This window comes from Anopheles cruzii, chromosome 2 (assembly GCF_943734635.1).
Source record: "Anopheles cruzii chromosome 2, idAnoCruzAS_RS32_06, whole genome shotgun sequence".
NCBI lineage: Eukaryota > Metazoa > Arthropoda > Insecta > Diptera > Culicidae > Anopheles > Anopheles cruzii.
The window spans coordinates 17,317,703-17,458,785 of NC_069144.1; the positions used below are offsets into that span (position 1 = coordinate 17,317,703).

The 141,083-nt window shown below is 49.6% G+C and overlaps 10 protein-coding genes and 1 non-coding gene across 13 annotated transcripts; 6 read left to right on the plus strand and 5 right to left on the minus strand.

The window, feature by feature from the left end:
* The first annotated feature begins 20,871 nt into the window (after positions 1-20,871).
* Positions 20,872-49,865, plus strand: LOC128269103 (potassium voltage-gated channel subfamily KQT member 1-like). The gene is made up of 8 exons (XM_053006464.1): positions 20,872-22,031; positions 28,526-28,743; positions 37,926-38,101; positions 38,175-38,426; positions 38,506-38,754; positions 46,093-46,378; positions 49,024-49,165; positions 49,268-49,865. The coding sequence occupies exons 1-8, from the start codon at positions 20,872-20,874 to the stop codon at positions 49,863-49,865; spliced, it is 3,081 nt and encodes a 1,026-aa protein (XP_052862424.1).
* Positions 49,866-55,735: 5,870 nt separating this feature from the next.
* On the minus strand, positions 55,736-58,333 carry LOC128278559 (keratin-associated protein 5-4-like). The gene is made up of 4 exons (XM_053017289.1): positions 58,280-58,333; positions 57,862-57,966; positions 57,528-57,789; positions 55,736-55,749 (listed from the first exon to the last, which is right to left on the minus strand). The coding sequence occupies exons 1-4, from the start codon at positions 58,331-58,333 to the stop codon at positions 55,736-55,738; spliced, it is 435 nt and encodes a 144-aa protein (XP_052873249.1).
* Positions 58,334-59,026: 693 nt separating this feature from the next.
* Positions 59,027-60,861, minus strand: LOC128278561 (m7GpppN-mRNA hydrolase). Its single transcript, XM_053017290.1, has 3 exons — positions 60,566-60,861; positions 59,492-60,493; positions 59,027-59,377 (listed from the first exon to the last, which is right to left on the minus strand). Exons 1-3 carry the CDS (start codon positions 60,854-60,856, stop codon positions 59,027-59,029), a joined length of 1,644 nt encoding a protein of 547 aa, XP_052873250.1. The 5' UTR covers positions 60,857-60,861.
* An 801-nt stretch (positions 60,862-61,662) lies between these two features.
* Positions 61,663-64,963, plus strand: LOC128277676 (BSD domain-containing protein 1-A-like). Its single transcript, XM_053016171.1, has 5 exons — positions 61,663-62,085; positions 62,158-62,290; positions 62,494-62,972; positions 63,086-63,243; positions 63,317-64,963. The coding sequence occupies exons 1-5, from the start codon at positions 62,069-62,071 to the stop codon at positions 63,928-63,930; spliced, it is 1,401 nt and encodes a 466-aa protein (XP_052872131.1). The 5' UTR covers positions 61,663-62,068; the 3' UTR covers positions 63,931-64,963.
* A 7-nt stretch (positions 64,964-64,970) lies between these two features.
* Positions 64,971-65,663, minus strand: LOC128278562 (putative protein TPRXL). Its single transcript, XM_053017291.1, has one exon. It carries the CDS (start codon positions 65,661-65,663, stop codon positions 64,971-64,973), a length of 693 nt encoding a protein of 230 aa, XP_052873251.1.
* A 1,554-nt stretch (positions 65,664-67,217) lies between these two features.
* Positions 67,218-70,133, plus strand: LOC128267998 (vesicular inhibitory amino acid transporter). 2 transcript variants are annotated; one of them, XM_053004983.1, is made up of 4 exons: positions 67,218-67,450; positions 67,532-67,708; positions 67,771-67,894; positions 68,949-70,133. In XM_053004983.1, the coding sequence occupies exons 1-4, from the start codon at positions 67,218-67,220 to the stop codon at positions 70,131-70,133; spliced, it is 1,719 nt and encodes a 572-aa protein (XP_052860943.1). The 2 variants fall into 2 exon arrangements, with proteins under 2 accessions (XP_052860943.1, XP_052860942.1); XM_053004982.1 differs by having other exon boundaries at positions 67,218-67,446; positions 67,525-67,708.
* Positions 70,134-73,856: 3,723 nt separating this feature from the next.
* LOC128268400 (failed axon connections) lies at positions 73,857-114,168 on the minus strand. Of its 2 annotated transcripts, none has more exons than XM_053005476.1 (6): positions 114,036-114,168; positions 112,253-112,802; positions 77,103-77,441; positions 76,533-76,670; positions 76,238-76,434; positions 73,857-76,151 (listed from the first exon to the last, which is right to left on the minus strand). In XM_053005476.1, the coding sequence occupies exons 2-6, from the start codon at positions 112,682-112,684 to the stop codon at positions 75,974-75,976; spliced, it is 1,284 nt and encodes a 427-aa protein (XP_052861436.1). In that variant the 5' UTR covers positions 112,685-112,802; positions 114,036-114,168; the 3' UTR covers positions 73,857-75,973. The 2 variants fall into 2 exon arrangements, with proteins under 2 accessions (XP_052861436.1, XP_052861435.1); XM_053005475.1 differs by having other exon boundaries at positions 76,533-76,679.
* A 4,119-nt stretch (positions 114,169-118,287) lies between these two features.
* On the minus strand, positions 118,288-126,303 carry LOC128277424 (sterol regulatory element-binding protein cleavage-activating protein). Its single transcript, XM_053015878.1, has 8 exons — positions 125,906-126,303; positions 122,880-123,230; positions 122,611-122,785; positions 119,778-122,537; positions 119,532-119,700; positions 119,101-119,445; positions 118,814-119,020; positions 118,288-118,735 (listed from the first exon to the last, which is right to left on the minus strand). Exons 1-8 carry the CDS (start codon positions 126,301-126,303, stop codon positions 118,554-118,556), a joined length of 4,587 nt encoding a protein of 1,528 aa, XP_052871838.1. The 3' UTR covers positions 118,288-118,553.
* Positions 126,304-128,596: 2,293 nt separating this feature from the next.
* LOC128277820 (golgin subfamily A member 2) lies at positions 128,597-132,119 on the plus strand. The gene is made up of 4 exons (XM_053016349.1): positions 128,597-128,655; positions 128,849-130,405; positions 130,471-130,707; positions 130,777-132,119. The coding sequence occupies exons 1-4, from the start codon at positions 128,614-128,616 to the stop codon at positions 131,935-131,937; spliced, it is 2,997 nt and encodes a 998-aa protein (XP_052872309.1). The 5' UTR covers positions 128,597-128,613; the 3' UTR covers positions 131,938-132,119.
* A 244-nt stretch (positions 132,120-132,363) lies between these two features.
* LOC128278235 (GDP-fucose protein O-fucosyltransferase 1) lies at positions 132,364-134,216 on the plus strand. The gene is made up of 2 exons (XM_053016915.1): positions 132,364-132,544; positions 132,894-134,216. Exons 1-2 carry the CDS (start codon positions 132,439-132,441, stop codon positions 133,997-133,999), a joined length of 1,212 nt encoding a protein of 403 aa, XP_052872875.1. The 5' UTR covers positions 132,364-132,438; the 3' UTR covers positions 134,000-134,216.
* Trnae-uuc (transfer RNA glutamic acid (anticodon UUC)) lies at positions 132,760-132,831 on the plus strand. The gene has a single exon. It is a non-coding gene; the product is annotated as a tRNA-Glu (tRNA).
* Positions 134,217-141,083: the final 6,867 nt, after the last annotated feature.

Sequence of the window (141,083 nt, forward strand, 5' to 3'; positions counted from 1 at the left end):
GACAGTTCCTGCCGATCCTTCTTAAACCCGCACACACACACACAGACACGTAAACGGTCCGATTGAGTGGGAAAGTGCATCGTGTAGTGCCGACGGGAGGAAATCGGAAAAGGTTATCTGCAGCCCGTAAGCCCGTGATTTGCGCCGTCCCTCGACTCTTGGCTTCCCGCCGGAGGCAGGATCTCGTGGAGCGTGACTCACTCGTCTACTCGTCTTCCTTGGACTAGTACTATTTTTAGACCCCGGTCCCGGAATGGCAAATAGCTGGGACTTTTCACCGAGCGAAGTCATCGACGACGATCTCTGATCTGCTCTCTCTCTCGCTCGCTCCGTTCCGTGAACTGAACTGGAACAGGATACCCCGGGACTTTCGAGTCGAGTCGATTTTACACACCACGTCAACCGTGAAGTGGTCGATGATGTCGACTGATGTGACCGTGTGTCTGCCATCGTTTGGCCAATCGCCCCTTCCCGGGTTTTCCTTTTCTTCCATGGCCTTCTCTAGGACTCTGCAACCGAAACCCGTTCGCCGCTTGGTGTTTGTTTGTGTGAGTGACACGGTACTACACGGTATGCAAAATAACGAGCGACTCAGTAAAGCGCCGTGCGACGACAACGATGGCGACCCCGCGTTTATTTACCGACTGAAGTCGACAAATATTTATCTTTCCGTTCTTTTTTTTTTTGGTTTTGCCTATCCCCAGTCACCGGGAACTTACGAAGCGGGTCGGCCAACTCCCATTGGGTGGGACCACCGTCCCGTCTCGGCTGCCAAGGGTCGAGATTTTGATACGGCAGCTAGGCAAGAGTTTCCAGCAACCGGTGGTCGGTTTGGGTTCGGTTCGGGGTTTGGGCTTTCGGGAAAGTTGGCTCGTTTTTGGGGAAGCTCGCCCGCCTCAAGGGATGCATACGGAATTTAGCACTAACACCGTCACCATCACCATCAAGACCAAGAGTGTTGTGGGCAAGGGAGCGAACACGCCTAAGGTCGAGCCCCGAGTTGGTCATAAAATCATTAACTAGCTCATTTGGATGCTGAAAGAAAATGCTGAAGAGTTGTGTAATGTTTATTCAGTCACACCCGGGTCCCGGGACCTCTAAAAGAGTGGGCCGTGTAGGAGCACGCAGCAGGGATCCTGCCGCACTGCCTGCGCAGGTGTGAAAAAGAAAGTCCAGCTAACGGAACGGCGCTCCGGAAGCGGCTAAGGCTTTCGACTAATTTATGTCTTTGCTGAGCAAACATCAGCACCTCCGGTGTGTTTTCTGGCGGGGCGCGCTAACGCCAAACCGGGTGAGTGATCCGGGTACCTTTGGAGGAATTATCTTTCGTCCTGAATAAAAGTGTTTACATGTTCTGGTGTTTCATCTCCGGTGGACGCTCGAGGACGCTCTGGGCAAATGAGGAATGAAGTCCATTCTGGTCCGAATTGCCGAGTGTGCTTGTGCACCGTGATGGGCGGACTGGAGGTAACCATAGTAACGGGTTTGTTGAGAAAAAAAGCAAGAAAAACCTTCGAACGAGGGCGTCCTACCGAATGATAGGTCTTTGATCCGTACTTAAAAGATGTTTAACATCACCTTTATTTCACGTGTTGCGCCCAGAGCCCAGCCAAAACGAAGCAGGTCTAACCCCAAAAACATAAAACAGGCTTTCCAACGCAGAAGCGATCCTTCGTCGAAAAAGAAGGGATTCGGATCCGTGTCCTGGCCAGCCCGGTGTGGCCCGGGAAATTCGATGCGTGTATGCCGGTGGGCCGGTGTGCTATGCTGGGTGATAAACACCATCTGTCCGTCCGCCTGGACTATAGGCGGACGTTTAAATAATTAATTGAATTACTCACATAATAAGAAGTAATGTTATGATTATGACCAACGGACACCCGGACCGTCTCCTGCGGGCCCGACAATGGCCCCTCCTCCGTAGGCTAGGCGGTACCAACCGCAGGCCTTTTTAGTTTCGGCTTCCCGGGTTTTTCTGGGTTGGGGGATGAGTCTCCCGCCATCGGATCGTGTCGCCATCGACTGTCGCCACGTGTTCCGGAACTGGAAAGCCACCGGGCACCGGTTCGACTAGCTAAATGTTTACACGGTTCCAGAGGTTCAGGAGGACAGAACGACAGAGTGAATTGCAAATGAAGCAACATCGCCAGGCTGCATTCAGTGGCCCCGAAAATTCCGGAAAAGGTGGCATTTAACCTTTCTCCCGGGGCTAGCAATTCGATGTCCCGGACCAGTAACAATAGAAACACAAGGGTGCAATCTTCAATTTGTATGGTAATTTTTGGCTACCGTCCCTGGATCGTAGGAACACGACAGCACAATTTGCACCGGAACACGCGATCTTGCTCGGATAAAACTGGCTCGCGCCTAAGGGTATGCAATTTGCTTTGCGTGACCACCGTGGTTTTCGCAGTTTTGGAGTGGAGTTGCAACACTTTAATTAGCAAATCTTTTCTGCAACACAAAACACCATCAAGCAGCTGGTTTGCCTCTTGTTTTTGGGGGGTGACAAAAGCTCCTAACCACGGAGTGTGGACCACCAGCTAATTTACAAAATAACGACAAAGAAAAACCTCGATCTTCGGTGGAACGGAGTGCCATAATTCACGAGAAGTGTCGTTCTATGAGCTCGTTAACCAACAGACAGCTGACATAATTGTTGCTGTGAGCGGCAGCATTAAGTTTCATCTCAAATAACTGCGGACGAGACGGGACCGAGAATACAATTATTTGCATATGGCAGGCCTTTTGAGCTGGCTTGATTGATTGTTATGGCGCGTGTCGGGTTTTATTTGGGTAGAACCCGGGCAGGCCGTGGCGGATATATAATACACGCGGCGCCACACGAATGGAGAATTTTTTTTTTGGTATTTTGAAAGGAATGCAAAATTATGTAACGCGATCTTCCCTTGGAAGTAACCAGACACTACGTTGCTTAGTGAAGTTTGCAATTGTTTGGGATGTTCCTTAATCTATTTACAGTTTCAATATGGTTCTTTTTACAAATTCAACGATACCATTCTACGCTTTAAGGCGAGGTCCTTAATATCTTAAAAAGCTCACAAATATTCTGGTAAGTTACACTACCCCAAGAAAGAGAATCCACATTCGGAAAAGACCAGAATCGTTGTCGGCGAGCTTTGACATCGATCAAAACCCCTAAAACCAACCCTGGCCATCAGCGCACCAGGTTTCTGACGAGCAATACGTAAACATGGGCCGAAAACATTCCCGAGACGTTATAAACATTCCATTCTCGATGAATCTGCATATAAAACGCTTAACCTGGACGACACGGTGGGGCGGTGAGTTTGGTTGCTCGGGTCTAAGGTATCAATTTTTATGTACCATACCACCGGCCCGATACGATGAGTCCCCCGAGGGCCGTCGGCCGATCTGTCTCGCTCGTTCACGGGCGAATGGAGGCGCGCAGGAATAGAAACAAAAAAAACGGACGCCTGTAGGGCCTGCAGGCCGAGCACGACCAGACAGACGATGGCGCCCTTTTCCGACCGAATGACAAATACGATGACGACGACGATGTATCCCGCAAGCAAACCCATGTTCTTCGACTCCGACCGGTACAGGTTAGGCCCTCCAGCAGCACAGACGCGGGTACTCGCAGTGCTCTGCATGTGCGACGATGAAATAACTATTTGCCCAAGAACCGCCAGAAGGACAAACTGAGCCCCTGCTCTGCGTCCTGTGATCCTGGTCGTGAACGGTGAACCCTAGGCCCAAGAACCAAAGGCAAAGCCGACTCGCAGAAATCAATAAACCACTTCCCGGGCACGAGTATTTCCGGTGTTCGAGAAGGAGATTTCGTTGAAACTTTAAGGATTATTCTGGCATCCTGTGGCTATGTTTAGACAAATAGAAACCCTTTCCGTTCCTTGGTGGGAGGAAATATCCATTTCTTCTCACTTTCGGTATTTTTATGAACGTTGCGTCCGCCCTTAACAATACTGCCTACTGGAACTTCCGGTTCCACCGGGCGGTCACCGACGGGAGCCAGCAACATGAAAGTGATTCGCTGCCCTCGGGCAATATTTTCTTAGCCAGGTTGGTGCGACCTGGAACCGGAAATGAGTTCCTTTGATTTGCCACCGTGCGATGCCAGAGTATACAGGACATCGGCGACCATTTTATGCTGGCATCCCGCCCGCGGGCTGATCTGTTTCGATAGTTTCGGTCGTGTGTAGGCCAACAGAAGCACGATCGCGACGTCCGCCGCGTGAAGTAGAGCGTATGCAAAGCGCTTCAGCTCCGGTATCCAGTCTCCACACACCGGAAACGACCGGAAAAACCGGCACACCGTATCGTAATCGAAACCAAACGATACGTTTCGACCGGACAGGACTGTGAGACACGCGTTAGTGTGGATTCCAGTCCACCGAACCCCCGAAGGATTCATTTCGAGACGTCGATTTAAGTGGAACGACAGATCGAACAAGTCGTTAAGGAAATGTCGCGTGAAAAGGACCGATCCTGAACCCGGGGATCCGGTGGTGGGCCGTTATCGTACCGACGGGAAATGGAAACTTTCTTCTGCCTGTCGAACTTTCTTACCAAACCCGGAAGCGGCTCCGTCGATTGGAAGTCCGGAAAGTCATGTGGTGGTGGCGCCGAATGGCGAACATTGCAAGTTTTGTAAGAACCCAGTGCCCAGTGGGTTGGGAGCAAGACTGGCAAAGACAATGGCCCTAGCAAGTGGGTTAATGTGTGCCCGCATACACCCCACACGCTTCGGGCGAGCGATAAAGACGACGTGCCTTGTGAATGGTTCCTCGTTCTAAACCGGTGCAGGTTTTATGCTGGCGGTCGGGTCGGTTCGGGTTAAGCGATTATGCTTTGCGATGCGCTTTTGCTTCGGATGGCTTCTTTCGGATCGGAGAAAGTATCTGACGCCGGTTGCACTACTTTGCAATCGCTTATTACCGATGACATTTGTTGGCAGAAGCAATTGGTTCGCACAAATTGAATGTCGACGATCTATTCCATATTTGTGGTACCGACCGGTGCTGATTCACAGCTCGTGGATGTTTTCCGAGGCTGTGGGGTTGTGGCATCAGCAGAACTCTTTCATTGCAGCTCGTTTAACTCGCCAGTTGGCCATTGTAAAAGTTGGTTCGTTCGTTGGTTCGGTTACGCGTTACGTGTTGGCGTTTTGAACTGTTTTTTCGAAGTGAAATCGTGTGCAATCGCTGTCATCGGCGGTACATGTAGTGTGCTCTAATGTTAATTCAATCATGAACCGTTCAAAAATGATGTTACATTTTTACATAATTGTTTTTACATTTTTACATAATTTTTAATATTTTAACCTCGCGATGGAAACTATGAATACGAGGCAGTCCAAGGCACAATTGCCCAAACAAAAGCCATCAAATTATGTTATGTTGGGCCTCCGCAACTCGGTGTTGGATTGATCGGATTGAGGCTATGCAACGGATCGGATTGAGGCCATACATTGCAGTTAGTAACGCATAGTGCTTTTTTTCATGCCGTCAGTAATAGTTCTTTTATGTCTTCATAGTAAGTTAGACGAGTGGGTTGTCAGTCATGCTACGAAGCCCGAAAAAACGAAAAGTTTGAAAGAAAAGTTGAAAAGTTTCGTTCGTTTTATTGAACAGTGTAATTGAAGCACGTATTTATCAAGCAAACAATGGTGGTACCTAGGGAGGTCCCAATTCAGCCCTAATTAATAAATTCACGTTAAAAACAAAACCAAATTGCAAATACGAACATTCCCATAACGGTTTCGGAGGCCTTCCGCCATTCAACCGTTTAAATCGATCGATTTTAATGATAAGCTTAGTTTGGTATTCCGACGAACGAACGAATCGCGTTAATCAACGATTCAAGCGAGAACCGTCATTAATCATCGAACCAGTCTCCTCCCCAAATGCGAGCTCCAATAAATCCAACCGAATCGATAAACTTATGGAGACCAACGCAACAAGTGTTGCAAAATATAAACTACCCTTCTCGCTCCAAACCCGCACGAGGCGGTATTAATTTGGCGCAACCCCACTCTCGAACCCCACCATTCCGGGGTGCCAGGTTACCGTCCACCGGGATTCCAGTTACCAGACCGCGGGAGTCTTTCTTTTTCCGCTTCGGGACCTCACGGTGAAGAAACGGGCAGACATTGTATGCGTTGCGCGCTGCATGAATTTTTAAACTTTCAATCAAAGCCCACGGGAAAAGTTGTGGGCAAATTTGTACTTCCATTCGCAAAAAAAAAAACAAAAGAAAAATGAAAAACCAAAAATATGAAACACACACAAATAACCCGAACTGAGACAGGGCCCGAGCCGGTGCTAGGTTTCGGGCGCGCGGTCGGTCAGTTCGAATGAAAAGCCTTTCTATTCGATGTTTGCCTTAAACCGAAAAACATTTTCCCGATTTTTGGCGGCCCAGAGGCAAAGAAAGTGGTCCTTGCAGAGGCCAACAAAATCCGGGATCCGAAAATAGAACGTAGGAAAAAAAAACGGAGCAGGACCGCGCTTGTTTGCTGTTTGTTTATGTAATACACCGCGCGCAGCATAGCATTTCCGACAAACACACACACACAGCTCGGTACATTTGTGAAGCTGGCGAGCTTTCAATGGCACCTTTCCGGTTGAAACTGTTAATATTTTATTCATCCCATACCCATAGCCCCAGGAGTGAATGGATTTGCGGGGAAGAAAAAAAGGACGAACTGAAACCGAAACGGCAAAAGTGGCGAGACCCTGTTTCGGACGTGGAGTTTTGTTGTTGTTGGGGTCCCATGCGATGCAGGAAACGAGCAATCGGGCCCGGTGATGCGCACCGGGACTGCAGGGAATGGATCAATGGATTACCGATCCGGCGCGAAGACGCTTTGGAATCGACTTTACACTTAAGCTAATTTCCCTAGCGCCCCACTGGCCACTAGCGCACTAGCAGGGAAGGTTAGGACCTCTCCGTTGGTCCTTTGGTCCGCCACCGGTACGGTTGTTGGATCGATAACCGAGTCCCGCCGGCTTACCCGGACGTCACCAGCCATACTTCTAGCTAATGGGACCGGCGAGCCCTCAGATCTCTCCAGATACTTTCCAGGCCCCACCGGCACCGTTGTGCCGTCTGTTTGCGTTTCCCATCAATGACGCTGCTCTGCTCCATTGGCAGATTCTGTGTTTTCCTTGCCACCACACAGGCGTGTAAGCCTTCGACATCGGCGAACGCATCAAAGGATGTCACTGGCCGTTACCTAGGAGAGTGAACTCGATGTGTCAGAAGCCTCACGGCTGCTGGTAAGCGGATAAACATATCACCCAACCATACAAGGATCCCATTCGGTGGGCGCATCGGTGAGGGCAGCTTATATGAGCCACTTACAGGCTCTCGCTCTCTCTCTCCCCCAGACTCTGCGCTCTGCCTTTCTGCTTTTCGTTGCGTCTGTCAGCTTGGGTTGTGTTTAATGCTTCGCCAATGTGCAGTGACACCGGTGGCTCTGTGAAGGCCCAAGAAGCCCTAGAGTGGTGGCCGTGCAGAAGCCGGCAGCAGGACGGCAGGCAGGACAATATTTGTTTCTTCCGTGTTTTACACACCGGGACCGGGGACCACTTATCGTGGTCCATTGCCCGGAACGTGGCTCGCACAGGAAGCCTACTTATTGGGAAGTTTGAAGAAAGGAACGCAAGCCTGTTAAAGGACGATTACATCTTAATGGAGGGCAAAAGAAAGCGTACCGAACCGAGTAGGAACAAGGGAAAGAAGTCAAGAAATACGAAGCACAGAATATGTTCGTAGACATGAAAGGAATGAATTCTGAATGGCCGCTGTTGCTGCTCAACGTTTTACGTTTCATGAACCACACCGAGAATTGTCCAGTTATTTGACGTTTCCAAAACAAACCCAAACAAATTGGCAAACATGCTTACGCTGAAAGTGGCGGTGACCAATCGAAATGATCGAACACACGGAGGGAAAACAAAATTGGGGCCCAGGGCCCGTTACATGTCAAATGCATTAAAATGGTTGAAAGTGTTTCATATTTGTTTTGATCCTTTTTCGTCCTTTGGTCGGAAAATGACCACTGAACCGTTCGGGCTTTTAGCACTCGGAGCTTCAAGACGGGGGCCCCACACCGGTGAATGTGTCGGTGACATTTATGACCATAGAGCCATAAAGTGCGACCCAGGATCGAACCCAGCGAATCGAGAGGAACTGCACGCTGCGAACTTTTTCGATTCAAAAACTTTTGCTCCGCTCCGGATCAAGCTGATCATGTGTCAGTGCGTGTGTGTGTGTGTGTGTGTGTGTTCAAAGGATTCGTTCCGCCTCTGAGGCCAGGAATTCGTGATGATTTTTCCATGTACGGTTTATAATTTGCAACTTCACGAACATGCGCGTCCCGGCTCCCACCGGGTTGAAGCAGGGATTCCGAGGGGCGCACAAAAGAAATGGGACCTGCTAATGGGCGCTCCCGTTGCAGGCAAATGATGGCGCATGATGGCGCATGATGGGCTTACGATTGAGCTCATTACAGGGCCAGACCTGAATCGGATCGGATACGTCGTGCGAACTCGTACGCCGTGCTGGAGCTTTTACCGGATATTCTGTTTTGTGTCGAAAGCAGACACCCCGTTTTTTGGAGTTTGGAGCCACCGTGGCCCCTATTGTTATTATTTTTGGGTTTTTGGTTCGCTGACAAAAAAAAGAGGATGTGTCGGCTCGGGAAGGATCGCGTAGGCCGCTCACGGCAAAAATCTCCGGTGTCGGATTCGCAATGATTGGCGCGCCTTTAGTTCACCTTCAACGGTTAGCTCACCGAACGCCGTCGAAACGGCCCGGCCCGGGATAGATGGGTGGGGTGTGCATCGACCGGGGCTTGCTTCGGTTGGCCCACCGAAGTCGTCATAAATGGAGGACATGATAGCCATCATTAGCGTAACCGCACGCTTGTGTAGGACCCAAATCCCATTCCCAACTGTGGCCAACTAATAAATCATTTCCGTTTAAGGTGGGGTGTAAAATGAGGCAACCGCCACCGACATCGGCGTGCTTTCCCGGTGCCTGTTCCTTGTGACATTCGGGATAAATTGGTAGTTTTGATCGAAAACCAAGCCAAGCCCTTAACGCCCTCCTTGACGCGTCTTGTTCCGTTCGGCATCGACTATGCTGCCGTTCGGACTTTAATGTTGCCCTTTTCACAACACGATTCCATGGGCCCCCGGAACCCGGCGGAAAACAAGGAACAATAATCGATTTTCCATGCCCTCTTGCCAACGGAAAACGGTCCCCCAGCGGCAAGATGGATCACTGGAGTGGACATGAAATCGCTCTCTCTCTCTCTCTCTCCCGGTGACTTTAAGGGCACGCCTGGTCCCGGCACGCCACGCCGATTGCAATTGGTTAGCATAATTTTCCCCCATTTTTCTTTTTCCACGCGCTTTGGCCCTTACCCTGGCCCGACCCGGCACCGGCAAGGCACACGCCACCTGACGTTGAGTAATAGTTCGTCCGGCATGTGGCATTTCGTTTCCGCCCGGATCCGCTGATTGAAATATAAAACTTTTCACCCACGCCTTCTGGGACCACGCGAGGCCAGAAGAAGGGCCGAAAAAGGAAGTTATTATGCTGGACGCTGGACTTCCTTGGGTCCGACCTCAATAAAAGCAGGAAAAGCCATTTGAGAAACAGGATTAAAACACAATCACGCCCGGGAAAAGTTTCCGGATTTCCTTCAAGAGCCGAACGACCTCTCAGAACGGAATCGGTCTGGAATCGGTAATCCAACTCACTCTCTCCCGCTCGCTGGGTGGTTCTATCGATTGGGTTCCCTTTCGCATAGACTTGGGAACCCCCTTTTCGGTGATGGTGATCCTCATGTCGGAAGTTTCCATTTCAACAGCCCATGTTGGCCTTATTGGCCTTCACCGGCTTATGGTGAAAAATGGGCCACCACAGCCTGGGTTGACATTCAAGACGATTTGATCTTGGGCGAGCTGCACTTAACCCATGCAAACGAATCCACCCGGAGGTTCCCAAACGTTCCTGCAGCAAGTGATATGAAAATGGGCATTTTAAAGCCCTCTAACTCGACGTTACTTCATCCACCTCCGAATGCATTTAATATAACGCTTTCGCACAACCTCACAACCGGAAGCACCCGAAGGTGCTACAGCATAAACGGCTGAAGCCAAAAACAATAAACATCCCGCTGAGCACCGGGAACCACTCACCGGGACCGGGCCGGAAACCATGGCTCAAACGGCGAACGCTTGTAGGACGCAAATCGGTTCCGATTTCCTCGAAGTTCACAACGAACCACCCCACCCCCCGGCGGGTCATGTTTTTCGTGTCACTAGCTTCTTGGAAACGATTTATTTCCCTACGCCATGCCATGCCACAAAACCGATTACCGCGCTTCCCGGGGCTTCTTTCTTCTTCGCCGCACGAGGTCGAAATCGAAGGAACGGAAAAAGAGTTCAAGCGGATCCTGTGCCGCCAAAGGACCGACTGTCGGTCCGGAGTTTCCGCGACAAACGAGCTTTTCGCGTACTTCGAGTACAACGCTCGCGACGAACCGACTGCCCCACCGAGACACACAGCACCGGGGCTCCTGCCCCGGTGCTTTCTTATTCAATTTGAAACGATATACAAATCGTCGGGCGAACCCCCGCCTCGCTGGAACGCGGCACCCTGCCCGGTCCCGGTTCGACGGTCCTCGTCTAGGACGAAACGAAAAGGATGAAAGGAATATGAGCACGCGACACGAGTGACGGCCGTCGCCGGTGGTGGCCTTCCGCCGGCACCGAACCGTTTCCGGTGCTTGAAGTTTAATTTAAAACTGTCGGCTAAATATAGGAACAGCGCGCCGCGGTGCAGACGACGATCGGGTTTGCTGACGACGATGATCCACTTGCACTCATGCACGCCATTCCGTTTGTTTGCGCCCTTCACGATTGGGTGGTCAAGGGGGGGAGTGAACCGATAGAATAGAGGCAATTTTGCCGACTTTCATGTTGCCGGTTCGGGTAATTAGTGTGCCGAAAACTGGTGATCGCACGCTCGCCACTCGGCTACGGAGCCGGCCAGGTCCGGGAAATTAGATTAATTTCTCGTGATCATCGCGTGTCACGTGTGACATACTCGGTGTCCCGGGTGCCTGAAGTTCCTGCAATTCGGACCCGGACCCGGTAAAGGAACCGGTTCGTACTGGTGCCGACCGAATAGGAAAGCCTGGCCCCCGTCTGAACCCCCACAGCGGAAAACTCGTGTGTACGAAAATGCCAAGTCAATTAGCCGCTCGTGACGGACTGGAAATTGGCTAAATTTTTCCCGAAGGTCAACACCAAATTTATGCTCCGCACGCGAACGATCCTCCGTGTTCCGTGTTTTTGCGTTCCCCGGCAGCCGGCAGCTTAACGATAAAACAACGCCAAACCGGAAGTCGTTGTCCGTCGATTTGGCTCGCAGGTTTTGGGTGTTTTTTTGTTTTGTTTTCGGGTGCCATAACTTTAATTGCCAAGCACTTTGCTTCCCGCGGCGTGACAAGAAGTCATGTCATAAATCGTCGATTCACGACGAGAATCCTTTTTCGGTCCGTTCGGTTCGGTACCAACGGCGAGCCGAACACGCGGCCAGCTGGAGCTTCGGGGATGGAAATGTTTAATTAATTACCTTCGGCTTTTGAACCGGGGTGGGCGCCCGGAAACCGAACATCGATAAATTACTGTAATCAAGCCACCGGCGAGCGTCGGACTTTCGGATGAGTCGCTCCGCTCCGTTGTGTGCGCCGGCAAAATATGCTCCCCATCTCGGTGCGGTCTGAAGAAAATTGATTACAGCTGCCGTGCTGTTGTGGCAACTGCGGCTCATGATAGAAACTCGTGCGATGCTGTGGCACTCTCCACGGCATTAAGGGCACCCGCAAAAACGTGGCCTCACCGGGGTCCGAGAGTCTTCCGACGACACCGCTAAGAGCTGCTGTCGACGCTTTTTAAGAGGGTAAATTGTTTCAGCATCTCACGGCCCGGACTTCCGGCCGTACGACGCGGCCGGTGGTCCCGATCCCGAGTGTTTTTTCGCTTTCGTCGCCTTAAGCGAAGCCTTGCTTAGGTGCTACCGGGGTGTGTAGCTCTCCGACCGCTCTGGAAGATGCTTCCTGGTGGAAATGGCGTTTGCAGAAATTGATTTACCACCAAACAAGTTTTTAATCCTATTTGGGCAATTAGTTTGGATCGTTTGCAGCAAGGTGGCTTTCCAAGGAAGGTGTGCCGTGGAAGGATGTGGATGGCGCTTCACGCTGACGGTGGCCGGACCGGACGAGACCGAGTGCCACTTGACGACAGTCAGTAATTCTTTATTTCAAATAGTTTGCTCCTCAATTGTACTACGCCTGACACTGGGAAGGCAAACATGTTGAAGCTCTAGCGTTGGGACCGAAAAGTAATCCTCTCACCCAAATGTTTCCACCATCTCAGTGTAATGTAAATTCGCTGTGGTCTCCACTTTCTGCACGAATGTCGTTTGCTTCGTAGCGCTCAAAAAAAGAACTGCTTCAATGTCACGATAAGACGAGCTAGAAGCTCCGATGGCCGGGCATAAAGATGGACGCTCGTTTAAGAAATGGCTGTGCCCTGGAAACTGGTGACATTCTGCGGGTCGTGTCTCCGGCAGTGCATGTGGCGCGCACGGCCCCAAAGCCCCAGTGCTGATGGCTGCAAAATAATCGATATTTTTAATTAAATCTCTATCCAGACCCCAATCTGTGAGCCCCGATCGGCCCCGATTGTCGTTTCGGGGCGCCGCGTCCTGCGGCCACGGGCACGGGTTCGCTTCCTTCCGGTACGTTGCGATAGGCGATAGTGCAAACCGAACCCCGATGGCAATGTCTTTTACGGGTTGATGTCACCGAATAATTTCGTCGGCATGGTACACGCTATTTTTAGGCACGCTCCCGGTTCGTCCGGAGGACACTGAGGCCCTGTTCCGCCGGGAGTTCGGAATAGAATTTAAATAAGAAATATTAAATATGGAAAAAGGTTTTTTTGAGAAATTGACATTTCATTGATAAATCATTCAGCAAGAAGTGGCACTCACGTTCAGCACTTTTTCAATTCTTTCCTCCCCAATTGGAAGATGTATTGGAGGTCAATATTAGGTTTAAAAAGTTATTAAAGATAGTTTTTATGCTTCGTAAATCACAGAAGCGTGACCAATTTGGTCGAAAAGCATAAAAGAAACATCGCTCACGATTGTTCCGTATCAGCAGCCCGCCGAGAGGGCCAAATCTTGCTTTGGCGGCCACGGTGCACGATGGGGAATTTGTAGTGGTGCACGCGGACATTTATGGCTTAAGGACGATCAAATTCAAAATTATATCTCTACGAACGCGTGTGTCAGGAATACTAAATTAGTTATTTTCGATATTATAAGGCATTTTAACGCCCCAAGTTATACAATCGGCATGACACAGGCTCGGATAGCATTCGTAGCAATAACTTTTTAACGTCATCTACCTAAATTAGGATGAAAATCTTATAAAAATCTAAAAATCATCCTATCACGCATAACGTGTAAACATTCACAGCAATATTTATTAATTGATTTCTTCACTTATACCGATATTATCTACTTCCTAACAAGTTAACGTCCTAAGCGTCCCAATAAGTTAGGCCCATTTGCACATTGCAAAAGTGACAAGACAGCAAACAACAAGTGGTACTTCAAAAATTTAGTAACTCAGTTCCGCAAACTTTGAATTCGCCTAATGTCCACCCATTTTCCCCACAGTGCGGTGGTGGTCCCGGTCACTGTTACCCGTTATCTAATAACACTGCAGCGGCCCCCGAGCTCGGCTGGCAATAAAAGTCAATTACGAGGCAACTACCCGAATCGTGGTGCCAAGTGGACAAAGGGAAATAGGTACGTACGGCAGGCGCGCCCAAAAGAAAAGCCGAGCGGAGGCTAAGCGAAGCGAAAAAGGCTGGCCGGCCCCTTCTGCGTGACCGGCGCCGGTGCCCTCGGTTCGCCCGCCCGAAAAGGATGCGCCCGCCGGTGCTAATTATACCTTGCCGAGCCGGGGCAACCTTGCCGGTGTGGCGTGTGTAATGGTCGAAAAATGGACCATGGACCGGAGCAAAGGCACCACCGCCGGCAGACGTTCGGAGACCTTCGCATCCCCTTTGGAAGGACTTTGCGGCCGGTCAAAAAATTTGTACAAAAAAGAAAACGGACCCTGCAGCCGTCCGGGACCTTCCGGTACCCGGACCTTGACTGGGCAAGATTTATTAGCATAACCCGGTAACGAAGGTTAGACACCGGACCAAACCGCGGACCGCCGACCAGCGCACCGCAGCGCCACGGTGGTTACGGTGTCCCTTTTGCCAGCTCCTTCACGGGCCGCCGAAAATGGTGGGCCAAACACAGAGGAACTAATGATCGGGTTCGTGGCCGTGGGGCCGTGCGTTTTCTTCATTTCCCTGTGCGGTGGCCACCGGCGGGTTGCGAAATCGCGGGACCCTCACGAGGAATGGCTTGATGGATGACTTTCAGTGCTTACTTTCGATGCGGATAGGTTGCCAACTTTGATTTAAAAATGGTGTATTCACGCCTCGGCCAAACTCGGGCCCCTCGAATGGCCCGGGGTTCGAAGTCGTTGTGCCGAAGTCGGGCATCCTCAAGCACATCCAATTAGCTTGCCGACGACAACGACGATGTGGGTTCTAAAAATAGCATTCCGATTTCGAAACCAACAAGGAACGCGAAGCTCGACGATGCTGCGGCGTGATAAAACCAACCAGTCCAAGGCAACGCTTTCGCCCAGCTCCGCCGCTTATCCGGCGCCGGAGCAATTGAAGTTTGGCGAGAAAGTTTTACATTAAATCGCTCGCTCGTGGCACGCCACTTGCTCCATCTTCGATCCTGCCCGGACAGCAGAATCCCCGCCACTTGCGAGGATATACAGTTTACATACCAGAAGCCGGACGAAGCACTCCACTGCGCGGAATCGGCCCCAGCTTCCCAGTGTTCTGTGTGCACCGGTTTTCTTCAATCTCCTATCTTTTAATCCATCACAGGGAAAGCCGTTGAAGGGCGAGAACAGCAATCAGCTGCAGCATCTTAACGCACAATGTGTGTGTGTGTGTGTGTGCGGTGCCTTCTCGCAGATCCTGTTGCCTTGTTCTTGGGCACGCAAAATAATACGGTGGCGTCACGGCGCCAGCAGAGCGCTGACTGACAGTAACGAGGGACCACCATCGAGAGATGGGTGTCGGGCGATGGCGATGAAGTCAACTGTCCGCTGCTCGTTAGCCACCGACAGGGAGACTTCACGGCTACGCTAATAAGATTCGAAGTGTGTCATCGTCAGTCACTCTCGTCCGTCCGTCGTCAGTCAGTCAGTCAGTCAGGACGATTGTTAGAAGGTCGAAGGCGAACAACAACAACAACACCAAATCATGAGGCTCCTTGTGAATGCTGGAGCCAGCCACCGAGTAATCGTAAACCGGCTCGCCCGGTTCGCTATTGTTTTCTGACGAACCAACCGCACCGCCTGACAGCTGCCAGTAAGGCACTGCACCGAAGCCGTGCGCTGTGTCAGCCGCGTGCCGTGCCGAAGACGTGTGGAAAATAATTAAGGATATACCCCTCTCCCGGAATCGGCGGCTGTTATCGATGAGACAAGCACGCAGGCGCTCCCAAATATCCCCTTTAAACCCAACTGAGAGGATGTCCTTTCAAGGGTAAGGCGGTTGGTATTGTGGTAATCCGGCAGCCACCGTTGCTTCAACCGGTTCACCGACAGTGGCAAAGCTTTTAAGCCGGCAGCGCAGATTATGAATGATGAAAGTAAATTGAATAATAAATTAGTGTACCGCTCGTTTGGGGACCCACCGTCAGAGGGCGCTGCCAGACAATCGGCGAGCGATGAAGGCGGTCCCTTTTCGGTTAATCCGTCCCACATCCCACAATCGGAACGAATGACAAATAATGATAAATTTAAGAACCATCCTCGGAGCGACTGGAACCCCGGCAGTTATCCCGGCTGGGACGCCCGATGGGCAATTACACCCACAGCAGGCCGGCCCACCTGGCCTGGCCGGGCCCTGGGTGAAAAGGATTGAAATTTATGAGCATTATCTGCGAGCTTTATAATTTGTCGGATCACAATTTATTACTACGGGACCCGGACGGCAACGGTACATCACGTTTCTAACCCGATTTCGGTTGCTGGGAAAACAAGGACCACCCCCTGCGGGGGATGGTTTGCCTTCGACGTCTCGTATGAAAGCCGCCCTTGAGCCGTTGGTTCTCTACTTACCACTCACGGTGCGTGTTCGTGTGTGGCCTCAAAATGGAATCATAATTGGCCCATGAAACGTTTCGACGTTTTATGATGAATTCGAGCGAGCTGTGTGTCGCTAAACATGACACACTTTGGGTTCGCGTAACATGAAAAACCTTTTTAAAGCCCCCCTCAGAGTCACGACACGGCACGTGTTTGGTGTAAAAAACAAACGAAGGACTCACAGGACAAACGAAGGACTCACTATCTGCTTTGCAAGCCACGTGGCAGCAGTCGACCCTCTAATCGGCCAGTGGCACGGAAGACGAACAATTGATATATCAAATACGTAAATCTCTCACTCGTTGCACCCACCGGTGCATGTGCACCGGTCGGCTCTTATCGAGCGCTCGCGCTCAATGGCGGGCAATTAACTTCCGGTGTCGGTTGGTTACTGATCAGGATTGCGTGGATTTTGTGTGGCGCCGGTTTTGATCCGGGTGTTGATTGATGAAAGGCCGAGAAGCGGTTGAGCCGTCCAGATTAGCCCAACTTTAATGAAGCATGGCGGCGATAGACTGGGATTTTGTCTCATTATCACCATTATTATGCGCTAATCGGTGTATGCCAGGCTCCGGTGGGCTGGTCATGTTATGAGAATGGCGGACGACGAACCAGCCCGTAAAGTCCACTTAGGCCGTCCGGAGGGACAGAGGGGGCGTGGTAGGCCCCGTGTGAGATGGAGAGATTGCGTCGACCGGGACGCGATATCGGCCGGTATTGATATGTGGTGGACGAAGGCTCTCGACCGCGAGCGGTGGAAAAATTCCTTAATATTAATACTCTTTTCTTGAACCCAGGGAGCGATAGCTGCCTTCATGTCTTTGTCCGAGCTGTAACGATTTTCTCTGTTGCTTCAAGGAAAAAGTCCGTTTCGAAAAAGTGACAGTTTCCCAGCCGCCGTTTCGTAGCGCGTGTCCGTGAAGGATTACAATAGAAGAAGAGCACAAAAAGACCATATTTGAGGTTCTAACGATTAAAGGGTCTTTGTTTAAATGAGATCTATCGGAGTAATGAGGAGTAATAATTTTAATAAAGAACAGTAGAGATATGAAATTTATTATTTTGTTTCGTTTTCATATCCATGCTTCTGTTGTTCTGTTGTTAAGGGAAAACAAAGAACGTTAATTCTTTGTTTCCCAGCCAACCAGCAAAAGAATAAACATGAATTAAACCCCAAAACAAAATACGGTAAAATGGAAACGAGTCACACATCGTTCCGTGGCGGTCTTGTTTGGCCGCTGGCCAGAAAGAAACATACCATATGCTGGCAGTTGCGGAGTTGCTATTTGTGGGCTGCAGTTTTTTCCAGTTTACAATTTCAACACAACCCTCTGGCCAGAACACCCAAATCGAACCTCCCATTGAGCGGACGACGAGTTTTGAAAGCCTCCCAAATAACGTCAACCGCGGTCGAGCCAGGTCGCCTTAGGTTCTCGGTAGCGGTGGGAAATATTTATTCAGCTCGAAAACAACAACAACCGCACGCCACAGCAAACACCCCGCGGTGAGAGCGAAAGCGTGGAAAGTTAACCAAAGCAAAATAAAGCGATAAAAACGCAAACTCCCCGGACCGGAGTTGGAGTTTGGCAATGGTGAATACGATGCAAAATTAATTGACCACACGGTTTTCGCTTTTTAAATTCATACGATCTTGAAACATAATTGACGGTGTTGGGACATTTATTACGCCCATGAACGGTTTTCCCGGACGCTGCGATGTAAGCATCCATTTTTAATGAGACATCACTTTTCACGATGACGATTTTGAGCAGCAACAAAGCGGAGCTCCTGTTTAGCCATTAAACAAAACCATCGGACTGTTCGGGCTGAAGGGTGCCGTGGGTTCGTAAGTCGTTTCGAAAGTATTCTGGGGGCCTTTTTAACTTTTGGCCCCAGGCCCTATTCACCTTCCCCCGCTTGCTACAAACTTTTGGCCAGGAAAAAAGCAAAGAAAAGACTTTCAATAGGCCCATCAATTATGGACGGCCGATACTGACGCTCGGCGGTGGTGGACTTGAACTTTCACCACCACGAAATGCCCGCACAGATATTCCGTATCATGCACACAGCACTTTTGACGCAGCGGAGGCCAAGCGGTGGTTCAGGAAAAAAAAGGTGGCCAAGGGAGGACCAGAGTGCGGGAAGTTAAACTTACACCTTGAATAAATCATCCTACCGACCGAAGCGCATCGATTGACGCGAAAAGTGAAAAATGAAAAGTGTGAGTGAAAAACCACCCCACGAAGCGCGCCCACCAATGAAAGGATCGAACTTTTTCCCGTTTTCGTTTTGGTCCAGCAACCAGTGCGGGCCACGGGGGAAAAGTTGTAATGTCCCTGATTTCCCGAGTTTTCCCTCCCCCGGACGATGGGTGGCCGATAAGGACCCGAATCGAGCCAGGATCGACGTGTTCGACGAGAGTGTTGTTGTTCCGCGAGGAGGAGGAAAAGTTGTCCGGAGTCGGCCCCGGCCCCAGGTTTAATGTTCACGCGATGGAGCACGCGATCGTGAGCAGGGCGGTGGCAGTAGTTGGTAATTTCTGCCATGATTTACGGCCATCAACGGTTTACGCTCGATTTTCACACGGTCACCAGGGAGTTGCGTGCCGTGCCGGGCGCTGCAGTGGCGATACATTATGGATGAGGCAGACCGCCAGCACCCGCACCCCGCAGGCTCTGCGCTCACAGGGGTCACATCGTCCGTGACCATCACCCGAGCGAGTGCTCGAAACGGCACCCGAAATCTAATTGAGAGCGAAATTTCGCTCTCAACATTAAATCGACCACCTCTGTGGTTTGCCGCTTGGGTCGCCGATGCGATGGAAACGATCAATCTACACGGACCGTTGAAAGCAATAAAATGTTGCAAAATTCTCTTCATCCGTCCGGCTGGCGTGAAAGGCTGCTCGATCCAGGGTGTCTGCTGTTATTTAAAGACTGAAAAATGGGCCACCAATTGATGATGATCTACAGCGGCGGGCGTGGCTGTGAGCGGTACACCCTCCTCCCACCATCCGTTGACCATCGTTAAGCATCCAATTTCGGCTGATCATAAATCAGCGTCAGGCTTGGCGAAAGCTAGTATTATCGTCGATATTTCTTATTTATTGGAGCTAAATCGTAAATGTGAGTATCAGCACACTGCCTCTGAGAGGAGGTTTTTTCTATGCTGAATTTATGCAAACTCGCTAGATACGTTGTTAGTAGCGACGATAGTAATACGTGATACGATTGGAGTCAGTCATGAAATAATAGCCTTTTATTAAAATATGAAATATAATTTGTTTCGTATTAGTTCTGCTGGAACTCAACCCATGTTAATATTATAAAATAATCTCGGAGGTTGTATAAAGACAATGGAGATTGAAAAGATCCCCTATCTTATCAACTTCTATCGCTTTTACTCTTCTAGAGGTCCTTCAGAAACAATTTGTTAGTTACGGGCAACTCAACTGTCAAATTTGCCACTCAAATGTCCAAACTGGTAGGCGTAACGAAGCCAAATTTGAAAGTTTTAGTCAGTCAGTTTGCTTGCAATTAACCAGCAGCAATGTTTCGTGTTTTTACTTACTTTTACTTAATTTATTTAACAAAAAAATTAAATTTATATCAATATCAATTGAGTTAATTTAATTGTTCTATGCCGAGTACAGTGATAAATAAAGTAAAATTTCTGAACGGTTATTTCTCGTCAATTGTTCAATTGTGAAAACATGGCATTGTGAAACAATTGTCTGAAGAAATTGTGCCACAATTCGGAGCGACACATCCCAATTCTCGTAATCGAATTCCCTCGAATGGTACGTTCCATTAATGCACATTTTGGCGCAGATCGCGGTCGAAGCAAACATCGGAGTCGGAAAAACGGAAACACTCCTGTCCGTGTGTGCGTGTGTGTGCGTGTGCGCGGTAAAACCTAATCTGTGTTCGCCCGGTGGCCCCGTAATCCTTAACGACCAGCGCAGTCGATAGTAACACAATTTACCACAATAATTATTTCCCTCACAGATCCGAAGCCTGTAGCTTAAGGACACAACACAGCAAGAAGCGAGTGACCACAAATTAATAGCGGAAGTGCAAATAGTAATCAAACCGACGGCCGGAAGTGAAAGTAGAATAGCAGAAAAACACAACGACGGCAGTAGGTAGTGAGGGGCGGACGCTGCGTAACGTTGAGTAACGCGCGTAACGGGTGTGCGTGAAATGAGCCCTCCTGGCCCGGTGTGTGCGTGAAACGGTGGTCAAGCCAATCGAAGCGTGGTCATAAAATGTTGACGGTGGTCCTACCGTTCCGCGTGGCCCGTGTAGTGAAACAGGACCCCGCAGCAGCAGTAGCAGCAGGAACAACAGAGAAGGTGGCCCTCCAACGAAGAGGCCAGCAACCGGAAGTGATAGTGTTCAGGAGCTTGGATCTGCGACTTGCGACAGGGCAGCGACCGGAGGGGCGAAGCCACGTTGCCGAGCACCAGCCAGGAACGCCCGCCGTCGCCCGCCGCCGGTAGGACACCCGGATGTCCCGCCCGGCCCAGGACGTGATACTGCCAAATGTTGTCGGTCGTGCTGAGCGCTAGCGCCACCACCACCACCACGATAACGATGAACAGAGGCGAGCAGGAGCATCTCTACCGCCAGTCACGCAATCTACGGCTGCAGCAGCAGGAAGCGAAGGCCCAACAGCAGCAGCAACCAGCATTCGCCGGTGGAGCTCGCCACCAGCAGCGCCACTACTCCTACGGTAACATCCAGCAGTACATAAGTGGCAGCGGCGGCGGCACGGCCGGAAGTGGCTCGCTGATGATCGCCCGCGGTCTGGGATCGTTCACGTTGGAGGCCGACCAGGGCGGACTGGGTGGCCCCGGGGCGTCGGCCTGTGACGATCTGGTGCTGAGCGTGCTCAAGTCACCGGTGAAGGAGACGACGAACCTGCTGCCGGCGGCGGCCAGCAACAGCAACAGTCGCAACATTTCTGCCAGCCCCAGCGCCGGCAGCAATGGGCTCGGGTTGGGCGGTGGGTCGTCCACCCAAACGCCCAGCCCCGGAGGTGGTGCCTGCGGGGCGGGCGGATCGTCCGGCGGCATGATTAGCTACCGGGCGCTCCAAGGATCGGAGGACGATCTGGTGGACGACATCGAGTCGGCGATCGAGACGACGGAACTGAACGCGAACGACTCGTACCGATCGCTGCAACCCCTTCAACCCGGAGGCGGAAGCGGTGGAGGTTCCTCTTCGCCCCGGGCCCTTAAGTTTCTGAGGCGCTTCCGGCCGGGCAAACCGGCGCGGACCTTCGAGCCGCACCATCGGCGGGTGCCGACGCCGGTCAGGCGGAAGAACCGGAGCCGCTCCCGGTCTCGGTCCACCGACATTCTGGACGGTGTGGGGTCCGTGCAGGGGGACCTCGACGATGATGTCGACCTGGACGTCGATGAAGTCAACGGGCTGGGAACGCCGGTCGGGGATCCGCTCCGTCCCGGAGGAGCAATCGGTGCTGGTGCCGGTGGCGGAACGGCCACCGGAAATGGCAACGGCACTGGCGGTAAGAACCTGGGCGTCCCGAACCCCTACTACCCGATCGCCCTCCCCATCGACCAGGCGTTCAAGGCCAAGTACGTGTTCCACCATCGGCGTGGCAAAACGGTCCAGGAGCGGTTCTACGTGTTCCTCGAGCATCCCGTCGGTTGGCTGTGTTTTGTGTACCACTTTTCTGTGTAAGTAGCCCCGGGGCCAGGCGGTAGGTGGTAGGTGGTCATCGGTGGGGTGGGGCGGGGGAGTCTCTCTTTGCAAGGCAAATGATGAAGTGCGAAAGCGAGAATCGTACCAACCAGTGATTTGCAAGCATCCTCCAGGAATGCTCTCAGCAGAAACAGAACTAAGAAAACATAAGCACAGAATCAAGAAATGTCAAAAAGGAACAAATATTACAAATTAATAGCCGCTCCAAGGACACTATTGTTTAGTATTATATATTAAAAAAAAGTATCTAAACTAAAGAAAATACCAAAGATTGAAAAGAAACCCAAGTATAACGTTAACAAATATCCAACTTACAAAACCTAAACCTAAACTCGTATAAACACACATTATTCAAAAAGGGCTATGTTCAATAAGTTTTCCAAAACACCATTCGGACCATTCTCCTAATGATTCCTCGTGTAAACAGTTTCGGAAAACGGAACAGAAAATAATCTCTTAAATCTACTTTTCGGTAGCCGTCGGCTTGGAATTTAATCCATTTATCAAATCTTTTAAGGCACTTTACTCTGAGGCCCACTCGGTGGCGTTACTATGTCCCAAAGGTAGACAAATGCTCCCAATCGCACTGCTCAGATCATGAACGACTCGTTAAAAACTTTCATTCCGAGATAGAGGCCCAGGATAAGCAGGCTTCGTGACAGGTTTTGATGAAACGAAACGGAAATTCCATTCGCTCTCTCTCTCTCTTTCTTTCTTTCCCTCCTTCTCTCTAATGATCCTCATAAATCTCATCGAAACGAGCACGGCAGGCTGAGTAGGCTGGCGAACGTGGGCAGCATTATTGATTGCCTGTCAAACACTTACCAGCCGAGCCGAGCCCGAAGTGTCGGAGCTCGCAACATCCGACAAGGCTTAAGCAGTACCCGCCAGGGTACCGTCGCAAGTTCATCCCTGGGGTTCGCCAACTTCGAACGGTGGCAGATAGCTTGTCTGTTTAATTAATAAACCACGTAACGACATAATTTTGTGTACTTCGCGCAAACTTTCTACCCGAGGCCCGGAGAGAGTAAAATCAGTGCAAATAATGCCACTGAGACCACCGGCAGGGAAGGAAGATAAACGACCAACGACGGCGGCACAGCAAGCGCTCCCTTCTCTATAATGTGACAATAACACGTAGAACACGAGCCGGTTGCCAGCAAGGTGTTCTAGTCAGATCCCCGGGCCCCAGTAATCTGCTTTCCAATCACAACCCGCGTAAGACGCCATCTTGGCGACTCTCGGAGGGTTCTTGGAAAATGCCCGGTCTCGTAGAGGTCATGCGTCCTATCGCAAACACACGCGCTCTGGCGTGGCATTAATTAATGGCAGCTCCTGGCAGCTCAGCATGGCCCGGGTAAAGCATTTCACGGCAACGGAACGAATGTATTTTTAATTGCATTCGTATCTGCCCGACTTCTGTGGGTGTGTGTTTGTTTGTAGCGCATAAAATGAAGGTATCCCGCAGCAAACGCAGTCTCGCGGCGCAGAGAACCATTCCAAAAACATCATTCACGATGTGCTTCAAAGGCAACTTCTCATCGTACGGCGATACGTCTTTTCTCACGATCCACACTGTCCCGGATTCGGTGCTGCAGGTTGGTGATGGGGCAAACTTTATACCATAAGCATAAACCATGACCCTGCGGGTCTTATGCTGCTGCGTATTTGTTATGCCAAGTTCAGGTTGAAACCCACATGGATGCACCAGGAGGGTGCTCAAGCGACAGGTTGTTATATGCCCATTCGAGGGTTCTCACTGCTGTGTAGTCTCCTAGGAATGCGTAATGAAGTACCAGAAACGGTGCTTTATGTGGTTTTCAGCACTACTCTGTTCTAAGACCAAGTTCCGAAAAGAAGGTAACTAGAAGTTCTGCTAAACCATGAAAAACAAAAAATAATTATTTTCAACAACACAAAGCACTAGGGGTGGCATTTAATCTTGAGAACGGCTTTGAAGTTTCTACAACTGTTATCTCAACAAAAGTGGCTTCACTAAGCAAACCCGCAAATGTTGGCCATGAAAAAGCACACAATTGGCTCAAAGCTTTCGGTGTCCACAAATGGGGGGCCCGGGCCATATCAGGCACCGCCGACTTGCGCTGGTGCGTTGCCTCCAGCAAAGTTTGTTGCAGCAACTTGTTGAGCCGCCCTTTGGCGAAAAACTTTTCACGCACGCACACGCCCCTCTCGGTCTGTCGGTGTCGACCACGTCGACCACGAACCTCCAAATCCAAGTTAAATCCTCGGGGTGTGTCTTGGCGGCCAAGAAACTTGCCGCGCAGCAGACGCGACTTGGCGTTGGTGTCGAGTTTGGGTTCGAGGTAGCCCAAGTGAATGTCTTGAACAGAAAATTGACTCTAATCTAGGGCTTAAAGTTATGCTTTTCTGGGTTTGACAACCCAATGGCGCCCGGGAGCCGCGTTTTTTTTTGGAACAACCTGGCACCGGGTGTTCAAGCTAATTCAGTGATTGCTGCACAGGCCTCAGATCTGCACTCATATTGAGGGCCACTGTTTCTAAGAAATGAAATTGCTAAAATCCTTCGTTCGCAGTACATTAGCCGGGCAGTTAAAATTGGCGAAGTACGCTAAATATAGCATCCTTTTAAGAGGATTTGTCTCGCATCGTTGATGAATGACGATTTCGGCGAAATATGGCGATCGACCTGTAGCACCGAACTCCGTAAGCCCAAGTCCATTAAAGGTGTAGGCCCTCGGCGGAAAACTCCGTGCCATTGTGCCGTCCATTTGTGCCTGCGTTACATTCTTCAAATAATTGGCACGGTATTTCTCGTTGCCAGCGGCGAATTCGAATTTTGTCCTTTCGGGTGATGTTTGCAAAAATCAATTCCAATTCATTTCGGGTGCGTTTCAGTAGAACTGCGCGGAATTTCATAAATTTTACACCAAAAATACTGTTCCCAGCCAGCGAGAGAGTGAGAGAGAGAGTGGGAGATGGAATGGAATTCCTCGTCGGTTCGGTTACGGCGGGAAAGCAATTTCAGGTATTTAATTTTCCTCCGGCAGGCAGGCAGACACCGAAGAAGCCATATATTTTTGCTTGAAGCCGCCAGTTTTCGGTGTTGACGTCGACGGGGTACCCAAAATCGATCGGACCGCCTGTGAAGCTTACGTTATTATTTGAGCCAGGCCAACGTCAGGATACGACCGAGGTGGAAACTGGAGCCCTTTTTGGAAGTGGATCCGCCGCAACGGGCGGACGCGGAGAGAAGACGAATCTAAATCCTTTCATCAATCCTTTCCATAATCTGCTCGCCAAAATGGTGCGATGATCTCGGCCTCGTCCCTCCCAAAAACCCATCCGATCGATCGAAAGCTCCTTGAATGGGTCGAGATGCACATCATGCCCCGTTCGAGGTGCTCGCTTCGTTCAACGTCTAGCTTTAGATAAGGATTTTCGAGGATGCTTCCCCGGTGGGACTGATGCCTTTTTCCGGCCGAACGGGGTTTCGTTGCCCGAGAAGCTGTAACCCTTCGTGGCTTGCAGTGTTCGCAGTACTTCTAGACGTCCGCCTCACAACGGCCGGAACGCACACTGGACGTGTTGACACTACTTTGCACAAATCAGAATTATCAGTACTGCAGCTCGTGACGCACTCGACTCCAGGTTAAGGAGTATTAGTTTTTGGAATGGATCCAACGATTCAACGGCAATGAGCCAGTTCATTTGTCTCGGTGCTATGCTCGGTATTTCATGTATTGACGCATCTAGGCAATTTTCTTGAAGCACCTCGATGGCGTTAAATAAACAATTCCGCACATTGGAGGCTCTTGTGTCGAGAAAAATCAAACCAAATCAAGTATCGAACGGATGGAGGCGCCTAGCCCTTGGTAACATTTCTGTACGTTGCAGTGGTTTTCTTTGCACTAAACGGTTCAAACGTAGCCTGTCTTCGTATGACCATTCATTAAGTGTGCTGTATTATCACTTGAAACCGGTTTAATGCCAACCGGCCCCATGTTTATGTCCATCCGACAGCACGGTCGACTCACTGTGCAGTCGCACCCATCGGACGGCAGTCGATTGATTTTGTGTGTGCACCAAACGGAAGCGATCCTTCCCGAGCCAGACGTGGCAGCATCCCCTGCAGCTGCTGCCGGAACTTCCGACAGCGCGCGCGCTGGAAATCGAAGCACCGTTCCATTACATTAATCTAAAATTAATGTGTACTTTCTTTTCGGCTTCGCGTCGGCGGATGATGGATCACGTTACAACCGTGCCCTGTGAACCGATTTCGCGCGAATCGATAAGAGCTTAATATACATTGGCATTACCGTCCGCCGGCCACGCATCGAAGAGGTGCAACTCGCATTTCGCGCCACTCGAAAGTGCAGCCCTGAACGTGCGAAGCAAAAACATAAAATCAATTGAGACCAACGGCTCAACGGTCGAGTACCGGAAAAACGGAACGAAATGGAAAATAGCGCCAACAGATTGAAATGTCATTCGCATGGTACCGTGCATCACATATTCACATTTCGGTAACAAATGGGTTTTCAATCACACGGCCCACCAGAAGTCGGAATGGGTTAATGGTTTTATCGATCCATTCCGGCCCCCGCTCGGTGTGCGTGTGTGTGCGTGAATGAGGCTTAATTTTCGTGTCACTTTTGCGTTTGACTATTATTAGCCCAACCGCCAGACCGGTCTGGCGTCATCCGAATGTGCAGCGTTTAATGAATGGATGGGATTTAGGGGACCAAACCCATTTCGAGTTGTTGACGAAAATGGTCATGGTCACACGCGGTGCTGGCTACCTCTGAAGCTGTCGATAAAACTAATGAAGTATAAAATTCGTGACCATTATTTGGAGTCAAGCTTCAGAGCTTCGGAACATTTCCCATCCGCTCGCACCGCGGAGCCCCGGGTGGCCGAGTTTGGCGCTTTTGGCCGGAGAAGTTCGTCAGCGACATTCGGTGACAGCTTCTGTCAGCAGCACTCGAAGCGCTCGGGGCACGGCCGCTGCTGCCGCTCATCACCGTCACCGTCAGCGTCACCGGCGGCGCCCCGTCAGCAGTCGTGATCCTTTCGGACGAGACAATTCACCCGAAACGGTGGCTCGCGGTGGTGGGTCGATTGCACAACTCACCTCGGCCGATTGTGCACTTCCTGGAACGTGCGCCGCCGGCGGTCACGAGCCCCCTTCCAAACCCCGCCGAACGGATAAGCTGTGGACAGCTTATCCGACAGCGTAGACGAGCGTGGGATAAGCACCAGCACCATTCAGCAGCGAGTTAGTCGGCCGGCCAGGTGTTGGTTGGTGGTTGCCGTCGGAGCATAAACTGAGTTTTTTTTTTCTTCTCTTTCACTGGTTACCATTCGAAATTGTGGCATATTTTGTGGGTTAAATATTCAAACCCGCAGCGAGAAGATAGCACGAAGTTTTCCCGTGGCGCGCCGGCTCGCGATATTAACTTCCCGGAAAACGACGGCAAACGGAGCCCGGGTCGGGCGGACCTGCAGTTGGCAACCGACACATACACGCGGGCGCCCGCGTATGTGCCCCCGGACTCAACCGGATTATCCCGGGAGATTGTTTTTGGCGTCAACAAGCGTGGCCGTCCGTGGCGTACGTGTTCGCTGTTCTAAATTCCATTTTCCGACGTGTGATACATTTTCCATCAAACCGGATGGCACGATTATGGGGTGGCACGACGTTTATGGTGTATGTTTTTTGCTCGCTTGCTTGCGTTGCGTCGTGCGACCGACAAAAAGGAGCGCCCGGCGAATGTATGAATAAAAAATGGAGCCAAAGTTTGGCGATGCGAACAAAGAACCGATCAGACTCTGTCGCACTCGCTCCGGATCCGGTTAGGTTGTGTTACTCGGGGATGAAAAAAAACACAGTGGATGTCCTGTCGCTTTGCTGTCTGTTCGTGTAACCCATAAACCTACATTCGGACCCACCGACTGAGCACCGTCGACGTGCAATCTGCGACCGAAATGGAGACCGTCCGTCTGTACGTCCGTGAAGCTAATTTCGAAGACGATCGTAAAGATGATGACCTCAAGATCTCATGGCAAGCAGCATCCGACCATCATAAAGCATCGGCAGCAGTGTCCGCGTGCTCCGCACCCGCGTCATCGGGAACATCAATTTCGCAAAGTGCAACCAAAGCGCCCGGTGCGCCGGAATGCACCGGAATCGGTTTAACGGTGATTCATTTGCCGCTTTTTATTGCAAAACGAAAACCGTTAAAAAGTCAGACTCTAATTGCGCGTCTCGCTTTTAAAACCCCTCGGCCCCCTTTTTCTTTGCAGTCGTATCGAGCAAGACAGTTTCGTTCAATCAATTGTCGTAGGAAATAAAATAATCCTCCCGAAAGAAAAAAAAAAGGCTTGCCACTCGAACGTCGTCTTCGAAACGTCAAACAATCGGTCGTTAATTCTTTGCCACTTTCGTTACTAATTCTGCGCCTTCTTTCTTCTGCTCGTTTCCCCTTAGGTTTCTGCTCGTGCTGGTGTGTCTGATATTTAGCGTACTGTCGACGATAGACGAGTACAGTAAGTTCGCGAACGAGACCTTGTTCTGGATGGAAATCTGCCTGGTGGTGTTCTTCGGCGTCGAGTACCTGGTCCGGCTCTGGTCGGCCGGCTGCCGCTCGAAGTACATGGGCTTCTGCGGCCGGCTACGCTTCATCCGGAAGCCAATCTGTATCATAGGTAAGTGGAGTGGACTGGAGTCAAACGCAGTGTACCGGGCAGAAATAACGGAATGGCGCAATGTGAACCGGTTGTCGATTTGTTTAATGGAAAGGCCACTCAAAGGCCTCGGTGTCTTTGGCTGAGCTCCTTGCGGACAGCAGCAATCGATGCTGCTGCTGCTTAACATTCGCACTAGAAGGCTAGGACGGGTTGGAATCCTGGTTCGTACGGTTGGTGCCCTACACCTTGCTATTCAACTCGGACCGGGGCAGAAACCAGGCATTGCCAGTCATGCACACTGCCGACTGAAACTATTGACCCACGGCCTTCGTTTGACGTCGAACTGTTTTCTGGGTTTACTTTGTAAAGAATTATATTCGCAAAAAAAGAAGGTAATGTTCAGTTTAATCTTATGCACTCTTGGCAATGCTTCGTTTGAGTAGCGGAACTGAAGGAAATGCACGGAACTGCAAACGAAACTGCTTCAATGCTATTTGCGCTCATGCGATTGTAAATAGCGAACCTCTCGGAAAAGCACTAACGCTGCAAGAGGTTCGCCCACATAGAAAGTTCCATTAAGCTAAGAACCAATTTATTCTGAATCGATAACTTTAACTCGGTACTAGGAGTGTGACACTTCCTTAACGTGGCACCAAGATATACGATGTCCCGACAGGAAGGAAGGTTCATAAAAACGTGCTAGAAATGTGTGTGAAGTTTGAAACCATTTTCCAATCAACAGCAAAGGTGCAGGATCCTTCTCCGAGGCGCCCACTCTCTTCTGCGTGTGTGTATGTGTGTGTGTGTGTGTCTCGGAGTGTGTCACCTTTGCGGTAGCTAATTTCGAATTCATTAGAAAACTAAATTAAAACACGACACTTCGATTCGAAATGCATACACTCGTACATATTTAACTTCCGAGGCACTCAAGAGGGAGTCGCCACGAGTGTGTCGCCTCGAGTGTGCATTCGCAGGAGTTCAGGAGCCTTCCCCGAGCAAGCAGGACTCCCGATCAACGGGCTAACGGGCGGGGCCGGGTGAGGAAGACATGTTTAATGCAGCTCCGGGTGCGGGTTCCTTTTCTTTTTCCGTTGGGCCGTTGAGTCCTTTCAACACCGGGACCGGGCTCCGGGTGGGTTTATGCTCTGCGTCAATTCCGGTCACGGTCTTGCTCCACACGGATCTTCCGTGTGCCCCCGTGGCGTTTCTATGTTTTTATGCCTTCACTTTATCGAGGTGTTCTTGAGGTGAATTTCAGCTCCTGCTCCTGGCTCCGGTGGTGGTGCTTCGGTGCTAATGTACTGTTCGGTGCGCTCGATTTTTCTTGCCCGTCGCGGTCGCTGCCGGTGGCCAACAAATGAGCAGCCATTTGCGGGGACACCACCCCAGGACCCACAGCCTGTGCATAAATAATGGCGCCAACCAACTTGCTTTCGGCTCATCATTTAACCGCTTCTTTGCCCACGCCCGAGCCCACTATTGTCCACGGCCAACACATTTTTGGGCCAACTCACCGCATTCGCCGAATATTTGCCGCCTTTCAAACGAGAGTCGTTAGTGGTCCTACTTTCACCGGCCCCCTCTCTCGCTCTCTCTCGTGTTCTCTCGGGTGTAGTTTGTCAACCTGGAACCTTCCGAGTGGCACCCGAGGTCTCTCGGCAATGGGGGGTTCCGCGTGGCGGGCCCAAACTATTAGGCAGGTGGTCAGCGCGTATGAATTATTCATGAGACCAGCAGCAGCAGCAGCATTGGAATGTTCTTGCCGACCACGGCAAGGACCTGTCGGTGTGACCGTAGCATATGTTTCGCGCTGCACTCGTTGCGAACTCCGGTCCGGTGCCAAAAGTGAAACAACTCGCGATGGACCCCAGAAAGACGCACTCCCCACCCGGCGAGCTGCGATTTTCTTCCCATTGTCTCGTCCTTGCACTTGGGCGGGACACCACTCTGTCGGTTACCTCTCTCATTAGCATTTCGAAATTTTAGCTCACTCCCCCCACAGCCGTGTTTCGCCAAAGCTGCGCCGATTGTTGCGTGGTTGCTGGCCGTCAATTTCTTTCCACTTTCTGGCGGCGATGGCCTTGCGGCTCCAATTCCTATCTCAGGTACCCTTTGTCGGGCCCGCGGCACGGCACTGCGGCATGCCCTATCGGGAGCCGTTTTCTTCACTCACAGAAAAAAACGGAATCCTTCTGTGCAGAAGGAATATAGTGGTCTTCTAGCGTCGAAAAATGGAGCGATTTTGGCGAAGAATTAATTGAAGCACACAACTCCGGCGTCCGGATCCACCCACCGGACCGGTCGGGTCACCGGAAAATGAATTCAAATGGTAATAGCTTGCCTCCGCTAGCGCAGGAGCCCTGTCCTGTCCGGTTCAAATATTATAATCGACACGCCAAGGATTATGAATTTCGGTCACTACGACACACCCGCAACCGGCAGGAGGTGCCAGCTACTTTGTGGTACCTTGTCCTGCGGGTGTGTCTGGCCACCGTTGGACCTAATGCTTGTGAGAAGGTCAACGCAAGCAGCTCGTGGGAAGTGCCACTAATTCCGTTCCGTTGTTGTACATTTCCCAGGGCCGGACAGGTTTGCTCGGTGAAACAGAATTAGCCCGACTGACGGTATGATTAATTTTGATGACTAAATAAAATTCCTGTCCAACCATTCGTGGTTCTGGGGTGGTGCACCGTCGAAAGCTCGGCATAACCCGGGAGGTTGAGTGAACCCCGAACCCGACCGAACATGGGACAACCCAATTACAACCTAATTTTATGTTGCCAATTAAAAATTGGTAAAACATTGGTTCCTGACCAGGGAATACATGGTTGCATGGAAAGCGATTAATAAAAGTTGTCCAAAGGCAAAACTAAAACTTGTTGGGCGAGGAAATGGTGTCCACCGAAAGTTCCTGGAAACAATTATTACTTGTCCTAGGGATGGGTACCCGAGTTGCGGCCAAACTTTGGAATGCACATTAATTATCTCTACGCCCTCCGCCGACATTCGCCGAGAAGGCCAATCAGAGGGCCAAACCTAAGAGTGCCCTGCAGCCCCTGAGAGGGAATCCTCTCTCGGAGCTCCGAAAACTCCGACGGATAGGAGCCACCGTGCTCCCCGGGATGCATTTATTTCGCAGAATTTCAGATGAACATGTTTGTGGAAACCAATTCCATTTACTTTCCGAGATTTTGGGTTATGAATTCATCATTATGCTGCGCTGGCGTCCACACAGTAACAACCGTTTGGATGGCAATGCCGCCAGTGACTTCATTCCAACTCGAAACAAAACTCAAACAATGATACAGTTCTCTACGCAACCTCAACAAGTGCCTGAAGAAAACAAAAGCTCCAAACGGGCAAGGACTTCAACCGAAATGTAGGTGAAATCCCGAGCAAACGATAGACTTCTTAAGACGCGTTTAATCCAAACCCAACGGTGAGAGAAGTTTGCAGCATAACTTGTTCGACATAAAGCTTCGTTCCCGTTCTCTTGTTCCGTTCCGTCCAAGAGCATTGGGAATCTTTTTCCACAGCACACACATACTTGTGCACGTGCCGGAGCAGTTTTCCTTTGATTTTCCGTCGAACTTTGAACATCTGTTGAAACCGGTTCCGGTCGAGCGTTGGTTGTTGTTATTTCTTGCTTCTCTTGTTCCGTTTCGCGCAAAAAAGGCGTCGTGCTTTAATGGCCCAGCCTTGGTGTGAAGGGAAAAAATCAAAGCGAGTGCCACGGTGATGTGAAACTTCCCGAAAGCCACCTTCCCGTTGTGTGGCACGGCCATACATATTTCCTTTCTCCACACAAAGGGGCACAGAAACTTTGCAGTGAAAAAGTACTCGCTGGCAAAGCTAGCCAAATGGACGCTCCCTAATGGGTAAGATTTTCTTATGGTTGTTAAAGCTTTTGTGCTACTGCTTCTTAGTTTATGGTTGTGCTGAAAGCAAAGCTCGCCATCGATCCGTTAGTGGCCTCGCATACCGTTTACTTTTGCAGCGAAGCGCAGGGTTTGAAAATCTGTACCAACGTATAGCTTACTTCATTTTAATACTTTACTTTAATTTGAGACCTCCATATCCTTGTGTGTAGCGTTTCAGAGGATCGGATTTCCTGGTGACGTATCCGATCGGCTTCCCTTCTCGCTTCCCGTTGGAAACATGCGTAAAGTGAGAAGTGGTTTCAAACGTTCACCAGAACTTTTTCTCTTTCCCAAAAACTACCACCTGCCGAATTTGGTTCGATTTGCTCGAAAACTACTGAACAAAATCTGACAAAATTTAAAATTCTATTTTCTGAGTTATAAAAATGGCAGCTAAACGTAATTTTGTCTATAGTTACTGGGATCAATTGTCGTGGGACCAAATAGCGGAGGCTAATTGATCTCACCGTTAGTCCGTGTCAAATGCCTTTTTGTTATACCACGTTTTATAGTGACTTCACGGAAACGCGGCCAGACGGGATAAAAAGGCGGTTCGGTCCTGCCGTTCTTGAGTTATAAATAGTGTAACTAACACGACTTTGCCGCATGCGCAGATGATAAATTGTTCACGGAATGTGATCATCAGTTTCGCCGGCCCCGGACGTGGCCCGGTCTCTATGGTGCACAGACAGTAATTGCACCCAGTGGCCGCAGAGCAATTTTTACCCTATGCCCTTTCTTACCCTTTTGCAATCATTCTCAAATCAACTTTTCGTGAACGCGCCCGGCCGGGAACCGGAAATGGCACTGTGCAGATGTGACCACACACACGCGGATAGCGATCTGTGTGCAGTTTATTTCGAAATAACGCCCCATAAAATGCTGCACCATCAGCACTGGCACGTAATTTCATCAAAGTTTTATCAGCACGAACATTATTGAATGTTATTACGGCCGGTCGGTAGTGCCATTGTCGAGCAAGGAGCGGTTATGATGCGGCAGCCAGCGACGGAAGCACTAGTTTTCGGGAGCCGAACTAGTTTCGAGAGCGGACAACGGAAAATTAATGTGCACAGTCATCAAAAGAACCCGGCCCGGAGTTATTGGTGCAATTTCGACCGCGGGCTGATGTTTTGAACCTGTTTTCCGTTCGCCCGTCCGTTGAGTTGCTTATGTTTGCCCGGTGACCCGTTTGTTTGTCATCCGCGTTTGTCACGTGCATAATGTTTGGAATAATTTAGCTAATTTGTGCGCCGAATTGAGGTGCAGGATCAAGAGCCTAAGCCTAATCGCCAACCTGCGGCTGTCACGGCAGGTAGTCATCCACTTAAGTGAGTTAAGTGGGCTGATTCGGACCGAATTGCAACACTCACTGTCAAGTTCGTTTTGGCTAGCGAATGTAAACGAGATAAAAGAGGTCTTCTAATTTACCCCAAATATAGTTTCTTGTTCGCTACTAATTAGTCCCAATGAGGGATGGACACTGCAACAATGATCAAAAGTATATTGACACCTCTATCCTTGTCGGAAAAGTTTGGCAAAAAACAAGTAAGTCGCCAAAAAGATGAAGATGTACCAGTCTTACTTAATAAAACATAAATGAATGAAAAATGAAGATATCAGGAGCGCGAACGTGGCAATTAGGCAGCAAATAATTTATTAAAGCAAAAGCAAATAAATTTTTTGGTTGGCTGTTTCTAAGAAGAGTATCCATAAAAGCCCAAAAACCCCCCTTAATTAATCAATAAGTAAAACTTAAAGAGCGCCTACAAATACGGTTGCTGTATTTTATTTCAAAACAGACCCTTTATGGGCATTTGCTATTGTGGAAAGGTGCCTCAGAAGTGGTAGGCTTCTGGGTACCACCAATATTGTGCCGAAAGATTGCAATCCTCTTGGAACCTCGCCCGATGGAAAGATGTTCGACCGTCGGTAAGCGAAACCTCAGAAAATTCTGTTTATGACTCTTTTGGGAACCGCATATGTTAGCTATTCTGATTGTCATCATCTTTGGCCCTTTTCTTTACCTCCCTTTGCCCTGGTTTGGCGGTTTGACGCGATAAGTGAACATTATTCTCGTATTTGCAAGAGCATTTGGCACACTTACCGTGGCGTTGTATTTTTAGGACTACCTTCCCATTCGCATTTGGGTCTAGGTTTCGGTAATGATGTTTGCCCGACACGGTTATGTACAGAAGAACGGAACGATTTTGTAAATTAACACAGGTTGGTGTGCTATTTTGAGCCCATTCTACATTCACTTTTCACCCGAAACCCGAAGACCTGAAAACCCGAAAACCGAGCCCCGGACCGCAGACAATTAACGAGTAAATATTTGTCAATCACCATCACCGTCCTGCAGCAGTCTCTTTGCGGTTTTGCGGGGCTCAACATCTTTGTCGGTGCCTTTTGCTAATTTGGTAGCGAATAAAAAAAACGGGGCCCGTCCCCAGGTCGGGGCACGCGTCCTTTTCTCATGTTTGAAGTCGCATAATTGGCTTCAAGCAACTTCTTCACCGGTGTCGGTGAAGGGTGTCTCTCTATCTCGTGCCGTTTGGGCCCAAATTGGGTCAGTAATCAAGCTTCTTTTTCGTCCATGTTTTCGTGAAGTTGACGCTTTAATTGGTCCACGCTGTGGTCGGGAAGTAGTTTAATTCGAGCTGGCCCAAAACGATTAACGGGTAGTGGTCGGGCTACCGGGCGTCTCCTTTTGAGGTTTTCCTTGTTCCTTTGAGCCGCTCGCTTTGTCGAAGCTGTCGGAGCGTGCTGGTTGACGGGCGACGGGCCGGGCAAACAGGCAGTCACCGTGCCCTACTTTCGGCCATTTGCCGCTGAAGCCGACATTAGAAAGGAGCGGAGTCCGGTGACCAAAGTTATGGATTGTTTTCGCCCCGACCGTGGCTTCCGTTTGTCGTGCGGTGTGTTTTACTATTTTATAATGAGCCTTTATTTCGGTGGCCCTTCGGGTGGCCATTATGCTGTCACCACAACGCCATTGGAAGTCATTTTGTTGTGGGCTGTGGTGGCGATACGACAATGAGTCCCCGAATTCACCGGCCATCGGCGAATGCAAAGTACGTGTCACGGAAATGTGTTTAATGAAAACGAATGGAGCGCGACTCGGCCAACGGTAGCCTCAACGGCGGTCGGCACATAAAGCACAGCAGAATCCAACCGATGGCGGTGACGAAAGCGGCACCATTTAACGACTACAATTTAAGGCACTGCCCATCGCCGTTGCCACCGGCCTGGTGTCTAATCGCCGCGGCCCGGGAATAAAGTTCTGACTTGTCGTCCCATGGGTGCGTTCGGCAGGGGGAAAACTTTTCCCTGATGCTTCGCCGGCAGGGATAGCGAATTGAAAGTGATGATTTCCCGATAATTACCCGCGATTAGCGACGTTTGATGCGCCATTTTCCTCACCATCGCCAGAGAGAGCGAGAGGGAGACGCTGTCAACAGTGAACGTCGGTGCTGCAGCCCTCTCTACTTCAGCCCCACTTTATTCACCGTCCATTCTCGTGCCCGCCCATTTCAAGGGGACCGACGATTAATTTAAAACAATGTTTAAAGCTCCCAGCACCCCCCTTGGGGGGGTCCTTAGTGGACGGTTTTGGGAAAATTGAAATCCCAACCAAACAGTCAACAAGCTGTCGCGGCGGGCAATAAAAGATGTCCACCATTTTATGATGATTACCAGCAGCGGCAGGGCGTGGAGGGCGATTTTGGGTGTAGTGTGCGGTACGGTTTTACCCCGGGGACAGAGGACCACCTGTTTGTGATCGGGAGGTAAGAACAAAAAAATAGCAAGGATCTTGGACCATTTTTGCTTTGATTCGTTGGCCCGTGCAGCCAACGGAACAAGGATTCCTATCAAAACCGGTCGGCCCCGGGCTAAATAATCGTAGACGGGTACAGGGTAGGATGATAGGAATTTTTATGTCGAGAATTTGGCATCCTGCCCTTAGGGAATCCTACTTTGAGCGTCCTCGACGGACAGTTGAGCGGATCCTCGGAACGGGAATAAAATACAAATTTAATGCTCCACACATGAAACGTGCTCATGTTTTGTCCTGAGCGCATCGGATCCTGAGGCATAATGAAGAGCAACGCTTTTCTTCTCTTTTGGGGGGATTAAATTTAGCAATTTACCTCAATTTTGATCGATACAGAACGAAGAACACTACAAAATAAAGGCGAACCTTAAAGTGAATCATAATCCATATTAAAGGTCGCAGTTTTGAGCCAACGCTGTATCAACCATAAATGTGTGTTTTAGATTATTTCACAGCAAGTTTCAACCATTTCCTCACGCGAAACCGAATCATTGTTGAATCGTTGAACATTCATCTTTTAATTTTTGATGAATCTCGACCCAAACAAACCGACGACTGCTGCAAAACTTTTGTAATGGTTTCGCACGTTTTAAACACGACCCACGGTCCCACGGTCTGTGGGCTCTGATTGCTCCGGGAAAACGCTATTCCAAGAACCCCGACGGCAACCGTCGTAACTCGTTTTCATTGGCTCCGCTCGAATCCGGTGCGACATCCTGCAACACGCGCTGCCGAGACCGAGAATGCTCGGGCAAACTTTTTTACGCGACTTCGAATGAGGCTCTCCGCTCGTTAAGCTGCATGTACTATATTTTACGATGTAAAAATGGAAAAATAAATCGCTACGGAGATCTTGCTCTGCCAGCCAACCCGTTACTGCGTGCAGCTCCTTTGGACAAGTCTTCCCATTTGTCATCTCGCACCGAGCCGAGTCGAGTGCGAGAAGTTCAAACTCTCTCGAACGATTGATGATGATGTTACGCCTTGGCCCTGTATTTGCATCGGGTGCGGCGGGTGGATCCACAATAAACGGACCACGGCCACGGAAGCAGCTTCTGGAAATTGAAAACATTCATTTGTCAGTGTCCTGCAGCGGATCGACGAATAGCGCAGTCTCTCTGCGCGCTCCAAGTAACTTTTCCCCAAGTCAATCTTCGTTAACTAAACCACCTCTGAGCTGGTTGGTGTGTGACAAACGGCATCTGCAAACTTTCACCACCCAACTACTGCTGGGCATCGCAGCCATTACAACTTTTTCCATCAACCGAACCGAACCCAAACCGTGCCGAGTAGAAGTCTGGCTGCCCGCCACAAGAGTTGTGTCGATTTGGCACCGAACCAGCGATAAGAAGATAGGCCATAAGAAAATGATGTGTCCCACAGAACTCAATAACAAATTATGTGCGCCCGCTTCTTGACCGTTCCCTTCTCTTTTTTCCCCCCAGATCTAATCGTAGTGGTAGCGTCCATGGTTGTGCTGTCCGTCGGCTCAAATGGTCAGGTGTTTGCGACGAGCGCGATCCGGGGCATCCGGTTTCTGCAGATCCTGCGGATGCTGCACGTCGACCGCCAGGGTGGCACCTGGCGGCTCCTGGGCTCGGTGGTGTTCATCCACCGGCAGGTGAGTTCAACCGACCGACTGGTGAGAAGTCGGGGGTGTCACCGACAGTGACCAACCAACCTGTCGCCCGCAGGAACTGATCACCACCCTGTACATCGGGTTTCTGGGGCTGATCTTCAGCTCGTACTTTGTGTATCTGGCCGAGAAGGATGTGCTCGGGCCGGACGGAAAGGCGGACTTTGCCAGCTACGCCGACGCGCTCTGGTGGGGCGTCATAACCGTGACGACGATCGGCTACGGGGACACGGTGCCACAGACGTGGATGGGCAAGATCGTCGCCTCCTGCTTTAGTGTGTTCGCAATCTCGTTCTTCGCACTGCCGGCCGTAAGTCAGCCCAAGCCGAACGACACCAACCGGACGACACCGACACTAATAGCGATGGTCTCTCTCTTTCTTACGGTAGGGTATCCTGGGGTCCGGATTCGCCTTAAAAGTACAACAGAAGCAACGGCAAAAGCACTTCAACCGCCAGATACCGGCCGCCGCGATGCTGATCCAGTGCCTGTGGCGCTGCTACGCCGCCGACAAGAGCTTCCACAGTGACGCCACCTGGCAGATCTACGTCAAGTCGAGCGACAACGGCACCGGCAACGGCAACAGCAGCACCGCCCTTCCCTCTCAGTTGGGCAAAGTGAGTGCGATGTTTAGCGGTGTACGTTTGTATGTTTTGGTGGTATTTTCCCTGCATATGCTTCACACACACTCACGAACACAAATTATATGAACAACTCACTCACACACACACCGTTTGCCTCTAGGGTGGTTCGATTGCATTTGACAGTTGACCGTTTGCTCGTTTGTTTGGATCTTTGTTTGATCCTCGTTCCCTGGCACACCTTGTGTACCTCGAGGCGCTCGAAGCCAACCGAACTTATGTTACGTTGCTGTTTTGTTTTTCCTTTTTTCTGTACTTTTGTTTCATTTTCATGTTTGTCTGTGACAGTTTTAGCTTTTTTTTGGTTCATTCTGATCAGTTATCCTACTTTTCTGCAAATCATAAACCTATTTTTTGTTTCTCCGTTTGTTCACCTCGGACGACGTGCTCCGGTTGGGGTGCTGTAAAAGGCTTCCCTTTGGCGGGTGGCCTTTGTTCTTTGTGCGCAACTTTTTGAACATGTCGATGTCGCTCCCTTGTACCCTGTTTTGTGCCTGTCGACGGCCATAGAAGACCCCACCGGCGACATCAGATCAGGACGCGTCATTATGTCGCGTTTGCCCAAAGCAGTGACCCGTTTACATGTTCACGGTCCGGAACATCCTTCGCATAGGTCTTAGGGCCGAAAAGGTACATGTTTCGCCTGACGGCCGATGATGATCCGACTCGTTCGGGGGTTTAGCATTTTTTGTTTCCGGTCAGTCAACCAACAGAAGGCTCGCTTATAATCCATTTCCGGTCCCTTCCCCCCCGTTGTATGTGTGCGTGTTGGTGTGTTATTGGTGTATGTTAGCTTACTCGTTAGGTGCATGGTGCATCCGGATCGGTGTTCCGTAGAAGTGTTGGTGTTGGCCGTTGGGTTTTTGATGGTAGTTCGTTCGCTCGTTAGTAGGACGGCTTGTGCTGATAGACGGCTAACGCTTCTGAATGTTCGGGCGCAATGTAAATAGGATGCTAAATTAAAAGTGCTTTACTAAACAACATAACCGAAGATAAATCCCTGTCCCGATTCCCTAACCCCCAAGGAGCTGAATTCAGAATGCAAAGCAATTTCCAACAATCCTTAAACTCTGAGAAAAAAACAAATCGTTGCCCAATTTGTATTAAATTATCGTCGTCCCCAGCCAGCGTGAGAGCTGAGAGTGGTTCTGTAACCAAACCCAACTTTGTTCTTAGCCACGAAGCTGTCAAGTGATCCTACGACTTGGTACAGCTGGGACGTGCAAATGGTCCAATCAATACCCAGCGCAAGTCACGCGGCGCTTGGGTGTGCAATTTACTGGAGCATATCGCGTTACGCACGACGATCCGTTTTTACACCCTCAGAAAAAGGCGCGGCGCGCCCATCGTCGTCGTCGCGGTTGTTTGTTGGGATGCAGATTTTACCGGAGTTGCGGTTTCCGATCGGTAGTATTACCTCGGTTCCCATCATCATCTTCGTCATCATCATCATCAGTGGTTTACTCAGGCGGAACCAACAAGCGACGCTTTGGCTTTCGAAGCGAAGCTCCACTTTTACGACGGGCGCAACCATTTCGAAGGGAAAATAAACCAATCAATCAATCAAACATAAACTCTGCCCGGGAGCCCAGAAAATCGAAATGAAACAATAGCGTGGGGTTTTTCGAAAGAAAAATAGAGCAATGCGGTGCGCGTGTGGCTGTGATCAAATTTAAATTGTGACAGCTCTCTGAAGTGGTTTCGATTTTCCGCCCGGGGATTCGGTTGCGTTGAGAGCATTACGCGATAGCGCGAAGGCTCGAGGGATAGAGAGAGAAAACAAGAGCCTAAACAAACAGTAGGCCCCTAAACATCCCATGCCGAGTGCCGTTTGTTGTTGTCGGTTTGTGAGAAGTTGTTTGAATGTTTTTGTTTATTTCGGCCTCCCGTGTTTGTGTTTTATTTTGCGCAGCACCAGTGCACCCCCTCTTCGGGGATTAAATTATTCAGATGCCAATATTCAAAGGACAAGCTCACTCACACACACAATTCCATGGAACGGACGAAGAAACGGCGCATAAAACATGGGACCACCCCACCCTTTCGAAACCCTTTCGAAGCTAGCTGTTGCACTGGCCGGGTCCATATTTTTATGCTAACTTGGCGTCGCTCGGCACCACAATTTGCCAGCCGCCAGCGTGGGACGTAGCACTCCCAATCCCGATTCACATCCGATTCACGTTTTCCGATCGGTTTTTAAATTCCGTACCGCTTTGATCGCAAGACGCATGATTAGATAAAACTGTTTACGCGCGATTCCTCGCCATCCGGCTCGCCATAAAAGATTCGCCGGGGTGTGATGCATCTTGGCCGGGGTCGTGAATATGATCTAAGGCACGTTAATGTTATTCAATTGGCATTCATGCATTCGATTGCCGTGCCGAGCATCCACCCACCTTGATGGTCGGGTTGATGGTCGTAAAATTTGGTGTCTGAATGACGCACGAGCATAACGCTATCGGCCCAAACGTGCCTTCACAGTTCCGAATCAAATTGTTACGAAATATGAAGTTACCCTCATCGAGTTCAAAAGATTCGGATCCAGCTCGTTTTCACAGCGGTTAACACGTGACGTACAGATATGGAAATTTTCACTATGAATATTTTAGTACGATAAAAAAGGCTCTCGCGCATTCCGTAATTTGGTTTGCTGTAAATAAATGCGTTGTCACCAAAGGTTCGTGCCATTGAACAAAAATGGAAACACGATTTGGGTTACTTTCCAACTTCAAACACACACTTTCAGTTGTTTTCCGACTTCAATTTTTGCAAGTCTTTGTTGTAAACATATAATTTTACATCTTAAAATATAATACAAAATTTAAGATCCTCAAATCACTAGCTTCTTATAAGCTTTAATTTAGATGAAATATTAAGTGGTTTTCTGGAATAATTTTACTATGTGCATGACTCAATCTAGAGTTGTTTTTCTCGCAAAAGCCACCAATTTACGGTGAAAAATGTGCGCCGGCATGCTTGAATTCATATCCAAACATACAGCTCCCATTGATACCAAGCTCCATTGATATTGCGTGGGGTGGCTCTGTTTTGTTTCCATTTAAACTTTTCTGCCACAAGCAACGAAACCCAACGAAAACAAAAAGTCGTCCTCCACGAAATCGCTCCGAACGGATGCACTTTTTTATGGCTCTGGTAACTTTCTCCATCCTCATTACACGGCTCGGTGCGTAACCGTAACCATCAAACCACTTGGCCGCGCCTTTCAAACTTCGGCTTGCCGAGAAATAATAAATTACGCACGCGGTGCGCCGTTTTCGGTCGCCATAGAAATCGCCGACTTGCGCCACGCGGACTTTCCGCAAAAAAAGTACACATTTCCACATTCGTGGTTCCCTCGACACCCACCTCCCCCACTACCCGGGGGGGAGATTCAGAGAACGGGCGTTGTTCCTGCCGAGTTCCTGCTTTTCGGAGTTATTTTTGACTTCGCTCCCTGCGAGGCCCTACCTAAGAGGGCGATGCGACGCGGTAAGGCGATTAGTAGCGGAGCAAGACGATGCCATCAACAAATGATAATTTATTCAAGCCATCCACCGATCAAATTCATTTGCATGTTTCCACTCTGGTCCACCCCCAGGGTGGCCGTCAGTCATCGGGGGAAGGCGTCCGCGGGGCGTGTGACAGGAGTTTAATGTTATTTGACGGAAAATTATAATTAACAAATAGCGCCACCGGGCCCGAACCGAGCCGAGCCGAATCGTAATTCAGACACACTCGCCTCGCTCGGTCCTCGACTAATGCTAACCAATCATGCCAGCTCCCATGCTCGCTTTCATTCATCACGCACCATCGCGACCGACCCCGCCCGGTGCTGGGAAAGTGGTACTTTTATGCTGCCGGCCGTCCCAATTCGGCGTGCGAATGAAATGTCCGCAAAACGAAACAACTCCCAAGAAACGCCATTTTCACGCCCAAGAAACCGGTTCAAGCGGGGCATTAGCGTTGGTTTCACCAGCCTGTGTGTGTGTGTGTGAAGAACACACACCGCACTCCGGGGCACAGCGCACTCATCAACGATGATGATGATGCCCCGGCTGCCACGCGCCACTTGCCACGTGCATTATTGATGTTGTATGTTGTGCCGATCGCAGCATCGCATCATACCGTTTGCCTCGGTTTCTTTCTGCTTTCAAACCAACTCCCATGGCCCACACACACACACACACACACGGGCCATGATCAAATAATAATCACACCTCTCGCACATAACAGCATAATGCCCGGCTGGCAACAAATGGGAACGGGATTCAATTCAACGATAAGAGCACAACTTCCGCTGCGGAGCCAAAGAAAAGGGACCCGCGAATGGGCAGGGAACCCTTGCCGTTCGACAGGCGTTTCCTTTTTCCAATAATTCAACAAACACTCCTGGCACCGACGTGTGGCCGGGGGGCATAAAAATCGAAACGTGACTTTATGCCTTCACACTCCTCAGACCCATAAGTGGCAAGCGTGAGGGCCCATTGTGCCCGGACCAACCCGAACAGGCGTTCCATTTTATAAACTGACGAAACGAACCGAACAGAAACAATCGGAAAGAGTGAGAAACCCCCCGCACGGATGAAAGGAAAATGAAAGAAAAACGGCCCGAGCAAATATAAATGTATCACGGACCAGCGGAAGACGACTGCTCGAGGGTCTTCTAATGCCGGTCCTTTTTTTTGTGGCAAACCAAACCTCCCACCGCTGGTGCCACCATGCATGCCGGATGCCGGATGATGATGATGAAAAACTTTCGACATGTTATTGGCGAAAGAAAAGTGGCTTTCGGGCAGTGCAGGGCAGGAGCAGCCCGGAAGCCGTGCGCGGGCGCGCCTTTTTCCCGGAAACGCAGCGGTTGGCGAACGTCATATATTAACATTCCGCACATCGCCGATCCCCCATTTGCGCCCGGTCTTGTTGTTGTGGATCTCGGGGAGCGGAAAACTTTTCCCACGGCGCGCGCCCTGCCACAAATGACGAATTATTACATCTGCCGACTGCTCGACACGGAATCGAGCCGGCGGCGGCCGAGCTAGTGAATGTTGAAGCGAACCATTTTTGTTCGCCGATTTTTCTGTTACTCCTCCGTCTCTGCCTCCGACATTGTAGAATGTGGTGCATGCTCCATCAGCGCGCTCCTCGAGGGTGGCCACAATCGGAGGAGAGTCGCCCAGAGTCGAGTGCCGGCGGTGGTACGACAATGTTGTGGTTGTCGAGAGGCTGGCCGACACTCGATCCCACTCTCGTTTGGTCTTTGTTTCTGCTTCGGGATCCTTCGACAAGGCCCCAGTCTCGGTGTACTCGAGCGCCGTCCCGATGTGAAGCGGTGCAGCCTGCAGTGGTATGTTGCTGCTTCTGCCCGTTCCCTTGCCGACGCGATGCAGGAATCTCTTTTTCGGAAAATAAATTCCGCACCGTGGCAAGTCTGTGTGAGTCGCTGCGGTAATGAGATACAGTTTCCCGGCAGCCGGACCGGAACGCGCAGAAGGCCATTAGACGAATTGTTCGCCACAATTGTGGGCTTCCCCATTCCCCACCGGAGCCAGATTTTCTGTTTCTTTGCGGGAATTAGGGTTCACCATTATGGTTCGCCTTGTGTAGGGTTCACCAGAAACAACGCGATTGTTATCCGCTTTGCATGTAAATTATGAAGAATTGCTCGCCTTGAGTCGCGCGACAAGACGAGAGCTTAAAGTTGTTGCAATTGCTGAATTGGAATCACAAAGACTAAATAGCTGAAGTAGAGCAGTTTCAGGTACAGCTCACAGAATAGGAATGAAATACCTCTAAATAGTGTTGTCCTTCATTGAGTTCCGCGAAATGTCGGCAATGAAAAATTAAGTGGAGTACTTTATCAAAGAAGTCGTTCCGGAAGGTTGTCTCAGACGCGGTTGAACGCGATTCGGAGGAGCTACTTATTCAACAGGCCTTTGGCAGTGAATTTTCTGCACAGCCAGTTTGATGTTTGCAGCCAAAACGCCGTATACATTTTGTTCAGACAGTAATTTTTTATTGATAGGGATATTAATTTTTTGTGGCAAAAAAGTGGAACCACCCAGTTCATGCTACGAATTCGTTAGTTATATAAACTTTACAATAAATCTCAATTTACAAGCAAACAGCCAGCCTACGGCTCGTTCTTCCAGGGTAGGGTAACTTTGCATCCAGAACGTGTCAAATAGTACGAACCGTCACTGGAACCTTTTGTAGATCAGTGAAAGAAAGCGTATCAAGTTCTTGCCCGTCCCGATTGCCCACTTCCCCCAAACACACACAAAATCACGTGGTCCGAAGCCCTTTCGAGCGTACATTATTTCTTTTCCATTACCTACACCAAATTAACTCGCTCACATGGCGGAAATGGAGACGCCTGGTCTGAAGTGCGACTACCGACGGCCAAGTCGGTGACAGTGATGATGATGATGACGATGATGATAATGGTGTACTGCAACTGATCGCCGCACTCTCTTAACCGGCTGATAAAGATGAGCAAAACGCGACGACAACGTGAACCATCGCCCATTGATTGATTGATTTTGATGGCTTCTCTCGCTCCTTCCGTCTCGCAAAGGTCTTGAGCGAACAATAAAGCCCGAAACAAACCCGTAAAGCATCGCGAAAAAAAACAATGCGCGTCGGGATGGGCGGACATAATCGAATTGTAATCCAATTCGATATCGATGCCCGGCGATAAAAATGCTTTCCGGCGAAAGTTTCGTTCGCTAAGACCATTACCATGAAAGATGGATGTTTGATAGGAGTGCGTGCCCGCAAGTGCCCAGTGGTGGGCAGAGCGAAGGGTGTGGTGGTTCCCGTCAGGGACGAAGTGAACTCCCAACGGCACCGACAGTCTGTCTGGTGGAATAACATACTCCTTCGGTGGCGAATGGTCACACAAATCACAAAGTTTCGTGGTGCCGATAACCTTTCGGACCGTTCGTTTTTGCGAACTTTTTATCGCACTACGTCACCCTTCACCCTAGCTTGCCAATACTCAGGATCAGGTTGAGTTGTCTTTTGGTTGACATTAGTTCTCTTACTCAGTTTTTTTTTAAAGTTAAATGAAGCTGTTGGCATGGAGAAAGAAATAAATTTCCAAACGCAAACCCTAACCACCCCAGCAAACATTCACACGGCTTTCAAGCACGGCCCCCGAACCCTCCCCGACCAACCCACCTCCCGTTTCCCGGTGCCCACATAGCACTCCTCGGACTCCCCGCACTGCACTCCGGCTGCTTGCTGCTAGCTACAGGCCCGTGTCGTGGCGCTCCGGTCGATGTGTATCAATGTGTTCGTTGTTCGTTGTGCTTTATTCGAAACATTCGGGTTCAGACCCTAATGGTGCAGGTGGCGCGGCGCGGAGCATCGGTGCTGAAGCGGCGCAAGTCCCGGAACCGGATGGAGGCCCCCGGAGTGAAGTCCGGTGCCGGTGCAGCGAACGCGGCCACCGGAGCACCGAGCCAAGCGGGCGGTGCTGGTGGCACTTCCGGGACGGGCGGTACGGACGGTGCCCAGGCGGTGCCCAACACTCCCGGCCCGGGCCCGATGTCGGCGGACCTGACCAAAAGCGAATCGGATGGCGACGTCGTTTTCTACATGGAGGAACCGCGCCCCGCAGGTACGTGCTGGGCGGGCTGCATACCTTTCAGGGACCGGACACAGGCCGGACCTTTTTCTTTTTATATTCCATTTCCACCTTCTCTAGGCGGCATTTTTTGCATTATTGCACCGGTTCAAATAGGGGAAAGGCGACATCTTAATACACATTTAAACAACTGGCGGTAATTTGAGGCGGGGTCGTAAATTATGCACAACAACCAACGCAAATTCCAATCCTTCGGTGACTGCGGTGCCCATTAATTTCTTTTGGAATCCACCAGAAATAAGAAACTTCCTGCACGCGTCTTGGCTAAGTGTCGACAATCTTTGTGCACACGGTGAAGCCACGGTGTCACGGTTGGGGCCATGAACCCAGCCCCAATAACCCAGTTTGGCCAACCGCCATTTGTAATAGAGGTGTTACAACGGGCGCGGCCAGCACGGTGATGCATAATGAACGCTTGACCCCCTCGCATATGCTACCGAAAGGACCCCCGCGCCTGAAAGGTACCTTCAGACGGCACTTTATTAATTGCTCAATCGGTCGCTCGTTCGGCGCGGAGAAGAGCGTTCCAATTTCATACCCAAGCGGTCTTGCTTTATTTTATGCTCGGCACCTCAGCAGAGAGGTCACCGTGGGTCGAGCTCACATCGATCCATTATTCGCACAGTGAAACGAAGGAAAAACAACGTAACCAGAAACAGAAAGAAAAAAGGAGGATCGATATGTGCGCCGAGGAAATGGAGTAGAAAATTTGATTTCCTTCCGTTGTGGACCTTGTTTGAGGAATGATTGCCATTCCGATCCCGTTCGCCCCGACCACGCGTGTAAGGTATTTGGTATGTCGATCCACTGCTACCTCCGGGAATGTGACTCGAATTTCTCATCGGATCGCTCGAGACAAGAATATGTTGTTCTTTGGCAGTGCCTTACTTTTGACGAAAATGGACCCTTTCTTGGGGCTTTGTGAGAATGCCCTTTCAGCGCAATTCGATAAGCGTTGTTTCGGCGATTCTCCAAACCAATAATGGAAACGTGTCCAGAGCTGTCCTTGCCGTTGCATCGAACGGAAGAAATAAAATGGCTGTTAGATTGCGAGTGCATAAACCACGTACCATGTTGTAGCATCCTGTAGGCTAGCGTTCAAGCTAACAGTTACGAGCCCGGGAATTGGCTGATAAGAGACATTGCAAAGCGTTGTGCCATATGAAGTTCCGTTTCGCACTCTCGTTCTCATTTTTTCTTCTATTTCAAACGACCCCGAAGAATGACATAAAAATAGCATTTAATTCCTCGCACACCGGACGACGACGACCACGAAAAAAGCGATTCGTTTGCACGCCATCGCCCGCACAGTTCGGACACAGACAGAAGTTAAAGTGATGTGTCGCGCGGAAAAAAGCACCACCCGAGTTCCCATTCCGAGGAGCACACAAACGAGTAGCAGTAGCAGAAAGGCTTGGCTTCATTCAAATTACTCATATGCACGAACGATACACACTGGCCACCGACTCATTTATTTACCATCATACCCCCCATCGTAAGCGAGGGCGCTCTGACCATGCCTAATTTTGTTGTACCGGTCCCGGGGGAGAAATGTTGGCGACCGACCGAAATAGCGATAAAAACACACGGCGCACACATCGAAACGCGAGTGGTCCTGTGGGGTGAAAAAAAAATTAAAAAACGACCTCAGGCGAGAGATATTATTTCGAACTGTGTCACACCGCAACACGCAACGCATTAGCCGTTTGTAAGCGCCAAGCGACCCCACGCTGGACAGCGAAGGACAGCGAACACGGAAAACCGAGTGCCAACGAGATTAGAGTCCATGTAGTGTAGGCAATTTCATCGTTGTTGAACACACACGTTTTATCTGTCGGGATTTCAATCGGACCGTTTGGTACATGTCCCGGTTGTGTCCGGTTTGCTGGTCAACTCGGGAACTCGTGTTGGCAAGAATATTCCGTTTGCCTTTCTTTTTTATTTGTATTAAAAATGTAGGCTGTGTTTTTATTGTTTAACAAAAATAAGAGTCGCGCGAACGCCACCAAGCGTTAGGCGTCTCCATCATTGCCCCAAAACAGACCAGGCGCCTCCATCGCTTGGAAATCTATTTTTTCGTCGTTTTATGAAAAAGCGGCCACAGAGATTGACAAAGAATTTTATTGACAACGTGGAGTGGAGCTTACGAAGTAGTGACGGATACCTCTTGAAGCGTATCTCTAAATCAAACGAACAATGTTGGTGGCGCAATAGAGGGGGTTATAGAGGAAGCAACGATTGCTAACTGGAGCAGGCAGAATACAAACTGAAGCGGGTAGAGCCGTATTAGCAACAGCTTTCAGTTGTGCACTAAATTGTATGCTGGGCATATGCTTCTCAATCAACGTTCTAATTAAAATGGACGTTGTGTGTTATCCTCTAAAATATAACCTTGATGATAACATAACAGATGACATGATCTTTGCGATCTGTAAATTGAATGACAAGTCTTCACATGATCATGTAAACCGAACTCTGCGCTTAAGAACTGCAAAGAGGACCCTTTAGTAGCGAAGCATATGTTTCTATTTAACCCACGAAAAGGGCAACGTCCCACTTTTACTAGGGCGATCCCGGTATACATATTAATCCATTCTTCGTCATCTTCATTCGCCCAGGAACGCCACAGCGAACGCGCCGTAACGATCCGAACCGGGGCGTGTTCGTGAGCCAAAACAGTTCCGTAACGGAAGCGCCGAGTGACGAGGTGGAGCCCGAACCGGAACCAGACGACGAGCCGGAACCGGCACGCGTCACACAGTAAGTGTAGCCTGTGAAAGTCTAATGAGCCCCGGGGAGCTCGGTGGGCTTCCGGCAATGTTTCGGGGTGGCTTTATCGCCCATTTTTCCTTCCCCAAACAGGCTCACGGAAGCGCACCGGAACGCAATACGGGCGATCCGGAAAATCAAGTACTTCGTGGCCCGCCGCAAGTTCCAGCAGGCGCGCAAACCGTACGACGTGCGGGACGTGATCGAGCAGTACTCGCAGGGCCACCTCAACATGATGGTGCGCATCAAGGAGCTTCAGCGGCGGCTGGACCAAACGCTGGGCAAACCGGGGAGCTACCTGGCCGGCATCGATCGGGTTGGCAACGTCAAGCCGATGACGGTCGGTGCCCGGTTGTACCGGGTCGAGCAGCAACTATCTGTGATGGACAAAAAACTGGATCAATTAACGCACGCCATCAACTCGATGACGCTGCAGCAGAAGATGATATTACCGCCGCTCGTCCAGCAACAGCAGCAGCAGCAGCAGCAGCAGCAGCAACTGCTGCACCACCAGCAGCACGCGCTACACTCACCCGCGACGCTCGGTGCGATCGTGCAGCACCAACAGCTGCAGCAGCAGCACCACCAACACCTGCAGCACACACCGATCTCCCCGCTGCAGCTCCCGGCCGCGCCCTCCCAAGTGTCCTCACCGTCGATGGCGATGAAGTGTCTCGAGGACGATGTATAATATTTAATCTAAGCCCTCGCACGTTCGGTACGACGGCGAGGGTTCGGGTCCGTAGAGCGACTGGCGCTCGCTCAGTCTCACCAACCGACCGCTTCAAGCTACACGCTGTAAGATCGAAGTCGAAACACAGCAGTAACTTTCTCGTAGAAACTCGACGCGGCTGGCGTTAGACATAGTTTTGCACAAACTCTCTCCGTTTTTTATCTCTCTCTCTCTCTGTCTCTCTGTTACTCTATTTGTTTTCAATAAGTAGTGAGTAATGTACAGCATAAGCGTCAAAGACTCTCTTTGCCCGTACAACAATACGAGACAGCCAATGCGTTACAAACAATACGAAACAGCCAGGAAGCGCAGTGTTTACAGCGAACGCCATTGGGTCATTCTTTTGCTGTGTCTAACGCAACGTAGCACAGGGCCACAGGGGATACATTCTGACCGAGAAATGGCGGAGAAAAATAACCACAAATTTACGTTATTCATCTAACTTAGTTTATCGTCTTCAGAGTAATCGTCCTGCTGCCGCGAAATATTAGTACCAAAGATCAATCCAGTATCCAAGAACTGGGATCCAGGGTTCCTGATTTCCACTGTGTTAGCTGCTCTTCGTGGCATCGTTTTTTGTGATTTTGTGACAAAATTAAGTCGCAGAGCCAGCTTTTCGAACAGTTGCGTCCGAAGAATGAATGCGAATTGAAAATTCCAAACTTATGGCAAACTTTTCCGAACCACCCTAAAAATTTGGAATTGAAAATGGAAAATGGAAAAGTTTGAATGTTTTAAACGAGCAATTCCCGCCATTTTCTTCTCAGAATGTGTCCAATTCTGTCGCCCTTTAGCGAAACACACCGTTCACTTGAAGTAAGAGTACTCAAAGCAAAGATGTAATTTTACAAGCACAGTATGTGAGTATGCAGCTAGCAAAGCGAAGTAGTAGACGGAACAACAGTTTCATCATGGCCTACTCGATAGTGTGTGAGTGGGGATGTGAAGGAAGATTATAAGAGCAGGGCTTGCTGAAGCACAGGTTTGGCCCTGCTACGCTGCGCATCTATCTTTCCGGCGCCGATTGCCTTTCGCCTGTTTAAGTAATTTTTAAGACGACACATGAGACTGTGATAGTGAAGTCGAGGTTAGCCGGGAGAGGGAAGTGGCCGGTCAGTAGGTCAAGCGAACGCCCGGCACCGGAAGTAGCTGGAAGTTCGCCGCTAAGTGTAAGTCTGTACCGGAACCGTGCGGGTTGCAGGCTTCCCCAGAGATCGCAATCTTCCGATACGCGCGCTCGGCTCGATCGTTTTGTGCGGCGTTTAGTGTACCTAAAATCTCCGAGCCTCTGGAGTGTATAGTTTTCCTTTTTGCGTGTCAAGTCAAGTGCACAACCGCTATCGGTGATTTTCGGTTCACACACACGGCTATTCCTCCGTTTTTGTCGTACATTAATCGTATTAAAGAATGTGCACTGACTGATTAAGTCGAAACCGGTAGACAGCTGTACTACGAAGCGTGTTTTAAAACAAACAAAACCAAGCAAAGCAATAACTAAACGCAACTCGAATGCCTCTTAACCCTTTAAAGTCCTTCACGGCAGGCGTCAAGGAGCCAGCGGAGAGTTTTATCATCCACAGTGGCTCGATTCAACCGATCTCGCGACTCGCTTCGCTGCGCAGAACTTCGCCGCCTATTGTTCCTGACACAAGCTTTCAATTAAGCCCTTTTTTCCTTGTTTTCTTTCTCTCACACCGATTCAAGTGCAATTTCGCTACGTTATACTGCTGCTTCCAAACCCGCCGATGGCCATTAGAATGTGGAATCTGTTTTTGTACGTGTTACAGAAATATGCAAAAAAGTTTTCATATTCTTGCGGTCATCGTCGGGCGCTTCAACCACATATTGCCACAACGGAGCCCAAATACTCATTTTCTATCGCTGCGGATGATATAAACAGTGTAGGAGCTGAACGCAATCGTTCTATAACAAGACACCAAACCAACCGAGCTGACAAAACGTAACGGAAATGGAAGCGGTAGCCAGCTTGTCGCGTCTCCAGTAACGCACAAAATCTAACAAGATCCAAAGCCGGGCCCACTTTTTGCTTTAATTTGCGCAATTTTCCCTTCTCTTTACAATGCACCGCGTGCACTAAACTTTCAGTCACGTTTTTTTGCATACGCAGCTAAAGCATAAATGCGGTATCAATAGGAAAAGGCCGAAGTTTTTACCCAACAGCATAGAATGCACACGTGGGACCATTTCCTCGTGCGTGAGTGCGGGTGAACCGGAGGCCTACGAAAGCCGACGAAAGCTGCTGCAATACGTGTCGAACGTAGTCGTGCCACAATGATAACTTACCCAAATATTAACTATTTCACTTCATCTCTGCCGCCTTTTCCTCTGTATTTGTTCGTTAGCTTCTTAGATTTTTCTTAACGTTTTCGAACTTTTTCTTCCGTCTTGCTGTATTCTTTTTTAGCCTAATAGCGTGACGCCACGTTTCTTGCTTGTTTAGTTGGGAACGGGAACTAAAAAGCGAATAATAAACTCACGAATCGCAACTAACGAAGGACCGTAGGAAGTCGAGCTCAGATTCAGTGTCTCTCATTTTATCTGAAATGAATATAAGCACTGAAGCATCAGAGAAAACAAGAAGATTAGAGAAAAAAGCAAATGATATCGTGATAGGCACCAGAACAGAAAAACTATCGATAACTGACGATTAAAATAAATAGATAAGACCTTTGAGCAGCCGAGCAGATTAAATCGATCCAAGCACTAAGTGAAGAAAACTGAAATAAAATTAACGAACTAAGCATTCTTACTGTGATCATTACGAAAACCAAGTGGAATAAACTTATACAAAACAGTGGCATAACTCGTAAAACGCAACCTTGTACAGCCTATCGCGATCGCGTTTTGGGTAGTTTTTAATTGCTGCTCTTTCTCTCTCTTTCTTATCATCAGACCAGTCAAATAACTCTCTGGAGCGAATTATGAAACAAACCCACATAGTGCAGCATAGCGTGTTAGCAGTGTAGTGTAACGTGAAAATATTTTACACGTTTTTTCTATCAGTTTGTTCCTCGAAGTTGCAATCGAAAGTGTACAGACCACGTACAAACACAATACTAAAGGAATCATCTCCTTTCAAGCTATGCAAAGATAAGCAAACAGTGTTGCAGGCATATAAAATTGAGTAGGGTAACAACGGATGTAAATATTTTATTGGTATGATTCTAAAATTTCGTTACCAATTTCGAAACATCAACTCTCCGCAGCATCAGCAGGGCAACGATAATGCAACAAATATTGTAAACTTGGACGAAGTGCACCCAAACGGTGCCGTTCGGTGTGTGCAACAATAAGCAGCTTAGACAGTTTACACAGTTTTAGCCACAAGCACTCGTACGAATGCTATTGCTGCTGCTGATGACGATGGTGATGATGAAGCTAAAGGGTCCAAGCCTGTTTGCCTCTACAAAAAAAAAGAATAAAATGAAATCGGTTGAAAAGTAATAAAACACACGAAGAAACGGCGAAGCAACTATAAACTGTAGCAAAGTAAGTGGCTTTTAGTAGAAAGTAAACGAAATTTTTCCTAAATATAGAATCGATTCAAAGTAAACCAACAGAAAAAAAAACGCAGAAACCACTTAAATTGTGTCACAAACTAACAAACTAAAATAAATTAAACCATCAACCCGAACCAAAACAAGATTGCGTTAAATTGAAACAATCCTAAGAAACTGAGATAAAATGCTTTAAACGTACGAAAAAGCTACTAGCTAAAAGGAGTACGTGTGTGTGTGAGAAATATCAAACCACAAACAAACCCGAACAGCAGCGGACCCGCTACACAAACCTTGTGACGAAAACGGCCAACGATCGTACATCGTAAATAGAAACAGTTTTAAACTCAATTATCGTGTGGAACGATTTTTAACCATAAATTTGAAAAATTCACTCTTGCTAATGCCAGAGGTTTGATAAGATGAAACGTAAGGTTCTTCGAAGCTCCATAAAATAGTACTTCTTTTAACCGATATCGCTAACCGAACCAAAAGAACACTCTTAACAAATAGTCCAGTATTCAAAACTAAGAAAGAACCCGAACCAAACCTGAAACCTACATGGCTTTAAGAAATAGGACCATCCCTCTCTCGTTCGAAAAGCAGAAAATTTAAACATTTTAATATAAAATCACTCACAGTTTTTTAAGCTTCACTACATAATCCTACTCACCTATTTTCAAACCGCCTTTACCAACTTTTCCAACTTCACTCTCGCTCGCTTCCTATAGCCTTCAACTGGATGCAGTAGAACAACTCCGAGAAGTGTAAGAATAATAGAAACGGAAGCTGTTGACCAAAGAATGAGGAAGTAAACATCCATAGAATTTACATATCTTAATAGCGGCGCCGGTAGTATGAAAGGGCCACACAACGCAAACCATAAAACAATCGTTTCGGAACCGGTCTATAAACAAATCAGAACAAAATGGTTTCTCTATTGCTACACAAGGTGCTCCATTGAGAATGTATCTCGACCACAGACGACTTCAAACGCTATCTATAACCAATTATCACCTATCTGAATCCTACAAGTATGGAATCAAAAAGCTCAAACTAAACCCTTTTTCCTCATCAGTCCTATTAAAGCTACCTATACAGTATATGCCTAAATCAGAAACCGGTAATCTTATTGCGAGAAATTACAACACAAAAATCAAACAAACAAAAGATATGTTACAAACTAGCCTGAGCTAAACGAAAAATTGTGAAATCATTTTCAAGCATGTGTTAAAACGAAATGGTAAAAGATTTAAACCTCCTGTTAAAGCTAATCACGGAATATGAAGACACAAAGAGAAAGCAAAAACATATTTATGATACATATATATATATTCAACCCTCAGTATGGCACTCATTCGAGTTCACCCAAAGAGATTGGAGCGTGGGTTAGTCAAAAATCACAAATTAAATAGAATAATTTCTTCACTAATTCGTACATTACCATCAGGTCCCATGACCGACACACACTTACGGCTACTAATTTCTCATCAACGGACACACTGACACCGTAGGGGCCTCTATCGAATGAAACGCTGCTGAGCGTGCTTTTGAAGCATGGAATGACACATTTCCGGCAATTGGATAATTCTATTTGGCATTTGCAAGAAGAACTATGATAGTTACAAACTGGAGAAGAGCTCATTTTTGTCTGAAACAAAACATCCAGCCTCACGCAAACGTAAGTTAAATCAAGTTAATTATTTTGGTTGTAGTTATTTTGGTCGCCCGTTTTTATCGACATTTATCGCCCGTTATCAGAACCGCATCTTCGATCTTGCAAGTGCCAAAACTTTCGTTTCTGTACATAGAACTTCTTCCTAATGCAACGAAGCAATTTTTTTTTGTTTTTGATCGATAGGTTAGTTCCAGGCAACGCTAGAGACTGTTTAATTTCCTTTCGTTCAATAGCAGTTACCGCAAATTGTTCAACGAATAAAAAGGAAACACAACATGTGTAGCTGTTTGTCTTGTGAACAATGCTTGTTTTAAGAGAAGCTTGTTGCAAAACCCGAAAACTCTTGACGAACATTATCTTCTACACACTGTCAGGTTCCTACTAGTGTAACGGTAGCCCGCTGATCGAATAGAAGTTAAATAGAGTTAATAAAGTTGAAGAGATAGTATTTCAAATGCAAATACCTAGCGTAATAGGCCCGTAGCGGGGGGAAAGTTGTAGCTACATTAAATAAAACGGCCAGCAAGTAAACGATACAAGTGAAGAAATAAAGCTCACCAAACGAAGCGTTAGTGGGGAAGTGGGACTCGGTCAAGCGTACAATCATCATTCAAATTAGTTATGTTATGGCTTTATGGCAGAAAACCTGTAAGGTTTTGAGTATCGGAAGTATAAAACAGCATTTAAAATGATATATTTAACACAAGCAGCCGAAACACAAACACAAAAAGACAGAACAGGATAAGCAAACCGGCGTCCGAAGTACGGCCGCTTTTTGCTTTAAGTGAACTACTCCGTTAGGTACACGCTTTTTTAATGTACTCCTTTTCTATCTAGCGAATATTACGGTATGGCGCACCTGTACATAGAAATGAGGATGACTAGAGTATTTACTGAAAGAAAGACATACACGGGTTTCTATGCTTACCTATGCGTGAACGAGAACTGGAAAACAAGTAAGCGACAAACATATTCACTGCTGAAATATAACAAAAACTCTTAGATAAATATTAAATTGTTGCCCGAAACCACTTTCTTTCACATCTTTATTCTGTTATACCTTCGATTACTCCTGACGATTTTCTCCACCAACGGGTTATTCTGATTCGTAGACAAAATAAAACTTTATTTGTCCACTTTCACATCAAACGATTTTTTTTTACACTGGCGAGTGTGGCAGCACATGTGAAAAACATATTCAAAATAAAATATATTTATCAAGACATTTAGCTGTCACTCCCAACAAACACTAAAACACTGATATAAAAAAAGGTTGAAGTAAACTACAATCTCCTTTGTCAATAAAATGTAAAGCAACGATGCAATCTTCTATTGCAACCTTGAACCAAATTAAACCCAAAAATAAATACCCATTTGTGCGGGTCAAAGTTAAAGATAAACACTATAAAATTTAGACACTACTTTTCCAAGCGCAACACACATCGCAGAGCAGCAGCAAATACAACCCCCTTATAATCCACTGTAGTTGCCGAACACGAGAGCGGCAAGGGCGCTCTAGGTTGCTGCAACATTTTGCATTTATCTTGATTCTGAACATAAGATATAGAGAAAAAATGTCCGTTTTCAATTGAAATGTATATCAATATAATATTACTCAGCACGGCACGGTAAAGAGATACCAAAAAATTCAAAGCCACAATAAAAAACAACAAAAATGAACAAAAACAACAAAAACTACTATGAAGTGCTTTCTAGGTATTTGTACAGTCTTTAAAATGTATGAAAAGTAACCCAATCCAAGTCCGTTGGCCGGTCGGGCTGTCGTCCTGTTTGCTCGCTAGTAACGCGACGGAGTTCGAACAATTCAATAGAATAATTATAGTATAATCTAAAACAATAGTTCTGCAAAAACTAAGCAAATCTTTATGAAACAAGAAAAACTAAAAAATAACACACGATGATACTTACTTTCTGAAGGAAAATGCCTCTTTTTCTGTATCTTTATTGAAAGAAATTTGTATTTTTTAAAAGCCGTGACGGAAATATTGCTGCCGCTCGCAACTTCGAATCATTCTTCTGGATGTGAGTTTTCTTTTCAACTAGCAGGGTCCATAAGGAACACAGCAACCAGCGCATGGATCACCTACATTGAAAAGAAAGGAAGAGAGTTGATTAAAAAAATTGCACATAGCCACTATCGTTTCTCTTTAATCGCCCGTCAATGGACGTATTCCAATGCAAATGACTTCACTCACACCGATCAACATTATAGCAATTAGCTTTACAGGGAGCATGATATCGGCACGGAGCAGGCATTCTCCTTCTTGCGCTAAATAAGGGATCTACATTTGAAAACGAAGACCCACGGTTTTGTTTCAATCGAACAGAATGGGGCACCAACCTAAGTGTTGCTTAGGAAATAAATGCTCTGTTGCTACCAAACCATAGAATAATTATACTTACAGCAAATTGGTTTGCAAACAGGAACACAGCAGGAGTCGTAACAGGCGGCTGGACTGCACACGGCCGGCAAACAGCACGGATCGCACGGAGATGAGCACGGTCCGACGGTACACGGATTGCAGCCACCACCAGCCGTCGACACGGTTTTCAATGCCGGACAGTCGAATTTACTCTTCCGGCCCATCGTCAAGAATCGATAGCGCCGAGCCCATCGCGACGGACAGCACGTAGCTTCTGGTTTGGTGAGACAACAGGGTTTAGCCTAAAATCACGATAGGAACGAAACAGTAGTATTATGTCGGCCGGTTCGATGGTGTGAAGGTAGTGCTTGTACCTGACACTCCCATCGCGGACAATCGTGCTGCAAACCGTTTCTCTTCAGACACTCGCAGGACATGATTAGATTTCCTCCTCTAAGCTCACGGCTCTTGCACGGTCTCTGCACATGTGTAAGAAAAACATAAGAAATGTGCGAATAAATTGACAGTATGAGAAAACCGAGCCTGCTATTACACCTCCATTCGGTGTAGTAATAGTCACATATAAAAACTGCAATTCAATCAAATCCATTTCGATCATAGTAAACATGCCCTGTGCCAGAAGCTTAGCCATTTGAATATTAAGCTACTCTGTATCTGATTCGAATTTTACTCCGTTCCGGTATTTTTGCTTTAACACAAAACCCATGCTATGTTTGGTGCAAGGACCAAGACAAGATTTGACGATATAAAAGAAAAAATTATTGTACTTACGCAAGGATAACAGGGATAGCACGGATCGCAAGGGCCGCAACACGGATCACACATTTTCGCTTTTGTTGGCTATCGAGCGTTGATCAATCTGTTGTACAGAAGGTAGAAAATAACCAGTTCTCTTGGCATCTTAGATACATACGTCAGCCCGACACACAAAGCGCTACTTACCGATTTGCAGAAACTAATTTCAAATGAGCGAGATTCAGGACAAATATATTTTATGAAAAAGCTAAATAATTTGTTACTATTTAGTTTTTCTTTCCTTTCTTTTTATGACAGGCTTTTAAGTAAAACTGTGTGATATAAAAACGATCACTGAAGATTTCAGAACTGATATTTTTCTTTCTTTTTTTCTTTCAACCGCTCTGTTCGAGATCCAAACGTTAAATGAACGTCCACCAGTAGTATGACCATTTATTAAGAAGCACTGCTATTGCAGCGAGCGTTGCTGCGATTACTTTTCCTTGCCAACGATTAACATAATCTGTTCTGCAGAACAATTTACACTGTTTTTCTTCGTGTAAAGTTGCATTCATGAGCATGGAAAGAAATTCAATTATTGTTTTTCAAGTAGATCATTCCGACATATTATAAATCATTTCTTGACTGACGACATACAGAAGGACATACATTTACCAAAAGACTTCAATAATGCTTAATTCGTCGCTGAACATAGTTGCTATGCCGTTTGGAAAGCACGAGCGCTTCCGCTAGTTTGATATTCACATCCTTATCTTGAGTTCCTTAAAGAAACTTACTGAAGTCCAGTTTAAAGTCAACCCACGCGTCGATCTTGGTAAACTGAAGAAAAGGATCTTTCGTCGTCTCATTCATCTTGCCACTCTCGACCATTTCGTCCACCGTAGGAGGTGTATAGTTAAAAAGTTTCCTTTTTATTTGAGGCTTCATCGGCCGTTCAACAGAAAGCTCAGGGGCCCCTGGTGCTGCTGCCGAACCCGTGGATCCGGCCAGCGTTTGATCTTGCCTTTTCCGCCAGCGGGAGATCTTTTTGGTCGCTGAAGTTGATCCATCGATGATCGACGTGAAGTCTTCGTAAAAGTCCATCATCTCTCGCTGCTGTCGGTTTCCATCGTTCTGTAGCAGTTGACCAACATTCGAGTTATTTTTGAAAAACTGATGGTTGCCATTATTCTGTTGCTGCTGCTGCTGCTGTTGCTGCTGCTGCGACTGCTGCTGGAACTGAGTTACGTTCTCTTTCCGGGAGATCTTTTTGGTCGCTGTCGACGTCGTCGACCTATCAACGATCGACGTGAAGTCTTCGTAAAGGTCCATCATATCACGCTGCGGTCGGTTAGCATCATTCTGTAGCAGTGGACCAACATTCGGACTATTTTTGAAAAACTGCTGGTTGGCATTCTGTTGCTGCTGCGACTGCTGCTGGAACTGATTCACGTTTGGTGAACCAAAAGCGCTTTCAACGCGAGTGACCCCAGATTGCGGATCAATTTCACCCATCGATTTATGCCTCTGCCGTTGTCGATGTGCTTGCTGCTGAAGAGACTGCTGGTTGGCTGTAATTTTGCTACCGCTGCCTCCACCGCTACCGATAATGTTGTTGTCGAAAAATATCTTCTGCTTGCTAGATGACTCGCCACGCCCAAACACGGGGGAATTGTTTGCCTGCAGATGGTTTGCACCCTTGCCCGTGGACTTGTTGCCCTTCCCGCCCTTGCCGTGCGATTCGGCGACCCACTTCTTCAACCGCTTGACAAACGGTAAGATCATGAAGAAAGAGTTGCCGGAAAAGTTTTGATTGTCCTTCACGATGCTTACGTGCTTCGTCACTGGAAGCAGATCAACCGGGAACCACTCGCAGCACTTGATTTCGTTGCGTGTCTTCGGCACAAACACTGTCGTCAGCGGCACGCCCGGCACCAGGTACAGGCGCGTAAACTGGTAGTTTATCACTAGCTCAATGTATTCGCCAGGGTTGATGAGATTTGTTACGTCGTATCCCGTCTCTTCGTACACCTCACGAATAGCGCAGTGAAGCGCTTCCTCGTTCTCGTTGATCTTACCCTTCGGAAAGCCCCACGAAGATTTCGCCCAGAACGATTGTACCAGTAGGACGTGTTTCAGATCCTCCGTCAGCAGTATCGCACCGTACGTCGGAACGGTGACTTTGTACTGCTTCCAGTTCTCCAGCACCTCATCTACTTGTCTGCAGTGCGGTTGCAAAAATGGAACGTGCTGCGGAAAGGCAGGCAAACATAGCATTTAGGTCCGATCTGTCAATCCTTCTCGTTACTCTCCCATACTCACCATGAACATCTGCTGGGCAAACTGCTTGATGCCACACTTTTGTTTGTTTTCCGAGCAGTAAAAGTCCAGGTAGAACCAGTGGGCTAGCTCGACTTGGAAGCAGATACGGATCAAATTTTCACGCTCTTCCACCGGCACGTTGATGATGAAACGGCTAGCCAGATCATCCAGTATGTCGGTGGAAATGGCGTACGGTTGGGCCTTGACCGTTGCGGGGTGCGGTGAATGTTTCGCCTTGGCCACCGCAACCATGGTCGCTTGAATTTCCGCCAACGAAATATTGAGAGACATCTCGAGTTCTCAGTATCAAAACCGTAAGAAACTTAACCACTCTACCTGACGACGTTGTTGATATTGCTTGTGATTGTTTACAGCACAGCGTTCGAACTGTGACAGCTACGGTGGTGCGCGTTATTACATGAACACCGATCCGATTATGCTAGAAGATGAATGCGATTATGCAGAATGTTTGCAGATTTCGCGCGGCAGTTGAGAAAATATGAAAGGTAATTTATTGCGCTTTGTGCCCTTTCATCCACCTGGTACCGGTCGAATATTTTGAAGAAAACTAACGCGCTACATGAAAGAATATTCGATGTTTTTCGCTCAAAGTTCTATGATTTTAGCTCATCATGTGCTACATCGTCAAGTCACGCATCACAGATCACATTCCGAACGAAAAGTATTACACAATAAAATCCACTCTACTAAATTCTCAAATCGAATCCCATTAGCTTAAGCACTGTTTCTTCTACGGCACCTTGGAACAGCTGGCGAGTTTCCTTTGTTGACAAACAGCGAAAACATCGAATCTCTTACGAGGGAATCGTTTCCCGTAAAACTCTAGTACTCCTTTTGTGCAGGAATAGTGACATCTCGCTCTCGCACTTGCAAAGTGAAGCAATCTGTGTGGCCTAGCTCCATTGCACTCTTTCCAACAACAGACCTCTGCTGTCACTTGTTCTTTATTTTGCGTGTCTATAGAAAAAAAACAGTAACCAAATTCTTCCACCGTGCCGTTTGCTGCGCCTTTTATTTACAAAGTTTTGCTCACGCAGCGCACCGCGAGACATCGAAAGGATACACGACGTCGCCAGCAAAGAAATCTCCAGAATATTCCGATGTTGGTGGTGGCGTAAAAGTGTAGAAAGTGCTGCATGCCTTCATCATCATCGGTCGATCGATCGATTGTTGTGGGCCAACGTAAACGGAACTGGAATATGTTTGTCCACCGTGGCTGCCAGATGGAGTAGCAATGTGTTAGACTTTCGCTCACATCGTCACCAGTGATTTGCTTACGTGCAAATGTAAAGCGTGCCGTGGGGACATCCACCAACGTAGCTCCCCTCTGGCCAACGGGACCGTTGTACCGTAGAGCAACAGTTTTGTTGTAACCCTACCAGCAAAAAAAAATACAACCCCCTTTCATTGTTGCATTCCGTGGTATCATTAACGCCCATTCGGACGTGCTTCACACACCTGCAAACAGCTCCAGCGAACGATATGGCGGACACCAGAAGGTGAGCAAAACAAAACAAGCGCCGCGATTTCGTCACCAATATGAGTTAACGATTTAATTTTTCCCCCCATAGTGCGACGGATGAAATGGTCGGATCGCCAGATACAACACCAATCAGTCCGGGCGGAAAGGGCAAAGCGAGCCCGAGTGGCAGCACAACAACATCCAGCTGGTGGGGCTCCTGGATCGATACGGCGCGCACTAAGGTATTGACGACGTAAAGGATACGAAAGACTTAATGGCGACGAGCGCATTATTTTTTTCTGTGTCCGCTACAAGAAGGACATGATTCACCTCCGACTGCTCTTATCACGCTCTTATCGAAGAGCAGGTTGATGCGCGCATACTACAATCGAACACACTCGCTTTGACCACTTTTGTTGTCCTATTATCTCTCGCCCATCTTCAGTCAGCATCGGTGCTGGAAGCGGTCAAAAATGATCTAACAGAACTGTCGACGGTCGTAAAGTCGGAAGCGACCAGCGCTTCCGAAGCGCTCGGTCGTTCACTCAGCCTGGGCGAACCGGACTCGACCGTCGGGGCGATGAAGAAAAGTTTCAGTAGTTTCCTTGGCCAGGTCACGGAAGCACTGGTGCCGTCTCTGGAGGATGACGAAGAAACGGAAGCGGTATTGATAACGGCGGACGGCACCGTAACGCTGACCGGATTCCATAAGCACCTGGCAGAGCTGCAGGCCCGAGACGACACGTACCTGGACGAACCGGCCGACGAGCTGCGCGAGAAGTACAAGCGCTGGATGGAGGTGGTGGAGCAAGAACAGTTTACCGAGCCGCGGCTGGGCAAGCATTTGGCCAGCAGTACGATACTGAACGACAAGTACGTGGCACTCGTGCCGAGCCGAGTGGCTCATATGGAGTTTTGGAAGAGGTAAGTAGCACCCGCAAAGTTGCTAAGATCCCGCTGAGAGTAAAGTGTATACCGGTTTCCGCTTGAATGGTCATTCTTCCCCAATTCTCCGTGACGGTACGATCCTCTCTTAGGTATCTGTTCAAAAAAGCGCTGCTCGAAGATGCGATCGCGAACGCGGACATGGCCGAACGGAAGGCAAAGGCGGCTGCTGCATCGGCGGAAACGGTGGCTCCGAGCAAAACGATCGTACAAACTGCCCAACCAAGACGCACGATCGAAGAGGAGGAAGGTAAAAGTAACCAGCCAATGCATTGCGTTGCACTGTCAAGTGCTTATTTCGATGTTTGCTCCACACCTTCCAGAACCTGCGGAAGAAGAAGGACAATATCCGGCGGCGGCGGATGATATGGCCTGGGCGGAAGTGCCCGAGTTTGATGCCACAAACATCGAGCTGTCGGAGGAGGAGCAGGCGCGACTGCTGGACGAGTACGAGCAGGAGATCCGGGAGCGTGAAAAGTCAATGTCCAGCAGCGTAGGTCGGCTCGAGCTCGTCGACGAGTCGCTGCTAGTGCAGTCCGACATCGAGGGGACACCGCAGAAGACAACGCCTGCTGCCAGTAGTGTGACTAAGCCACAAAAGAAGGACCCCAACGGCAAGGGACCGCAACCGAAGGCCGGTGGCAAACCGGAAACAGCAAACAGCAACCAACAGCCAACGGCCAGCAAAGCGAACACACAGAAGCAGCAACAGCAGCAGAAGCAACAACAGGGAAACAAGCCGTCGGGCGGAGCAACGGGAAAGAGTGTAAATAAGAGCGCGCCTGCCAGCGGTAAAAAGGGCAGTCCGGCTGGGCAACCTTCGGGTGGAGCGAAGAAGGATCAGCTGAAGATCGACAAGAACCACTTCACGAAGGAAGCGGAAGCGTCCTCCTCGAACTCGGACGAAAGCTGGGAGAAGGAGTTTGAGCTCGAATGAGACGAACCGATCGATCTGCGCCGCGAGTTGGCCGAGTGCGCCGATTGGTCGTAATTCGTTCTTTTGTTTCTTTTCCATGCATAGCTTTGGCTCTTTTTTCGGTTCGGAGAATGGGTCAGATTCAGGTTCTGAAAGACCCACGGGTGTAAAGGCCCCTTTTTATTCCCTTCGCGGGTATGTTAACACGGTTCCAAGTGCCGTCAGGGAACTCGATACAAATGACTCTGTGCAATTGAGGGGCGGCGGACAGTGAGCATTATATTTGTTTATTTTGTGGGCGCAATTTCCGAAGCACGTTTAAGATTAGGGCAAAGGCGACCAAAGTAAGCCTCAATTTGGGAAAGTAGCGAGAAGAGAAAGTTCTGATCGCCGACCCGGCATTCAATTTGCGCCACGCCAACTACTATTGATCACGATCACGCGGACAACAGCTGCAACTTTCGCCAAGTCCAAAGGTGCCCCATTAAATCGTGTATAGTTTTATACAACATTTATCCTAGACAATTATCTACACGTGTAACTGTGTTTAACTGCCCGTGGCTGCTTCTTTCGGCACTAGGAGTTCGTTGCATAAAACGAATTTTAACCGCAGTTAGCGCAGGAGGCACGGAACGACGCAACGAATCGGAATCGGGTGTGAATTAGTAGTGTACCCTTCCATCCTTCCCGGGCGCGCAGTCAGAGAGTGCCACCTTCCGGTTGACCTACTTAAAGAGCACCGATCGCGACCGACGAATCGGTTGGCAACAATCGTGAAACAAATACGGGAAATCAGACGTAGAATGCTAGCAATGGTTGGATGTTTTTGTTTAAGTTTTAGTTTATTCCGTCGCAAACCATCTCCTTCTCTTTCTCTCTCCTTACCAATTCCGTGTTCCGTTGTGTACATCTCTGGTGAAAACGTGATCGTGGCTGACGAAAGCAAATACAAGTACGAACTCCAATGGGGTGGAAGGCAACTGGAAGCGGTTGCTTTCGTTCGAACCGTCGTCACAATAATTTGATAAATAAAGTAAATCGTATTTTATTACCAATTCCAGTTAAGTGCGAGTGGTCGTGAAGGTGGGATACAGAGTGGATGAGCGAATTGCGGTGGGCGAAACCGGCCCGCTGCCTGTAGCACCGGTAGTGGAAGGTGTCGAAAAGGATGGAGCGCTGGTGGATGTTCCAGTGGAAGTTGTTGGTGGGCCGGTCGACGAAGGACTGGCCGTTGTAGAAACGGTCGACGGTGTGGACAGTGCTGTAGACCTCAAGCTGGACGTAGTGCTTTGGGTTGTCGTCGTCGGTGAAGAAACAGCAACGGTGGTCGAAGAAACTGATCTCGTGGCTGCTCCGGTAGTCGAACTGGCACCGGCTGGCGTCGTCGGTGTTGTCGTTGAAGAGCCGGTGCTCGTTGCGCTGGTTGTCGTAGACGATCGATTCCTGTTCTTTCCCTTGTACCTCCTCCTTGGCGGAGGTCGCGGGCGCTTTGTCTTCCGTTCACCGGACACACCGGAAGCAGACACACTGTCCTTGTCCCGCTTTTCGCCCTCCTTCACTGACGGTTGTTTACCACCATCATTCGATTCGCCTCCTGCCGCCGGATTACGATCCTTTTTCCGATCCCGTTCCACATCTCGCCGTTCGCTCGACTCTTCCGACGAATCACCCTTCCGTCCCGGGGCTCCCGCAGTGGAGCCGATGAAACTGGCCACACACAGCACCACAAACGTTAGCAGAATCACTTTATTCATACTTTCGCAGCCGCGTATCACGTTGTTGGCCGAAAAGCAACTGACCAGCACGGGCACGACCCTGGGCCCGTTTTATATAGGCGCCTCGGCGCTGTTTATTTGCCATTTAGCGTGTGTCTCGGGCAAATAAAGGCTCCAAACCCAAAACCGGTCCAGCGGTGTGAGACTGGCCACGGCAGAGGATTCCGTTGTCTTCTTCGAATATTGAAGGGTAAACAGAACCCGACGCCGCAAGAGACACTTCTCGAGCTTTCGGTGCTGTAGTGTGCATACAAACGATTTTTTGGCTTTCAATTTTAGGGCAAATATGCCTAAATTAAACAGGCCAAACGAAGAGGCTGTTCTAATCGAGATGGCGTAATGGCGGTCCAAAAGAAACCCCCGCCGGTTGTAACAAGGAAATCTCATGACATTCCCGCAAGAAATCAGTGGCCAACTGCTTAACGATTAGGATCGAGAATTGAGTTGCCTCATTTTCGGCCAATAAACCGTTAGAATCGTATTTGAAGGGGATTCAAATCACCAGTAAATCCGAGCGCCCTCTATAATTTTCCCATTCGCCTGCTCTCCCCGCCATTGGACATATCGGGCACCACGCGGCCACCGTCAGTAGCAGGATATGGCTAATGTTTACTTGTCACAACGGGGATCCTTTTGCCGGAGACGGGTCCTTTTCGCTCGCTCTCGCAGGCTCTCCGCTCTCCTGCCGCTCGCTCGCCGTACGGTTCGGGTGCTCTCCGTGCTCTTCGCTAGTTTGGCGAGAAAAATTCGACGAGCGCACACATTCTCCACCGAAATGGCACACTGATAGGCCACCGCAGTGGGTAGTGCGTTCATCTCGCCCCATCGGAAGCAGAAATCACCTGAAATAAGCCCCAATTCGGTGCCGTTCGATTCCACCAGTTCGCACTCGCAGCATCATCAGCACCGGCCAGCGCCAGCACCGAGGAGCAGGACACTTCTTTAGCATCGTTTCGAAAAGGTATGACCCAACTTGGAGCCCGACTTAGGAGTCAGCCCCATCTGGTGCGTGTACGTGTGTGTCGGTGTGTTACGTATTACAAAAAAGCCAAAAAGGATGCTCCGTGGAAAGCTGCGAATCCAATTGAGGAGTGTTCCGAAAAGTACTTGAAGGCCTTTTTCCAGGTACCCTTCACAGCACGTGACCACGTGAAGGCACCACATTTTTTGCTCGAACCAGCGCCATTGACGGCAAGTGAGCGAGGTTGAGGCGACACGCTGGTGACAGGAGGACCTTAGAAAATCAATAATCGCCATCCATTCGCCAAGGATCTCTCAAGATGCCCCAAACTCCCCATTGTAACTTGATTGTGATGAAGTTTTTTTTCTCTTTCTCTCTCTCTCTCTCCCCCAACAGGTTTAAAGCCATGGACACAAGCCGCAAGCAGTAAAGCGTCGCGTCTACCATAAAAAAAATCACTACAAAGTCTTCCAGAAGGCGCATTTTCGGAGCACGAAAAAGCCCTCACTTTGCCCGATTCTTTGAAGCGGAGTCCAGTGTCCAGTGCTGCAGACCTCACAGCGTTGACAGCGATGGCTTTCCTGAATAACCTGCGCTCGGTTCCGCTGCCTCCGGTCAAGAACATCCTGAACGTGGCCCTACAAACCGCACGCCAAACGGTTCCTTCCAAGCAGAAGCAGAACGGCTACGAGGAGGCAGCGGGCGACAGCTTCGGTGCTCCTGGTGCTGGCGGTAGTGGCGTGCGGTCACCACCACAGGTTCCGCCCAGGCCACAGAACGTACATTTTGCTGATTCGGATGGTGGGTGTTCCGAGTTTTCCTCGCACGGACAAAACTCGCTCGGCCTTTCATTAATGACTTCCTCGACGGTCTTTACAGTTGCGAGTGATGCTGGTGGAACGACGGAAATGAATCCGCTGAACCCGTTCACGAACCCGAAGGCGTACTACCAGGAGGACGGAAGTTCGGAGCAACCCGGAGGCGGGACCAACCAGTACCAGGAGACGGGCTTCAATCAGGGTGATTTCGAAAATGGGTACCAGGCGGGCGGCTACCCTCCGAGGTGAGTATCGGAAACGCATATCGCGGCACCTCGTTTAATCTCGATTCCCGATGCCCCGGCAGGCAGGGCAGTGTCCAGTCCTTCGGCTCGGACAGCACGTTTGCGGGCGGATGCGAAGGAGAGGCACCCGGTGGGGCCAAGATCAACGAGTATCAGGCGGCATGGAACGTGACCAACGCCATTCAGGTGAGCGTCATTCTGCCTTAGGTTTGGTTAAGTTAAGATATAATTTGCTTTCAATTCTCAACCAACATCAACCCCCCGGGAGTGATTTCGAAGTCCATTTCAAATAGGCAACAGTCCATTGAAACACTGGAGCAAAGCATTAAAATTTTGTAAGTGTCGAACAAGCATTGAGAAAACATACGCGAGCGGAGATCGCAAGTCTCAATCCTTATTGGCTAATTTCAGGCATAGATAAGAATTACGAAAAAGCTTCGGAATTGTTCCCAAACGAAGGCAATTATCCTTTCCCCGTTCGTCTTCGATCAGAATCTCGCCTGAATATGTGCATTTCGTGGTGGGAAAAAGGTGTCCTTAATTTCTGCCCTTTAACACTGTCCTGGTTCTTTCGGAGAATTCCAGAGAAAGTGTTTGGCAGCCTCGATGGACCCATACTAACAGGATTATGAAACAAAATGATTAACATCTAGTGAAACTTATTTCCTGAAGTTTTATAACGCTTTACTTAATTATTTGTTGCCTTAGTTCGACTTCAAGTGTCGGAGTTCAAATAAATATAATATTTATTTCCATGAATTTGAATGGTTGGTATGTATTTGTAAAACACTAAACAAACCTAAGGAACAAACCATTTGGTAGAAATTATTGTGAGAAGGATATATGAATTGGATGCTACAAGTAAAAATTTATCCTACTCTGGCCTCGAACTGGAACTGGAACTAGTTTACATGGAGTTTTTGAAATGCATACCATCAAACCACATTAGACGATCGTTCCCCTTATTTATTACAAACAGATTCACAGGTCCATCTATGGGTATGGTACGTATGCTTTGGAAATTATTGATGGCCAACTATCTAATCGAACGCGAATGCCTATCCATAAATCCTTTGCAAAATAAAAGAAACGGCTCAAACAATGAAGACAATCAATCAGCTTTGGAACCAGTTTCCGCGCTGGCAGGATCATTCGGAAGGTTCTTTGGCAGGCCACAAATGGGCACTGTCACGACTTTCGCCGCTGCATCTGATACGACTCTTCCTGTGACTCGTTTTAGGGCATGTTCATCGTGTCGCTACCGTTTGCGGTGCTGCGCGGTGGCTACTGGGCGATCATCGCGATGGTGGGGATCGCGCACATCTGCTGCTACACCGGCAAGATCCTGGTGCAGTGCCTGTACGAGCCGGACCCGCAGACGGGCGAGCCGGTGCGGGTGCGGGACAGCTACGTCGCGATCGCCAAGGTGTGTTTCGGCAAGCGGATCGGGGCACGCGTCGTCAGCATAGCGCAGATCATCGAGCTGCTGATGACCTGCATCCTGTACGTGGTGGTGTGCGGCGACCTGATGGCCGGCTCCTTTCCGGACGGGGCCCTCGACACGCGCTCCTGGATGATGCTGTGCGGGGTTTTCCTGCTGCCGCTGGCGTTCCTGAAGTCGCTGCACCACGTCTCGCTGCTGTCGTTCTGGTGCACCATGGCCCACCTGCTGATCAACGCCATCATCGTCGGTTACTGCCTGCTGGAGATCGGCGACTGGGGCTGGAGTAAGGTCAAGTGGCGAATGGACTTCGAGAACTTTCCAATCTCACTTGGTGTTATTGTCTTCTCCTACACGTCGCAAATCTTCCTGCCCACGCTCGAGGGCAACATGGAGGATCGGTCCAAGTTCAACTGGATGCTCGATTGGTCGCACATAGCGGCCGCCGCCTTCAAGGCCCTGTTCGGCTACATCTGCTTTCTGACATTCCAGAACGACACGCAGCAGGTCATCACGAACAACCTGCACTCGCCCGGCTTCAAGGGGCTGGTCAACTTTTGCCTGGTGATCAAGGCGGTCCTCAGCTACCCGCTGCCCTTCTTTGCCGCGTGCGAACTGCTCGAGCGGGCGTTCTTTCGCGGCCGCCCCAAAACCATCTTCCCGGTCGTCTGGGAGCTGGACGGGGAGCTGAAGGTGTGGGGACTGGCCTGGCGGTTGACCGTCATTCTTGGCACGATCATGATGGCGATCTTCATACCGCACTTTTCAATTCTGATGGGCTTCATCGGTAGCTTCACCGGCACGATGCTGAGCTTCATCTGGCCCTGCTACTTCCACCTGAAGCTGAAGGGCCACCTGTTGGACCAGAAGCAGCGGGCGTACAACTACTTCATCATCTTTCTCGGCGTGCTGTTCTGTGTTGTCGGTATCTACGACTCCGGCACCGCGCTGATCCACGCATTCGAGATCGGATTGCCGTTCTAAGCCGCTGAGTTGGCTCAGAGTCCGCTACTTCAACAATGCTTCATAATCATCTCGTACCGTGTCCCGGCGGACACTCCAGTCTGTTGTTAGTCTGTTTCTCAAAGTCGGTGTCGATCGGGCACAATCCTACCCGACGGCCGTTGTTTTATCGCACCTTTCTTCGCCGATGAGCCAGTGGGTCTGGGCCAATGTCGCCAAAGACAGCACCGCGAAACTTGCACCGATTCTCCAGCACAGAGCCAAACTGCAAACTGGTGAAAACAAGTCTTCCAAACAAAAACACAACACGAAACGCAAAACGGTTTATCCGATGTCTTCCAATGGCCCATGCGAGGGGTGATGTATATGGAAAGGTATTACAGTTAAATAAGGTAACAAACAAGCCCGTGGCGGTCACTGTTATAGAAAGTACATAATCCACCGTCGAACCGGATGCACTAGGGCTAACCGGAAGCCGAAGAAAAGTTACGTGCGAAACAGCATTCGAAACTGCGAAAGAAAAACAAGTCTTCCAAACATATACATATTACATATACACAAAACTATGAAAGAAATTCGCCACAAGAAGGGAGAAGGTTACAAACTAAATGCAAATATTAAAATACACGCTCCCAACAAACAAAAACAAAACAACATATTTAAGCTAGTGAGCTAATTATACATACTGTGTCAGTTAGGAAATGAATAAGAGAAATCAAACAGAACGTAGAATTAGCGCAGAACAGAGCGGTGGAACTGTGGGAGTGACTGTAATAAAGCAATCTCGCTACGATCGTCGTAGTAGCTCCGGAATCTCAAGGGCCGCACAGCAGTTCACGGCGACAGTTCCCGCGATTCCGATATCAGCGAATGACTAAATTGAATCAATTATAGCACGTGCTAACGCGGACAATAAGCAAGATGGCGATCGGGCGAGTGGTTATCGTAGAATCGTATTATCGTTGACAATTAACACATCCCAGTCTGACGGTGCAGTACGGCGCGAAGAGTGGGTCAAGGATAGGCCTTCGGGAAGGGACCGAACGCCGGTCCCTTGGGCGACGGCGAATGAAGGCGATGCATCTCCTGCACCCACTCATGGCGTCTGTAACTTGTGAAAGTAAAGCAACTGTTTACCATGCGTCTTCCAATGCGACACACACACATAATTATAAATACTGTTAAAGCGCATCCGCACCGATGGCTATATAGTGACCGAAGTCTTCCAAAAACCAAACACGCGACGCGTTGCATTTAGCGGCGAAGTAAATTTAGGTGTACTCTCAACCGCCCCAACCTTTATTTATATTTACCATTCGGCGATCTTGCGAAAGTCTTCCAACAAACGGTTGAGTTTTACCCAAACAGCGAAGGAACGCCAACTTTTGAAGCTCCGGAACCCCCTGAAGGGTTGGCCTTCGTGTTCGGTTTTCGAGGAGCCCGCATAAATACGATAGTGTACATCAAGTAGTGACACAACTAGCAGACAAAAAAACAAATTGAAACATTTTATTCCAATCTATGAGAAAACGTGCTTGAAGGATAATAGTGTGATCGAGAGAGGTGACCGCGCGCAGTTAATGTTGCCCACTCTAGAGCAGTAAGCCAGTAAGCATGTGAGAGCAGTTTAGTTGTTTTGTGGCTTCGTTCCAATATTGAATGTGCCCCACTATTATGCAATAATCTCTCTCCCGCACTGTACTTATTGCAAATTAATGTATTTAAGAGCAACAAACATTATAGGTGTCCGAATAAACAGCAGTTATTTAACTTTAAATTCAAACCTACCCACCCCGAGTGCGTTCCGTTTTAACGTTTGGAGCACAGAATGCTCAACAAATGGAAAGAAATTTTGAATCATTTTAATTTTTTCCAGAGCAAGCAAACAAATTCCGTTTCCGTCGGAGGCTTCAGGAAAAACATTTGGGAAAACGTTACTCGCGCTTTTCTTCTCGACCTGCCGACGCAGCGGTTTTCGCATGCTGCGCCACTTCTTGGCGCTATTCCAATGCCTCTGGCGGTTTCCGTAACGCGCTGCTAGCGCGTGCGGTCATTTATCTTAATCGGAAAAATCGGTCAAAAAAATTCGTCAAAACTTCAATTCGCCAAACGCAAAAAACACTGCACCAAAATATTTCACAAGCGTTGCGTAGCAAATGTTGCGTGCAATGTTGCATGCAATATTGCATGCAAGTCTCTGATGCTACCCTCGCTACCCTATCCTCTGTAACATAAAATTCAGCATAATTCTGGGTGTTTTCGAGCAAATCGATAACAGTTGTGCAGGTTGCAGTTGTCTTGGGGAAGAGGAAATGTTCTGGTAACCCCTAAAATTCTGGTTCTGGAATGTTGGAAACCCCTCCCCACTTCACAAAGGAGGGCTCCCATACAAAATTTGGTTGAATTTCCACAAAACTCGGACAGTTTTCAAGCAATTTGAGCGAAATTCAGGAGGCGCGAGTTTTGCCAACGGGCGCGCAAAGGGACGCCAATCGGATACGTCACCAGGAAGCCCGATCGTCTGAAGCGGAGGAGCAACGGGAAGTGAAAACGGAAGCTGATCAGATACGTCACCAGGAAGTCCGATCCTCTGAACCACCGGATCATCGAGAAATGAGACGTGTCGACAAAGAAAGCAAACAAATAAAAAAGCGTTTATGTTGTCGTGGTTCATTCATATCAATTTATTTCCTTTCATTTCTTGTATTTTCCTTTATTTCATGTTCATCAATGTTTACGCCTAATGTACGCAGTAAATGAATGTATGTGATTTTTGTTTGTTTTATGTATGGTATGGTTTTTAATGGTATGGTATGCTTTTATCTAAAGTTTGCGTTACTTTGATGGGTGTTGTCATGTTCGTTCGTTTGTTTTTTTGTTTTTCTATTTGTGCCTTTCGCTCTTTGCACTTCTTTGCCCCCGTTTTCGCTTTGTTTAATAACTTCAAAAGCCTAGCCTGTTCAACTCTCTGTTCGGGTGAAAAATGAGTTTTGATTTGATTTTTTTCCTTCATGGTTTCCATAGATTTTTCTACGTTTCACAAATTCCCCGTGGGATTGCACAACATCATCCATCTGCCCGGTTCGGTACTTTTGATGCTCGGTTCACTTCTACGTTTTACTTAAGTCCCGCTCTGTCCGGCTCCAGTTTGAGCTTTTGTGCCTTTGTTCCTAACCTTCGCTCCGAGAACCCACCCAGTCACACGTTTGTTTCTCATCTTCTCGCGTCCTTACAACATTTACAAAACAGGATTGCTGGCCAGTGAACGAAAAACAAGCGGATGGCAAATGGAAGCGATAAACGTGGACCACACTAAAGGGCACCAAACACAGCGTTTTGTAGTACAGTTTACTTACAGTGCACACTTGAATTCACAAACACGGTAGCGAATGGATAAGGAAACCGAAAAGCAAATCGTACGAAATTGAATAAAATAAAGTATGGAGTGGTTGAGAAAGGGGGAGAGAGAGAGAGAGACAGCGCGGGGGGGGGGGGGGGGCCCAATCACACTTTATTACTCAACTGATACAGATCTGATCCGCAAAAATTGAGAAACCGGAAATGGCAACAGTTGAACATTGTGAAAAATTGAAACATCGACTACTTTGGCAATGCTTTTAAGCTTTCTCCTGTTTTGCATCGTCCTTTTGCTTTCTTCGTGCCTTTCTCTCTCTCGCTCTCTCTATCTCTCTCTCGGTGTGCGTGTCTCATTTGTACCAGAGTAAAAAAAAACAACAGAAAAGGTAAACGGGAGAGACAATTTTTATTATACATTACCTTTTTCGTTCATTTTGTTTTGTTGCATAAAAGTACTATAAATATAAAATATATAAGACAAAAAATATAAAAATATTTAATAGCAATTATACAATTACTACCACACGCGCACGCAGCAAACCGTGCATTTCCTTCTCTCTGCCTGTCTCTTGCACTTCTCTAGCTTACTCTCTGTCTCTCTCTCTCTCTCTGTAACGATTGCCTACTTCGTGAAGCTCGGAGGAGTTGAGTACGTCCTGTCATGAGGGGATTAAGAGAGCAATCAGAGCTTAACCACGGAGGTCGTACGTCGTTGGCCTGGCCATCCTCGATCGGTTGAAAAGAAGAAAATCAACGGCAATGCCGCCAGCAGGAGCGCGCACAGAACGACAATGTTCCGCGACCCGGAGCACTGTGACACGCACGTGCACCCGACACACCCCGCGATAGAGCTCTGTGTCATTCCTCTAACAAACCCCTCAAAACCCTGCTGTGGCTGTGGCGGACGTTCTTCGCACAGTCGGGTACACGCGTGCAATTGTTGTATTGTTATCATCCAATGTCGTCGTTTGCTGTTCAACTTGTCCTGCTGAACACAACCGAAACATTTATTTGACTGTATTTTTCTTTTTTTGTTTGTGTGTAATTGTTTCTCGTTTTTTCTCTTTTCTCTTTCGTTTTCCTTTTACCTATCTTTGCCTCTTGAATTCTCTACACTTATCGTTACGCCTGCAAAAAATCTTTACAAAAATGAAAAGTTTTTGAGTATTGTATGCATATTTCATTCCTGTTTCTGTTCGCTCCCTTCCGACTTTTTAATATCGTTTCGCCCTCCGCACGACTCGGTTGGTTTCCTACCACCAACTACTACTCCATATCCATATGCCCCCCCGTTTTTGCTACTGTTGTTTCGCATTCCACTTGGCCGGCCACTCTCTTATCTCATTGTTTGCCACTTTCCTCATTCGATACTCAGTTGGTGTGGTGTGTGTGTCTGTGTGTTTTCGTGCGTGTAATTTTGGGTGTTGTTTCTTCTCCTCGTTCACTGCTTCACTTATTATTATAGTACGAATGATTCGTTTGCTGGGAAGGTGGAGGTGCAGCTTTCGCACGAAACGCGAAATGCTCGCGGCAGTGGCCATTTCCGTACACGCATTTTCGTTTCCGGCAAAACTTCCCAAAACCGCGCGGCGCACCGGATCATGCTATTCCGGGGGCGGCAGGGGGATGCTGATCATGGTTCAAACAAGCAAACAAACAAAAACTAACAGATACCGGCGGTGGCGCGTCACATTGGCTCACTCTCCCTCTATTTCTCTTCGTGTCACTCGCGTGACTCGCTCTACTAGTAGCTTCTCTCTTTCCGCGTTTTATCCTTTTTTAATTCTTTATTTCTTACATAGCTTTGCGCGCTTCTCGGCGCCATCCTCGAGTGCTGGCACATTCTTCAATTATCTCTCTTCGCCTTTTCTTTTTCCTCATCAGTTTCTTTTGCTTTGCTTTTTTCTTGGGAGGTTTTTGCTTGTTGTTCCATTATTCGTTCCATTTTCCTCCTCCTTTGATGCAGTTTCACTTTCACTTGCCCCGTTCTATGGATTCCGTGTAATTGTGCGCTTTCTTCCTAACGTTTCCTTATCGCTATCTGAGAGTGGCATGTGTGTGTGTGTGGGATCGCGCCGGTCTACAGCGCGTTTCGAAAAGTTGGACAATATAAAAAAGGGGGACGCGAAAACGGCTACGTCAATCGAATAAACATTACACAGAGGAAAACAAAACATTCCTCCTCCTTCGACGACGCACGATCAATCCTTCTCCGCGCGTACCGTTCGCCGATCCGCGTTTCGGTGACTTGACATTTTCGATTAGTTCCGCGCATTACTTATGCTCTCTTCCGATTCTCGATTGGTTGGATTTGTTTTTTTTTTCTCTCTCTCTCTACAAAAATGTGTCTATATGTATGTAAAATGATGATTGATAATTTCGACGGTTCGGAGGAAGGTTCTGGGGCGCACAACGCCCCGTCGTGCTGTCGCGCCCGAGCTAATAATTAGAGTAGTGAAAACGTGGTGCGTGGAAAATGTGACTCCTTACGAGCTAGCCCCTGCTTATTTGGCTGCTGCCTCCTCTTTCTCTTTGTTCTCTTCGACTTTCTCGGATTTTTCCTCCTTCTTTTCGGTCTTCTCGTTCGAGTTGTCCTTCTCCAGCTCCTTTTCCGACTCGTTCTTCTCCTGCTCGGCGGTCTTTTCCGTATCGGCACCTTCCTTGTTTTCCTTGGTTTCTGGCCTGAGCGCAGCGATAAAGAGAGACAGAAATCAAACCAAAAACGTTACAACTTTGGCCATCCACCCGGATACACTCATGACACTTACTCTGGCTTGGGGATGTGTGCGTTCAGGTCCAGCTTGGTGCAGATGTCCTCCCAGTCGGGGAAGCAACGCTCCTTGATCCGCGAAACGTGCCCAACCAGGTTGGGGCAGTTCTCCTGCATGAACTCCTTCAGCCCGTATTTGACCTCGTCCAGAATGAAGTGGATTTGCGCCAGGACGGAGAATGCGACACAATCGAGCTGAAAAGCGCAGCGAAAAAAAGGGGAGAGCCATTAGCCGTTAGTTGGACGTGGAAGAAACGATCGCGGCAAACGATCCATTACACACAAACACTTACCGTGGTGGGTTCGTCACCGAAGAAGAACGGCTTGTCGGCCAACAGCTCGGACAGCACCTTCAGATCCTTGCGGCCAAACTCCTCGATCTCCTCCGGCTTGTGGACGCCCAGTCCTTGAGCTTTCACCTTTTTAGCACCCTGGAAACACTAGAGACGTTAGAGGACGGACGGTTCCGATTAACAAACGGGTGCACACTACATGTGGTATGGGTTTTGATTATTGATGAAGAGGTGGTTCTTTCTTCTTTTTTCTTCCAGCGAATGGTACTCTCGCTGGCCAAAGCCCTATCTCGCGGAGAATGTAGCCTTTTTGTGGGGGGGATGTAAGGAATGTTACGAACACAAGACATGCAGAGCAAACGAGTACTTCAGGGTCACTAATGGGGAGAGCGCGCCTCTTGAAATGGGCTGATTTCTTCGCGAATGTGTGATTATGATGGGACTGGTTTTTATGGGAAGCCTATGGACAATGGATACGGAAAACAACAACCACAGCAGCAGCAACAACAACAACAACAACGTATACGTTGCAAAGCAGAACAAGGAGTATGCAAGTGTAACGACACCTACCTTGCGGCTGAACTGGAATTTGAAGAAGAAGTTGAGCAGCGCGTTCGGCAGGCGGCTACCGAGGGCGTGCTGGAGGTTGATTTTGTAGCCCTTCAGCATCTGCTCGGTGTTTTTGCTGCGCCACGACAGCACCACCCAGATCAGGTGGTTCTCCAGCATCGAAATCATCGCGTGGGCAATGTTGCGCTGCTCCTGGGTCAGGGCGGCATCCAGGTCCTTCTCGTAGCGCTGCGCCAGCTCCTTCATGATGATGGTCGAGTCGGCAATCTCCTCGCCGTTGACCTCGACGAAAGGCAACTGTCCCTTCTTCGAACGCAGCTTCAGCTTGTGGTCAATGTTCTGTGGTGGGTAAAGGAAACGGAACAGGATACGTATGTTAAGTAAAAGTTTCGCTAAGTAGCATTAGTATGCTGTGGCAGGACGCACACAATGGGTAATTACTATACCCGTACAGCAAAAGGTCACTGGTAACATGTTATTTATTCACCCATTAGCCACGCAACGAAGGAAACGCCATTGGTGCCCGGCAGGATGGCGCGGTAATGGTTTCGGTTTCACGAAACCATTAACGAAATAATTTCTGCAACATATTTTGTACAATTTAATTTGCTATTTTCAAAAATATATCATGTTTCCAGTTCATAACAATCGATTAATAACAGTTTAAGTTCATTACACGCTGAGCTCTGATTTGTCGTAAAATTAAAAAACAAACTGTTTAAGCTTCCTCTTTCGTTGTATTTAATTGAAAGCAACCTAGCTTTGAAGTTTGCCCCGCAGGTCAATGTGTGATGGAAGCAGATAATGCCACAGGCTCACGGCGACACTAGATAAGTGTTCTCCGTTTCCTGCCTCTGATGGTTAAATACAATGACTTATCAATATTCGCTATGATGGACAAAGTCGACTCGACTCGTTGCGAATGTTGTCGGCATCATCATCTTGATTGACGCGCACGTCCACAGCTAGACGTCCATATTGTGTTTTTGTGAAACACCCACACCCATCATCGAAGAAAAGTGAAAAACTAAAGGAAACTGCCAGGGCCGTGCCGCGGCGGAACAAGCGATGAAAAGCAACCCGCGGTGAGATGTCCTGGCGTCCGGAAACATGAAAGTTGCTTCTCCGATCTCCCGGCCAAGGCACAAAAAACGGGAGGTAAATCTGGAACAAGCGAGGCACTCGAACGAGGTGAACGGTTCGGAACGGTCACCAACGGGAAACGGTCAAGCGGCGCGGAGCCCGGCGACGAGTGTCTACTGTTACACTAACACAGTGGCGCCCATTTCCAGACGGGATCCCGCCTCCCGCTTTGTCACCCCCATCTGCCGCCGCCCGGCAGGACTCTCTCGCCACGCCACGGTCTCGTGGCCCGGAAACATGACTCCTCGCTCCCACTCCCTCGCTCCCGTCCGCTCTGGAGGACGCCATGTCTCGGGGATTGCGCGCGCAAACGAAACACGCTCAACCGCGACACGCCTCGCGAGGTGAACGAGAGAGAGAGAGAGGGCGGGAGAAAGCGACGAGGAAGGTGGTGTAACGGTGCGACGGACCGGGGGTTGGCCGGAGCACACCCTCCCGGGATCCTAGGTGCCCGTAAGAGAGAGAAGTCCCGTTTTCCACGCGGTATGGCTCAGCCCAAGCAGCGGAGCAGCATATCCTGAAATCTAATTTTATCCTCCGAACAATGTCTTTGGGTTGGTGTCCCCGCGCCCAAGCGGAACCGGAAAAACAAAAAAATAACCAACGGAAAGGCTCACCCAACGCTCACGATGAAGGATCGCTCGTCGAGGCCCACTCGCTCTTCGCGCGGCTTTAATTGCTGCCCACGCCAACAGATTTAAAGCTTTATTGAGTGAGTTAGTGAGTCCTCGTGTGTGTGTGTGTGTGTGTGTGTGTGTGGGAGAGAGAGGAGGAGCGTGAGGAAAGGGATGCAAAGCTGGGTAGAAGCACGCCACTTATTAACGATCTAATTGAAGCATTTTGTTAACGCTTCAAATAACGCGCCAAGTGGGCTGGTGCTTCGAAAGGGCTCTGGACCTCTGGAGGGCCGGTGTCCTGGAGGGTGGTGACCTCAGACCCTCTCTCGTAGGGGTAGAGAGCAGTAGGGTTCCGTTATAATCCCTGTAGTGTGAAAACCCGGCTCCAGCTAGTAGAAGCGCCCTTATCGAGACCAAAAACCGGGCCATGTGCAAATAACGGTTCAACCGACGGACGCGTCCTTTTTCGTCCTAACGCCCAGCCACACCAACTCGCACACACACACACACAGAGTGGAAAACCGAGAGCCCTCTCTCTCACACACTGGCGCGCGCGCGTAGGGCGGGAGAGAATTTCCTTATCACCTCACTAACACATTCGGAGTCGGATCTCGAAGGGTGGTGGTTCACATTTTATTGATCCGTTGGCAGGATCCGTGTGCCGCCGGAGCGAGGGGTGGCCACGGAAGGCTCGCAGTGGTGGTGGTGGTGGCCTTAGCAACAGCGCGACATCGATTTTCTCGGTTCGCGAGACCGGAAAATGTAAGCGAAACACACGGCGAAGTACTCTCGCACGCACCTTCCTCCCGTCCCATTGGGATCGGGTTTGGCCGTTCGGTGCGATTTTCCTTCAAGTGTGCGTGTGTTTTCCCCGGTAGGAGCTACGGGGAAAAAAGGTGGCCTGGACTTGGACGTCAAACAAACAAAAAAAAACCCGGTAATGGTTTCGCTTTGCTAACCAGCGACCGATGAGAGCATGGGGAGCGTCATGAAACATCAAACGGAATGCCTGTACGGCCATTCGGATTGCGCGCGCCCTTTGGAGTCCCATTACTTCTCGCTGCTTTGGTCTTTTCCGGAGATCAGATCCCGGAGTCCAGGAGATTTTGTAGAGCTTTGAGAACGGGCAAATCTATGAGGACAGCCCCCAACGCAAATAAAATACACCTCCATCCTTCGACGAAGCTGCAAAAAACGAAGGCAGCGAGCGTCAGCAGGCGCTGCTTGGACAGTGTCCGTTCCGGCCCAACTGTTGGTGCTGTTGTGATTGGAGTAGGTTATCTTTACACAACATAGCCATTCAATATGATAGGGTGCCCATCGCATGAAATCTTGGCAAACAGCTCTTCGTCAACCGTAATTCTCTATAGGTTTTTCAAGGAATGCCCTGGGGAATCTTAGTTAAAGTTGGACAAATCTCGATTTTTATACTCCACATTTGCTATAGGCCAGCATCTTCAGCAGATGCTCCTGTGCGAATGCCAAAGGATTCACCATTAAAAGTGAAGATTCACTCTGAACTATATATACCATATCATGCCGCAACTATGTCTTCACATGTTTTAATTGGGGTTCATCAAGAATGTACAGTACAATTGAAGACAAAGAAAAGACAAGCTCTTCAAGCTCTTCTTCAAGCGTTTTCTCTTGTCTTACACTCCTCCCGGTAATTAACAGTGGCGACAGAGGCCATCGGCAGTCTGTGACACAACTGTTTTATTACCTCCGCCGACAGTCTAGCGCTGTAACCAAATTAGTTCTCCATCTCACTGTGGAATGTGGCGGTGGTCGGTCGGCTCAATTAATTTATTGCTCCTGCTCCACAAAAAGGCAGCGTTCGAGGCGCGTGCCGACAACGATTCACTTAGCGTCGATGGCACGCCTTTTTTGCGCCATTCAATTGCCAGCATATGGCGCTACCCGCGCCAAGGCATCGTGTGTCCCTTCCTGAAAGGGTTGACGATGAGCGCTATCAACTGACCATCACCACCACCAAATCAGTCTCCACAACGTGGATCCAACCCCAAGTTTCACCAGGACCAGGGTCAATCATCATCAAGAGCAGACGAAGTAGTTATCTCCCCCACTTCCGCTTCTCTTGGACAAGGATTCTCTGGGAGCGTGGCGGAACGTAACGTTGCCGAAGGCGTTATCTAATCGCCAGTGAAAATCATCACGCCGGCCGCAGCGGCGGCGTCAGCGACAGCACTCCAAGGCACGCCACACCACAAAACCGGTCATTCCTGTTTCCCGTGGACGATGTGATACGTGACACGAAACGATCCACAAATCACTCACCTAAACCACGGCCACCACCAACAGGTTGCTGGGCGCGGCACAAGACAATGGGCACGGGGCAAGGCGGCCTCCCTCGCGCGACATCTGGTGGCCGACTAGAACCGACCCAACCTGTTAACGCCGCGGCCCGTTTAATATCTTCCGCGTTCTATCGCCCATCGGGACGGAAAACTTGTTGATGGGCTAGCTAGGTTGAGTTCCCCGCACCGCGCACGGCTATGATTTGCATAATTGAAGACGCACATCGTGCCACACGACACTGCTGCTGATGGCTCCCCGATGGGCAGTCGTAAAGAAAAAAAACTCGATATGCTGGAGCGACAAAGGCTACGAGCCGAGCCCCGCTATTCTTCGCTCATTAACGACGCGAGTTAAGAGGACCTGAACGAAGCGCGCGGATCATTAGAAACAAAACACGGCCCGTGTGATGACGACGCGCGCGTCAGGGATTATGGCCCACGGGGCGGAACATGGAACTTCCTTCCCGCGGCACAAGAAAGTGGTGGAAAGTGACAACTTTTGGCCGCTTTTTTATACATTCTTCTACGACAGCAAGGGTCCCCTGGCAAGGAGACCGACCGGCAAGGAGAAAGGAGATTAATAAGAAATCGGCGGGTGGGAAATGAATGGAATTTCTCTTCACCGGCTCCGCCCGGAACTTTCGAGCCGTCGGCGTCGTCGGCCCCCCAAAAAACGTCGTCTCCTCTGTGTTGTTTTGGGGGGAACAACCTGTGACCACGTCGTCCCTCGGCGGTTAGATAATTTTAATCAAACTTACGCCAAAGCGTGACGCGAAGGCCCTCGCGTGTGTGAGGCACGTTTCCGACGAATTTCATCATCATCGAAAGGGAGAGTAACGGTGACACACACAGGAGGGAAGGTGCCGTCGCCCCGGCGTCGGAATGTCCCAAGGAGTCCCAATACACAGGCGCTGTCATTGGCATTCCAGTGGTGAACCGGGTTTCGGGGTTTTCGGCAACTTCGTTAGTTCGCCTACCGAGACCGACCCACAACTTCACCGCCAAAGAGAGGCCTGTGCAGTGGAATGTTAGCGGCTCCGATGGGCAAAATGTGGAAACATGGTCCCCGTACGTAGAGCGGCCCGTAGAGACCGTTATCTTGCTTGCTGGCCGATCCAAAACACGGGCCAAAAACACGAAAACAAACTGTGGTTACGACGTCCGGACGGAGAAGATTCGACCACTACAAAAAAAAGTAACGCAGAATACAAACAAAATGAAAGTGGCTTCGGTAGGGTTTTTGACCTCACGGTTCGATGGACCGACAGGCGGTGGCGGTGTCTGTGTCTCGTGGTGAGTCATTATTTTCGAATATGCAACCCGAAAGAAAGAAAGGGAAAGAAAAACGACGAAATCGGCGGGGGGCGAAAGTGCATCAGCCAACCGGAGAGCCACAAACCACAGCGCGCTGAACATTAATATGCTGCTGAACTCTTGAGAGGAGCTTGTTTTCTCCTCAGCCCGGCGCACCGGTGCATGATGGGCTGGGGATCTGCAACTCTTGTGGGGCCAACCCAAAACACGCCACTTGCCGCATCATTACCGGAATGAGTTTTTGATTTGGCAAGGACTCTTTCCTGTTTGGCGTTGGCCCTCGGTTGGCCGCCGACCCCGCCTCTTGTGGTCCGCAGCGTTCGGCAGTCTGAAGGACCACCATCATCGTAGCGGAATGATGCAGCAGCAGCAGTTCCAGAACCCGCCGGGCAGAGGTTTTAAATGAGCCTTTTATTTTCTGTTACGTACAAAAAGCAGTGCCAATCAAAGGGCATTGGATGGCCAAGCTGCCGTGAGTTGGAAGTGGTGACCAAGGCACCCCCACCCAGGCCCAGGTGAGGTGCTGCTGGGTTGGGATATGCTTACCGAAACAACACCACTTCGCCGGAGAGCCTGCGGAAGGCGGCTTTCTGTAGAGCAAGTACCATACCGCAAGGGGGACCCGAAAATCTTCGACCTCCCACAACTGCCAGTTATTAAAGCTGCCGCTCAAGACCGGAATGGGCACGGGTCGGTTTTGTTTACCGATCCCACTAAGACGCGTGCGGCGGTCTCCGAAAGGATCAATATTTGCTCAGCACACATGGTACACCGTCTGTGCGTCGAAGGAGGGTGGTGTTCCTCTTCTGCGTTGCACCTGGCGCCACACAACAACCGAAACAGACTAAAAAAATGTCGAACCGTGTTTACGATGGGTAAGTAAAAGGTAATAGCATCATCATCATCGTTGTCACCAGATCTAAGATGCAGGATGATGAAAAAACCTGTCTCCTATCCCCGAGAGAGGCGCCAATTTTTTTTGGGTAGTTTTGTCAATAATTTTCCACCGTGTCCGTGGTAAGTGGTGCAAATTAATGGAACAAGGAACATCAAAATTAAAGGGGAAAAAACGCGGCAGTGGCACCACAGCACGGGACAGGTAGCAACGGGCCTCTCCTCATCAACAGGTGAGTCACACATTTTTTGTTCACGCCCAACACGATTGTTTTGAGTTTTTGAACGCCCCGTTCGTCCAATTCTCCGGTGACGGCACAAGCCACAAGCTCGTATTGACTCGCTCGGCTTGAAGACTAATCATTTGCCAAATAAAAAAACTATCATTTTGGTTCGTTCGGTAGCTGTTGGGTCTCACCTCGTTTTAACGCCACCCCCGCCGGGAGGTTGTTAATAATGTTTTCGACGCGCAAGCCATTTTTATTACACTGTTTTGTTCCCAAAACAAGGCCAATTATCGCCGTCGAACTGCGAGACACCGGACTCACGCATTTGGGTCACCGTTTGATCATCGGCGGTGGGGTCGTCGCTTGTTTTCTTTTATTGCCTTCGCGGTCGGTGCCAGCTAATTGTTACCTTTTCGCCGGAAAAATGGAAAACCAAACCACCACCACCACGGTAGTAATGAGGTTCAAAATTAATGCTGCTAGCTCCGTGGCGCAGCATAAACACCATTTGCAGCTAATAATAATGCGGAACCAGCGCAACGCAGCGCGCGCACCGATCACGATTATCGAGAGATGAACAATTCGCCGGCAAAGCGGCGAGTGAAGTGTGAAGAAAACAGTGCTACAGGGAGAGCATAACTTTCACTGGAGCCAGTCAGCTCCACTGGGGCTGGCGATTTTTGGGATGGGCAGAGAGCCCACCCCAAAGGGTTTCCCGGGCATCACCGAAACCAATAGAGGTGAGGCCCTCTGTCACCTCTACTCAAAAAAAGCACACCGCGCCACTGATGGGCGAGATAATGGTAGTTATGGAAAATTAATTAGCTCATCTCGCTCGTTAGCACCATTTTATTTTAGGTTTTCTTTTTTCTTTGTGCCTTAGTCCCTGCAACTGGTAGCGCCGCTGCCTCCCTGCCCGGCGCGACCTCTCTCGGGGAAACCACGTGGCGCTTTCTCCGGAAGTTTCGTTTTATGCTCCGCTCGGCATCGGCGGCGGTGGGTCTCCCAAAAACATACGGCAGTTCGTTGACCTCAGCCCTCCACTCTCACGTGTGGAAAATTTGATAAGTTTAAAGGTTGTTGAGTTTTCCGATAAGTTTTGAAGCTATGATGTTGCTGCATTCTGTTTTGCCGAAAATTGGCTGCCTGCCAACGATATCAACCAACATACGGACAACAGATTGAAGAACATAAATCTTCCACATTTGTGACATTCGCGAGTTTTAAACAACAGCCAACATCCAAAACCGGCAGCTCTTACTTTTCGTTCACAGTTCGTGAGAGGATTCGAAACGAACCCGCCATTTGGGAAGGATTTCCCAACCAAACCACAACAAACGAAAACAAAACAATAAAATCGAGGCCACAGCCTGTGTTGATGCTCAACCGGAACCACCGAAAGCGAGAGAGAGAGAGAGGTACAGAGAAACATAGAAAACGTGGCGGCCGGAAAAGCTTTACGAAATTTTCTCCACTTTAATGATCGGAGCGTCGGAGCACCGGACTTGCGGTGGTCGGCTTTTTCTTTGGGCGTCTTTTTTTTGTGCCGTCTAAATCGCAACATCAACTTTGCGCTCAGCTAAGGAGCAAGCATTGATGCCCGTGTGTTTGGTTTTTCTTTTCCGTTTGAAAACTCGGTAATTGCCACCACTTTCGCGGGACTGCGCTCATCGGCGGCATGGTTTTAATGTGTACCGCTCTTTTGGTCTCGAGCAAAAGATCGATCGGTGAGACGCTAAACGTCATTAGTTCGCGAAACGTCTGGTCTGCTCATTTGTCGCACAAACAATAGGGAAACAGAGAGAGAGAGGCGCCAATTGTTGTGTGCGGGATGTAGCAAGGGAGGCCAAACTAATGTTGAGAAAAGGAGCTGCGCCGAAAGTGTTGACAGGAATCCCCCGGACTGTTGTTTTCCAATTCTTATGTTCCCACCGAGAGATTTATCGGAAGCTGGCTCAAATAATTTACGAGCCCCTCAGTGGCGCGGGCCTCAATCGACCACAGCGACGAAGGTTTCACAATGAATAATATTATTCCAATCGAGAGGCGGGCAACGTGACGGAATTATTGAGAGTGCGTCTATTAATCGTATTGCACAGCACACACACAAACACACGGGAGCAGCTAACCTAGATGGCCGGCCCCACCATTGGACCCGGAAAAAACCCATCACAAAGCGACGTTGTCGGAGTATGAAAACAGCCGGCCGAGTGGAGCTCTAGATGGAGGCCGATAGAACCCGAGACCGTGTATCATATTCGTCTTAACTTCCTGCTGGTCACCCCCGACACAGAGAGAGGGAGAGAGAACGGCGGCTTTAAGTCCGTACAAGGGCCGCGTTGAAGTTGCGCACGCGTTGACGGCTAGCCTCCCTTGGACGAACCCTCAATCGATGACTGTTTAGGTAAACATTTTAATAAGATTGCATTCTTTTGCGTCCAGCCGGGCGGCGGGCAATCGCGCCATCACCACACCGCCGTGCCCATTTGTTAGTGTAATTCCATAAATTATTGCACTACGCTGCACCGCACCGGGTTGCCCTCTGGCCGGCTCATGGCTGCGCTTTTACGCAACAATCGTGCACACGCTAGACGCGAACCGGAGAGATAATCTGGCCCGTCTTTAAGGGTCTGCAAACGGTGAGCCCACACCGATAAGTGTGTGTTGGGCTTCGTGAGCTGTGGTCATCCGCCAGAGTGGCCCTCGGAATCGGACTTCTCGGATCAACAAATCCCTTCCCAACGGTGCATCGGTGGTGAGCACTTGAAAGCACTTCCTTGCGCAAGCAGGAAAACGGCGCATTCTCGAAATGTGCAGCACCGTCTCGGTCCCATCCGTTTAATTGCGTCGTTTAATTGATTTGCAGCGCTTTCATGCGACTGGCGGCCGAATGCATCCTGCGTCTCGATTTGCGCGATAAACGCGCCATCGGCAGCAGCAGCATTGCGCAAGTGACGGCCCTTGGTGTCCTACAATTAGAACGCACGGTGCCATTTATCAGTCGAATAAGTAATGTTGGTCTAAGGTATTTGTTTGCCTGTTTGTTTGTCACCGATCGAAATCTTTCACCAGCTTAATGACGTCCCGAAACTGGACGTCCCGAGACGTCTGGGGGGGGGGGGGGGGGGTGATTGATGCACGCGCGGCCAGGAATGTGGAATGCACTTCCAACAGCAACCGACGCGCAGCTTCTCTCGCTCTCTCGAGCTTACGACCATTTGCCTCAGCTCGTTCCCTTCCTAATCCAGATTAAATTACGCGGCAAACACTCGTCCTTGAATCACGGCCGGCACCCTCTCCCTCTCTCGCTCGCTCGATCGTAACATTACGGCACTTAATATGTCTGACGTCGTCGTCGTCGTCGTCGTCGTCTATTGCATACCGCAGCGATGAGTGATGTTTCTGTCACAACGCTGACAGACTACACTTGTCGTCGGTCAGTCAAAGGTGAAGTGGCTACTACTACCGTGGCCTCCGCTGGTTGATTGTATGCGTTTTTGTTGTCGCAAGTTGGTCGCTGCCACACTTCGGTTCGGTTTACTTCCGCCAAACAACGCTCGGCGCGAGTCGGCGGGCGATGCTGAGGTGAATGGGAGATAAATCATGGTGCGCCTACTAACCTACACAGCACCTGAACCCCCCTTCACGCGCTACCTCGGGGTCTAATATTTTAGCCACCTGCATTGTTATGGGACGTAGTCTGTGTGTTGATTGCTAATTTTCTTCTCATCCGTCGCGCGCGCGCCGGGCCTTTTGCGGATGTGTATGCAAATTAATTGCATAAGCGCGTGCGGCAAATCACAGCCAGGCTTAGCGTACCGCACCGCGCCCTGTACGGAAGAGCGGGACGCCTGTATCTCTTTCTATTCGGCCACACGGAACGGGACGGGTCCACTGGGAAACAGCGAGCCTAGAAGCGGACGGAAGTTCGTCGCTTGTCGCAACGCAAGTCTTTTGTTTGGCAAATGGCAAACTTTTCTCTCGGTGCAATTTTTGTTCAATCTTTTTTTTTTGTCGCGCCGCCGTCAATTTCCACGATTTTCTAGCGAAACGACAAATCGGCGGTGGTGGCCGTGCCCGCGCGGATGTCAACATTGCATCCACACTCTTCTCCAGAGGGAGGGCTTTAAAAACGTTGACACTTCATTGTAGTGACACACACAGCGCCGCTTTGCCAATCGATTGAGTCCGGAATGCGCCGTACGGGCCTTTCGTTGACATTTTCACGATGGAATTTTACCTTCTGGTGGCCTTTTTTTGTTTGTTTTTCTTCCCACGCGTGTCGCGAGGAGAGAATTGCGCGAAAATGTGCCATCCCACCGCCAGGGCTCAATGATACCACACACACGCCGGAGGCTGCTGGCAACAAGTGGTGCCAGTGGCGCAAATCAACAACCAGTTCGCCGTTCGGGCGTCCACCAAACACAGGCATTCAATTATTCAATTATTCATCACCATATCTATTTCGGTCCGCCATTGTCCGCCGCTTCCGGGTGACACTTCCGGGCGCGCAGAGAGCCTATCCGGAAGCCAATTGCGATTGCGAGCGAAAACAGGTGATAACCGTACCGGGCAGTGTATGTGACGAAATGACGAACGGAAAACGGGCCGTTAATCGCTCTCGCCGGTCCGCAATTTGCATTTTCGACATCGAATCAACCGACCCCGAACCGCTGGCAACCTCTTTTCCGGTTACCGGAAAACGGGGCACACACATTGAGCCTAATTTACGAATTTAGCGATTTTTCACAAGCGAGCAATCGAGCACCGTGTAAGAAACCCGCGGATTAGGAGCCCTCCACTTATTTTTTAGTATCGTTTGCAAATAAATTCTTAATACTGTGACCACCCTCATTAGGCCGAAGCCTTTCGCGCCTTGGCTGCCTGTGTGCGGGAAAGGAATAATAAACATAACAGACCCACGGAGCGGGCCCCTTTGAGAGATTTGGCAACAACTTTCCCGTGTGCAATCGACCTCAATTGCGAAATGAATCCTAGAGATCCCGCACCAAACCTTTTCTGGCTGGGCAGCGCGAGTTTAACGGCGGCAGCAAGAGCGTGGTCCACTTTTTTTCTGGCCCCTTTAATTTGACTTTAACTGCACTCTTACCTGGAACGGGAAGAAAAAGAAACCCATAAAAGGTATGAGAGATCGGTCGGCAACGAAAAGTGGCGCTTGCGATGTTTATAAGTATATCGGTCAACCCGGTGCAGAGTCTACGACCACTGCCGGCGAACTGCCCTTACAGGACAAAGGAACAAATAGGTCACCTTACTGTTACATCCAAAGCATGACGCGAACATTATGATAAATATTCCGAAGCGCGACGATGTAGTACTTCGCGCCGGAATCATTCAATGAAATGGAGCAGAAAAAAAATAAATCCAACACGACAGGACCTTCCGGACTCGCTCCGTGAACGAGCTCCTGCTGCACGGGTACGATAATGACTCTGTTAATATTTATGGGTCTGGCACTGGGCGCCTTCAACAGCGCGCACGACAGCCACACCCATATCTAACGCACTTTTTGATGCGATCCATCATCGCACGCCTGTTGCATGGGGCACCGTCGGGCCTGTGGCCAGGACTCGCTCCGCTCCGCCCTGCCAGGATAATGGTTTGCATTTGTCGCGTCGCCGTGGATAGAATGAATTTATGAATATTTTATTATAATTTCTATTTCCACCCTGGGCCTTGAAGATTCGAAACCCACCTCGGGTGTGTTGCATTTGAATGCTAAATAGAATTAGACATTATACAAGCACAATCCACAGGATTTGCTTCCAGTCGTCCGGTTGGGTGGAAGCTGAAACCACTGGCCCAATCCCAAGGAAAGCACTGTTATATCGTAGCCGGACGCTTTCTGTAAACTTGACGTTAGTTGATTAGCTAAATTAATCAATTTAACCTCCCACTTTGGCGCGTAGGCCCATCTGTATGCACAGCGCAAACATGTGTGTCATTACTCTCACACACAAATATGGGTGCACGCATGGGGGACATTTCTTGAGCGCGCTCCGGCGTCCCTCAAACAAGGGCGCCCGCCGGCCGACCACTATCCAAACATTACCATCACCATCACCACCACCACCATTAATCTTTCAATTAATAAAGCATTAGGTCATTGATAGGGCTCCCTCCCACCCGTCCGCGGCTTGGCCCCTGATTCCGTGGCACCGGATTATGTTTATGAAAATATGATGATGATGATGGGAGTACAATATTTGTGTTCACGTCGACCATCGGGTGCGCTGCTGTTGCAACGAACGGAATGGCACGCCGTTCGGCCGGCCGGGCCCGGAGTTAAGTGATCGGCACTTTCGGGGTCGTATCATTTGACACGGGTTAAACGCCAAACGGGACGGGGGAAAAGCGCCCCTCCCCTCTGATGACTTCATTCACCACCAGATGATGGCCCCGCTTCACGCCAGAGGACGGCCCGTCAAAAGTGACCGTGGGAATCGGCAAGTGAAAAGTGAGCGATGATGAAAATGTGTGTTTGAAGGAGGAGCGGGTAGCCTCATCGGCGTGCTCCTTTTCCGCTTCCAGCTCCAGGCCCGCCCGCCAGCGACCCCAGCGGGCGAGTGGAGGCAAAAAGAAAAGGAAAACACACCGGACAAGGCTCGGACACGGCTAGAAAGCCCTGCCAAATTGTGATGTTGACAGGAGAAAGCTGACATCAGCAGAGGAGAAAAGCCGAGATGCAAAGGAGGCACACCGGCACACACCGTTCGCCGTCCGCCTAAAGTTCGGCCGTCCGGAGGCCGGGTGATGATTTGCAACTTGCGGCCCGGGGTTCGGAAATGACCGCAATTAGTGTGTATGCGGTCATTTTGCACTTTGAGCTAAACACATTTATGCTGCAACCACACCGGGAGGCAGGCCGTGCTTTGTTCGCGAAAGGTGATGATAAGAAATCAAAACAATTATACGATTGACTTGGTTTAGAGGAAGCCTCATTGATGTTGCTAGTTTGACGTTAAATTGTGTTCCTTTTCGGTAACATGCCAATAGAGCAGACCGTGGGTAAACGCGAAGCCAAATATAAGAGAATACTGTTTGGGTTTTATGCGTCGTTTGTGTAATGATGTGCATAAAAAAAGACCAGATTTGTAGACAGACAATCCAAGACAATTCAATTTGTTCAACTTCTTAGTGATGTTTTTGCTTCACATTACCGTGATCATTACGACGCAAACTCAACCCATATCGTTCCGAAACCAACGTGTATTGGCCTGACTTAGCACCGTGTGGCTTCTGACTAAATTCAAGAGGAGATAGGAGTCGAAACGAAGAATGTGTTGAGGGTTATACCTAAAAAGAGCTTTTTGGACCGTTTTGAAAATTGGAACCAATGCAGACAAACACAGATTTAGAAGAACAAAGAAAGATTTTTAGAGTTATGAGCGAATTCCCGATATGTTTTGGATCTCTCATAGTGATATCTTTTATAGTAACGCTCCAATTTCCCAACTGGTTCCTGGTTGGAAAAAATGCCCCTAAAAAGTCCTTGACAAAAGCCGTTCATTGCTCGAGCGAAGGCAAACCAAGCGAAGCCGATCGCTGGCCGCGCTGCAGAAGTCTGCGCGCGTCATTTCGAAACACATCCGCGCGACCAACAATTACAGAACAAGAAAAGCAACCATTCACAGCGCAGTGTCGTGGCGTGTGGAATGCCGTCAAGAGGCATTAGAGGCCACGGCGCGATGCATCTTCTCGGTTGCAGCAGCAGCAGCAGCATCTCTGGGGGGGTTGTCCTTCGGGCAAGACTGATGAATTATGAAGCACCGGCCACAGCATAGCGGCCGACCCCTTCAATAGGGCCCCCAACGGAATTTCTTGCCCAGCCGCCCACAGACACTGTTCGTTTGGTTGGTTGGACTGTTTATCGATGCACCAGAAGAATGCAGTTGATTGTCGGTTGCGTAGGCCGCGCGGCGTACGTGTCCGCCGCCACTCTGCGCTGCTGCACAGAAGCTCGGCACACACACCGGCACACTACGAGTGCCACTGGACAGTCGCAGACAAGAACGAAGGAATCCACGGCCGCCGTCGGTGGCCGTGGATGTTGCAAGATGATCATCGAACTCGGTCACATGTGAAGTTTATGGGCGCGTGAAGATCTCAATCGCTGGCACGGATGCTGGCAAGCGGAGGCGGCCCTCCGAAACAAACCCCACTTCCGGTCGGAAGCGGTGGCCGGCGAGACAGTTTATGAATGAAGCTGCTTTCATGGTGCGGCCTAGGCGGGCCCATTCGAATTCCGCTAGCGGAACTTCCTTCTTTCAAGGCATTACCAATACCAATTCTCTGATATGGACCTGGATATGGACTAAGCTGGAAGCTCACAGTATACTTTCATCCATCGGAAGTCGCCCAAAAAGGGTAGGTGGGTGATTTGCATAATTGATGTGCCCTCCTGTCAAGTTGCCGCCCTCATCTACTACTCGCAGTCCACTGAAATAGAGGCGCCCGCTAAAATTCAATTGCAAACTAAATAAACACGCATTAGCAGCATAAATGTGCCGCTTTCTCCACGCCCGCCCGCCGCCGTTGTTGGCCAAGGGCCGGGGGCTACACCCAGACGAAGACGTAGACACCGTCGCCGACCGAAGCAATTGCAGCAGCAAATTAATGCAAATTGCTCGTAAACGCCCATTACGAGTGAGAAGCAGCCGTGCCGAGCTTTGTATACAACACGCCGCATGCCGCGGGTTTTCCGCTCTTTCACACACGGACACAAAACGCGAGTTGGAGAAACAAATAAGACAAAAATCACAGCAGACATAGCCCTGTCTCGAAGGGCGGTCGGACAGTAAAATTCTGACATTTTACAACCGAACCTCAGACGAGCTGCGCGCCCGCCATTCTCCGGGCACTAGAGTGTAGCAGTGAGGGTCAGATAAACAAACCACGCCGAACCCTTCGCTTCCGATACATCTCACCGTGACGACGACGAGATGATGTAGGGCCCCATTCTTTGGCGCATCATTCATTTGTTCCGAATATGCTCACCAACCGTTTACATTTATTGCGCCCTCACCTTGCCCACCAATGTGCTCGGTGTCGATGACGCACTTCTTCGCACCAAGCCGATCGTCGTGCGCCACGGAAGCCAGTTTTTTTCTTTCTTCTTTTAAACACACATCCCAACATTGCATAAATATTTACACGATGCACAACTGAGGGCAACCGAAGGGAGCAACCATTTCAAACATTTCAATTGTGGTTTCAAAAGCGTTGCCAAAAGGGCGCCCAGTTGGCGGAGTCCCGAACCGTCAGGCGGGCATTCGGCCTTCAGGCACCTAGCCCAGGTCGGGTCGGACAAGCACGGACGTCACGGAGTCGACAATCCGGTCCGGGATCACCACCACCACAGCGATTATTGCCCCATTTCCGGGCAAGAGTTGGTCGATTCGGATCTCTAGGCAATCGCCGACGACGACGCGATGAGGTCGAGAAATCTAATCAGGATGCGATCGATCACGTTGGTCCCCCTCGTAGACACCCGTCAGGCCGAGCGAAAGGCAATTTCCGTGCCCAAAAAACAAACGCGACTGATACATCCTTCCCGGCACCCCGGAGATCATGACCGAGAGAGACCGGCGACAAGCCCGGGGGAAAAATCAATTTCCTTTCCATGTGCCATCGGCTTGGGTCCTGCAGCTCCGGGCGCCATCTATCCTTATTGGATTGCTAATTTGTTTTCGGATGACTGTTTCTCTGTAAGCCCTCGGTACGACCAGAGAGCAGAGTACGCAAGACGTGAATTATGCGTGTTAGGCGGTGGATGCCCTTTTCCTGATACGCTGCTATCAGGAAACCTCAGGCCGTACCGAGGTATCCTCGCTCCAGCTCGCGCTCTATCCTCTTTATTTGGAGCAGTTTTTATGGATTTTACCTTCGGTGCTGGTGCGAACTGAAGGCCGCCAATAGCCGCAGGGTTCGTTAACGAACTACCAGACCAGACGATGCGTGAACTGATCGAACTGGTCACACCGATTACTGGACTTTACTTGGGGCGCGTTTGGAACGGAAGCCGAAAGTCGGCCCTACCAGACCGACTCTGGTGGTGTGCCTTAACTTCTGAGTTGACCCAAATCTAACTAACCGACGGTGGTCGTCATGGTTCATGAGAACGATAGAACTATACGACGACTTAACATTCCGATACTCGTTTCCCAGTCACAAAGTGTCAAAGTGTCACAAACCGTTGCCGTTGACGTTTCCCCGCTCCGTAACCGACCAATTATGCGTACTTTGGAATGTCGGGCCAGCGGACAACCGTAACCTTCAGCGATACGCTAATGTGCACCTTCAGTCAGTTTTGGGAGAGCTGCATAGATGGCTTCCACATTGGCCAGCGGCTTCCTATCGCCATTAGGTATTCCACCAACGAAGCACGCCCGGAACGGATTGGAGCTTTTAGGCAATCCCCGGCCGCACTCTAAAAGTCCCCGTCCGGACCACGTTTGGCAACGTGTGCATATTCACGCCGATGTCGGCGAAATAAGGAGCGACATAATTATGGATAATTACACTTTTGGACTCGCCGGCCAACAATGGCTTCCTTCACAGTCGGCGCACTCTGTCGGCCACGGTGAACCATGACCTCAAGTGTGTGGCCAAATCTTAAACCCGCAACCCGGTAACACCCGGCATGGGGTTAAGACGCTTTATGACGCGTCGATCGATGGGACCCAGAGGTTCAGACGCCGTTAAGCGGGTCGTTGTTAACCTCGCACAGCACTGTAAGGCGATCAAGCGAGCGCGCACGTGGCCAGAGTTCCGTTCAGCAAACCCCCGCCAGGGGGTCGCACTGCTTCGTCCGTGTGGCCAACATTCCAATACCGGGGAGTTGGGTACGCGCAGCGCACGCTCGCCCCATGTACCGAAAGGGTGTTGTCTGGGGGAAATTTTAGAAACCACATACATACACGATTGAGAAATGCAGCCAGACCCGCCACCCGACCGCCCGCCCGCCCGCTCGCTGTGGCCCCGGCGTCTCGGGGGGCGGGTTGTTGAAGTTATGAGACCGCAACCGATTTTCGCTGTTTATCACAGTTTACCCCAGAGGGCTAATCGCTGGCCTGGCCAGGCCGGACCAGCTGTGGGATATTTCTTCTCCAGTTCGATCCCCACCCCGCGCGCACACACTTTCCGCCGCCAGTCCGTCGGCGGCCGCGCAACTGTTTGGCGAAATTTTTCCACCGCCGTCAGGCGCACCAACATAACCCTCCTCACTTTCTCCGCCTCTCTCCAGCGCGTCGAGCAGCGGTCGGGGCGGCCCTCCTCCGCCTCCTACGGCGGGCGGCACAGCGTTACGTGCGTTTCACAGTTTTGATTGGTATCGATTTTCTAAAAATACCCACTTGTTACCCAATCCCATCCTTCGGGATTTTGTGCACTTTTCGTTCCTTTTTTTGGCCCGATCCTCGGGATCCCGACACAATCATTCGCCAACCCGCGAGTAAGGGTGCGCTTCTCACGCCGATAGCAACAGGCGGCGGCGCCCGGCCGGCCATAATGCCACAGCATGGGGAAGGAAACGCCATCAAACGCTTACGTCAAACGCGCACCCACAGGCATGCTGGGCGGGCGGGTGTTGGGTGAACAACGGGGCACATAAAAAGGCCGAAACAAGGAGCACCCGAAACGCGCGGCGAGGCTGACCCAAGCTCGGATCGGATCGGAGCACTTCAGCCACGACGGACGAGGGCGATGAAGATGCGTGCGTTTGGCCACGTGCCATTACTGTCATTGGGTGTGTGTGTCGGTGGTGTGTCTCCATCCTTGTTTGTCGTGCACCGTCGTTGTGAAATTAGCGAAGGGAAAAGGCCGTCGGCTACAGAAAAAGTGGGTCCTTTCCTTTTCCCAAAATGAAGAATTGTTTTTCAGAATTCTATTTGTAAGCATGATAACACCCATCGAATAACGGTGGCTTAGAGGAGACATAGCACATGGGCTGAGAAGTCTCGGGCCTGAATCATACCTACCGCAGTTTCAGTTAGTACTAACCTTAAAAAAAGGTGTTAAAATTTTATAATATTCTCCTCATAAGTTAGTTAGCACTTTTGTTATGTTAAAAAAGTTGGATCAAAAACAATATCGTGTTTCAATCTTATACTGCTTTTTGGTGGGAAAAAGTTACAGTTCAAACGAAGCAATGGCTTGAAAAGAGTTAAAAGCACTTCGCTCCCGAAAGCTGGTAAGGTTATGGCGTCGGTATTTTGGAAGTAGCGAGGTGTAAAATTGAGTTAAAATTTGAAGACCGAAATTGCAAAGAAACTGCTGCTCACCGGTAAGAAATTTTACTCAAATGTATAAGTTATGAGCTGAAAAAAAAATACACACTTGTCTTGCTACAAAAGTGGTATTGAAACGTTAGAGCAGCGCTGGAATGGTTGTGTGGCTCTTGATGTAGATGGCGTTGATGAATAAAGCTAATTTTGAAGGAACAACGCGTATGCTTTCTCAGCCCGGGGACTTTTTAGCCCATGTGCTAAACATAAGCTTGGCCCTTGGCACATACCCTCGTAAATGTTGCTGTGGATCGTAAATCATAAGAACACGTACACGTTACGTTGGTCCAATTTTTCCTCTCATCCTCAAGAGTAATTTGCCATGCTCTCGGTCCTAAGGCCTAAGCTATGTTGAGGAGTGAAGCAAAAAAAAGCAATAACCGATACACTCTTTACACACTGCTCACGAGCAGCACACCCGCGCCTCCGACCGTAATATTTCTTCGCATTGCATCATCTATACTGACCGTTCGCCTTCGCCGACGATAGATTCTTTTGGAGGCACACACTTTGGAGGACCAAAACAAATGGATGAGGGGGGGGGGAACCACTATAAACGTTCATGCCCTATAACTCCGGCACACAATACATAACTACATTAGGCCGCCGCGCGGTGGTGGTGAAAGCGCAAAGTGGTTGCTCGTGTCACGCGAAAAGTGCGCGCGGCACACAGTGACCACCCGCAACACCGTCTGCCGGTGGTTACCACACACGATGATGAAGATTTTCCACCCAAGACCTTCCTCCCAGGGGGCACACAGATGGTTTCCATATCTTTGGAACGCACGCACCATCCACACGGTTTTCCTCGCGAGGCCGCCTCGTGTGACTTCCTCTCGTGTGTAGGAAAACACGGGAGAAGACCACAAAGAAACACGGAATGTGTGTGTGAGAAACATATTAGCCCAGCATAAATAGTAACAAACCGCGGCCGGTGCGCGCCTGTGTTGGCCACAAGAGTTGGACAAACAAACGAACAAACCCGGGAGGATTCGGGAGAGAAACTCTCCCGGGCCGGGCGATAAATATTTATCCCTTTTGAATCGGCGGCCGATAAGTCGTTTGTCAGCTGCTCGGATTAGACGCTTTGCAGTAGTTTCTTCCCAGAATGCGGCTTGTTTGTTAAGGGGCAGAGACTATGGGACTCACAATTGTCGAAGAGGCTGTTTGATGAAGGTCCCGTTTCTGTGCTCAAATCCCACATCCTTGGTGACGCGATTGACACTTACCTACAATGAAAGAAAGAAAGCATAATTAGTAACATTGTCAAACGATCGTTATTTTGGAGAGATTAAATTTCAAAAGAAGGCAAAAAGTAGTAACAAATCTACAGTGTTAGAGTAGCAACGATTGCACTTCAAAACTATTTCCTTCAACTTGATTTCCGCGCCCATAAAGCTGCGCCCTCCTGTCAGTCTAGGTGCGAGGGTTGCGAAAAAGAGCACCACTTTCTGCATCATCAACCAAAAAAACAAACAAATCTCTCACCTCCGGGGGTTCTAACCAAGAAACAAAAACAACCTCAGCCGGCTAATAAAGACTGATGGCCCCCCAAAGGAGGTGGTGGGTATCGAAATGGTCCACCACAGCACACATGTCCGCCTTGCCCCGTGAATGTTCCTCCTTCTATCGCTCCTTAACCTTGGAGGTGCTTTGGCCTGAGGTTTTCCACCAATTCTGTCCGCTCGGTACGAATTTCGCGGGCAGGTTATTTTTAAAAGCAATTTTCCAAACACACCCAACATATTACATACGCGGACGGACGGGACGGGTACATTACGCGCTCTTTACACGCGCGAACCCCAGAGCCCGGAAGAAGCTTCGGCACATAAAGGGTTGTGGAATGCGGTGTTGTGTTGCGGCACCAAACCGCCCGTTCTCGCTGTTTCCCAGTCCCAGAAGAAGTTTTTCTGATGGAACAGATCCTGTGCACGATATTTGTAGGGCAAGGCGCTGATGGGACGCGCCAATGATTGATATGACCATGTGCGAGATTGGTGTATGGGCGCGCACACACACACACACAGACACACCCGTGTCTTTGTCTTTGGGAGTGGAAAATCCACTTGATCTGGTGCGAGCACTTGAACAGCGCGGCCGGGACGGGGGCCAGCCCCAGCACCCTCCAGGACCTTCGGGTGAAGTCGAGAAAATCTTCACTTCTTTACCGGCCGCCTCTTCACCGGCCGATGCCCCCTCCGGCCCTCGTAGAACAGTGCACAGGCGCGCTGCTGCTCAGTAAATCAGCTCTGAAGTGGCCCCGGTCCGTACATCAAGATAAAGAAAGCCAGGCCGGACTGAGTCACCCGGATTGGCAAAGCAGCGGCCGCAGCATAGGCTTATTATGATGGAGTAAAGACATCACACGCACGTCACCACCCCACGAGCGATACGGCGTGCGCGAGTTCGCGCACTCTAGAAACCTTCGCGGGAAATATGCTCTCAGACGCAAACCAGAGGGACAGGAAACACGATCGGCAGCATAAAATTGTAACAGCAAATGATTGGTGTTTCACATCGAAGCTGCAGCCGGCGACCGGCAAGGTCCTACAAGGGCCCCGGTTGCGTTGCGAAGGTGATTGACCTTCAGAAATCCATTGACGGACGTAAAACATCGATCAACTTGGTCCCTTGTGTTTGTAGCATAGCCACAGCACGCCACACCACGCCATAGGCTAGTGCACTTGACAGTGTAGTTTATGACTCTCTCCTGGCGGCGATGCATGCCACGTCGCGCCCCAGCAGCACATGATTTGGACCTTTGGAGATTTATTTTCGGGTCGGCTACTTGTAGACTCACCACGCTCCGGGATCCGAGGTCCGAGAGATTGAAAATAAATCATTTTTCGGAAAACTATGCAAAGACCGCACGGGCCGCGAACCATAAACCTGGCCCAGAGACCAAGGCACATCATCTTAACCTGCACCTCTTCTTGTGAGCCCCGCAAAAGCTAGGGGCTCAAAAAAATTTCTTGGGAGATTGCGAGAAATCGCACGCAGTTGCCACATTTTTGGAAAACCATTAAGTTTGGCCCATAAATTTTGCGGCGGAGAAGAACACGCGAAAAGGCATCCGTGACCAGTGACCGGTCGAGAGATTTCGATCTGCGGCTTGCTGTGCGTGTGTTCGCCAGAAGCATAGTATTACAATAGCAGCAAGAGCAGCAGCAGTTTGCGTTCTTAATTACTGCCCCCCTTCGACCTATGAGAGCAGTAGCAGGGTCGCGTACGGGGGTGCGGGGTCAGAGACGCCAAAAGCGAGCGATAAAAATTGCTGTGACTAATTAATCAAAAACCCGTTCTCCGGCGCCCCTCTCAGATCTCGAGACCTATTCGACGCCGAGTTCCTTCCGTTTTTTCTCGTTCACATCCCGGCGGCTGCTGATGTTATTCGACCTTCTATCCAGATCCGTCGTTCGTCGGTCTGCGCTTGAGGAAGGAAGTTCTCAAACGGAGGAAACATAAATTGCCAAGTGCGAGACCCTCCGAGCTAGGCGGCAAAAAATACACCCACAACAACCGTAGCATCGAAGGCCCTCTCTCGATTGCCCCTTTCGGGGGCATGCTATCAACACCGGCACGAGATCGCCGCCTTCGACGGGCGACGAACCAATTAGTCCGGGGGACTAATTTCCTAAGAAAACTTCTACCGGCACAATGGATGGGTGTGTTTAAATATTAAAATTAGCGAAGATGCTACACTCAGAGCTACTCAGAACGGCAGACCTCACAACCTCAACACGCGAGCGCTGTCGGAGGGGTCAAAGATAACGTTGGTAATGCGGGCACCCTCCTGGTCTAACCCGGCAGTGCCAAGAATGCAGGAGAGGTCATCGCGAGTGGGTTATCGCGGCGTCTTATCTTCAGTAGCGCTCTCTGACGACCAACGCCGACACACACCGGGGATCTCGAATCGACCAGACCAGACTCTCATCTCCTTGAACCAGGCCCAACACCAGCGAGCTGCGCACTCCATCATCACTTCGCTTCCAGCCAGAACTTCGGGCGAGAGTCGGACGATGCAAGGGTGTAGTATCATAGGGCTGCCCGTAAGGTCACGATAGGAATGCAGCGCAACCGTCGCACAGTTATTTATATGGCCGTAGCCGTGGTACTACACAATCAGCGTAGCGTAGCGTTGGTCATTTACATGTACGGCTGCTCTCTGGCCTCTCCAATTTTACTTGGAGCTCGGCTCACGGCACGGCAAGGAATGTGTGTCCGTTCCGCAGTCGTCCGCGTACACTACTTATTAATATGGAGCCGTGCGCGGTGCGCATATGGAGTGTGGTGCTTAAAATGGCATCAAATGGAATCGCGCACAGACTCTGGGGACATTCCGGGATGTGCAAATTAAGACATACACGTGACGCGATGCGATACAGATACGGCGCAGAAGATCCTCACTTCTCATTACGTGGACACTCGATTAGAGCGCCCCTTCTCGAAGTTTGAAACAGTGTACCAGTCAGTCAAACAAGTTCTGACAGCAACACTCCGAAACTGCCCATCACTGCCTTGTCGTCTGCAGCTCTCAAACTCAACGAGCCGGCACCGAGCTGATTTGTGCCATTTGTTGGCCGTGGCCAAAATTCCGGTTAAAAACAATAACGCAAGGCCAACGCAACTGGCGACTGGACACAAGTTCGCAGAACGAACGCTTCATCATCATCGCGGCCGCCGCGACTCTGGAGAGCCGGAGATGACTCATGTACTATATTTATACTTCTCGCCCCGCCGTGTGCGGTTTCCGACTCGCAGCTATGTTGCCCGCAGCAGCAGGAGCAGCAAAAACGGGTTATTCTGCCAGCCCCGTCTCCACAGTGCACAGCATGATAATTCCCTCGCCAGTCCGGCAGTCTGGGTGCGGTGTGATTAGCTTGCGCGGTGCAACGCTCCACAGGAAGCCGACCGATGAGCTAATCCCTCGGCTGGCGGCCGGGCACTTCCTGGCCAGCCAAACTCCCGGCAGACATAGGTGTGTGACGGGCACATGCGACTGAGCAAAAAATAACCGTTTCAGCAGCAGGCAGAGTGATGTTTATTTTTTTGTCAAGAATAATGTCAAACATCGACCACCAGCGAGCGAGAGACAGAACGGGGTCGGTAGAACTCCTTCCTCGACCGTCACAAGTCGCATAATCTCCAGTCGGCTGCATCAACCGTCATCAAGCTGATAGCAGGTTTGGAAAGGCCCAACAGGGCCCAGAGCCGTGGCCGATGATGAGGTCACGGATCGGAGTGTTGTAGCGATTGGTTCGGGAAAGGAAAAGGAAAAGTAAAATAAATGAGATTGCTCTCAACGACACCGAAACATTGACGATGATGGTGAAATGGGAAAAATAAAATAAACCTAATCATAATGTGTAGTTGGTTGCACCAGCAGCACCAGATTATCTTGGTTCAGCCCTGGTCCAACACGAGCACTTTCTATTTTTCCCTCAGCCATCTTTTTCACCGCAATAATCTCTATTGCGCGGTGTGGTTCAATTTTTCTTTTCTATGTTGCTTTAGCTGCCCAAAGTGCCCGGTCTCCGATCGGGATCTCGAAAGTTGAGCGAGTTGCTTGGCGCTGGCAGCAGCTAAAATTCGTCGCACCAAGTAGAGTGGCTGGCCGCCACACCTGGCAGGTGTGTGAGAGAGCGGCCCGTAGACGGGCGGACATTAACGCGGAAAATTACATTCCATATCCTTTCCCATCGCTCGCATCGCCCGTAATCATATGCATTGAAGAGAGCGCGCGTCAAAGCAAGAGATCTTTTCGAAGCGAAAATCGTTTCGAGTCCAAATCTCGACCCAGCGCACAACGCGGAGACGCGGATGTTGGAACGGGCGCCTTCGCGCAATAACGGATAATCATCCTCTTACAACACCCCGGCCCGGCCCGGACTTCCGGAGCACTCTCCAGTTGAGGCGCGACCCCGCCCGGACATAAATATGTAATTTGTTTCTCCTCCGCTTCGCCGCGCGGCTCTGTTGCTTCCTTTTTCGCGTTGAGACATTACATTATTTTCATGCTGCTTCGTGAGCACTCTGTGCCGCGTAAATTTTGCGCATCGAAAGTGAACCAAAGCCACCGCCCATCGCAAAGTGCCACCACCCCCGCCGACGGGGAAAAGCTCCTGAAGCGCCCATCTAAATTGCAGTTTTACACACTCGGCCGGTTTCATAAGAGCGCACACATCTTATCTGTGTGGGCCTTCTTTTTTGCCATAAAACACAGGTGTGTTTATTTTATGGTTTACTTTCAGCTAAAATATAATCCTTTTTTGCCTTTTAGTAAGCAAAAGCCGTAAATAAAAAGAGAATGCGCTTGTGCACAGTTCGCTGCTGCGCGGTGATGCATCCAGCGCCACCAAAAGGAAGGAAATTAATATTTTCCACCAATTATTGGGCAAACGGCGGACCGGACCGGAAGCCACAGATCGAAACTCCACGGGCTCCAGCAGCACCGGTCGTAATGAATCAGTCGCGCGCCCGCTGGTCGCTGTTTGGATTCGTATTCCGTTTTGAAACCAATTTCCTGGATGCGCTTGCTCACCTATTTTTAAGACCCAACGGGCCACGCGTGCCGTGAGTTTGTTGGGTCAAGTAAATAAATAATGCACACACCAACGCCCGCGTCGTGGCGGCCGGGAGTATCAACAAACTAATGAGCTAGCGAGAAATTAGCGAGAATTTTGTAGAAACGTTAGATGGTCAATTTATGTGACACAAAAAGGCTGGCGCCAACTCTTTCCACCGATACGGTGGGGGGCGGTGCGCTTCAGTTTAGAAAATGGAAACTTCTTCCCAACGTTCATGTTTTGTGTGACTCTCTGTGACAAAACGGATGTGTGAAAGGGTTGGCCAAGCGGTCCTTGCTGTGGGTGTAATTAGCGTTGATTGCGCGGACATGATTTAAATATCTTGATTGCAATACTTTCAACGATCGGACCCGCAGCTCTAGAACACACGGTGATAGTGTGGGTTCGTGGGGGCTCGATACAAAAAAGAGCCAGGCTCAGGTGGTCCCCACCGTCATTAAGGAATGCAAAGCACAACACCGAAGCACTACCGTGGCGCGGCCCGGTTACGTCCTTCGGTCGATCTTGAGCTCGTAAGGCCACAAGAATGGTCGGACCGGTCGGCGCGTGACACGAAAAAAGGGGTCATTTTGAACTTCGGCATCGGCACCGGAAAGGGGTTGCTGATTGCCTTTTAATGGCGGTTATTTTCGGACCAACGTACCTCCCGAACGCCGCGAAGCACTGAGTTGGTCATATTTTTTATGCCCTCCTCTTCAAAAACATAAACTCGGCCGCAGCCAGAGAGAGCGAGCGGCTCTACGATTGTAGATTAATGTGTTAATTATTATTACAACTAACTTTTGCATCATTAGCAGAAAGGTTGGTAAGGACTGCAACTAAACATCCAGCATGTGCCATTACTCATCGGGCGTGCGTGAATTTTAATCTCCAATAGCTTTATTAAATGGGCATCACAAAAATCCATGTTGCACCGCCCTCGGAACGTGGCGACCATCATTCTGTGCATTCCTGCGCTGCGGAGTTTCCGAGAGTTGCTGCGGATTGCTGTGTTTGCGTACGTGGCATGCATTATTCAAACAAACCGGAGCCGAAGCCGGAGCCGGAGCCGATCTCTTTTAACATTCATTCGCGGCACATCCGCGAGAAGGCGCGAGAGGACTCTCGACACAGCAAGCGCACCACCTTCAGCAAGTAACTTCAAGGTCAGCCGCCGCCGCCAATCGACGCAAATTCCCAATAGAGGGCACACGCGCACACACCGCCCGCTTCTTTTTGGTGATGTTCTTTTTTCCCAAGAAGAATTCCAAAGATGGGTACTTTCCGGAGGGTTCCCACAGTCCCCGCGTTACGTCTTGGTCGTAAATTGCAAAACTTTGCAACCCACAAAACATTGCCGGCCGGGAGATTTGCAAAGCCGGAGCCGGGGGGCAGGGGCTGTGCCAACCTGTCTGCCAACACTCGCATCATCAGACAGTAAGTATAGGTCCCGGTTCGTCCGGGGCCTTCATTCGTCATCCCGTGGGCCCCTGGGGCGGGGATAAGACAACCGGGCGGGTCGGGCGTCGTGACAGATTCGCCTGAACAATGAGGCGTTGTAGCAGTTGTAGCGACACAACGCGACACACAGGCAAAAGGCCATCCGCTCCCCGCTCCGTGTGACACAATGATTGATGATCATCATCATTCTGGATGGACACTGTCACGTCACGAGCCGCTTCAACATAATAATAAAAATAATAAATAAATAAATAAGTCCCCCCGCCCCCGTCTCTCTGTGTTCAAAAACTCCGATTTGTGTGTCACGCCGATCAACTTTTGATGACTTCTACACGTCACATGACAACAACAGGACACCGGACCCCGGAGGGTGGTGGTCCACACTCGTTGTCTCGGAAAGAAAGTTTGGGGTTCGTGCCTCGCCCCAAAAATAAAAAATACCCCACAGTAATGTAAACAAAACGGAGCAACGGAGCGAGAGCCCATCGGAGAGCATAGCTGCCCCGAAAAAAACAAGTTGCTTCAATTTAATTTCACTTTCTTGTTATTCGATGTTGCCTCCTCTGCCGAGTACGTAGTAGTAGTGGAAGCGGCCTCTGGCCACGCTTCGATAAGCTTCCGACGGTGAGCCAAGGCGATTTGCAATTCATGAACACACACACACACTGAGAGCGTGGCCCAAAACGTGGTTGACCATCACGGGGGGGACCGTGGTCGCCTCCGGAGTTATGCTCCAGAAACCCCCCCAAAACCGCCGATGCGCAATTGATGTTGATGAGCGCAAACTTCTCCACTCGAGAGAGCCACGTTTGGGGCCGACGTTACTTTACGTTACGTCGCCACAGAGCCTCAGCATAAAGTGCGCCACCGAAAAGTGTTACTTAGGGAAGACACCCATCATTGCACCTTCAGCGCGATAGAAGGCGAGAAGCGCGCTGTCAAAATTATCTTAACGCGCATCACGTGCAAATTATAGCATAGCATAAAAAAAATCGACGACCGGGGGGGGACGTCCGCAAGACCGAGTGAGTGACGGTGGTGCCTCGGAAGCGGTGGTTGACCTCACCCAGGGCGCCCCACAGAGTCCGCAAACAAAAAAATTGGCCGCATGAAAGGAAACCTTTTCTTCCCCAGCTGCTGCAACATGGCAGCCGAGGAGCATGATGATGTTGGGTAAAAAAAGGAGAAAGAAAACAAAAACAAGTGCAAGGCCCCATCAGTCGGGCGGCCAGGCGATGGCGACGGGGAAGCGACGGTGGCGGCGGTGGATGAGCCTCCCCACAGTGGCCGAATTCGTGGCCGGCGGATCGAAAGGAAGGAAAGGTAGGTGGCCGTGCGCGCTTTACCGCGTCACTTTACGACTTTCTCCAAAGCGAGGCTTCGACAATTTCCTCGGATGAAGGAGGAAGCAGCCGGGGCGCCAGACTGGCCTGGGCCGGAAAAATCCGTCAATTAGAGCGCATTAATAAACGTGGTACACACACACACACACACACACACACAGGAAACAGCGCTGCCATTTTCGCCAAACGCTTTCCTCCTTCTCAGCGCAGCACTCGATCTCTCTCTCTCTCTCCAGAGGTAGGGTTTGCATTTCCCAGGCGCCGTTTTTTTTTTTGAGTGTTGATGTGTGCAAAACACTCCTTTGTGCTTTGTTGTTCACTCCGCTGAGTTTCCGCTCGCACAATGTAATGGGGCATGCTTTTCGCTCAGCAACATACTTTTCTATGCGCCTCACATTGCCACCAACAGTTGGTGTTCTTACGTCACACGCCAGCATAAAGCATAAAATAAAATTACAAAACTAATTGCGATCGAGTTGATCGACCCATTCGAGAATGCTGCTGGTTTCGGTATGCTGGTCCGGTCAAATCAAAAGGAACGCTGAACGTTCCCAAACAACAACCGATTGACCCTTTCAAGTAGTAATGCCGAACACGAATAAGAAATCAAATTATGCTCCAGCATAATGCACACGTAAAGTTGCTGCCACCAACATCATGCGCCATGATGCTACTCTCGACCCGCCCGCTAGGGGTTTGCTGCAGCTCGGCCTAAACCTCCCGAGAGAATTAAATCAATTGAATAATTGATTCCCGTTCCCGAAAAATGTCGACCAACACACATCATGCTGCAGCAACATATGCCGGCGCTGGCGAGGTCGGCCAACATGGGAACGGCAATCAGCTGCGAGTTCACCACCACTCCAGCGACCAGCATCGTCGAAAGACTCGACCCCCCGACAGTAACTGATACCATTTTGGGGCCCCACGATTGATCATGCGATCGAGCGTGCATTGCTGGGTTGACCGCCATCAAACTTTGACCCCCGGAACCAGGTCCGGACACCGCCAAGTTTACACTTCCTGCTCGTGCTCTGGCCGGACGGACGCAATTTTCTCCCGGTTCCAAGAGTAGTGGAAAAGAGAAACGGCCGGCCAGCGACCTTGCCAATTCCGGGGCCTCTCGGCTCTGGCTGATTGATTTATTGGTGGTAACAGGAATTAAATTAATCGACCAGCAGCCAGCCAGCCAGCACCACAGAGTGCAGCATAAATGAGGCAGCATGATGCCGGTCGGACTCATTTCTGGCGGTGAACCTTCTCTATTTTGTTTGATTGGCGCTGCCGCTACTGCCGCGGGTCATTAATCGCGGCTTTCCCGTATCGGCCAGTGGCAGCAACATAGGGTGCAGCATGCAGGTCTCCTGGGCAGTGAAAGTATTTAAAAGGATCTACCCGTGAGCCTATCAAGAGCCGAGACCGCCGGGACGGGGAAATGGATTCAAAGTTCAACAAAGATCGATTTGAATTTATGTTGCCGTTTTATGAACCAGCAGCCGTGCCGTGGAACGGGGTTTTCCGGAATCGGACAGCAAATGGCGAACCGTTGATATACCGCACCACCGTGAAATGGTCATTTTTGAGAGAATTTTACAAGCCCACTCGCCACCGTTAGGGCTGTTTCTCCCACTCAGTTGCCTTCGTCCAGGAATGCGTGATGGCATCGTGATGGCGGCGGCCCACATTTTATGCATCTTGTCCCTCGTTGTTTTTTTTTCTTCTCCTAGTTCGCTGCCTGATAAAATACCTCTCATTCTGGGACCATCATCGCTAACGATCAATCAAACAGGGGCTCTCTTCGTCGTCCGGGCGAAAGTCAAAGAGGGCGATTTGGTGCCGAGGGCGGAGGGAACGCGCATTCCTTTGGCGGGGATTGGGGAAGCATAAAACCGACGCCCCGGCGAACCCCGCGGCCCCGTTATAGGTTCGAAAGGTTCGGCGAGCGCGACCAACGCAATAAACTCATAAAAATCTATCGGACAAAGCAAAGGCGAAGCGGTCCCGAAGAAACCCAGAAGAGTGCACACATTCCGTTGCTAATTTGAATAATTATCTCGGTTACTTTGCTCGGCTATCTTTACGACAAGCGTTCCCCGGTCCCGTTCTGGTGTCCACGAAGGAATGCCTATCGACCAGGCAGGGGTTCCTTCGTGCAAGTCTACAATTCGATGACCAGTAATGTTATCGTTGCGGACACTGTTACACGAAATTGTAGGAAACCCCGAACCCGAAACCCGGAGCATAGTTTGATAATAACAACATTTGATTTGTGTTCTAGAATTGTTTCATTGCAATAAATTCCCAAAAATATATTGATCGGGCCGGAATGGGAATGAAAATTTTCTAACAGCGGATGCAATGCTGAACGCGGAACGACATCTAGCAAAGCATAACGAGACGACTGGAAAATGGAACTAATTTGGCGGCTAATAGTATAATTTGTAATCAAATTACTCGCCCCATTTCTATGTTGGTGACCGTCAACCCCGTTCCGTTCGCTCGTACATGTGACGAGAATTTATCAGCGGCCTGCATCGGGCCGTTGCTCGAGGTACAAAGTAATTTCACGCCTTTCCCAGCTCTTGCTCAACACATTCCCGCAGACACACACACACACCCCCCCATTAAATCACCATTTACGAAAGTCCCCTTTTTTTCAAGTCCCGTTTGTTTGAAGTGTTCCCTGTGGTGTTCCAGGCCCACATTCTTGGCGGCCAGATATCCGACCGGCAGGCACACACATTGCCACGTTTCGATGATGCCGTCCCGAGCGACCAACGACGAAGCGGGAAAACCACTTCAAGCAACACTTTTCACTTCACTTATGTTGCCGCGACGTCTGGACCGGCCTGGAGTGGGCAGAATAGACGCGAAACGGAAGCGTCTCGCGTTCTCCTTCGCTTCTAGCACCGCGCGCCACACATAAGCCCGTTAGGCGAGCGGAAAGGCGAAAGCGAAAGAAAACGGGACCCGAGAGACCGAGGAGCGGTTGTTACTTTCTTTCGCGCCGAAGACGCTCCCATTCTCTCGGGAAGGGAAAGTGTGACGCAAGCAGCGTGACGAGCGTGGTGCGGTTCGAGACGTTCTGGCGCGCGCGTCCCACAACTTGTGGACACTTGTGGCATCGGATATCTTATCGGAGGGCCCCCAACACCCACACGCTCCGGTTTTTGATGGTCTCTGGTCTAATTGAGTAGTTAAAACGGAAAACCCACCGCCAGAGGACACGACGACGACGGCGGCGGCACTATCTTCATCAAATCGCCGTTAATTATCGCCACGTTGGCATTTGTGGGAAGTGCTCGAGGGCTCGAGATTCGAGCTGGTTTCGAACCGGCACCACTTTATCAGGTGACAATTAGTGGTTCTCGCTCGTCGCCTTGGACGGCGCGGAACCGCTTAAATAAGTCACCACCGGAAAACTGACGTTTACTTTCTACCCTGCCTTACGGTGGTTGTGGACCACAAAAGGTCGTCCCACGCCTGTGGCCGGTGTGTCTCAGGTCAATTTATCTCGGCCCATCTCGAAAGTGAAACAAGTCGCCGACAACGGCTCAGTTTGCCATTTCGGTCCGGTGCAGAAGAGGACCCGGCGGCTTAAAATTGTGCCTTAATTTATTTCACTGCAACCAGTCTGGTCCGCGAAAGGCCACGGTGTCCAAATTCGGTCACTTTGGCCGCAGGGCCGTTGCAGGTCCGCAGCGACAGCTAATGACTCACATTAGAGCATGTGTGGGATGTGTTGTGGGCCTCGAAAACGTGACGCTGTTTCCAAGATTTATGTTTATGTAAAAGAATCACAGCACAACAGCGTACTGCCCGGGCGATAAAGGATCTGTCACCCTGACTTATTTTGCACCTGGGCGCACTACAAATTGGGAACGATCGACAACTCCGACGGTCGCCATTATTTTTGAAAAAATAATCGTTTTCCAGTAAAACAACGCCCGCAAAGGATCGACTCCGGATTCAGCGCCCTGTTCGCGAGTAAACATAAAATCCTTCGCCATCGGCGGCCTGTTGTTGAATCGATAAAAAAAAACCATAATATGAGCCACCCTGTTGAAAGGTAGAATTTATGCGCACAAACAACCTTCAATGTTTGGTTTTTTTTCTCTCTCTGTTGACGGTAGTGGGTCAGTTCTAACAGTCTTCAGTCGTTTTACTATCGCCGACGACTTGGTAACAGCCCAAGTAGCGCCGCCTTCCTTACGTTGTCCCTCAGAGACACCGGTAAACAGCATACGTACCTTCTGCCTTATGGAACCAGAAAACCAAAACAAGCATCGCGCCGAACATGTGGAGAACAGAGCACACAACCACTTCTATGTTGCGGAACCCTCGTTTAAAGGCCACAGCCAAAAACCCCTCATTTATACCCCGCTACCAACGTTTTAATTCTTTCGGCTTCTTCTTTCGCCAAGCAGGTGACAGTGGCCTGACTGTGAGTGTGTGTTTGGGAATCAAGAAAGAGGTAAGAATCCGACACACAAACGGTAACCGGTACACAGGGGTACGGAAACTAGAATTTTGTAGCACACAATAAAGACCCCAAACCTGTCGTGGACCAGTCAGCCAGGCGGACTCGCGCTCGTTAAATGGCTTCAAATCCGGACCCGCCACCAAAGCATGGCGGACGAGATTCTTTTGTTATGCTCTACGACGCTACCCCAGCCAGCCAGCCAGCCAAGGACGTCGGAAGATGCGCATGAAGGAATTTCGGTGATTCGGAAACGCAGCGAGGTAAATAAAGACGATGACGATGGCGACGACGGCCGCCGCCGCGCTCTGTGTGTGTGTGTGGTAGCCCATTATGCTGTGGTGGGTGGCGTGCGTAGGGTACAGGAGTTGGAGTCGTAAAAACCTTCACTGTTGTTGTCGGTGGCCGCCGGTCCGGTTCTACCTTTTCAAGGTCGTTAGCGCATTCTTGGGCCGGTGCCCACCAGACGAGACACCGGAAACCACACTTCAAGAAGAGTGGAGAATTTGGAGAGCCCCCTTTAAGGGTAAGGTCGGGATGGGAGGTTAGCATCAGTGCCACAACGTTACCGTTACTCCCGAGGACCCCAGCTCGAGAGGCAAGAGAAGATCAGTTCAGAGCTCGCATCGAGTGGCGTCAAGAAACGAACCTCCCAAAACCGACGTGAAAAGAGAAGAGATATAAACGGTGTATAACACACACATCGAAACAGCTTTCCCTTTTTCACGCTCTGATAACGGGGCTAAAGAAACCAATAGAAGAGGCTCAGAAGAGCCGAGCTATGGGGGGCACACGCACCACGGTTTGGCTCTTGGTAATGTATTGCCCGTGACAGAGGGAGAGAGAAAGAGAGGAAGAGGGCAACAGATAAACGGCGGTGAAATTGATGCGATCGCTGATTGATCCGCGGCATCGGACGCGGTTACATTGTTTTTCCTTCGATGTTTGCCTTCTTTCTTTTTTCAACGCCACCCCAAAACGGAGCCCTCAGTTTATCCCATGGGGAAAGGTAAGAGACAGAAAGAGAGCGAGTGTGTGTGAACGAGTGGAACGGAAAAAGGAGCACGTGGCATGCGTGGCAACGGAGAAATCGAAAACCGTGCCAGGCGTGAATAAAACAAAAATGCAATAAACATGTTCTGCTGAACGCTTTGTTGTTGCTCCTTCGCATTTTTTCACCACCGTGTGTGTGTGTGCCTTGGCCAATTGACCACGGAACACTGATGGCGGCGACCGGTGTGTGGCGAGAAATTGCGGAAGGCGGGTCAGAAATGGGGTAACTGGTTCAATTTGACGGTTTGAGTGATTTAAAAAGGGCCAAATGAGCGGGGGACTTATTTGAATTGCCGTCGAATAAACATCGAAAGATTAATTCAAAAACCCGAGAGACCAACCAACTTTTCGTCCTATTGATAAGTGTGCAGGTCAGGGAATGTCTCGTTCACGGTGTCACTCCCAAAAAGATGCCCAGCATATGTTGTGCCACCCAACGGAAACCGAACAAAAAAACCCATTCCGTTCCAGAACGGACCGTTGGCATAACATTTTTTATGGAATTTTATGCTTTCGCAGCACACACACACGCGCGGGTGGAGCTCCCATTTCGCTCGGAAGAGGTCCCCGTTTCCGAGCCATGAATCCGCGCCGGGACCGACGACGCGAAGAACCAATTTGTCTGGGGCTCCTCGCACCACCACGACTGGAAGCCTAGAGCGGGTGTGGTAGGGAAAGAGAGGCCGAGTCCGAGCATCGCTTGCGACATCACACGCACCCACACACGCTATCGGGAACGTAGCGAACGAGAGATTCTGGAATCGTCTCTTCTAAAAGAGAAAAGGAAGAAGCGTTCGCATCCCGACAGGGTTGACTAGTGAAAGAAAGAGAGGGAGAGAGAGAGAGATTCATCTTTCATGTTGGCTCCAGGAGCCCATCTCGCCAGTTCGTTATGCTGCCTTTGCGAAACATGATGCACCAACATCCCCGCAGTCGATCCACGCACACAGAGGCGCATCTGGTCCCGGGGACAAGACGCACTCTCTCGTTCTCTCTCTTCCTCACTTTCAGCACAGATTATGCTACGCACACTCGCCGACAGGACACACACACAGGACCTGTGGTGTGGTGTGGGCGATGCAAAGATGCTGAGTCGGGGCCGCCGAGCGCACCAATACCGGCGCCCGGGCTCCCGACACACTACGGCACACCAATAATGTGTGCCATCCATCGCCCTCCGGAGTGCCCAAAATGACCCGTCGTCGTCGTCGTTGCAAAACTCTTTTCCAGTTCGCACAATTCCCCAACAAACGTCCAGATTGATTGATTGAACCCGAATGTGCCGAACAAAAGTGAGCGAGAGAGATTTTAGCTAACCAAATGCCGCGGCCAGTGACACACCCCACACCTTAGGAGTTCCTCCTTGGGGAAATTTAAAAAATATATGAAAACCTGCGAAAGATCCTTCTCCTCCCGCGCACGCATTTACCTCGTACTTCAGCCCGGCCAGACGGAGCCAGGTCTCCACCTTCAGGCAGAACGGCGAGATCGAGGGCAGCATCGGGGTGCGCGTGAACTGGTAGAGGTAGACGACGTCCTTCTCGAAGTTCGCCTTGTGCACGGTCGGCTTCACTTCCTTCTCCTTCTTGGCCGGTGCCGCGGCCCCATCGGAGCTGGTGGCCGCCCCACCGTCGCCGCCCTCACCCACCGTCGCACCATCACCGTCGGCGGCGGCCACTGGCTTCTCGTCGGCCGCCTTCTTATCGTCACCACCGGCGGCCGCATCCGCCGCTGGCTTATCGGCGGCGGCGGCCGGAGTGGCTGCGGTGGCGGCGGCGGTGGCCGCGGCGACTGCTGGCTGCTCCACCTTCTTGTCCTCCTCGGCGACCGCGACCGGCTTGTTCTCTACTTCGGTGGCCATTTTTTCTTCCTTTTTTTTTGCTTGCTGTCGATGGACTCCGGATTCACTACTTTTCACACACGCACGCACTTATTCGTTTTTTTGTTGGCGGGTGGTAGTAGACAGGCTACCTAGCACTCTGGAGACGGACACGGACGAACGGACGAACGGGTGGGAGAGAGAAAGAGAGAGCACAATATAATGCCTACACACTCGTCGAACGCACCGCACGCACGCAACGCGAATAAAATGCACGTATTAAATGGAAAAGGGATTCATATGGATCCTCATTCGGGGCTCCAAGAATTCCTCTGAGCGTGTGTGTGTGTGGGTGGTTTCACGATGGAGAAAAAAAGAGAACGGCAGATAAGGAGGAAAAACCGAAATTGAAACACTTGATCTTTCGAAACTACGAAGCAAGCGTGTCGAGGGAAGTTTGCAAATAACATCACATTTAAGAGGACGAAAAGGCTCCGGAAAAAACGAGGGAAAAGCAGGATAAAACAACTGCCGAAACAGGTCTTCCCACGCACGAGGCATGATCGGGCGGCCTGTGCCGAACGCGCGCGCGCGCGAGAGAGAGAGAGAGAGAAGGATGCGTGCGAAGGATGACTCATTTTATTAATCAGGTTAAAACCAAGAGTTCGCCCCAAAAGGCTCGGCCCTCGAGAGAGTTAGTTTCCCCTTTGTCACAGCATCCTGCACGACCAACACCCAACTTTGGGGCTGGGCCAGGAAACTCCAGGTGGCCGTTAGACCGTTACTTCCGAAGCTTGGTCCTGGGTCTGGAAAAATGTATTTAGCACACCACATCACAGTTGGCTACTTGACACAGCCGAAGATCACTTAGCAACAGCACTAAATGCTCCCTCTCCCGTAGCGGTTCCTTTTCCTTTCCCACCAACCCAACTAAATGCCCGGCCGGGGCCAACGGAACCGAAGAGAGGGCGCTGCCGTCCGTGGGCTAGGATTTCTTTCCTTTTCCTCCGGCTGTTCCAATCCGGCTGTTGGGGTCCGGGGGCAATCAAAGCAACACTTTTCGCACCACAATCCGGAAAATCGCATCGTTTGCCGCACTTTTGCCGAGTTTTTCACATCGCCCACCGGGAGCCTCTTGGAAGCGATCCGTAAAGGGGCAGAAAAAATGGTGCGCGTCACTTTCCAGGCACACACGTTTTGTACAGCGCACAGGACGCCACCGACACCGGGAACGCGCACACACACACACACACGGCCCTTGCTAGTCGGGGCAGGGCAAAGGGTTCACACGAGTCTCGGAGAGAGGAACAACACAGGAAAAAAGCACGCGCGTTGGGCGTTGAAACGGCTTTGTCACGTTTCGCGTTCCCTGAAAGAATCCTTAAGGGCGCACCTTTTTTCTTTGCAGATGGTGGGCGAACAAAGCGCGCTGAGAGAGCTGGGAGGCTGCTGATGCTGCTGCTCGTTTCGAACTTTCCGCTACGAAATCTCTGACGTTACTGGGCGCTGTGGTTGCTGCTACTGCTATTCTATTGCTGCTGAGGCCGTCGCCAATGGAGAGCGTACAAAGAAGACTAGACCGCGGAGCTGGGCCGCCGCGCGCGCGATACGGGAAAAACTCGCCCGTCGCACGCACACACGCGCAAAAGGAAACTCGAAACCGCGCCGCTTCGGGAGCGGCCGCCGGAACGGGACGGCGCCGCGTGCGAGCGAGATGAGAGCTTCGGCGTCCCTTTCGCCGTCCGTAGCATAACCAACCACACACACACGAATCCCGGTTTAACGGTTGCAGCCAGCAAAGGGGTGCTGCGGGCGAGTGCATTTTGATTTTGGCCGCCACAACGGACACGCACACACACATGGCTGCCCGGTTTTTTCGTTCGCTACTGGCTGGGGAACTAAAGGGTGGTGCACATGCACTCACACCACCCCACAATCTATGCTTCCAGCGAGCGGCAGCGGCAAATCTGTGTACCAAGAAGTCACGGACCAATATGGTGAGCGGCGACAAGTTAGAATCGCTAGAAATGTGGTTCGAAAAATGAGCCTACGATATTAATTTGGCTGCCAACATGCATTCGGAACCCGCTGTTCCCCTTCCACGAACGGTCCCCCGGGTGCTCAATGCCTTGCCCTGTTGCCTAGCAACGCTTAGGGCGCGGCAGTACCGTGGTGTGCGTGCGAGCGTGGCCGGCAGTGGAACACCACCTTCCAGGGACTGGAAGTACCGTCTCTACGCGGGCCAAAATGGAAGATCTTTGCGAAGGAAACCTATGCGCACAGCATAAGAAATCGGTTTCTTGGGTTGGTTTAAACACCCAAACAAGGGTCGATTATTTGCCTAAGTGATCCTTCGTTCGTCATCGTACGTCGCAACGGAAGAATGCATTTTACACAGGGTGTTAATAAAAACCCCAAAGACTCTCGAACGCGTGCTACAGTGTGTGACGGATGGACGTGAACGGGTTGCGCTTTTTGGAGATCTACTAATCTACTAGTGTTTTGTACGTTTTTCTACTGTGAAACTTTCTTTACAATAGACGGCCAAACGAACGATCGTTTACGATGTTCTCCCTGAATGTTCCCGGATGCGTAGAAGTTGAAATGATTAACGACTTAAATTGGCACGGTCACAAGTTCGACATGTCACACGCCCGTATTTATCGTGATCCGTGCGATGATCGTCAATTAATAGACTCCCAAAATCAATGCCCTTACCCCTTCGAATAGGAAAATTTAATCAACGATTCCATGCAACCAGCATGTGTCACTTGATTCGATAACGGTGGAGGGCGATGAAATCTTTTTGGAGGGATCTTTAAATGTGGGAATATTCTGCGGTTGCTCTTGGTCGGGTTAAAATCACACCAATCGTTCCCCGTTCTTCTTCTTTTTGGCGCTACAACCGCTGAGCAGTCTTGGCCTGCACCAGAGACTAATGTTAATCTCTCTGATGCTCTTCTGTAACATTTTTAATTTTTACGGACGGGATTGTGTCACGCCGGTATCGGGAATCGAAACCATGGCCGGTTGAGTTACAACCGATCCCGGGATTCGAACCACGGCCAGCTGCGCTGACAGAGCGAAGAGCGTTACCGACTGCTCTATCAGCGGGGGATCGGGGGGGATCGTTCCCCATTATGAGCCTTTATGAGCGATTTTGACCAGCAGGATTTAAAATAGCACTCGAAAAGTTGTCGATTGTGATAGGTGCAGTTTATGTCTGAAAACAAATCAATTACGTTCAATCCGAGCGAGCCACGATGGGTTTAATGGACTACGTTTTCAACTCTCGGTTTCGGGAATGCAAACTCTATTGTGATATTTTCGACTACCTAATGGCCGTAGAAATGGGTACGTGCGTGAAGGAATGCACGGTGGCATGTGAAAACTGCACACAATGCAGTTCGTTGCATTATAATGCACCCAAAATCGGTTGCGAACGATTTAGTTACGTCTAGGCGGTTTAAAAATGACAAACGGTCGCTCGAAATGTGCCGCACGTGCTGCATTAGAGAAAACTTACCTCCAAATCAAAATTGGCCTCTGCCGAGTTGGTAACTGCCAAACTCTATTGCAAACCGTATTATTCTTCCATTATAATCGCTGTCCGTGCCTAGATCAAATTTAAATCTCTATTCTCATCGGTAAAACTCCTCGGCAAACTCATAACAAATCGGTAAAACTCATAACTCACTTTGCTTCCGACCAAACTGCGTTACATACTCCAGCCGATCGATCGACCGGACACCGATGAGTCATGATGTTGTTGCACCGATAGTGGCGTTGTGTTTTGCTACAAAGACTGCAGGCCAGCCACTGTATATTGAGTATCTGTGTGCGTCTCGTTTGAATGGAATGCAACACGGCCATGTGCATCGGTTTGCAACGTGCATCAATTGTAATTTGTTCATTCATTTACATTCGGGGAGGCCAAGGGGGACGATCGAACCTGTCGATCACGAAATGACGGACGGGCGATGATGGTACTACGTACTATATTCGTAATCGTGCCCTGCGCTGTCGATTGCTATCAGTGGCCCCTCCTGGGCCGCATTCCAAAGGTGGCGGGGCGAGTAAGGCAAACCCGCTCAGACAATGTGCCGCGCATCGTGATCCTGTGTACAACTCGGCCACGTTTTTTTCTACTATGCATTCCATTCATGGGAAGACATTATTAATCAGATAACGAATGACAATGACTTCGCATTAGTTTCCACCATTATTCTTACCGCTCAGGTTGGGTGCTTTTATTTCGGTCACCATACTTCCCTTGAAACACTCCATGTCCAATAATGCCTTGCCAACTGACTCATCGCCACGGCGTCAATCATAACGGTTGTAATTAAAGCATATTTCAATCGAAATCAAACAAACGGCTTGAATAGATTGAATGTTTTCCTTTATTTTCACATGGACGCCACGCTATCAGGTATGTTGATCAGGTGTTGATGTATGGTGTTGTTTATTGTTTTTCACTTTGCTTATGTTTTTGGTCGAGTCGATAGTTATATTAATGCGTTTCTGTTCTGCTTTACATCGATTTTCTTTTATTTCTCGTCGCCTTTTCCATCTAGTTGAAATCAGTGCCTTGGCGTGCACGTTCGGGTGCACTATTAATGTGTTACCACTATGAGGTGAGTAGTGTTAATAATTTAATGAAAATAATGCTAATCTCTCATTGTTTGCGTTAAGCGCTTTAGTTTTATTTGTTTGTTTGGTTGTGTTAACGTGGCTGTGTCTATGCGTGTGCCCCTGTTGGACTGCCTTGTACCGTGCGCCACTTACTCACCATGCTTAACTGCTATTTTCCAGGCCATTCACGGGACCATTACGTCACTGCGTTTGTGTTTTATGGTTCCCTTTCCTACACATTCCGGAGGTAGGTTTCTGGAGCGTTCCAAAGAGTAGGGTTCGTCGCAAGAACCTATAACCGTGCGATCGTAGATAAAGAATTTCTTTCGCGTCCTTTCACAAGTGGTTCGCATTCACTCGTACTTCACAACAGGATCCCAGGTGGGCCCCATCGGTCTCCGCGGCATTCAGTAACATTCGTACCAACACATAAATAGATGCTTTGAGCATTATTGCTAGGAAAATGGACGAAAAACCTACTCACACACACACACTGTCTTGTATGTTTCTTCTTGCTTGTAATTGCTTTTATCTTTGCCATACCGGACATTTTTTTTACACTGGACTCCAAACGATCGAAAACGGTACGAACTAGCAGAAGGCATCGGTTTCTGTTTGTGTTTCACGTCCCTCTCAGATTACAGTTCTGAAGACGCTGATAAATGTGCCCGATCCAACGATTCACCAATTTCCTTAATCACTATCATTAATCTCTCCGTTTGCAATATGTTTCGATTTGATTTTCGGTGTGTGTTTTAATTCCCCTCATGTGTTTGTGCTAATTGTAGTCCTTACTCTACGCACTTATCGGTAGACTAAACTAAACGAAATCACCGGGAAAATTACAATATCGCACATCTAAAGCACAGGATTTGGAGCAGCTGCCACACTAAAGCATTGCCCCAGAAGACGCTATCCGTTATCGTTTCAATGTAAACGAAAGCTTTGGATCTATGAGGCTCGTGCAACGTGCATCAGCTTTGATATTTGTTTCTTCGAGACCGAAATGAGCAACAATACACTCAAGTTGTTGGCAATATCAACAGTATGAACAACAAAACAAACAGCGCCAGAAGCATAACGACGGACGTAACTATTGCCGAAAGGAACATTGATCGTCTAGAGAGCCGCAGCCTGGGTAGTACACGGGACATCGCATACCAGTTTTGGAACTTTCATCAGATAATAAACCAGCTTTGGATCGTTCTATCTAACATTCGGCGCGTAAGAAAGCATAAGAAAAACAAATTAGGGCATAAGGGGAAGTCGCACCAATTTAGTCGCATTTGTCGGCAGCCACCAGCGGGAACCGAACGATACGCATTTGGTTGCCATAATCACAAATCACTGAACCTCCCGCTGGGAGCATGACCGTGGGACAGAGCTGCATATTGGAGCAGTCTAGCTTGACTTCGCGCGCCACTTCACCACTTCGAACGTCCCACACGACGAGAGCCCCTGTGGAAAAAGAAGTACACTTGTAGCCACTCATTCTACCTTAAGTTACCTCATTTGCTGTGCTGTACAGTCCCCTACCTGGCTTGCCGGTCACGAGAAGTGACGGGGTCAGCATGACCAACGCAGAATACGCGTGACTGACGGTGATTGTGCTTAGTAGGTGCACCTGAAACCTATCCCACACTCGTATCCGCTCGTCGAGTCCGAGCGATATCACATAGCTGGGAGACCCGGCGAGGGCGACGATTGAGTCGTCATGTGCCTGAATTTTGTACATACATGCACCTGAAAAACGGAGAACAAGCGAAGCCTCGGAGTTACTTTTGCTGCAGCTGACTCGGTAATGGGTTCCTGTCATCGCGTACCTGTCGTCAGCTCCCAAACGCACAGCAACCCGTCCTGTGAGCCCGAGCCCGCCATTCCGGATTGCCATTGGTCGATGAACATGCAGGTGATCGGTCCGCAGTGGCCGTGCAGCGTGTACAGTAGCTGATGGTTGTGGATTTGAAACACCTTCATGGTATGATCCTGACTGCCGGTCATGGCGATGTTTCCCGCCACTTCCAGGCACGTCAATGGCTGCTGATGACCCTGATGCTGGAACTCCAAGATGCACCGGAGTTCTTCCGAGTCCGAGGATGTGTGCTGACCGGGCCCAGTTGCTGCCTGGAATGAACTCAAGCTTCCGGCCGACCCTGTCCGCATGTGGGCTGATAAAGGACAGATAAAGAAAACAAGGACATTCTTCAACCATCCAGTGATCCTCGCGACACGACCTTCCACAAACTGTACGTACTTCGGCGATACGTGGACGTAAAACCCCAATCAATTTGGCGTCCCTGGGTGTACGTTTCGAGTCGGAAAAAGTCTATGCGACCACTCAAGCGAGCCGCTATAACTCGGTCACCGGATAGCTTGATCTCGGTGATGCCATTGTTGTGTGTGTTCTCTGTCTCGTAAATGCACTGCCAGGGAGATAAAGAACAATCCTTGAGTCTGCAGTTTTGAGATGCATCATGCAGCTTGCTGTTGACGGGCTTACCTTAAAACTACCGGTCGTTCCTTCCCAGAACTCTAGCCGCCCATCGGCACAACCGATCACGATGAGATTGTCCAAAAAGTCCAAACACCAGATCGGTGAGACGCGATGGTGTTTCGATGACGGCGGACTAGCCGACCCCGGTGGCTGTGGACATTCGCTCGAGAGCGGAGTCGATCGCGGAGAACCGCCGTGTTCGTGTTCCGTTCCTCCGACGGGTGAAACCGGCACCGTTCTCACCGCTTCTCGCAGCCCGCTTCGGGTGAAACGATGCCGCAAATCACTACCACTTCCGCCGGTGACAATGTCACTTCGCGGTGGCAGTGGACAGGGCGTAAAAAATCGTTCGTATTGTGCGCGAAAGTCAAACAGCTTCGGATCGGGTGGAGCCGTAGCGGACAAGGGAGCATCGTCCTGGAGACTGGAAAAGTTAAAATGCAGTTTCTTTTTCAACTTAAACGAGGAGAGAATTTGCTGGTTACAGCTGGCATCGCTTTTGGGAGGTGAACCGGACGTTGGCGTAGGGGGTAACGAATCGCCACCATTGGCGGCCGGGAATGCTTCCTGAATGCCCGTTATCGATCCCCGGCCACCGTCGGCTTTCAGCAACACACCGTTCTCGGATGTGGTCGGTGAGGACGAGCTTGCCCGCTGTTGCTGCATCTCGAAGTAATTCCACCGATCGATCTCCGCCATCAGCTCTCCGTTAGTGATGTCCCAAACTTTGACCTGACCCTGCAGACACGAGCTCGCAATCATGTTGCCATCCGTCACGAGACACTCGATGCGGTGCGCATGACCGTTCACCTGTATCGGAACACCTTCCAGCAGACACTGTTCCGCCTTTGTATCACCTTCTCCGTTGGCCACGCTCTCCGCGTACCAGCTCGCGCGCCATTCGGCGTAGTTTCGGGTGCACACGCACCGATACAGAACCACCAGCGTGTACGTCACTACGAACGTACTGACCGCGAGCAGCATACAGGCCAGTAGGATTTCCATCGGCGTTTTCGGATAGAACGGTGCGTTACTAATCGAACCACCGCCCGGCGGCTCATCGCCCGGATCAATGTCGTTCAAATCGAGCGGATCCAGCGCTGCGGCCAGCGCTTTCCACTGGAAGTGGCGGGGAGCTTCTTTTTCGTCGGCATTGCGCAGCGCGATCGCTGTGGGCGGGTTGACAGCATGGGACAGCTTTATCGCGGGCAAGACGGTCACGTACCGGCCACTGAGTGACACGTTGTACTGCTTCAGGATCGACGACCAGTGAAAGTTGGAAAGTAGATAAACCGTCTCGTAGTCCGGGTGTTTGAGCCGATTCAACTGCTCGGTGACGTTCAGCGTTCCCCGCTCACCACTCAGGGGGCGCTCGCTTGCCGACACTTTATGATGGTAGCTGTGCCGATCCGTTTCTAAGGTGTGGGGCGTAAACTCTTCAGGGAGCTCCCGTCCTAGGTCGAGCTCAAAACGGTTCGATAACGAAACACCACCCATGCCCTCCAGTGGTGCCGATGGCGTCGGATCGTGTCCCGCGGATAGGTTTCGATCGATCACAAACAGCTCCTCGATCAGTCCCGTGTTGTAGATGATGTTCGAAATCCACAGCACCATCCAGATCATGAACCCACGCTGGAAGAACCGAGTCCTGGCCCAGAAATTGACAATTCGCAACCGTTTGGGAATCTTTGGCTCTTTTCCACTGTTTGTTGTTCCGCTCAAGCCTGCCGTTTTCTGATGTCCCACCCCGACCGCCGTTTGTTCCAGTCCCGCGAGCTTCGGGTGAGATCGTGACCGGTTCATCGAGCCGCCGGCACTTCCATTGCGCACCTTATCCAGTGTCAAACCGGCAGCACCGATCGGTGAGGCACCCGCGGCACCACCACCACCACGTCGCAGTTCATTGTTGAAGTACAGCATCTTCGGCAGTCGGCGCACCTCCGTGCTGTACTCGACGCGCTCAATATTGATTGCCAGCACGGTGGCGAAGAACAGCATCTGCAGCACAAAGTCCGACACGAGGCCCACGATCGCGAAGATGCAGAACTCCTGAATGACCGGCACAAACGTTGCCAGGCCGCCCGTCAGGATGGTAATCTCCGTCAGGAGGTTCTTCGTGATCGACCACCCCTCCCGGCTGAGGCCCTGCGCAACCCGAATTTTTACGTCGAGATTGCAGTCCGTCGTCAGCACGCTCTTGGTAATGACGAGTACGTTTTCCAGCCCGACCAGTATCACCAGATACGGATAGACACCCTTCGACTGGAAGCTGATGGTGAGGCCGAAGAAAAAGCACAATCCGAGCGACATCAGGAGGCTCCCGAGGACGGTCAGCACCGCGCAGGAAGCGAGCATGAGCCGGGAACGGATGGCTTCGATTTTGCGCACCGAGAAGTAGACGTAGCTGAACAGCACACAGAACGCCATGCACTGGGGCAACACTTCTTTCCAGTTGAACTCTCCCGGGTAGAACATGTACATGATGGATTGCGGTGTAGCTGGTGACGGTGGCTTTACTTTCTCTGCCGGCTCGCCGTTCTCTAGGTCGGTCGCTGCCTCGACTTCCGCCTGGTGCAGTGGATAGGTGCGGATTAGTTTCTGCCTCAACGATTCGATGAAGGAAGGATTGTTCTCTCGCAGGATAAGCGTGACCGCGTACTGGATGGTGCGAGGCCGGACACGCATCGGATAGCGCTTCACACCCGTATCGCGCAACGGTATACCGAACAACATTTCCGCCGTGGATACTTTGGACTTTTGTAAATTCTACGAGGAAACAAAGGTCATAGCATTAGAAAATGACAAACAAAATTACAATATAATTACACAAATCACGCACATGATTGACGAAAATTGTGTTTAACAGATTGTTGTCCTTGTTGAAGCTTTGGATGTTCTGCTGCCAAAGGTTGGCCGGTGAGAGCACCAGACAGTTGTACTCCGGGAACAGGGTTTGTGGCGATGATCGTTTCACGTTTTCCACGTGCAAACACAAATGGCTGAGCGTAATTTTGCTGCAAACAAACCAAAACCCAAAAAGGCCGATGGGAAACATTAGACATTTATGCTCTCATGCGATGGGGCGAGCTAAGAGCTAATCCTGCGTACCTTTTGTCCTCATGATTGCGAATGATCTCGACTAGTTTAAACACCTCGTAGAGGGGGCCCCGGAACGCATCGGTCAACAGCAGATCGTCCTCCCAAGGGACCACACTCGTTCGCATGATAATTTGCTGCACGTACAGCAACGGATCGATCCGGGCCCAGGCAAAGGGCGTTTCGATGCTGATGTTGTAGATGTTGAACATGTTGCCACCGGAAAGCGAACTGAACGGATTGTAGAACTCGGTCGAAAGGTTCGCGTTGCTGAGGTGTAGATTTTCGCTGATACTCTCCGTGTGCGGGAAAATCACTTTGGTCGGTATCGTCCCCGGTAAGGGAATGTTCAGCAGCGGGTAGCTGTTGATTACGGACACAGAGAGGGGACGATCAATATAAAACAGGTGAAAGTATACTCCTGAAAAGGCTACTACTCAAAACTGTATTAACTATGAAGCATTACCGATAAATCGATAACAGATAACAGATATGATATAAGATATCATGACAATGACCATAGCAAATGACTGCATTCTGGCTGACAGCAGTTCTTGCAGCAGTAGCAGCAGTGGATCGTTCTTCGTTGACTGCTCTAAGGGTCTGACGGCATCACGCTCACAGTTGACGAAATTAACAATTTTGTGCTAAACAAAATCTCTGATCTCAGCGCGGAGAGTAAATGCTAAGGCGAGAGTTCTAATACCTTTTTGGATAATCTAAAAAGGAGCAACATCATGCAGACGTCGGGCAAAATGTCGTCATAGCGTGCGAAGGCGCAGACATCTACCGTCACGAGAAATGCAAATCACTACGCCATGAAGTAACGCATTACGCAAACGAAACGGAGGAAGGAAGACAAAAAAAACGGTGACTTCACGCAATGCAATTAGTCAGTGATTCATGGAGGGTCCCCGAGCGAAGGATATCTTGAAGATAGCCAGGGCACAAAAACGTCAACCAACGGACGCTAAACCGGAGATAAACATTATCATCCGCTGCTGATATGGAGAACCGGCTTTTGCTGGAGCGTGAGCGGCACCGATCCGGTGGTCATGGTCAGGGATGGACGGTCCAAATTGCGATGAGTCCCGCGTTCGCTGATAAGCTTGTGTCCATTTTCCAGCAACTCACCTCACGACCAACCAACACACCTCACCAACAGACTCACCAAGCGACCCTCTCGTTAGCCGTTTTCTAGCATTTGGAATTTCTTCCTTTGTTGGCCATATTTACATTGCCGAACCTCACGAAATTGAAGGAAGGCCCACGAAATGTAAACGCTTTTTCTTCAATGTGTTCGGCCGCCATTCGTTCGATTTCATTATCACACGCGATTTTTGCGTGAGATTGGGAGATTTCGAGCATTTTCGAAGGTCAACCGTCACAGCTGAACAGAAACTACGAAGTGCCAGCGGACGGCGGACGGGAGCGTGTGCCATGCCGGTTTTCGACGTGGAATCTTATCTGTTGTTTCACCTCTTCTTCAACACCTTCACTTGCTGATGTTCCTACAGCGGGCTACAGTGCCGAACGGTTTGGTTTGGGGTTTTGGTAAAAAAAAGTGATCGCTCCGCATTAGCCACGTTGCACGCTCCACGTGCTACCCCGCCGTGTCCTGTGGGTGATAATGGAGTTTCGAGTCTATACTAGAGTTCACATAAAAAAACATAATTTTCAAACAAAACGTAAACGACCATGCTAATTCCTTATCAGTGCGGGCAGGGTAGGCTACCAGGCTAAACCGGTTTGCCGATGAAGCAGCAAGTGGAACAGAAAACCTTGCCGCACACGGTACTGTGCTGTTCGTTGTGTTCCACTCTTCGAAAGGTTCCATCAACACGGGAAATCAATTTAAGAATTCTTTACATTTTTAACTTCCTTCTGGAATGGTTGGGCACGAGAGACACTTTTTTGTAAACCGGACATCAGTCAAATGTAGATTCTCCTTGGATGTACTGTACTCCCGGACTTCACGCTACATCGTGAGATTGATAAGCACACATGGCGAATCCGCACACTAATAGCTTTCACTACGTTTCGCATTTTCTGCAACCTTAGAAGAACGAAACGGTTGATGTTTGGCTGTGCGCACCCCATGCCGCACCTGGTCGTCAGTGATGCAAATGCACACCAAAGTGCAGCTCACGTCGCCCCGTGACGCGCATTGAAGACAAGACTTTGGGCGGACTGGAGTGCTGCATTTGTAGCGTAAATTTGCATCTTCGAAATGTCAGTCGCGTACGGTCGCGGATTGACGTGTGCAACGTGCGCGCGAATCAAAGTAAACTGTTTTTAGTGTATGCCACCAGCACATGGCGGAAATGTGTTGGAAGGAAAGCAAAACAGGAGCAACACCCCGCCCCGAGTGGTTAGTGGTTGTTGTGAAGTGCATTTCTGATAAGAGTGATTGCGCGGGGCCCACATAGGGCCGGTGACCGGAATTGCAACCGAAGTGAAGTGGATTTTCGGCGATCGACGGATCGCCGGACGGTCGAACTTTGGTTAGATTTCTGCAAACGGTTGCTGTGGTTACGCGGCGTCCCTACGTTGTTAAATATTAAGGTGCACAATCTTCAAGACTCGACTAATACAGTCGAATATGATTTTTAATAATATCGTTTCAATATTTATGTTTTAATTCGAGCATTCAAAACGAGGATTCAAACGAGGAGCATAAATCGATCACGATTTCTTGTCGACGCGTTAGTAAGGTTACCTATTCCAAGCCTAAAAGTTTGAAAAACCTAGTAAAAACATGTAATCATTTTGCTTGGCTCAGGATCTTATAATATCAGTATCTTTGACGATCATTGTCTAAATAATTTCCAATTTTTTATTGTCAAGTTGATTGACCAAAAAGAGAAGTAATCAGCCTTTAACAAGCCGCCGTGGAGATACACGGAAGCAACAACATATTGTTGTTATACTATTTTTCCCCCTTAATGTTACGTTAGCAGTTTTAATGGCGAATTAATGGCAGCTTCCCTAATGGCCCTTCCAATCGAGTGGCGAAACAGGGCTACATAAAAACCTACCAACAGAAGAGAATGATTGCAAGCGCAATGCTGGTGGCGGTTGTTGGGTAGCTGGACAGGAACAGGCCGTGTTTGTAGTACATCTGTGACACGCGCGACGGCAGGGTGGTCGGGGTGGTGCTCTTTCGGTCCGTCCCCTTTCTGCCTGACCCTGCGCTGCTGCCGGTACCGGTCGACGCCGTCGGCTTCCGAGAAATGGATCTCGGTCCGGTGGTGGGCATAGTCGGCTGTCGATGCTGTGAAGAGTTTTGATCCTGTTTCTTTACGGGCGTTGTTTGGTGGGCTTGATGTTGCTGTGATGTCATTGTTTGTGACGCGGAAACCGTATTCGTCCCACCGTTTTCGGTTGCCGGGGACGACGAAGGATACAACGATTCAAAACTCGAGTATGCCGTCATCGCCGGGAGGGGCAAAAATCGCCTCCCAGGACGCACCGTTCATACACACACACGCACACTGTTTGGCTTCTCGTCAACACTGGATTTGTTTTGATAAACTTTAGTTAAGCTTGACGCTGCTTTCCTCTACTTAATTCAACTTTTCTGCTATTCACTTAGAAGATCATCCAGCCAGGTAGGCACGTTTGCATCTCGGGCATTTTCCGCCAACGTTCCCCGTTGGCCACTTCATGTACACTTTTCGAACCAATAACTCACACACCTTTTTGCACGATGCTATTCCGTAGGCCGGCATTATCCTGACCGCCAGAGCGCACGCAAACTAGAGCATTCACTACGCACAACCGGGACACATGCAAGAACATTCGTTTCCGCTTCCGTATTGCCTCACCGGGGAGGGATAAAGTTTCGAACTACACAGTGATTGAATTCGACCAAGCAATCCGACCAAAATCTGAAAATAGAAAAATAGGATGCGTTACCCGCCGCTTCTACAGGTCACCGGCATGCCGCGTTGCTATGCAACGTTACGGAAACACTTTAATTAGAACACCGCCAAAGAACCGTTTCCGAGCCGTTGATTGCGGTACAATAGCGACGGGCAAGTGAGCAATTGGTCGTTTCTTCAATTGAACATTTCAACACATTCTTCCCTTGTGAGGCACCGCACTTTTGGTGCCGGTCGGAGCCGGCAACGCAAACCTTGCACCTCACCAAGGGTTTATTTTGTTTACCACCGCAGGGAAAAGCTGAAAAACAGAGCAACTAACAATTAGGCGGCGTGGCCCGTGCTGGTGGTGAGCAGCGTTGCGGTGTTGTTGTTTTCTTCTTTCGACACTCCCTTGCTCTCTGTCTTCCGGCTGCGTTATCAACAACCGCATGCTCGCGGCAATTGCGTATGATGCGTACGCGAGGTGTTCACCTTATGCATATGCATTTGGAGCGCGCGGTGCTGTTGCTTTTTCCCTTTCCGCAACGCTAGCTAATTACCCGTCGGAGATGCAACTGTGTTTGCTTCGGAGGCACAGAGAAACACAATCTTAGCACACTTTTCACCTCCGCCAGCCACCGCAGCCACCTGAGCCTGAAAGGATGAGTGAGCGCGCAGAGAGACGCGTGTGCATGTGGAGGCTACAAAATTACATAATTTTGTTCCTCACGTCGAGCATGGCCCTGCCTCTGCCGAGAGGTGTTGAGCTCGAGCTCCCCAGCAATCCTTCCTTCGCCCAGTCATTTTCTTTCCGCGAATAAGGTGACTATGATCGGGTATCGCGCACTTTTGTCGCGTGCCGATGATTCGCGTTTCGCCACTAGCCACTATCAGCGCCACTACGATTAGTCGATGATGCACACTTCGCAAACGGCTAGCGAACTTTGTCCATTATTCTCCACTCACATTTACGCCCGGTCATCTGCCGACAACACGACTGATTAAGAACGTTGAACGGTGTTGATAATGTAATGAATCTGAAAATATTTCACTTTCGTCATTAAGAACCACGCAAACATTCGACGCAATGCGCGGACGCCGCGGGACGGATTGCGGTCCTACTACGGTACGGCCACAGTGCACGCAAACTTTCGCTAGATGTGTTTAAAATACTGACCGCCTGTTTGTTTTGCCGAATCCGCCGAATCCGGAACGAACGCGGTTCGCGGCGAAAGAAGAATATACGTTTCGGTTTACGTATTGCGGTCGCCCGTTTTCTGCAATGCTGGCCAGCGCACTGAGACGATGTTGCTTTGGCGGAACTTTGACAGCTGTGCCAAAGTCGATAGTCGATTGAGCTGTATAAAGTCAAAACAATCCCATTTTTCGTGCAGCTAATGGGTTTTAATGAATTGCTTCATTCGGCATCAACATCTAGCGATGGTCAGCAGTTATGATGCTGATTTAATGCTGCTGCAGATGCTGGTTTAATCGACAAGCATTTCTTGAACATCCTTTCCCTAACGTGTACTGCGTAGATTTTGTATAACAAATGCAACCGGTCTTAGTCGGAGTCCGACACAAGAAAACGTCCTAGAAACGTAAACTTGTACGCAAGATTGAGAGTTATAAATGCAGCTACAGCCTAAATCCTTCGAGAAAAGCAAGCAAAATTGAGGCAAAGATAAGACATCAAAAAAGTCTTCCTAGGGCTACAATATATTTGTGTAATTGTTAATACTAATCCTGGATTAATTGTTTTTCTGGTACATTAATTGATGTTTCCCCCACTAGATGTCGCTGTCGGCGCTCGCACAGGACGGCTGTCAGAATTGCGTTGAAAAAGAAAACAGAACAGAAGAAAACGGCAGAGTGTAAATATGGCAGACAAGAGGGATAAAATCGCTGCTGCGAGAAAAAAGGTAAACACTGGCCGAAATACGGACATCCCCTGGAATGGTGGGTTATTTTATAATCCTCCAACGTGTGGGCAACTTCTGTTGCAAACAGTTTCTCTGTCCGACCGGTCCATTGTGTAGTTCTTCGCAACCGATCGCTCCGGCAAAAGCAAAACAAACGTGACACGTCACCTTCGTTTCTGCCTTTACATTGCAGCTGAAGCAGTATCAATCGCGCCAGAAGGATCGGGATGGGGAACCGTGCAACGAGCCGACACCGCCGGACATTGATCTTGCGGCCCAGACGGCACCTTCGACGTCCCTATCTTCTGCGTCGTCGACGACGGAGCTACCGGTGACCGCCGTACCGTTGCCAGTGGAACCGGTTCCCGACAGTCACTGGGATCGAGATTCAAATGGTCAAACGAGCGACGGAGCAGCCAGAATTTCGAACTATTTTACCACTAACAAAAGCACTGGTGCATTCCCCGTTTTCAACAGTCCACAGTCCGTGCTGGGAATGGACATTTTCGGGAGCATTGAACCGCAAATTGCACCGGTTCCGGGTCCGTCTCAGCGTCAACCTGATCCTCCTGCTCCGGCACCGGGCCCAGTGTTCGACGCCAGTGTGTACAGCATTAACAAAATTTCCGACGAAATCGGTAATTTGATAGCGAACGCGAACGCCGATCTGGGGCCCCAGAACACGATCCTGGAGCTGGAATCGGAGAAGGCGGATCTGGCGCGTCAGCTAAACGCTGAAAAGCTGGAAAACGAGGAGTTGCGCCTACGGTTGCGCAACAATCAATCGGTGGTCGACGAGCTGACGATCGAGCTCGATCGGCTACGGGTGGAGAGCAATACGCGTGTGACGGTAGAGCTGGGCCCTTTACAGGAACAGCTTCAAATGCAAATTCAAGCGGTCGGTGTGTTGGTGGGTGAGAAGGCGGAACTGACCGCTTCGCTGGCCAAGTGCCAATCGTTGGTAAAAGAGCGAACGGTTGCCTGCGAGGAGATAGAGTACCGGCTAGAGGTGACGGAAGCAACCGTACAGAAGCTGACCCGTGAGTTAGAGGAGGCCCGAACAAAGGGCCAACAGTACGAACGGTTGGAAGAGCGGATCGGTTCGCAGGTGGCCCAGTATCAGCAGGAAGCGGAACGTTTCCGCAAACTACACGACGATCTGCAGGAGGATTTGGCCGAACTGCGCCAGAACCTAACAGTACGCAGCGAAGAGTACCAAGCCGCACAACAGGCCCTCGAACAGGCTCGCTCCGACTTGTCGCTGGCTAGGATACGCATCGATCAGCTAAGCAGTGTCGATGACGACCGGCAAGACGACAGTAATGCAAAGATTGAATCACTGGCTCAGCAGAACCTCATCAAGGCCCAGCAGTTGAAGGACCTGCAGGAGGTGGTGAAGCAGATCGGAAGCGAACGCGACCAGAGCAACCAACAGTACCAGAACTACGTGTTGCACCTGAACAAAGAGATTGGTAATCTGGCGGAAAAAATTCAGGAACTGACCGACGAAAATAATCGACTTGCGAAAAGTGAAGAGGCCGCAGTTCGGTTCGCAAATGAGTTGGAGCGACAGATACAACAGCAGATGTTACAGCAGCAAACGTTGGCACAAGCTTCTCGTGATGAGGGCGAACAGCCGGTTTCGTTACCGCAAACAGAACGGCAACACTTGGAGGCGGTGTACGAGCAGAAGCTAGAAGTTCTCCGGAAGCGTTGTAACGACCTAGAACGGGAGCGGGATAAGCTTCAGGTGCGTTTGATACCGACCAGTCCGTGTAAGAGTTACACACTATTTTCAACATTTTCAATCTAAAGGGCGATGCTGGAGCGACGGATCTTGAACGGGACCGCTACGAGACTCTTCTAAAGCAGTCCGAGGAACAGATCGAGCTTCTACAGTTATCCGTTGAACGGTTACAGCTCGACAAACCGGACGTGGCGAAGCTCTTGGCGGAGATCGAGAGTGGTAAGGTTGGAGCATCGAGAGCCGTCACGCAGAACAACGAGCTGAAGGCCCAACTGGAGGAAATGCAGCGTGCTTTCGTGCAGATTGTAAGTGTCGCTAGGTCGGGCGAAAGATAGTCGGAAGGCGAAAAAACTTTTACCGTCTTGTAATTTCAGAGCAATGATAAGCTCAACCTAACCGATAAACTTCAAACGGAACTACATCTTGGCAAGGAGATGAAAGCAAACTACGGCCACCTCGAGGCGGAGTTGGCGGCCATAAGGGAGCAGTTGCACTACAAAGACGAAGAGATGATTCGCTTAGCGCACGAGAACACCGAGCTGAACAAGCAAATCTTTCAGCACAGCCAAGAGATCGATCGGCTGCGGTACTACGAGTCACGATCGAACGATGCGGTCACGCTACAGCGCGAGCTGGAATCGCAACGGCGCACGGTAGAGGAACTCGAGCGACAGCTTTCTGCCAGTTCCCCAACTGTGAATGGTGACGGTGGTGGTGGTGGTGGTGAAGATCGACCAAAGGACGTCCGAGATGTTGAGCGGAATGAAATCGAAACATTGCGGCAGGAGAAGCAAGAATTGTTGAAAGCCCTGAACCGATTCCAGCACCATCGATCTGTGTCGGGTAATGACGAAGATAAAATGGATCAGCAGTTAAGGGGCGATCGCCCATCATCGATCATGAGCAGCATATCGACACTAGAAGCGATGGAGAAGCTACAAGAACGCTTCAAGCGCACGATGGTCGAGGTGGCTGAACTAACGGAGGAGCGACAAGTGTTGGAGCATCTCGTGCTCCAGCTTCAGGATGAGACGGACACGATCGGCGAGTACATCACACTTTACCAGCAGCAGCGGCGCTTGCTGAAGCAGAAGGATATGGAACGCAATCTGCAGCTGCAACAGTTGGCCGACGATCGAGAGATGATGAAGCTTAAGCTTAAGGAGCTAAACTATCTTGTGCACCGATTGGTGCACGAACAGCAGGGTGGTGGTAGTGGTAGTGCGGTGGTTCCTACACCTCGTCTATCTCCTGCTGACCACATTGTGGATCTACCAGAGCCGAGCGCACCCACAGCCGCTGGTGCTAGTCCTACTTCTGTCTGTGACCATCATGATGATCATTATCATCATTCGTCCGATACGGAAATAAGCTCGAACGACAATGATGGTACGGTACCGAACGTGCATATTAAGGCGACCGAAACGGCTGGACGTATTCTGTCCCTGCTGACCGACATGAAGGAAGCCAATATACTGTTTGGCAGTGGTGTTCAACATTGTTCGTGCTGTTCCGGGCGACTCGAAACGGTCTAAAATACCCACCGCCCCTTTACGCTGTGGTTTAGGTTTTGTTACTTTTAAAAATAAGTGGTTTATTATTTTAAATCGATCGTTTCTTCACTTCTACGTACCACTTTTCTTCCGCTCTTCATTCCCTTCTCCCGGAACCGGCATAAAATGGTATTTGTACGATTGATAAATGTTAATGACACACGCTTAGCGCCGACTTCGGGGTGAATAAAACTGAGAATGATCTATAATATCACGAATTGACCGTCGTTGAATTTTAACTAAATGTTGCTGAGGTCGTTTGCCAAAACTTCCTGACGATCGTCGAGAAATGATTTTTTTTAAATTAATTGATTTTACTGGCAACACGGCCCCTCGCTGGTTGACGTTTAACCGCCGGCGTCATGGTCGACGGCTTCCCGGGTAACGGCACCATTAACAACAAAACAATAACATCTTGTTGAAAATGGTTTCTGTTTTCATTGGACAACCTAAAGAATCTCTCATTGATTCTAAGATTTGAAGATGTTCCGGTTTGCGACAGACGGCCTTTTGCTGGTTTTACTGCTCTCCGTTGCCGGATCGATCACCGTGGATGAGAATGGATACATTATTTATTGTCCGTGCATGGGTATGTATTATAGGGGATAATAAATTGGGCTTCGGGTTCGTCAGAGACTGTTGAGTGAGGCAAACGAATCAATTGTTTAGTTCCTTGTCGAACGAACGGTGATTTTAAAGGACAGATGCTGTTTAGGTTGTGAAATGAATCCTGTCATATGTTATGTATATATGTTGACCTTAGCGAGCTTATTATACGGTTAAGTACTTGCTCTTGTTACGTCATCCCATATGGTCTAGTGGCTAGGATATCTGGCTTTCACCCAGAAGGCCCGGGTTCGATTCCCGGTATGGGAATGTTTTTTTCCTGCGGCGGTCGCATGATAAATGCTTTTACAATGATCTTTCTTCTTTTGCAGGTCGTTTCGGTAACCAGGCTGACCACTTTCTCGGTTCACTCGGCTTTGCCAAGGGTTTGAACCGCACACTCGTCCTTCCGCCCTGGGTCGAGTACCGTAAAACTGAGCCACGATCGGTGCAAGTTCCGTTCGATACCTACTTCCAAGTGGGACCATTACAGGCGTACCACCGCGTGATAACAATGGAGGATTTTATGGCTCACCTCGCGCCTTCTTTGTGGCCCCCGGCGGAGCGCATCGCGTTCTGCTACACCGAACGTATGGGTCTCGATGGAAGTAAGGGGCACGGATGCAATGCGAAAAGTGGTAACCCGTTTGGCTCGTTCTGGGACACGTTCGAGGTCGATTTCGCCGGATCGGAGTTCTACGGTCCGAAGCTCAACTACGACGTCCATCATGGTGATAGGATGGCGGAACGGTGGAACGAGCGCTATCCCGGCGAAAAGTGGCCCGTTTTGGCGTTCACGGGAGCTCCGGCCACCTTTCCGGTGCAGCAGGAAAACGTGGCACTTCACCGCTACCTCCGTTGGTCGGAGCGCTTCGAAAGCGAGGCGAAACACTTTATCCGCGACTCCCTTCCGAAGGGTGCGTTCATCGGCATCCATCTGCGGAATGGCATCGATTGGGTGAGGGCTTGTGAGCACGTGCGGGAAAGCTCCAACTTGTTTTCATCGCCACAGTGTTTGGGTTACCGGAACGAGCACGGTCAGCTGACGGGCGAAATGTGCATGCCATCGAAGGACACTATCGTGCGACAGCTAAAGCGACGCATCAAGCAGCAGCGTGAGTCAGCACCGGACAATCCGATCCGGTCCGTATTTGTGGCCTCCGACAGCAATCACATGCTGGTGGAACTGAACGAAGCGTTGCGGCGCGCCGATGTCATGGTTGTCCGGCAGCCGGACTCCAATCCTCACCTGGATCTGGCCATTTTGGGTCGAGCGAATTACTTCATTGGTAACTGCGTCTCGTCCTACTCAGCGTTTGTGAAGCGTGAGCGTGATTCCAACGGATTTCCGTCGTCGTTCTGGTCCTTCCCAAACGAAAAACTCACCTCCAAAAGCAACAAACAATCAGCGACCGCCGTCGAACATGAGGAATTGTGAGCCACGAAGAACTACTGGACGTTTGGAATTGGTGGTTAATCTTAAGGTCTAACAAAGGTCAACGGGGTTCAGTCATCGTTCTGGGATTTCCCAAACGATAGACATCCGAAAGCAACAAACAATCAGCGACCGACGCCGAACACGAGGAATTGCGCGGAATTGCGCCATCAAAAGCTTCTGGACTTTTGGAATTGATGGTCTTAAGGTCTATCTAAGGTTTACCCTCGAATCAAGTAATATGATAAATAAATAATATGTTTTAATATAATTGTTTGTGCGTGTTGGACTGCGATCGGAGAGAAATTATGGAGCAATACGAGAGTTACTCATCCTGTCGGAAAGTTGATCTTGGAATAATACGAATATTTTTAAATTATTATATTTTAAAAATATTTTTTTTTTCTAATATTTCTTGGCAAGATTCAGTTTCAAATTAGGATTTCAGTAAAAACGACAAACCCAGAAGCTGTGTAGGTTATTAATTATACCTTTTCACTACTTACGAATACGATTCCAAGTCACATTTCAATCATTATGATTTTCGCAGCATAGTTATCATCAACTAAATGATATAACCGGAGGCGATATGACCAGTCGTCAGAGTGAGGTAGGCTTTCTCGGTGATCAGTGCCAGTTCTCTGCCCATTATCACTAGCAAACTATTTTTTAAAGTTTAGGCTAACTGCGGCAAGAGGCAATCTTTCCGTGGGCCACAACTCACCGACAAAGCTGTGGTAGGCTCTAGTGTCGTGGCACAATTCGGCCAATCCTTATGATTTAAGTTCCTCTTCAGTATCGGTTACGGCCAGTGTCAGTGGTGAAATTTTCATAAAATTACCGTAACATAAAAGGCTGCCTCATGCGGCGTTGGCCATTTGCTCTCGGGATAAAGTCCTGCATGATGGTTTCTGGTGATAAGGTTTGCTTTAGGGATCTTCACCGTCGTAGTCTTGTGTATAGTATGGTCTGCAAAAGGCCTGCCTGTGGTCTGTCCTAGTGGGGCGACTCAGTCTCACTGAGACATGCGACATCCTTCGTGCTCTCCTGCGACACATATTTATGAGAATCGTAATCCGCTTAGTTCCGTTAGAGCTGGGCGTTTAAATTGGAATTAGTTGTTTGCGGAGATAGGATGTTTTAACCTTTTTCGTGTTACTTTGTCACCGAAAATTCTGATATACTTTTGCGGCACTGCCGAATAACATAAACGGCGGGACGGTCGATGACTGGAGTTCAAGAAAAAAAATCAAATTGTTTGCTGTGTTCACAATATATGAAAGATTTTTATAAACGAAGTGTTTATTAGTTAGTCTCTACTATCTATGTTAAAGGCTCACTTTTGCTGTTCAATGCCTTGAACATTTATTTACATAGTTAGTTCCATTGTTTATTGTCTTTAATATCAAACTATCTACGCTTCTCTATTTGGTCGAAACATGGAGTTTTTGTGGCACAATTTTGCATTCATTTCGGCACTAAATTTAAACGCAAGCTGAACAGCGCATGCACTTCGCAGCGCAACGCTCCATTCGACGGAGCGAAGGCCTGAGGGCGACGCAAGTTTCTTTGAAACTTTATTTTCAATTGAACCAAATTAATTAATTGCACCAACGAAATCGGAACACGGTGAAGAATCGCGAAAGTTGAAAAGTGTAAAAGTATCGCGCGTACAAAGTCAAAGTCTTGCGGGAACACTCCTTCAGTTGGGGCCACCAGGGGTTTTCCGAAATTAACTAGAGTTTTCCGAAGTGTTTGGGTTGCGAAAAGTTTTCCAATGAACGATGCGCCAACCAACAATTCAATCTGGATAAATGAAATCGGCCCGTATTTCAGCACATGTGGTCATTCTTTACTACAAAATTAATTGCAACGACAATTGATTGCGTCGTGGCATGAGGGGAGAACGAAATGAACGAAAATTTTAATAAAACCATTGATTTTTAAAGATAGCAAAAAGAAACACACACACATTCCACACAAATGGATAGTAGAACATGTTAATATACAGAGGACAGGTGGAAGACATAGTAAAGGCTCTATTCTAAGAACGAACGTCATAACGATTCCGGCGTGTATCGTGTTTGGCTTTGCACAACAAAAAAACGCTTCATATTGGGTACTCCATAAACCAATTTCGGAACCTGACAAAATCTGGTCCGGTGGCCAGATGGAAAATAAAATTCATTTCAACCCTTGCTCATTGCCGGCTGTTGCAGCCGGCGTGTACATCGTGGTTGACGATCGCCCCCGAAAAGGTATGCTTGGTTTCCGGCCGGCGACCGGCAGGCAAACGACGGGAATCTCCGGCAACAGCTGGTAGTGTTTTCCGATTATTCCAACGTAAGGCGAGAGAACGGGGCTCTTTGGGTCCCTATGTGCTCAACCGATGTGGGTCCTCGTCACTTGCTTGCCGCTGATAGTGCCAGTGTTTTATGTTTTATCACACGACAGGTATGTTCGGTACAACCTCTTTCGTGGGCTTCGTCGAGGCGCCGTCGGTTATTGGTTGGCCCAATGTTCGGAAATAAGCAATAAGAAAATCAAACGCGTCAGAATGTTTGCCGTACTAAAACGGGGGTTTCCGGCTGGTTTAATATTTGCTGCCCGATATGAATATTCCTGTGTCGGGTGCCGACGAGGCACGAAAGCCGTTGTGCTACGTGTGCACGTTCTGTTACCACGTGTGCTGCGAAAGCTCATGTTTTCGTCCTTGCCAGTATCAATTGTTGAAGGTTGGCTCACTCCAGAGCATGCTTACACTAAGGAACATTTGGTGCCTTTAAACTTATTGCAAAGAGCTTTACACTGCAACCAAACCCTTTTTAGTGTCCTACTTATACCTAAATAGTTTATTATATTGTATATTGTACATACTGTTTAGTGCAACTGAAGAAGCAAAGTGCGGACAAGAACACCGTCTTTCGTTTATAACCATACTCTCGGCAAGCGTAACCGGTCAAAATTTATGGAGCCTTTGGCCGAACTTTCCATTAAATCTCCTGCCATTGTGCGCGCCTGTTAAACCCCGTTGAAGTATCTGGAAAATTTATGTACCTTTCTTTCCCTGGTCAAGGGAAACATCGTGAGAGGCTTTTTCGTGCCGGATTGAGTGCGTCATTGCACGGGCAGTGTTGTAGAAGGCGGTTGACTGGAGCCGCTTGAATATGAGGTTCGGCTTGCGTTCGGCTTGGCTTGCTTAAAGTTTTGCGCTGTACAATACAACGCATTTCCCAATCATGCTGTATTTTATTCACATTTTATGAAAGCATTATTTATCAGGTTTTAAAAGTGAATCTTTGATCGAAGTGGACACTTGAAAATTTTACTGATTGACTCCATGGAGTTTCAACGCTACATTAATACAACGTGAGTGTAACGAATCCTACGACGGACACAGACTAAAGAGATCGCCTCTGGTTTTAGGGCCATTTGTGTCCCGTATAGTTACGATGGAGTTGTAAACATGTTTTGCCACTTTGTTTGAATTCTTTATTATTAGTTTTAATGCTCGATGAATAGATGAGCATCGTTGCCTGTTACCGCGGGTTGGGAGTTTTGGTTGGATTTGGCGTTTTTATTAATAAGTTTGACCTTGTTAGGATTGATAAGTTCCCAGGCATCGTTCTCAGTTGAGTGTGACCTAGTGTATAGTTTGTGTGGATAGCCGATTTTGCCTTTGAGTGCGGTGATTTTATGTGCCGACTCAAAGCGACTACTGATAGCTTGACATGAAAATCGAATTAAAAATCAAACGTTACAAATGCAGTTTCAATGAAATCACTCGGCAACATACTTTTTCTCTCGCAGCCTTCTCAAATCGCCTAGTCTTTCATCGCTTTCCAAACGTTTTCCGGTTTATTTACAACACAACAATTTGCGCGATTTGTCACGGCTTATCGTCACACAATTCTGCCGTGGCACGGTGCGTCCGTTGGCATGCATATTCAAATGAGTGAGTTTTGGGGTTGTGTTTGCTCCCCTACTTGGAGCATCACACCCGGTTCGGCTTGTTCCGGATGCCCGGATCGGAACCGCTTGGTTGTTGGTCGACGCTGTCCTCGGCACGTTATCCTGACGCAAATTGCTCCTGTAAATCGCGCCCGCTCCCTGGCACAAAAAGACGGATCACGAATTCATGACACGCTATCGCAGCTCGCAGTGATCGCGTGCATAATTCATTGGGCCGGCTGGCGCGTGGCGCGCGGATCGGGGGTCCGGTGCAGAGTGCAGTAACAGTTACACCGGGAAAAGAATTTAGAAACAAATTCGGCACCGATAAAGTTCGGTTGTTTTGTCACCGGTCCCGCAAAGCGTGTACCTTGTTGCCAGCCAGTCCAGCCCGGCCAGCCCGGACGAGCCTGCCCAGCAGCAGCAGCAGCCGGTGCATCGAAATGCATAAATGATGGCATTGTGGCAGTCGAGCCGGTTGCACTGCATTTTAGATGCAACACGGTGCCATCTAAAATTAATCCATCCCGGGTCCAGGCTGCTCCTGGGTTTGCATCTCGTTTGACAACGAAACAGCACCAGCCAGCGGCACGTTTTGTCCGAATTGATGTGTAAATAAACAACGAATTGTACTCCCCGCTGCAGCCGGCCGGTGCAGCCAATGCACCGCAAAACTGCAGTGTTGCAGTAACGATGCAAATCAACACTCACCTTCTCACGAAAGCGGAACGACGGAATGCGCGCCATCAAGGGCCGGAATCTAATTGAATGCTTGCACACACGGCAACCGATCCGGTTACCGTTCTGAAGATGCGTACTTGGAGCGGACCGCGAATCGAATCGGAAAGGGTATTTTTCGAATTGAACAGAGTAACCGTTCGGGGTTTTTGGGGGAACAGATCACGCGATGAGTCATAAACCAGTTTTGCTCTGTTGCAGCCCGGTTTCAGAGTGTTCAGATTGTTCCGTAACCATCTCGGCGCGAACTGTTACGGATCTATTGCGAATTTAAAAAACGATCCGGCACGATTTTTTATCAAATGATAGAATCAGTACCTTCAACAAACCCGACATCGTTGGCCCGCGTCTGTCATAATCGACCTGATTGGTTGTCAGTTAAGCGGCGAGAATATCGATCTACCCGCTTAACTGTCGGAACGACTGCGCTACCGGTCACGGGAGAGCGACCTCGCTTCGAACGCAGCTACCAATACCACCAGGCCGACCGGGTGAAGGTCCTCGCCCGATCGGCCTGCGCGCGAGTAAGCGTGATCGGACAAGGGACTTGGATTCCAGAAGCGACCGCGAGAGATCACGGAATTTTTTAACCTGTTACCGTTCCGTTACCGTTGCCGCTTCCATTAACGTTGCCGTTGTAAAAAGTAACCCAAATAAACGCGTTAAAAAACGTGGTTAATGTCATATCGCGAGTTCATTTCGTGCCCCACGTTGGGCGCCAGCCGAAAGAATCCAATATTGGTTGAATATATTTCGATTGGAGGGATGCTCTTGATTGGCTTAACCCACTTTTATGTTGTAAGCCGGTAAGCTTTACCGATAATTTGCGAACAATTTGAAGCTTTTTCGATCACTTTACAAGTGGAACACGCTTTTGTGGCTCTCTGTACCAGATCTTTCCTGTGGGTTTCTGCGTCTCAAGTCTCTTGAAATGGCTTTTGTGTAGCCAACCACGTAGTATTCACTGTAGATGATTCAACTCGAAAATTTAGGTAAGAATTACGAAAAAAGAAATCGAAAAAAAACTTATAAACTACGATTTGTGGTGTCAAAGGAATCGATTATTTTGCCAAAAGGTGCGGTTTGGTTATAATCGTTCGTTCATGGAAAGGTCCAGATAAGTGTCCTTACTGCTGCCGGTTCTGATTCGCTGGCTTTGCGTCTTTGCGCTCCAGAACATTCTTACGCAAGCAATTCGTACACGGGCCTTATTTCGAAACTCGATCGACGTCGAAAACGGTCCGCGGCATAGACTAGCACCGGTACGTAGCATATGTTCGATGCTTCCTTGCGGACATGCTGGTTTCGTGTGTCCGCGACCGGCACAAATGACTATGGAAAGTTTGGTGACTGAATAAGGCTAAAATGAGTAACGTGACGAGTGTTGCCACAGAAAAACCTTGCTGGGGTCCTCTGGACCCTCCAATTCATGGGCAGTTCGAAGTTAGGGAGTGTTTGCTATTTCATTGAATTGTTCTACAAATTGGTGGAATAGACTGCGTCAGTATGATTTTGGGCCCAAACTGGACCCACTGTTCAACTAACGGCCAAATAGCCGATCCTAACGGGTCGTGCAGGAACCGCAGCAACCACGGTGGCACCATTCGGCGGTACCATGTTCCGGTTCCGAGCGCTTCCTTTCCGCCGAGCAAAAAGTGTGATTTGTTTGATTATAATTTTTCCGCCGTTTGTTCGATTCGGTGTTTGCTTTTAATTTTGACATGACGAGCGTGTCGTGTCGTTGTCAGCCGGCAACGGCTACCACTGCTAGTTGCATTTCTGTGCAATCGGCCGCCGGTGTTGGCTCGGCCACTGGCAGTTGGATTGTTTGGACTGGAGCCGCTGGCTGTATGTGTAACGCGATTGGGAAGCAATTTCAAATTCGAAATCCGACGCGATGTTGGCTAAACCGCCGTTAATACTACGAATCCTTTAGCGCTAAGTGCAGAACAAATGGCGCTCGAACGCAATCGATTAGTGTGCGTTTGCGTTTACAACTGCATTTGTATTGTTTCGGGCATTGGGGACAGGATTGATTCCGATTGATTACTATAGATTGCATGCGGAGTTGTATTTACAAGGCACGGTACCAATTGGTTTTGTTTGCTAGTAGCCAGCAGTTGGGCTAAAAGTTACCCAAAGTCAAAGTAAAGTCGCACAATGTATCTGTTGCACACACGCTGAGAGAAAAAGAAGCGTGTTTGTATAAACGCTGGGAACAGAAACCAATTGGAACCACCCGAATGGCGTCCTCTGGGTGCTGCGCGTAAAGCAGAAGTTGATATAAGCATTGGGCTCAGCATAAAAATGGTCACGTTTGCCACCACAGAGTTAAGCCAGTAGGCTAACTACTAGGTCTATACGTTGAGAAGGACTGTTTTAACACACAAAAAATGTT

Coding starts and splice junctions, on each gene's coding strand:
- LOC128269103 (XM_053006464.1), top strand. CDS start 20,872: ATGTTGTCGGTCGTGCTGAGCGCTAGCGCCACCACCACCACCACGATA. Junction 38,427..38,505: donor CGTTCTTCGCACTGCCGGCC/GTAAGTCAGCCC, acceptor TTCTTACGGTAG/GGTATCCTGGGGTCCGGATT. Junction 38,755..46,092: donor TGAGTGCGATGTTTAGCGGT/GTACGTTTGTAT, acceptor ATTCGGGTTCAG/ACCCTAATGGTGCAGGTGGC.
- LOC128278559 (XM_053017289.1), bottom strand. CDS start 58,333: ATGTGTGATCCGTGTTGCGGCCCTTGCGATCCGTGCTATCCCTGTTAT. Junction 57,967..58,279: donor GCTATCCCTGTTATCCTTGC/GTAAGTACAATA, acceptor ACACATGTGCAG/AGACCGTGCAAGAGCCGTGA. Junction 57,790..57,861: donor GTCCGCGATGGGAGTGTCAG/GTACAAGCACTA, acceptor TCGTGATTTTAG/GCTAAACCCTGTTGTCTCAC.
- LOC128278561 (XM_053017290.1), bottom strand. CDS start 60,856: ATGTCTCTCAATATTTCGTTGGCGGAAATTCAAGCGACCATGGTTGCG. Junction 60,494..60,565: donor TTGCCCAGCAGATGTTCATG/GTGAGTATGGGA, acceptor GCCTTTCCGCAG/CACGTTCCATTTTTGCAACC. Junction 59,378..59,491: donor AGATCTCCCGGAAAGAGAAC/GTAACTCAGTTC, acceptor CAACTGCTACAG/AACGATGGAAACCGACAGCA.
- LOC128277676 (XM_053016171.1), top strand. Junction 62,973..63,085: donor CATATGGAGTTTTGGAAGAG/GTAAGTAGCACC, acceptor ATCCTCTCTTAG/GTATCTGTTCAAAAAAGCGC. Junction 63,244..63,316: donor CACGATCGAAGAGGAGGAAG/GTAAAAGTAACC, acceptor CACACCTTCCAG/AACCTGCGGAAGAAGAAGGA.
- LOC128278562 (XM_053017291.1), bottom strand. CDS start 65,663: ATGAATAAAGTGATTCTGCTAACGTTTGTGGTGCTGTGTGTGGCCAGT.
- LOC128267998 (XM_053004982.1), top strand. CDS start 67,218: ATGGCTTTCCTGAATAACCTGCGCTCGGTTCCGCTGCCTCCGGTCAAG. Junction 67,709..67,770: donor GCGGGCGGCTACCCTCCGAG/GTGAGTATCGGA, acceptor ATGCCCCGGCAG/GCAGGGCAGTGTCCAGTCCT. Junction 67,895..68,948: donor ACGTGACCAACGCCATTCAG/GTGAGCGTCATT, acceptor GACTCGTTTTAG/GGCATGTTCATCGTGTCGCT.
- LOC128268400 (XM_053005475.1), bottom strand. CDS start 112,684: ATGGCCACCGAAGTAGAGAACAAGCCGGTCGCGGTCGCCGAGGAGGAC. Junction 76,680..77,102: donor AATTCCAGTTCAGCCGCAAG/GTAGGTGTCGTT, acceptor TAACGTCTCTAG/TGTTTCCAGGGTGCTAAAAA. Junction 76,435..76,532: donor TCGGTGACGAACCCACCACG/GTAAGTGTTTGT, acceptor TGCGCTTTTCAG/CTCGATTGTGTCGCATTCTC.
- LOC128277424 (XM_053015878.1), bottom strand. CDS start 126,303: ATGACGGCATACTCGAGTTTTGAATCGTTGTATCCTTCGTCGTCCCCG. Junction 122,786..122,879: donor CGCAATCATGAGGACAAAAG/GTACGCAGGATT, acceptor GTTTGTTTGCAG/CAAAATTACGCTCAGCCATT. Junction 118,736..118,813: donor TCTCGTGACCGGCAAGCCAG/GTAGGGGACTGT, acceptor CTTTTTCCACAG/GGGCTCTCGTCGTGTGGGAC.
- LOC128277820 (XM_053016349.1), top strand. CDS start 128,614: ATGGCAGACAAGAGGGATAAAATCGCTGCTGCGAGAAAAAAG. Junction 128,656..128,848: donor TCGCTGCTGCGAGAAAAAAG/GTAAACACTGGC, acceptor TTTACATTGCAG/CTGAAGCAGTATCAATCGCG. Junction 130,406..130,470: donor GGGAGCGGGATAAGCTTCAG/GTGCGTTTGATA, acceptor TTCAATCTAAAG/GGCGATGCTGGAGCGACGGA.
- LOC128278235 (XM_053016915.1), top strand. CDS start 132,439: ATGTTCCGGTTTGCGACAGACGGCCTTTTGCTGGTTTTACTGCTCTCC. Junction 132,545..132,893: donor TATTTATTGTCCGTGCATGG/GTATGTATTATA, acceptor CTTCTTTTGCAG/GTCGTTTCGGTAACCAGGCT.